This window comes from Zea mays, chromosome 1 (assembly GCF_902167145.1).
Source record: "Zea mays cultivar B73 chromosome 1, Zm-B73-REFERENCE-NAM-5.0, whole genome shotgun sequence".
Taxonomy (NCBI): domain Eukaryota; kingdom Viridiplantae; phylum Streptophyta; class Magnoliopsida; order Poales; family Poaceae; genus Zea; species Zea mays.
The window spans coordinates 224,617,315-224,761,493 of NC_050096.1; the positions used below are offsets into that span (position 1 = coordinate 224,617,315).

At 45.2% G+C, this 144,179-nt stretch overlaps 3 protein-coding genes across 6 annotated transcripts in view; all 3 read left to right on the forward strand.

Annotated features, from left to right (window-relative positions):
- Positions 1–229, forward strand: part of LOC100383719 (uncharacterized) — a 1,086-nt gene extending 857 nt beyond the window's left edge. The window contains exon 1 of the mRNA NM_001176356.1: positions 1–229. This exon is cut by the window's left edge and continues 857 nt beyond it. The gene's annotated coding sequence lies outside the window, so the exon portion shown is untranslated.
- A 3,632-nt stretch (positions 230–3,861) lies between these two features.
- Positions 3,862–72,867, forward strand: LOC103643333 (uncharacterized). 4 transcript variants are annotated; one of them, XM_008666491.4, is made up of 13 exons: positions 3,862–4,104; positions 4,667–4,764; positions 4,968–5,197; positions 6,321–6,488; positions 26,775–27,147; positions 27,229–27,372; positions 38,281–38,433; positions 38,527–38,643; positions 40,731–40,808; positions 40,904–41,053; positions 50,495–52,291; positions 71,919–71,969; positions 72,132–72,867. In XM_008666491.4, exons 1-13 carry the CDS (start codon positions 3,996–3,998, stop codon positions 72,213–72,215), a joined length of 3,552 nt encoding a protein of 1,183 aa, XP_008664713.1. In that variant the 5' UTR covers positions 3,862–3,995; the 3' UTR covers positions 72,216–72,867. The 4 variants fall into 4 exon arrangements, with proteins under 4 accessions (XP_008664713.1, XP_008664715.1, XP_020402298.1 ...); XM_008666492.3 differs by having other exon boundaries at positions 3,868–4,104; positions 26,775–27,135; XM_008666493.4 differs by lacking the exons at positions 38,281–38,433; positions 38,527–38,643.
- Positions 72,868–85,804: 12,937 nt separating this feature from the next.
- On the forward strand, positions 85,805–87,849 carry LOC100282002 (uncharacterized). Its single transcript, NM_001154916.3, has 4 exons — positions 85,805–86,134; positions 86,231–86,353; positions 87,110–87,190; positions 87,300–87,849. Exons 1-4 carry the CDS (start codon positions 85,880–85,882, stop codon positions 87,414–87,416), a joined length of 576 nt encoding a protein of 191 aa, NP_001148388.1. The 5' UTR covers positions 85,805–85,879; the 3' UTR covers positions 87,417–87,849.
- Positions 87,850–144,179: the final 56,330 nt, after the last annotated feature.

The following is a 144,179-nucleotide window of genomic DNA, read 5'->3' on the forward strand; positions in this document are numbered from 1 at the left end:
CTCGGGGGGACATGGGAGAGAGCTGGAGGAGGCATGCTGATGGAGTCATGGTGACCCGGCCACGGTGAGAGTACAGAGTCCTGCAGAGCCGTTGCCGAGGATGTCTGAAGACGCGACGCAGGGGCTAGCAGCGCTGGGTGCGCGGTGGTGGAGACGAGCTAGGGTGTGTCAGTGTGTGTGCCGATGGTGGAGCAGAGGGCGCTGGGTGTGTCGGTACAGGTGGCGTGCGTCCACGCACTGGGAAGAAGGAGCGACAGATTGGGGATAGGGTCATAGGGATAGGAGGGAGGCGCTAGGGAGCGGGGAGATAAGAATGAGAGAGATATTTTTTTTCTTTTTCTTTTTTCTTTTTACACAATAATCCGCATATATCCACGCTCTGAGATTTGGACCTAATATTAGGGTTTAAACGAGATTTAACTTGGTAAAATCAAACGACATTGGCGATGACATTAGAGATTTCTCTTAATATAACTTGGATCCGATAAACTCATCTGCTATCCGAATGCTGAGATCATAGCAAGAAGCAACATACCAAACCACGACATCATCTTCGATGTTTTAGACTTCTTGATTCGATTTGAAACCCAATAATTTTATTTGCGGTCTGAATACCTGATTCCACGACCACAGATAATTTGCTAAAAAAGAAAAACACAATTGTAAACTCTCAAACACAGTTTCTCGGTTAATGTCGAGGTCTCGATTATAAAAGTCAAGTGTTTTCTAATTCACTATCGCTTGACCAAGCGATCGAAACAACATAAGATTTATCGTCGAATTCTAATAAATTTATTTGGAACACAGATCGCAACAGTGGATCGAGCTTCCAAATTCGTATTCATTTAATCGATTGATTTTAAATAGGAGCAAGACTCGATAGCTCACAGAATAAATACGTTCTGAAGCTCGTAAACCATTTAGATTAATCCAAATGAACAGAGATGAAGACAATATCAAAATCGTGATAGGTGAAGATGATTAGGGCATAGAGACCATTATTCTCACCGACATCCTGCACTTAAGTCCACATTTGTTGATAAACGTATAGTAACACCTAGAATGTTACACGACAGGGAAAAATGACAGTATAACCTTTTAATCGTGTCAGTCTCATATCAAATGGTACTCATTTCGTTTTTTATTTGATGTTTGTTAGTATACATTTTGAACTATCGAGCGTCAAATAAAAAATAAAGATAGTACAAATTAAGATCGAATTTGTTGTCTAATGTAGTACATATTGGCCAAGATAAAGTGAAGCAAATAAAATACAACAAAAAATAACAACAGAATCAATGAAACAGAAGCATCTTAGCATTACCATTGATCATGTCTATGCAGTCAGGATGATCATCATCTGTGTATAATAAGGAAGAACAAATTTAGGGCATATCATCTTTCATGCCATGGGCGAACTCCTCGGTGACGCAGCTGGCAATATCTTGAGACCGTCTAGTGGGAGTTGCACCTTGAGAATGACGACACAGGCGATGAAAGTCATTGATGAACGGGCCAACGAACATGGGTGGGACGAAGCCGTAGTCCACCTCAGAGGTAGGGCGCCAGCGAGGGAGGTTCCACCTAATTCGTTGTGGCCGCTGAGGACAACGTCGCCAACATGTGAGGAGGAGCTGTCAAGAATGGGAAGTTAAGGTTAATATACGACACCAACAACGAGAAGGGGAAGCACTTGTGAGGATTACGTGGTTGGTTACACACGCAAAAGATAATTGGTTGTTAGAAGAAACGTGGGGGAGAAAAATAGATCTACGCACGACGTCTTCTATGATGATGCGATGGTGTGAAAGAATCTGAACAAGTGAGGCGAAGACGAAGAAAGATATAGGAGGATGATGGAGTGCTCATGGTGGTTGTATGGTTAATTGCGCATGCAAAGGAAAAGAATTATCTTATCTAGTTGTTAGACGAGACGTGGGAGGAGAAAAACAGAAGGGTATTTTTGTAAAAATATTGGCGCATGACAACTGTCGAAACTGGTGATTTTTATAAGAGTTGAGATTTTACCATTCAAACATATGTGCTGTGTCGGAGCGTAGGCCAATTTAAGGAGCTGAGAGGTCCATAATAAGAGTGTTTTTTTACAGACGAAAGAGATCATTCCTAAACGTGAGCTAGGGGATTGAGGGATGAATATTCGATATTCCCTCTTTTTAAATTAAAATTTGTTTTATCTAATTAATAAATTTATAAAATACTTGATATATGTGTTTTATATCTATACTATATTTAAAGCACCAATTTCAACGGTCGTTCTGCATCATCTTTTTACAAAAAAATCCTTACATTTCTTCTAAATCAACTCAACGTAAAATATTTAAAAGCGGTGCAGGAGGTGGGGTTTGAACCCACGATCGTCCCGCGTCATATTTTTATAAAAAATCCTTATATTTCGTCTAAATCAACTCAACATAAAATATTAAAAACGGTGTAGGAGGTGGGGTTTGAACAAACAACATGATGGAACAAGGGTGGGAGAATTTTGGTGAAGCTGTCTAACAAGTAGAACATCATAATCAGGTGTTTATAATATTGAATATAAATTGTGTGTATATATGTATATATGATTTTTTGTAAAATAAAAAAAAATCGTGTCGGGTCGAGGCTAGGCACTATTAAATGGGTCGTGTCTCGGGCCAGCTCGCTAGATATGACTCATTTGGCCATCTATACCTCCGCACAATAATGATGGTTCTCGCCTCAGTTGCCACCACCTCGTTCGCCATTCTACTTCTTTTCTCTCTCCCCTCATGTCTCCACCTCCGCGCCACCCCATTCTCGGCAAAGAGCGTAGGAGCATGCGCCTCCTCTCCGTATTCGTCCGACACCAGCCCTGACACTGACTCGCGTAGTGGCTATTGCACGTCCACGAGGACGTTTCATATCATGCGCGCACCATCGTTTTCGCCGTCGTCAGACGTCCCGTTCGTCTTTCCGGCCTTCGCCCTGTTCTTCCTCCCCAACCTGCTGCCCCCGCCCACGGTCGCAGCCGTGAGCCGACCGACGCTCGTCGACGCGAGTACGGGGCGAGTCGGTCATGCTCCTGGCCTTGTCCTTGCGTGCCGTCGAGGAGGACATGGTGGTGCATGCCACATTTAGATTATCTTGACAATGAGGAGTCCAGGTCTGAGATATTGGACAACCAAGGCCCGTAGTGTGACAGAAGTCGACATATGCTACAGAGTTGGTGGTGGTGTTGTGTCGCTTCGGCGGGTCCAGGGCTGGGAAGACACTCGCATTCTCTCGCCCTTCTCGGATTGATGCCTGGTGCGGGTGCCTCTCAGTTTAGAGTTGCTTCGGCTGAGCTTCTTTCTCTGCTTGCGTGCTCTCTCCCTATATATCTAGCGGTATACTACCTATGTCGCCTCCAGATGCTCAGGTCTTCGTCGTGTCTTTCTCCGGCAACGAACATGTCTATCCGCCTCTTCCCTTCCGCTATTGCTCTACGAAACCTTGGAAGTGGGAGAGATGAGGGATGGTGATATCTGATTTGCTGCCTATGGTATCCGTGCGTTCATAAAAATGCAAAGAGCGGAGACAATCAATAAAAAATCTTGAGATATTTTTAGTGGATAATCGACTAGTATGTGTTTAAGTTTATCTTTATCTATTTCAATATATACATAAAAACTAAGAGCTAAAACCACTATTATTTGGACAAAGGAAGTAAATAACAAGATATTTTGAATAGAAAACAGCCTCTTGCTCTTGTTCGGTTTGTAAGGGATAGAAAGGGTTGGCGATTAAGTCTCTTTCAGTCAAAAAAAAGGAAGGATTTTTAATCCCTTAATTCCCTCTAATCACTGTACAAATCTCTCTAATCCCCTTGCTGCAAACAACAAGACCGTAGGTATTTCTGCTGGCTCGCTGATGGAAACAGTGGAAACGCAGGTCAACTAGTCTTACACCACAGGAGAGCAACCGTTTAGAGACTTCGGGTAAGACACGAGCCCAATACCACGGCCCTGCCAGCGATGGCCACATTGGCGCCACCGGCGGTGGAGGTGGAGCCGGAGGCCGATGCCATGGCCCTGGCGTCGGAAGCCGCGGCGCCTGAGCTCCCATCGTCGCATTCGCAGCTCGGTGAGCAGATCCCGTGTTTCCCTTTCGTTTCGAGGGATTTGCGTTAGTAAATTGTTGCGGGTTTCAACTAAACTGAAGATCCTGAAAACACCAGCTCCATTTTAATTCAGGGACTCAGGTAAAGGTTTCCAAGTTTTAAAGTCTGGTCTGAGCTACGTTAACACTGATTGTGGGGGTTATGGTACTAAACCTGTTTGGGAGGAGTGTCAGTCCCTGTCTAGTATGTCGTTTTGTACCACTTTGTTTGTCTTGGTTAAGAATTCAGCAATTGTTGCTACCGACATCTTAAATGGAGATCATGTCTGATTGCCCATAGCACTGTTAACTCTTTAAGTAGGTTTTAGCCTTTTAGGGCTTTGTTAGTTTTTCTAGTACTTCGTCCTGTGGGTTCTTTGCTAATTATTTTCTTGAGTATCAACAAGGTATTTTCACTAACAAGCATGAAATGAAGCTCATTTCATGTGATTAGGTGGAATCTTTTGTCTCTGCTCATCTACTGACAGTTGGTACTGGAGTTGTATCTGAACAATGCATTGAACATGACTATTTGCTTCTATACCAGATTTTTTCAAGACCAGAGTTCAATTATTGTGTGAAAGTAACACGAGAGATTTTGATGCTTGGGTATCATTAATAAATGCTGCAGAGGGAACATCAGCAGTAAGTGGAATCTTTCTTAGTGTTTTATTTAATTTTCATGCTTTGCTACTGCCTCTCTTTTTTTTCCTCATGTGTTGTCCCATGAGCACATACAGAGATTGATAGATTGATGTGTTTTCTTTGAGTTCTTTCAATGGTTTTGAATTCTGTGCCAATTCATATTACAAATGTTCATCTGGTTTCTGATGATAATATTCTTTCAGGATGACATAGAAGTTATGAGCTTGGTATACCATAACTTCTTGTTGGAATTTCCTTTGTGCTACGGTTACTGGATCAAATATGCAGCTCATAAGGCACGACTATGCACAACCAGATATGTAATGGATGTTTATGAACAAGCTGTCCATGCTGTACCTCATTCTGTTGATATTTGGGTCAACTACTGTGAGTTTGGTATATGTGCATTTGAAGAACCTGCTCATGTCAGAAGGTGAAGGAAACATCAGTGTGATCTGTGGTTGGAATCAAATTTTCTTATTATTTACACTAATGCGAAAATTTTCATGACAATTAGTCTTAGCATTTTATTCCTTTCCCATTTTGATCTTTATGCGTAATTCTTAACATATCATGTTAGCTTGTATGTTTTAAATGCCACAAACTGAGAATTTGGTCAGCTGTAATTTTTTTATTAATTCCTAACTTCGCCCTAGTAGATAGAATTGAAAGATTAGGGCGAAAGAACATCGATTTGGCAAATGGTTACTAGAAAAATATGAGTATTTTTTTATATGGAGTGAAGTTTCAATACGGGTATCAGATCAGACTAGGGAGGTTTTGAGAAATGATGATCAAAGAAGTGAAAACCTTGGAAAGATAAACAACATATTGCTGGTAAACCCTCATTAAAATATTAAGCGTTCAAATCTCTCTGTTCCCTCCCCCACTCAATCCATCCACTAAAAAAACTCGACCGGGGAGGGAAAGACCGCCCTACCGGTATTATATTAAGAAGAGACCGAAACATGGTCTCGACCAAGAAAATCCCCGAACCTTGGGCCCCATCACTAGCGGGCCGTACACCGCCCACTCTGCAACGGTCCAACCGGAGGGTGGCGCTCAGGATGTAATCCGGGAGCGGGCGGAGCGCAGCGAGGTGATTTTTTTAACCAAGCCAGAAATTCGCCCCCGAGGGGGATTGAACCCAGGACCTAGATGTGCTACTCGGAAGCCTTAACCATTACACTAGAGACCCTTTTGCCCCAATCCATCCACTCAGATTGAATTTTGTTGTTTAGACTTATAAGCATCATAACCTGATAAAGTTTTCATGTCTTGAAATTGGACTATACTGAAATTGTGACAACATTCTCTTTTAGAATTAACCTGTAATGTGAAATGGAAGCATCTTGTTTAAATGGATACCCGTGACATCTCAGAATTCAATATGGATGTTGCCTTCAACAAATTATAATTGTGCAAAATGTTGAATAAACATCCTTTGAATGTTTTGATATAATGTCGACCCTTTTCTTATGTGGTCAACTTATTCTCAAGTTTTATCATGTGTAAGTTGTGCAAATCTTGTACTAATACCTCTTCATACATGCCAGTTTATTTGAGAGGGCTTTATCTCTTGTTGGAAAGGACTATTTGTGTTATCACCTGTGGGACAAGTATATAGAATTTGAAAGCTCTCAGAAGCAGCTGATTCATCTTGCCACCATTTTTATCAACACACTAAAATTTCCCACAAAGAAGTTGCACATGTATTATGAAAGGTATATCCTCATATGATATCACAATGATTTAGCATTTGCACTTCAGGAATTATGGTACTCCAATTAGGCTGCTCTCACAATATTATTATTACTTATGAGTATGAAGGGTTTGGCTGCTGCTCCTGTTAGTTGTTATCCTCGCTATTTTACTCTTTTCACTATTTCTTAGAAGAAGCCTCTCCGCATTTGCGGGCGAAGACTTGCCCCAATTTATCCCTTGCCCAGACCCCACTCATGTCGGAGCCTCTGGCTTCGGGTCTGCCCTTAACTAATGGTAAATGATAAAACATAACTTCTTTTCTGTTGTGCTTTGACCCTGAATTATATTATTAATATGATTGACAACCTGGTTATGCAATAGTAAACTGTATTTTGAGTTAGTCAATGCATAACTGACATTAAACTATCATCTCCTCCTGATATGTGGATACAATGGCAAATAGCTAACCTCTAGTTACTATTTACAAAAGAATACACTATGATGTTCTAGAAATCTAATAATTGTACTTCAACTAGAATGAAATATTTTGTAGACCATAGCAAAGCGCAAACCTTATTGAAAGAGAATGAGATTGCATGGAATTAGTAGGTTGATTGATTGAGATACCTAGTGTACATATATATAGGGGTGAGGAGGTCTTGTGGTTTATAGAAACAACAACAATCAGATCTCAATTCTCTCTAACCAAATATACACAGGGCTGGTCGGTAGTTAATGCCTGGCGTAGGACTATAGATGTCCAAATGGGTGGGCCGTGCCGGCCCGGCTGAGCACGGCAAGGCCCGACACGGATTGGGACCGTGCCCGCCCGACTCGGATTAGCTAGCGGGCCATGCCATGCCGGCCCACGGGCCCCAAGCGAGGCCCAGGCATGGCCCGCTAGGTTAATAACCGTGCCGGGCCGACCCACGGCCCGACGGGCCCATAACAGTATATGACGTTTAAATGATAAAATATCCTAAAAATATGCATATTTGAGGGTTTAAACCATATTTATTAGCTCTAAATATTTATTTACACCCATATAACTAACAAAAAAACACATGTTTCTTGCATTTTATACTCTATATTCAAGTATAACATATGTATTTATATGAAAAAATAGAACCGGGCCGTGCCGGGCCTAGCCCGTCGTGCCACACCTCCGGCCCAGGCCGGCACGGGCCCGGTTCACAACGTGTCGTGCCAGGTTTGGGCCGGGCCAAACCCGTGCCGGGTTTCGGGCCGCCCGGCAAGCCCGACCCGTTTGGACATGTATACATAGGACCCACACATGCAAGCCATATTTGGCTATCTAACATGCCCCCACAGTTGAAGCATCGGTAGAACAGACGTTTAGACTGGACCAAACTTCTCTGAAGACTGACAAAGGCATCATCTTGGTAAAGATGTCGGTGAACTAAGATATCATAGGGACATAGAGGGCACGAACATCATCAAGTGCAAGGCGCTCCAGAACAAAGTGTAGATAAATCTCTATGTGCTTGGCGCGGTGGACATCATCAAGTGTAACGCGCTCCCGGACAAAGTGTAGATCAATCTCTACATGGTGAAGATGTCGGTGAACTGAGATGTCATGTGGACATGGAGGACACGAACAGAGCCCACAGATTGTGGCCCGTGATGCGAGCAGAACGGTGGCCCACTGACCAAGCGCAGGTACGGGGTGGGGAGTCGAGACAACTATAATGTGACTAAGAGATGCACTAGAGGTGGTTAATCTAGGGCGTCGGGTGACGCACGTGGCTGTGTGATGGTGCCGTAAGCCGCACATGGCCTTACGGTAGATGCATCAAACACAATGATGGTGCAAAGGGGACCAACACAAGATTAGTGAAATCCTCCAGGAAATCAAAGGACACTCGTCTAGGAGAAGGATCCTCAGAAAAGGGAAAGGACTCTTCAAAGATCACACGACGAGAGATGTGAGACGATCTGCGTAAGGATGAAGGCAAAGGTAGCCCTTGTGGTGGGGGGAGTTGCCAAGAAAGACACAAGACAGAGAGGGGCAAGTTTTGAGCAGCGGTGGCAGTAAGGTTGTGATAACACTTGCAACAAAAAACACATAGATGCTCATACAATGGCTGAGTCCCCAAAAGGGAGAGATGTGAGTAAGAGTCGCAACCCAAAACGTGGGAGGAACACTAGCTTGGAAGAGGAGGGAGTGAACAACATTATTTGTACAATGGATAATGCGTTCAACTTGACTGTTCTGAGGAGAGTTGTAGGGGTAGGACATGCGCCAGTGTATGCCGTGGGAGAGGAAGAACATGCGAGCGCTGGGGTTATCAAACTCGCGGGTTGTCACATTGAACCCCCTTGATGGTGACACCGAACCAGGTACAAACATAGGCAAAAAAGTTAGAAAGAGTGGAGAAAGTGTCATACTTAAGTCGTAGCGGAAACACCTAAAGGTAATGCGAGCAGTCATCAAGGACCAAATAATACTTGTGATCATAGACACTAGTAATGTGTGAGGTCCAAAGATCACAATGTATTAACTTGAAAATTATGAGTGGCATGTGATGATGGCACATGAAAGTGAAGTTGTGTATGATGACCGAGCCAACATGCATGACAAAGAGTGTCACTAGCACTTTTATTACAAGGAAGACAAACATTGTGCTAGCTTGGAGAGGACTGCAGGATCATGGTGACCGAGACGCTGATGCCAAACGAAGGAGGTGGTGGCAACATGGAAGGTGGAGGCCGCAAGTTACAACGAGTAAAGGGGACTAGAGCTGTCACACCTGATGATCTCTCTCTGAGAGGGAAGAACGTTCACATAACAACCAAAAGGGTTAAACTCTAAAAACTCGACCTGCGGGGGGTAAGACAACCCTAAGTATTGTATTAAGAAGAAGACCTTCTCACACAGGTCGAGAAAACCCCTGAACCCCTGCCCCACCCATACATAGCGGCGTCGAAGCCCATGTGAGGACGACCACGATCGGGACTGAGGCTTAGACCTGTGCTTTGGCGTGGGACAGACCAGGGGATTTTTTAAGCACATCCTGAAATTCGCTCCCACGGGGAGCCGAACCCAGGACCTGAGGAGTGCTACTCAGACCACCTAACCAACTCGGCTAGAGGCCCTTTCGCAAAAGGGTCAAATTCTAGAACGGTTATTGCTGGAAGTGAAGTGGCTGACAGAAATGAGGTTTTAATAAGGTTCGGGGGAAATGAGAACATTATTAAAATGAAGGCTCTGAGGTAAATTAGCGACGCCGATGGTGGTAACGGGAAGTAAATGTCTGTTACCAACAATAATGTGAGGGGGAAAAAGAAGTGAGGGTGAGTATACCAGCGTCGACTGTCATATGAAGGTGGCACTGAAATCAAAATACCACCCATTTTATCGTGGTCTAGAAATTGGCAGCAAGCCTATGCTGATCCTAACCGGGCAACCCATAGCTACTGAGGAGGCACACCTCACTGGTGGTCCATGTCCTTGGGGCCGAGCCAAGAGAGCATGCGACTGCGGGGCTGGCTCATGCGCCATCCGGATCCGTGGTCTAGGCCACATCTAAATGGACTTGGACCACACTTGCCACCATGCTTGTTGCGCTTGGCATCATGGCCTTTAGAGTCCACAATCGCTTACTGTTGGGGTTTCTAGGTAGGCGGTGTAGCAGGGGCAGAAATGATAGTTGGGGAGGGTGCGAGTCCATTGGGGCCTGTGGTTGTGGTGAGCGCCACGGTGTGAGCTATCTTCGTCATAGCCATCTCCTCGGGCTGTAGGTCGTGCCTCGTAGAAATGTAGGGAGGGGGTTGGTCCTCCGAAGATGAAAACTGAGGGCAGTGAAGTGCTCGTTGAAGCCACGAATGATGCTGGGGATGAGCGTGCATTCAGTGATGGGCTTGCTGGGCTCGCTGAGCTTGCAGAGGTCCTATGTCATGCACTTGGAGCGTCGGTAGTACTCGGAGACCGTGATGTAACCTTGGGAGGAGCAAAATTCTTGGTTGGCGAAGAGCACACATGTCATGCGGTTCCCAAGGAATTATGAATTGATGGCGAGCTAGGTGGCGTGGGTACCAGCGCCATGCTCGGAGATAGCGTCGCCAAGGTCATTGGAGGTGCTGTCGGTGAGCCACGTTCACATGACAAAGTCCATGCACGTCCAATTGGGAGATTGGGGCGCGACTGTGGCAGAGAGAACGTGCTGCTGCAGGGAAAACTTGTCGACAATGAGGAGGAAGAAATCCTGCCATCTCGCAAGGAAGGCGGAGTTGAGGCCGAGGGTGAGGGGCATGAGGACACATATATTTTGCACGACAACTTCCTATGCATGTAGATTGAGGAGTGCTGTCGCCTCGTGGTGAAAAAGGGCCTTGAGGAGAGGGGGGTCGCTGGCGTGAGTGCCAGTGTTGGTGACGATGTTGTCGATGGCATCATCATCGTCCTGTTTGGGCTCGACTGTCGTGTGCTCACGAGTAGCGAGGTTGAGGGTGGCCCGAAGGCACGCGTCAGCCGCATTGCGCTTTTGCTGGGCAAGCCTTGCTCTCGGCTTCTTGGGCGTTGTGACAACCCTCCCAAGTTACCAAGCCCATATGCACCAATCCTTGCCATTAACTGCCTCAGATGGCTGTGCACGTGTACCGGGTAACTTAACAAGGCTATCGAGTTCATCAACTCGAACTCATCATCCCAAGGATCTCCCACATAACATGTACATTACAGCAATTACATTTGATACACACATTGGAGATAGAGCGGAAGACTTTACAAAATAGATTTTACATTTCCATAGCTCAAGTTTTACATGATAGAAAGAGTTGTAATTATTTCAAGTCCTGATAGTACACAAAGTGCATAACTTATTACAACACTTGGGAAAGGTGAAGCCTTTCCATAAAAAATACACCTAAGCATTAAAACCTTCAAGGCCTCCACAAGAAGCGACTATCAAGAGCTACAGATAGCAAGAACCCTTCCTGCAACAACATAGGGAATAAAACCATGAGTATGCAATTACTCAGCAAGACTTACCCGACTAAAGGAAAAAACTCTCAAGGGTATGCTGGATTTGGGACTCAAGGTAAAGCTTATCAATTATCGAAGACCTTTTTGGCAGAAAAGCTTACTACTAGTTGATCCCTAAGCCAAGTTTTATTTCACAAGTTAGGTATTTACCTAAATCTAGATTTTTCCTAATCTAGTTCAAGCACTTGGCCTATACTAGATGCATTTTATCCATACTCATATTTCACTTGCTAACTACGATGATGGTCATCGGGATGAATCTCCATAACCGAGGAGCAATGACGATTCGAACCGATTATAACCAGCTGGGGATCTCTAACCACACGACATATGTAGCACTTAACCCTTGCATATGCCAACCGTTCCCACGGAGTCGTCCACTACATAAACAGGTCCGCGCCATCCGAGAGCACATTACCCTACCAGGCGTGCTACTATGCCAGGAGGGTACATGCTACTCTCGCCATCTCTCCACTTCCAGTGCGCGATTGTCTCTTCACGTATGTAATAGCCGGGTTCTAGCTTACCCTGTCCCATACCAGGGTATGTGGCTAGTTGCAAAGTCTCAACCACAACAGGCCAGTCAGCGGTACAGTCCTTAATCGACACAGACGGACGACCTTGTCTGCTCAGCGTCTGGTCTTGATTTATTCAAACCATTTTCCCATTTTTGGTACTCGACAGGGGTACTCTTTTCAGATGATGAACCCATCCGGAGCCCTGATGAACTCATCATCATAAGTTTTCTTTGACTTTTGAATCAAAAAGCCCATAACCAATGTTACACATTATTCTTTTTGAAAAACAAACGATTTTTGAGTTTCTAAGCAGTAATAATTCTTTTTATAAAACAGGGATTCAGGAATTTCCAAGGAATGGTAATGCATCAATTGTTTATCACACAACTCCTATCACCTAATGCATCATATAATGTGATAAAACATTTAAAACACAAGGAAGGGGCAAATGCACCGGGGCTTGCCTTATTACAGGAGGAGATCTGAGATCTATCACGATAATCCACCACTGGATCAGCAGAACTGGAGCAGGCTCCTTCACAAATCACTTCTTCTTGGTACTCTACATGAAATTCCATGATTATGAATGGCTGTGCATATGCTACTAGCAAGGAAGGTATTACGAAGCATTACAAAATTATAATTACAAGCTATCACCACAAGCCATAACTACCAGGGAGCTTCTTATCCTTAGAACTCATCTAACCATCCAAAACTTGCTAAGCAACTCCATTTTTTTACTAAGTCATTAGGTGCTTTAATCACCCAACGATAAAACTCTTTTTCCTTTTTGACCAACAACTAGTTTGCCAAGCAAATCTTGTCCAAACAGTTCCAAACTTTACCCAAGGGTTCATATGCTCAAGATAAGCTTACACATATTTTCCTATAATTTTTAGTGCTCTATTTTTATTATTAAAATTCACATAAGCTCATTTAAATTACTTTTTATTCACCTAAAAATATCTAGCTGCTACAAAAATCTCTAAAATATTTTTACCAGAAAGTGCTTGATTTTATACACCTAACAAAATTTGTCCTGAAATTTTATCATTTTCTATGATTTCTGGCTTAATTTCCAATCTCAGACAAAAGAAAAGGCAAAATACTGAACAGTTCTGGGCCCCAAACCAGCCCAGACGGCCCGTGCAACAGGACAAGTTGGCTCATGGCCGGCAGCCCGCGCCCTGCGCTGACTCTTTTGTGCAAAAGCCCTCGCAACTTTGCCTAATCAACCCGAGACCAAATCACTATTTGCGTGGGTCACTGACAGCAACACATAAGCCCTTTGGTTTTTCTTCTTTCACAGAAACTCGGCCACGACTCCGCCGCGGGGAGCTCCGGCGAGCCCATGCTGGATTGGCCACGGCGGCCGACATAGTCTATGGCGACGGCATCAGCACACCCATGAACCGAAGCAAACTCAGTCACGTGCTCAACCCAACCGCGAAGATTCTAGACCTAGGTTACCGACGACGGTTGCAGAAGGGCTGGACCGACGATCCTACTCTCGTGACCACCGCGAGGTAGAGCTTGAACGAAGGGCGTGGGAAGCTTCAACAACTTATGAGGGTCTCGGTGCTCGCGTTAAGTCGATCGGGGACAACGTAGGTTAATTGGTCCACGCGGAAGCTGTCCACGACGCCAAATTGAGACGTCGCAACCCCGTTCTATGCAACATGCAACAGTAGAGCTAGAAATTCCAACTGGGTGAGCTTCACTAACCTTTGGAGAGCACGGAACGAGAACCACATGAGCATGCAACGGTCTGGAACGCTTTGGCCACGGCGAGGTGGTGGTTTCGGTGGTATGGTCACCACTCACCAGGCTGGGCGTTGGCTGTGAAGAACAAGGGCAAATCGACCTGGGGATTGAGAGGGGAACTCAAGCCGCAACACAAACTGCAGAGGTACCAAGGGACCAGCTAGAGCTCACGAACAGCAGGGTTCTCTGGATCAGCAATCAAGTAAAAGCAATAAGAAAGTTAGGGCAGGGTTCCCTGAACTTAGCCAACACTTGATGAAGAGGGACTCCAAGGGTGCCAGCACTGCATGGCTGATACACGTGGATGCCCAACCCAAATAGCAGGCCACCCACAAGCTCAACACAGAAACACCCCCCGTCCCAGACTGGAGACAGTGAACAAAGTGAATAAGGACTCTATTGCACAGCCCCACAACAGTCCAAGCCTTGATATTTTGCAGTATGGAGAGACCCCAGATCTTCAGGGATGTATCTCAACTCGAGCACATGGGTGGAGTACAGCAGAGAGAGGATCTTGTTCAGTTTCTCAAACCAAACTCTGAAGTTAACTGAAACAGGACTGCTGCTCCATTCCACTCATTACTGTTTAAGCCCTTGGATCTCACATATCCCCCTAACAACAGACCAGACTTACTTGACCAAAATTACTCTCCAAACCAAGCCCTATCACTTTGGTATAACACCCCAGGGCTAAAAACTTATTGCACAAAAACTATGATGCCCTAAAGTAGAGAAAAACCAACACTGACAGCTCAATCTCAATTGACTGAAACAACCCATACCGAACTGACATTGAGTTGTGTAACATAATTTTCTCCAATTCCTTCCCAGTAACAAGCCCAACTCTTTATATAAAAATTGTTCACCTTATAACAATCTCCAACATTGCTATGTACTTCTTAATCTAGAACCTGATGGAATGGTCGCAAGAGTGCCCCAAACTGGGTACCAAACACTGAACTTTAAGTTTCAGTTAACTGAATAAAATTCAGTCATTAGCGTCATGACGGTCTCGCTCCCGCCCTCTGACCTTCCCCCTCCCGACGCCTCGTTTCCCCCCTCCACTGGCCTCTCGCCGGCTCTTATTCCAAGACCGGCGACCACTCCTCTTCCTTCCCCGGCGTCGGAGGTTTATCCCCTTGGTGTTCAACATGGTGGAAGATCGAAGGAGCAGCGCTGGCGGGAGGACGACGGAGTTTGTGCCTCCTCTGCTGTGTCACTAGTCCAGGGAGACGTGGTTAGGAAATCCTACAAGGAGGCCCTGGTTTCATCCAAGCCGGCCGCTTCCAGGGTTGATGATGGATGGGTGAGGGTGGTTCGTCGTCGTTCGAGCACCTTGAAGCCCCACCCCAGACCAGTCCCGGTGGATTTGCGCGGGAAATGTTTCAACTGTTTCTCGTCTGAGCATCGCGCGGCGGAGTGCCGAAATCATGTGCGGTGTTTTTTCTGCCGGCTGCCGCGGCACCGTGTGGGCGTGTGCCCGCGCCGGCGGACGACCCCTTCCATCCCCGGACGCAATTTGGTGTGGCGGCCTGTGGCTAAGAAATCTTTAGATGTATTAGGTTACGGTCTGGATATGGCTGGCGGTCAGGTGGCTGGGTCTGGTCCTGCTGCTGGTGAAGGCGCGAAGAAGAGAACTCGTCGTGGTCAGAGGAAGTCGGGCACTGGGGGCCGGTTGGCTCCTTCGCCTGCCATCGACCTGGCTAGGCCGGAGTGCTTTGTCGGGCGTTGTGGAAGAATCGATCGGGCTGAGGAGGAGCTCCGTCGGGCTTTGATTGTCAATGTTGTCGGACAGAAGATTCTGGCTGTGCCGCGGAGGTGCGTGATGCGATCGCCTCGAGGTTTTGCCTTGAAGTAGGGTCGCTCCGCCTACGTCGTGCTGCGCCAAATTCTTTCCTCGTCTTCTTCCCCTCAATTGCCTTGGCTGATCGGGTGGTCTCCGGGGGGCAATCCCTTCATGCCCCTTCGCTCAGGTTGCATATTTGAAGGTGGTCTCGTCAGGCTTTCGCTGTTGTAAGTGGTCGGCCGCTGGTGCCCATTGGCGTTGAGCTACGTGGAATTCCTGCGCATCTCTGGGGGATTGAGTCTGCGGAGGCTGTGCTTGGTGCTTACTGTTTGATTCATGGACTGTTACCCGACTCAGTCGCGGAGGAAGACATGTCTGTTCTCAGAGGGCCTGTTTGGTTGCCTGCATGGCTGAGCCTGGCTTGTATCTAGTGAGCCTGGCTCTGACTGGACACATGCAACTTCTTGTGTTTGGTTGTCTGCATGCGATCAGTCTGGTTTATGAGAGATGTTGTTTGGTTGCCGATATGAATATTTGTTGTATGAGTTAAAAATGTTATTAAATAAATGAAAATTGTATTAGTAGACAGTAATTATATGTTAAAATTATTTAATAGACGCTAACTACATGTTAATAAACACTAATTATATACTAATCTTAATCACGTAATTTTTTTATTTAAAATATACATAGCATGTGTGGTCTAGTTTCGTTCGTAAAAATATCAGAAACACAGATATGAAATCGGTTCGGTAATTAAATCTTTTAATTACAAGATATAACAAAAAAACCAACAAAACCAACATCTCGCTGTTGGAAGTGGTCGGCCGCTGGTGCCCATTGGCGTTGAGCTACGTGGAATTCCTGCGCATCTCTGGGGGATTGAGTCTGCGGAGGCTGTGCTTGGTGCTTACTGTTTGATTCATGGACTGTTACCCGACTCAGTCGCGGAGGAAGACATGTCTGTTCTCAGAGGGCCTGTTTGGTTGCCTGCATGGCTGAGCCTGGCTTGTATCTAGTGAGCTTGGCTCTGACTGGTCTGACTGGACACATGCAACTTCTTGTGTTTGGTTGTCTGCATGCGATCAGTCTGGTTTATGAGAGATGTTGTTTGGTTGCCGGTATGAATATTTGTTGTATGAGTTAAAAATGTTATTAAATAAATGAAAATTGTATTAGTAGACAGTAATTATATGTTAAAATTATTTAATAGACGCTAACTACATGTTAATAAACACTAATTATATACTAATCTTAATCACGTAAATTTTTTATTTAAAATATACATAGCATGTGTGGTCTAGTTTCGTTCGTGAAAATATCAGAAACACAGATATGAAATCGGTTCGGTAATTAAATCTTTTAATTACAAGATATAACAAAAAAACCAACAAAACCAACATCTCGATTTGCGTGCTGGAGTAAACAGTCGGCTCAGTCAAGCCTGGCCGAGCGCGTGCAACCGCGCCGGGCCTGACTCGCGGTGTTTTGAGGTTCGTGCTGGCCTGTCTCTTGCAATACAGCGAACCAAACAAACACTGCATTTTGTATATGCAGATACAATTGCATCCACAGGGAAGGGAACCAAACACATGGAGAATGAAGGTCTGGTGCCGGTCACCTGAGCTGCTCCCGGCAGTAGTGGATCTCCATGTTGAAGAGCCGGTTGTCTTTGGAGAGGATGGGAGTTGGACTCCTCGCACGTTGGCGTTCCCTGTTTCGGTGGTGGTTCTTCGTTCGGATGGGGATTCAGATTCTGGTGAGGATTTTCCTTCGCCACCCCCTTCGGGCTTTGCCGATGAAGACAATGATCATGAACATTATGAGCGACGGCCAAGGCGGCCGGTGCGCCCTGCGCCTTCTGCTCGGGTTCCAATTCATTTACGACTGGGGCAACGCAGTCGTTCTGGACAGGTGAATGACAGTCTCAGGGCTATTTAGGCTGTTGACCCGGATATGGTGGAGGTGGGATCAGTGGATGCCCCGGCTCTCTCGGTAGCTCCGGTTGAGGAGCTGGAGGCGCCCGGTCACCCTCCAGGGTTGGCGTTGGATCTGACAGAAGATTTGGGTGGTTCGACGCAGGATGTCATCTCACCGGTTAGGCCATGCTTGGAGGTTCCTTTGGAGGTGGTCCATGTGAATGATTTGGAGGTGGATGTCTCAGCTGGGCAGCATGGATTCGGGTGCTCCCATTTGGTGGTTGATGGTAGTTCCGTTATTGGCTCTGTCAGGGCGAGAAGGCTTGGGTCTTGTCAGTCTTCCAGGGCTGATAGATGGAAATCTAAGCCACCTGTGTTTAAAGTTTATTCCAGAAGAAGATTATCTCAGGCTCAGATTGTTCAAGAAGACCTTTTGTTGCAATATGTGGTGGAAATGATTCCACCTTTGGAAGAGTTCAAGTCTGCGGTCACTAAGCCTTCTGATGGCCTGTTACCACCACCTCCCCCCCGAAGTACCAAAAGAAGAAAAAAAGCAATGCCAAGTGATTTTCGACCAAGGAGGAGTAGGAGAGTGGCTAAATTCCCCCGGAGTTTGGTTCAATTTCGGCTGCTCAAGTGTGTAGGCGTCTGGGTTTTTGTGATGATAATGAGAATATTTCTCTCCAGGATGCCAGCAATTATGCAAAATTATTTGATACTAGGCTTTCGAGTGCACACATCGCTGCTTTGGCGACTTTGTTTGGTTGGGAGGTGCCTCAAGTGGGGATGGACTGATTGGTGGTGCCTGGGGCAGCGATGGCAGTAGTTTTTTTTGCTGTTTCCAATGGAGAATAGCTGTTTTCTTATTTGGAATGTGAGGGGGCTCAATGATCGTGCCAAGAGAGATTCGGTCAAAACCCTGGTTCTTGATGTCAAGCCTTCTATTGTTTGTCTACATGAGACCAAATTGTGTTCTATCTCGGACTTTGATATTCTGTCTATTCTTGGGTCTGGTTTCAGTAATTTTGTTTCTAGTCTAGCCCAGGGGACTAGAGGAGGTGTGTTAATTGCTTGGCATGACGGGTCTTTGGTCTCTGTGGCTTCGGTCGTGAAGAATTTCTCTGTCTCTGTCCAATTTCAGGAAGAGTCTGGTTCTTGCTGGTGGTTCACATGTGTGTATGGACCTCATCAGGATAATTTTAAACATGAGTTTATTCATGAATTGAGAGCGGTTCGTGATGATTATGTGGGGCCATGGTTTTTATGTGGAGATTTTAACATGATTCTCCGGGAGGAAGATAAGAATAATTCCAACATAAACAGGACTATGATGCGTATCTTCAGAGGGCTTGTCAATTCTTTAGAGCTAAAAGAGATTCCTTTGATCGGTAGAAGATTCACTTGGTCAAATCAGAGGGAAGAGCCTACTCTTGTGAAATTGGACCATGTTTTCTGCACTGCGGACTGGGAGGATTATTTTCCAGATTGTTCTCTTCACAGTAATGCTACTACTGTTTCGGATCGCTGTCCCCTAACTCTTAGAGTTAGAGAGGGGGTTTGGGGAAGAGAAGATTTCACTTCGAGAGTTTTTGGCCTAAGTTCCCTGGTTTTTTGGAGGTGGTGTCTGCCTTGTGGAATCTACCTTTGTAGGATTCTTGCCCCTTGGAGAGGCCATCTCTGAAGTTTAAAAGATTAGCCAAGTGTTTGCAATCCTGGGGGCATAAAGAGGTGGGTAATGTCAATATCTAGTTGGGTCTTGCTCGTGAGGTGTTGCATAGACTGGAAATGGCGCAAGATATCAGATCTTTGTCCAGGGAGGAGTTTTGGTTATGGAGACAGCTGAAACAACATTGTCTGGTGCTTGCGTCTTTGCAAAGGACGGTTGCACGTCTAAGGTCCCGAATTCAATTTCTGAAAGGAGATGCCAATACTCAATTCTTTCACCGCCAGGCTTGTTACCGTAAAAAGAGGAAGTTCATTTCAAAACTTGAGGAGGATGGAAGGGTGTATACAAATCATGACGACATTCAGGTGGTACTAGACGGTTTCTTTACCAACCTTATAGGCACTGATTTTCCAAGGAGTGTTACTATTGATTTATTGGGTTGCCATAGGACTGCAGCGGATCTCAGTGAGCTGGATAGCCCTTTCTTGGAGAAGGAAGTAAGGGATACTATTGCTGACCTGCCTTCTGATAAAGCTCCTGGGCCTGATGGGTTTATGGGGAGGTTTTACAAGACCTGCTGGAACATTATTAAGGAGGATCTGTTGGCTGCCCTGATTTTTCTGCACCAAGGAAATGCCCATAAACTTGGATTGTTGAATTCAGCCTATCTTATTCTTCTCCCTAAGAGGTTCGATGCTATGTCAGCCTATTAGTCTTATCCACAGTTTTGCTAAGCTGGTCACCAAGCTTCTGGCCAACAGGTTGGGTCCTCGTCTTCATGAGTTGGTGGCAGCCAATCAGAGCGCTTTTGTGAGAGGGAGATCAATTCATGATAATTTTATGCTGGTGCAGCAGCCTATTTAGTCTCTACACAAGAGGAAGGTTGCGAGGCTATTCTTAAAATTGGATATCTCCAGGGCGTTTGATTCAGTGTCATGGGCCTTCATTATTGAAATTCTTATTCATCTTGGCTTTGGTCCAATTTGGCGTAATCTTATTTCCTCACTAATGTTCACGTCTTCTACGCAAGTACTTAATGGTTCGCCTGGAGATCGTATCGCTCATCGGAGAGGTCTTCGGCAGGGTGATCCTCTATCTCCTATGCTGTTTGTGATGGTTATGGATGTGCTTAACAGTCTGTTCAGAGCAGCTGAAAGCAGGGGGCTGTTACAAAGTTTAGAGGAAGCTGGGGTTCGTAATAGGCTTTCGATCTACGCTGATGATGTAGTGTTTTTTTGTTAAACCTATGGTTGAACACCTGAATTGTGTTAGATTGATTTTGGATTGCTTTGGTGAAGCAACGGGGTTGGTAACAAATTTGCGCAAAAGTTTTGCTATACCAATTAGGTGTGATGGGCTGTATTTGCAATGCAGCTCGGGATCCTTTCCGTGCAGCTATCTGGGGCTGCCTATCTCTGATAAGAAGCTAAAAAAAAGGGAGTTTATGGTATGGGTTGATAAGATTGCTGACCGGCTCCCCAACTGGAAGGCTCGTTTGCTCAGTCTGGCTGGCAGGACAGCGTTAGTGAGACACGTGCTTTCGGCAATTCCTGTTTATATCCTTATGGCCATGAGTGTTCCCAAATGGGTGATCAAATCCATTGATAAAATCCGGAGGGGGTTTCTTTGGAAAGGAAGGAAGAAGGTCAATGGTGGAAGCTGTCTTGTTCCATGGGAGATAGTTACAAGGCCTCTGAAATATGGCGGCCTTGGAGTTTCTAACTTACAATACAAAAGTTGGGCTTTACAGGTGAAATGGTTATGGCTGCAAAAAACTGATTCGTCCAGACCATGACATGGAATGAATCTTCCTATTCAGCAGCAAGTCAGACAATTTTTCAATCTTTCGGTCTTAACTATGGTCGGAAATGGGACCAACACTCTTTTTTGGGTAGATAAATGGTTGAATGGGAAGGCTATCTTTGATATTGCTCCAGATGTTGTCTGTGTGATGGACAGTAGAGTCAGCTCTACTAGGACGGTTGCTCAGGCTATGGATAATTGGCGATGGGTAAGGGATATTGGGAGTCATCTTTCTCTGGTTGGGCTGCAGCAGTATTTGAAGTTATGGGATGTGATTGGAGAGGTGACACTTTCACAGGAGGCGGACAAGCTAGTTTGGATGCACACGGCTTCTGGGCAGTTCTCCTCAAGGTCATGTTATAATGCCTTCTTCTTGGGGTCCATCTCCTTTGAGCCTTGGAAAAGATTGTGGAAGACTCGGGCTCCCCCTTAATGCAAGTTTTTCCTTTGGTTGGCTATAAGGAATAAATGTTGGACTGCGGACAGGCTCTAAAGGAGAGGTTTGCAATACCCGGTGTGTTGCCCCCTATGTGATCAGGAAGCAGGAAACAATTCAGCATATCCTCTGCACCTGCAGTTTTTCTAGGGATTTTTGGCATCTCATTTTGTCGTCCATCGGGCTTGGCAACCTCACTCCGATTGTTGCTGAACAGTCATTTGCTGAGTGGTGGGGGAAGGTTTCTAAAAAAGTGCATAAGTGCAAAAGGAATGGCTTCAATAGTGTAATTATTCTTGGGGCTTGATGCTTATGGCTCACTCGTAATAAGGCTGTTTTTGATGGAGTGAGCCCATCCATTAGAGCGATTAAGAGGTTGTTTTTAGATGAATTGATCAGTTAGAATAAGGCAGGAGCGAAGCATTTAGACAGTTTGGGGATTATTGTCACCTTAAATAGGGTCTAGTTGGGCCTGTCAGGCTTCCCCTCCCCTGTGGTTTCACCTTGCTGGGGTGCTGGAGAGGAGGCTTGAGGGTTTGGTCTTCGTTTGCCTTTTCTTTTCTGCCCTCAGGGTGTTGTATTTCGGTCCATTTTGGACCTTTGCTCTCTCAATATAATGATGCGCAGCTCTCCTGCGCGTTCGAGAAAAAAAATAAAATAAAATTCAGTCACAATCACTCTGACAGGGAATGTTTGGGGTGCAATTTACTCCCAGTTCTGTGTAACACCAGGTCTCCCTTGCTTCATAAAACTTGTTCCTCTATACTTAGTCTCTATCTCTACTATATGGTTCTCAGTCTAAAACCTAATAGAATGGTCACACTAGTGCTCTAAACAGGGCACCGATCACTGAAATTCAGTTATCTGTTAACTGAACAAAAGTCCAGTCAGTGCAAACTGACAGTCCATTTTTGGGTAGCTTTAACTCCACTTTTGTGTGTGATTAAGCCCAACTCACTTAAAGGAATTTGTTCACTATAACATGGTCTTGAATTCCTCTACATAAACCATGGTCCAAAACTGCATAGAACAGGCAGCACACAGCCCCAAAACTTCACTAAAAACATTGATTTCAGATTCAGATACTATTCCCAATCTGAAAAATTCAGAAGTCTGACAGCCCCTCTTTGGTCACCTTTTTCTTCTAGTTCCAAATACTTCTAAGGCCAAGTGGCTTAATCAAATTGGTGCTCCACATGTTGCTCTACAAGTTTGGTACAATGATCTTTAGCTAGAACCCCATGGATTCCAAGCCACCAAAGCCCAAAGTTGGCATTACACACACAAATTCAGACTTTAGTTTTTCACTAAGTCTGAAAATCCAGAATTAAACACTACACTTTTGGACCACTCTTTCTACCAGTTCCAAATTGATTCAGGGGTATGAACCTTACTCAAACTTATACACCAACATGTGGTTTTTCACTTTTATACATAAACTTTAACCCATAGCTGCATGGATCAGCCACCAACAGGCTTTCAAAGTTGCTTCAGAATATAAAATCTTCAGTTTCAGATTTTGCAGTCTGAATTCATATTCTGACATTCCCACTTTGGACCAGTTTTACACCTAGTTTTATATAGTTTTAGGGCTACCACATTTCATAAACATTGTTCTCCTATAGTTACTCTACAGGTTTGTTATAGCAACTGTTTTCAAAGTGTTACAGGGATCCAAAAACAAATAAACAAAACTGTTTTAGGTTGATTTCAAACTGACCCAAATCTGAACTTTTGCAAATTACTTCAAATTCTCCCACACCATTTGGAGAGCTCCAAATATGAAAATTGTTCACTTTTCCAAGCTCCACAACTTTGACGTATGGACTTTTAGCAAAACATAGCTAGATCTTAAAATCCACTTTTGGGCTAGTTTAGAGTTGAAATTGGACTTGATCTGCTTCAAGTGTTTCATCAATTTATTGCATCCTACTAAAAACAAGGTCACCCTTAAGCTGAAACCCAACTTTGGTGTATAGAGCTCATGTCCAAATTGTCAATGGTTTAAAAGTTGTTTGCTTGTACTAGATTTCAAACAAGGCCTATGAACTTCTCTTGTTCTCTTCGAAACGACACAACCTCACCCTTTTGCAAATTTGTTACCCTAATTAATGCATTCTAGGTGTATCAAGCAAGTTAATGCAAGTGCATATGATGACATGCCAAGGTTTTAGTTCTCGTAACACTAGAGGTGTTACATGCGCGAGCAAAAGCGACAGCGTGGGTGAGTTGTGCCGTGCCTCGTTGGTCTCTTTAGTGGTGCGGGAGTCCGCGAGTTGGATATCAGCGGCGATGGTGGCGTAGGCGACAAGGTCGTTGAGGTCGACAGTGGCGCCGGAGGGAGGATCGTTGGGTGGGGTCACCATGGAGCAGTAGCACATATTCGTCGAAAACAACATGACGAGAGATGAGTATGTGGTGGGTGGCGAGGTCAAGACATCGATACCCCTTGCGGTCAGGGGAGTAACCGAGGAAGAGGCAATGAGTGGAGTGAGGAGATAACTTATGGGGAGCGGTGGCAGAAGTGTTGTGATAACAGGCATAACCGAACACTCGAAGATGGTCATTGGAGGGGGCTGTGCCATATAGGGTGAAGTGGGGTGTGGGATGACTCACCGCCTTCGAGGGTAGGCGGTTGAGGAGATGTGTAGCAGTGTTCAGGGCCTCTGCCCAGTAGTTGGCAGGGAGAGACGTCTGGAAGAGGAGGCAACAGATCATGTTGGTGGTGGTGCGAATGATGCGTTCGACCAGACCGTTTTGGGAAGAGGTGTAAAGGTACGAGAGAGACGCAACTGAACGTCGTGGGAGAGGAAGAAGGAGCGAGAGGTGTTGTTGTCGAACTCGCGACCGTTATCACATTGAAGGGCACGAATCGAGCGACAGAACTGGGTGGAGACCCAGGCGAAGAAGTGGGTGAGGGTGGCGAACGTGTCAGACTTTAGCCGAAGGGGAAAAGTCCAAAGAAAGTGAGAAAAATCATCCAAAATCACCAAGTAGTATTTATATCCAGAAAGACTGAGTACAAGAGAAGTCCAGAGATCACAATAAACTAGATCGAAGGCCTACTCAGCTCTAGAAGAAGTAGTAAATGGGAGACGAGTATGTCGGCCTAGCTGACAAGCATGACAGAGGCCCTCAAAATGTCCCCTACTACATGAAATATCTAAACTATTGGTGAGCTTGGTCATGACGTTGGGTCCTAGATGGCCGAGACGACGATGCCAAGTGGTGGAGGAGGTGGTGGAGATTAGGACGGGAGGGGAGGATGCGCCGGTGGAGAAAGGTCAGAGTGTGTAGAGGAACCCCGAGCTATCACACTGGGCGAGGGGGTCCTGGTGGTCAGATCCTTCATAGAGAAACCAAAAGGGTCAAACTCAATGGAACAAGAATTGTCGGTGGTGAAACGAGGATCAGAAAGAAGATCGAGGAGGGATGGGAGGAATGGGGGGTGAGGAGCGGGATAACGTGCCCGCGGTGGAGGTGGTGTGGTAGGACGCACCGGAATCGACCACCCAGTCGGAGGGAGGTGGTGTCATCGCCATGGTGCTGAAAGTGGAGGCGAGGGAGGTTGGATCCCATCCTCAAGCCAGCGGGGTTCAAGGTGTCGGGTGGGGATCCCCGGAGGCGGGAGATGGGGCGGAGCCGGAGTCGTCGGGGGCACGCCTAGGGAGGCGCTGTCAGGAGGGCCGACGTAGGAGGACGGGAGGCACTCAAGGCTTGGCCCGACCACATGGCGATGGTCCCGGTCCAGGGGTTGTAGAATTACGGCCATGCCTGGCCGCCACCCCGGCCGGAAGAACCACCTTGGGTGGAGCCGCTACTCCCACGGCCACCCTTTCGGGGACGACCTCCATCGGTGGTGGTGGCCGGATGAGGGGCTGCAGGGACGGCGGGGGTAGTGCGGGTAGGAGCCTCAGTCGACGGAGGGTGAGGTGCTTGGCCCTTCGAAGGTGCATGGCGACCGGGAGGAGGACTGTAGAGGGCAGGGGCGGGAGCGGGTGCCTCAGTATCCATGGTAAGCTCCTCAAGGAGAAGCTCGTTGCGCACGACATGGAAGGTGGGGAAGGGCATAGTCCTCTTGACGAGAGCCTTCAGGTGGCCCTAGCGGGGGTTGAGGCCACGTAGAAGGTTCGTCACTAAGGTACGATCGGCGATGGGCTTGTCGAGGTCGCGGAGAGAGTCCGCCATGCCCTTCATCTGGCGGTAGCTTCTCCCACAGAGAGATCCCCTTGAGAGAACTGGTGGAACTGGGTGTTGAGGTGGAGCGCTCGAGCCTCCCGGTTCCCGAGGAACTGCCCCTCAAGAGCGAGCCATGCCCGACGAGCGGTGTCCGCCTAGTCGCGGATGATGTCCTGTAGCTCAACGGTGATAGTGCTGTTGAGCCACGAGAGGACCACAATGGAGACAGCGGGGTGACGTGGTCGGGTGGGGCGTATCGCTGAAGCGTGAGAACCACCTGAGCCCGCCAACGAGAGTAGTGGGAGGACGTCGTGTCCAACACAACGGATACAAGGGACCGAATGTTGTGAATCTCGACGGCCTGAGCATGGAGGGCGGCGATGGTGTCGTCGTCGAGTCCGGAGGCGTGGGGAGCCTCGGGAGCGACCGAGGGATCCTCATGGGTGACTGGTGGGCGACCGAGGAGGTGGCGCTGCGCGGTGGCCATCTGGGCGATCAACGTGGCACCCATGGCACATTCTTGCTCCAAGGCGAGAGACACGACATGTTCGCGCTCCTGGGAGGCAGGGACGGTCGCCTGGATGGTGGCGATGGCCACGACGAGCGCGGAGGAAGCGGATGGAGGAGCGAGGACTCGACGGTGTCGACCCACGCAGGAGCGACGAGAGTGGGGTGGTGGACGAGGAATCCTGGCGGGGAAGATCGGGTGTGCTGTTGTTGCGCAGAGGAGGCACCGGGAAGCCTGATCGCGATGGGGAGGAGACTGGCCGCCGAGAAGGGTTCCATGGTGGGGAGGATGCCGATGGGGAAGGTGCTGCCCGCGGCGGCGGCGTGTTGGCCAGCGGCGCCCGCGTCGGTGAAGTGGTGGCTCAGGGATAGACGACGGAGAACAAGGGATTCCTCAGGAATCTCCAGCCTTGGTGAAATCCGCGATGCCACCTCCATATCTGGTCCAGGAGCTTTGTTTGATGGCAAGGATAATATAGCTTTCCAAACTTCCTCCTTAGAGAAGGGGCTGTCTTAACGTTTACTGCAAGGTTACAATACATATAATAGGATTGCCAAAAGATTTATGCAGGCTCTTAAGTTGCATATCAAAAATTACTTTGGATTACTAGGAGATATTGTCATATTGATACTAGAACTGTCCACGCATCAAAGTTTCTTAATTTATTGATTTTTTTTGTCTTACTAATAAACCTCTTCTTTTTGGGATTGTAAATGTGGCAGTTTTAGAAAGTTTGTAACATTATTGGAACAAGAGGTGACAAGTTGTGTTGCTGAAATATTATCAGAAAAAGTGCATGCTTCTGAAATGGTAGGCACTGAAGGTTCTGAATTAGATATATCAACTATTATTGCTGACTTATTTGACCAAAAAGGTGGGCATCTTAGTCCTGAAGCATTGAAGCATTACTTATCTGCTGGGGAGAAGCTCTACAAAATGTCCAGCAAGATTTACAAAGAAATCTGTTATTTCGAGGCATCCATAAAAAGGCCTTTTTTTAATGTCAAGACACTTGATGATGATCAGCTTGAAAACTGGCACCAGTATCTTGACTTTGTTGAGAAGAATGGGGATTTTGACTGGGTATTTTTTTTGGTAATTTTTAATGCAGTAGGCTACCTTCATATATTCTATTTGAGAATCTGATTACTTCATGTCATTGCCTTTCATTTGCAGGCTGTAAAACTTTATGAGAGGTGTTTGATCCCTTGCGCTAATTATTCGGAATTTTGGATCCGCTATTCAGAGTATGTTGACGCTAAAGGTGGCCGAGAAATTGCAAACCATGCTCTGGGTCGAGCATCATCATGTTTTGCGAAGGTATCACTTGGTAACATATTTGACATTTTACACCTTCCCATAGTTTTGAAATTGTGTAAGGACCCTATGTCCTTGTGTGTTATGTGCATGGTTGGATGTGGATCTAAGGACGAAGGGTACAATACCTGCTCTCATCTTACTGCTGGCATGGGCAACAGAGCTCCTCCGTGTGGCAGTCGCTTGGAGGCATGGTTAAGGAGGGAGAGACCAGATAACTTCTTTATATATACAAAAATCTCTTAGCAATATTTGAATATATATGATAACTTATACAATTCACAACCCTTTTGTTGCCAAAATTAATCATTTGTGTTGTGAAAATATGCATGTTGCGTTAGGTTTGTTGTCATACAAGAAGGGTTCTGAGTCCAGAACTATGCATAGGTGATAGGCTAGGGGTAGCACCAATTAAAAAAAGGCTTGTTCACACTGGTTGAGATGGTTTGGACATGTCCAACAGAGACCTCTAGAGGCACCGGTGCGTAATGGGATCCTAAGGCGCTATAACAATGAGAAGAGATGCAGGGAGAGTCTAATGTTGACATGGGAAGTGACAATAAAAGAAGGCTTGAAAGGATAGAATATACCCAAAGATTTAGCTTTGAAGATTAGTACATGGAAAACAACTATCCATATGCCTAAATCTTGACTTGTGGTTCCGTGTTTCTGTTTTTTTCCTTCTGTCTTCTGTTATGGTTCCTTTTTATATAATAAAATTGTGCTGTAGGGGTTTCCCCTATAGCCTTTTCCCTTAAAAAAAACTCTAGCGTATCCCAACTTACTTGGGATAAAAGGCCTTTTTGTTGTTGTATAGAAACAGTCATAAGAACTGTTGGAACCAGGGATTTATTGCTCAGAATTGAAAGATTACAGAGGAAGGGTTGGGGGAGAATTATCACTCAGCCGCCTATGGCTCGGTAATTTCTTCTCTGCCTTACATCCTGCATAGAGGCCTCTATTTATAGGCTGGACAGATCTACTTCACCCCTAAGTAATCCCCCTAAAACAAATCCTAACATCCCAAATATGATCCTAACTGAATAGGAAACTATCTCAACATAACAGGAAACAATCTGAACAAACTAGGAAACTATCCCTGTTTTTTTTCTTTCTTCCTGCTACTGTAGCTCGCACTGCTCACGTGGTGACCAGATCTGGTGCCACCTGAACCTCCCCTTGTGCCGGCTGGGCCCTCCTAGGCTTGGCCCTGTGCTAACGCATGCACAACAAGAACTGTGACTTTTGATCACTAATTTCTAATGTAATATATCTCTATAGTACCGTGATACTACTTTTCAAGTCCAATGTACTCCCTCAGTTCCGTTATACAGGGCATGTTCGCATTTTTGCTTTTGGCCATATTACTAGGCAGGTTAAAGTATTGAGGAGGCAGGTAATTGCTCAAGACAGCTGAAGCCTCATGCATGCATGGGGGCCTAGCACCGAAGTGCTCGATGCTCTCAGAACAAGTTGATTTGGTGGAAGAGTTAGGGAAGAGTTTACAAACACAGGCTGAGTACTGCGCAAGAAACATACTGTCTCCACTAGAACAGTGGTCCAGGCTCTTGAAGGATGGCATTGGATCAGTGACATCTTGACACCTCTTTCCTGGGCTGGGATCCAACAGTTTTTGCTGTTATGGGATGCTGTAAGAAGAGTAGTGTTAACACAGGAGGCTGATACACATATCTGACTGCATACTTCTTCTGGTCAATTCTCCTCCAAGTCTTGTTACAAGGCCTTTTTTATGGGATCCATTACTTTTGAACCTTGGAAGAGGCTGTGGAAATCTTGGGCTCCTCCAAAGTGTAAGTTTTTCTTGTGGCTGGCTATTCGGAATAAATGTTGGACATCTGATAGATTGGAAAGGAGAGGTCTGGACCACCCAGAGTCTTGCCTTTTATGTGATCAATCACAGGAAACCATCCAGCATCTTTTGTGTACCTGTGTCTTTGCAAGACATTTTTGGCATTCCGTTCTTTTGGCCTTGGGTGTTGGTAATCTCTCTCCGTCTGGAGATGAGACCTCCTTTGCCGATTGGTGGCGAAAATCAAGTAAGAAGATTCATAAAAGCAAGAGAAAGGGTATGAACAACATCATCATTCTGGGGGCCTGGTGTTTATGGATCCACCGCAACAAGGCAGTCTTCAATGGGGAGACCCCTTCGCTGAGCTCTATCAGATGCGTCTTTCTTGATGAGATGGGATGTTGGATTACGACTGGAGCTAAACATCTTCAGAGTTTCGACATTGAGATCACGCGTAACTTACACAGGGCCTAATTTGTTGGGGGAGGATGTAGTGTGTGAGTGGGTGTTTTGTTGGGCCTGTTCAGGGCTTTGTACCTTGGTCCATTTTGGACCTTTTCTTCTCTAATTAAATGATGCGCAGTTCTCCTGCGCTTTCGAAAAAAGTACTGCGCAAGAAACGGAATGATGGACAGACTTCATGGCCAGTGGTGCAGATAATTACACAAGTTATTGATGGACCGACAGATGTCTTGGTCTCTGTAAATACCTTTGTAAAATGCGACGGAGGGAGTACTAATTAAATTTCATGTTAACACATGAATTCACTAACTCTTTGTACTGACCATAACAGCTTCTCAATCAAATATTTGCTAGTGTGTTGATATAATTGCCATTTGAATCTGAGTGCTGAACACCTTCAGTTTTAATATGTAAAACAATATTGATTGTCAAAGTTTAGATATTTTGACATAATGCAGCTGAAAACATAGTTATTTGTGACTGAGGGGAGTATGTAAGATACTAAATAACTGATCGTAGGATACCAATTATTTGTTTTGTGTAAAAAAACTTGACCTGCGGGGGTAAGACTGCCCCCACGACATTATATTAAGAAGACCTTCTCACTCAGGTCGAGAAAACCTTTGAACCCCTGCTCCACCGATACAAGGTGGCATCAGAACCGGACCTTATACCAGTGATTTGGCATGGGACAAACGAGGGGATTTTTTTAACCACAACTTGAAAATTCGCTCCCACGGGGAGTTAAACCTAGAACTTAAGGAGTGCTACTTAGACCACCTAACCAACTCGGATAGAGGCCCTTTCGCTTGTTTTATGTAAACATATATAGATTCTGGATAAGATAAAAGGCCTCACAATCCTCAGCAAATCCTGCTACAGTTCCATAGGAGCTCGCAGCCCAATTCTCTTAAAATAGTGTATTGCACTTACCTCACCACACAAGAAATCTGTAGGGGTATTAATGGTTTCTGGTGTTTGATCACAAAGTGGGCATGCTGTGGAGCTTGGCAATTCCTTCTCTGACAACCTATTTAGGGTCTGTTTGGATCCATGGTGTTAAAATTTAGCACTATACTTTTAGCTAGACTTTAGCACTTAGAGATCTAAACAACAGTGCTAAAAGTGAAGTACTAAACTTTAGCACCCATTAGCAGTTTAGCTCCTCCATGGTGTGTTAAAGTGAGCTAAAGTGGTCTAGAGTGAGGAAAAGACATCTCCTACCCTCCTAACGCCTCTCTCTCGCCCCACCCCACATTAATTAGTGGTATGGATGTCTTTCTATATACATGTGCATGTGCTAAACTTTAGCACATGTATCCAAACTGTGGGAAACCCTAACCCTATCTTAGGGATGAGTGTTGTATTAATAGACTTGAATTAAGTGGGTCTAGCTCATTACACAGGGGTGACAGAGTAATTTCACAGGGAGAACCCCAAACCCTAAACGTGATTCTGACACCGCTTGCAGTTGCTACTCTATCCTGTACAGATGTTGAGACTGGATCGAAAGTCTAAGAATACACTCGACGGTAACCCCTTTGTGGAGATGTCGGCGAACTGCAGCGTGGTGGGGACGCTGAGAACCCAAACGTCACTGGCAGCGACACGCTCGCAGACGAAGTGTAGGTCGATCTCCACGTGCTTCGTGCACTGATGCTGCATAAGATTGGTGGAGAGGTAGACCGTGCTGACGTTGTCGCATTAGACGAGGGTGGCGCGCTGACGTGGGCTGTGGAGCAGCTAGCGTAGCCAGGAGGCCTCTGCCACACCGTTGGCCACGACGCGGTACACGGTCTCTCCGCTGGAGCGAGAGACGACGGGCTATCGCTTGGCGGCCTAGGAGACGAGGTTGGCGTCCAGGAACATGGCATAACCGGATGTGAACTGGCGCGTGTCAGGGCAGCCAGCCCAGTCAGCGTTGGTGTAGACGACGAGCTTTGACGTCGGGGATGGTCGGAGTAAGAGTCTGTAGTCGAGGGAGCCGTGGAGGTAGCGCAGGATCGCTTGAGAGCGGTAAGGTGGGGCTCCCGCGGGGTGTGCATATGCAGGCACACCTGCTGGATGGCGTAGGCGATGTCGGGTCTGGAGAAGGTGAGGTACAGGAGTGCGCCGATGAGGCTCTAGTAGGACGTAGTGTCGGCGATCGGGGACCTGTCGTCCTCAGAGAGCTTCGCCTGAGTGTCGACAGGTGTGGTGCAGGGCTTCTAGTTGGACATGCTAGCCCGCTCCAGGATGTCAATGGCGTACTGGCGCTGGTGGAGGACGAGACCCTGAGGCCGACGATCGGCGGTGATGCTGAGGAAGTGGTGGAGGGGCCCCAGGTCCTTCATCGCGAACTCCCGCTGAAGGGCGATGATCGTGCGCTGTAGGGGGTCGGCGGTGGATGCTGTGAGCACAATGTCGTCGACGTAGAGCAGAAGGTAGACGGTGTCGTTGCTGCGCCGATAGATGAATAGGGAGGTGCCCGACTTGGCCTCGACGAAGCCGATGGAGGCCAAGTAGGAGGCGAAGCGATTGTACCATGCCCGCGGCGCCTGCTTGAGCCGTACAGGGAGCGGTTCAGCTGGCAGATAGATCCGGACGAGCGACATCGACGAAGCCGGTGGGCTGGCTGCAGTAGACAGTCTCTGTCAGAGTGCCGTGGAGGAAGGCATTCTTGGCGTCGAGTTGATGGATCGCCCAGTCCTAGGAGAGGGCGAGGGAGAGGACGACATAAACGGTGACGAACTTGACGACGAGGCTGAAGGTCTCGTCGTAGTCCACTCTGGGGCGCTGAGTGAAGCCCTGAAGGACCCACTGGGCCTTGTAGCGGTTGAGGGAGCCGTCCGAGGTCAGCTTGTGGCGAAAGAGCCACTTGTTGGTGACCACGTTGGTGCCTGGTGGACACGACACTAGGTCCCAGGTGTGGTTGGCCAGCAGGGCCACGTACTCCTCCATAGTGTGACGCCAGTGTGGGTCGGCGAGGGCGGTGCGAACAGAGGAGGGGACTGCGAAGACGTCCGGAGGAGTGGTAGTCATATCAGCTGTCAGGATCAACCGGTTGACGGGGTGGAGAACGCTGTCGGCGTGTCGAGTCACCATCGGACGTGCCCGGGGCCGTGGTGAATGGCGACCGGGTGGTACACAGGCGGCTCAGAGCGAGCCGCCGGGACGTCGGGAGCCACGGGCATGGTCAGCTCGCGGCGGTGATACACAAAGACGGGGTCGGCAAAGCGAGCCGTGCTCGTCGAGGGCTCGGGTCAGTGGGCGCCGAGGGAGTGGCGCGCCGGCGATGGTGGTAGACGAGGGCGGGGTTGGCGAAGCGAGCCGCACTCGTCGACGGGGCCGCACATGGCGCGAGAGGGGTCAACAGGGCCGCGCGTGGCGCAGGCGGGGTCGAGCGTGGCGCGAGAAGAGGCGCCAGCGGAGGCGTCGAGGCCGCACGTGGTGTAGGCAACGGCGCAAGGCGGGGCGCCTGGAGTGGAGGGGGAACCGGATCAGACTCAAGGAGGGAGTCGAGATCGGTGGGTGGGGAGGAGCCAACAAGGGGAAACACATCTTCGTCGACGACGACGTGACGAGAGATGATGATGCGGTGTGAGGCGAGATCAAGACAACGATACCCCTTGTGGTCAGGGGAGTAGCCAAGGAAGAGGTAGCGAATGGAGCGAGGAGATAGCTTATGGGGAGTGGTGGCAGAAGTGTTAGGATAGCAGGCACAGCCGAACACGCGAAGGTGGTCGTAGGAGGGGGCTATGCTGTACAAGGCGAAGTGGGGAGTAGGGTGGCTTACCGCCTTTGAGGGAAGACGGTTGAGGTGTGTCGCGGTGTGCAGGGCCTCTGCCCAGTAGCTGGCAGGGATAGACACCTGGAAGAGAAGGCAATGGATCACATGAGTGGTGGTGCGAATCATGCGTTTGGCTCGGCCGTTCTGGGCAGAAGTGTAGGGGCACGAGAGATTCAACTGGATGCCATGAGTGAGAAAGAAAGAATAGGAGGCATGGTTGTCGAACTCGCGGCCATTGTCACAGTGCAGGGCACGGACCGGGCGACGAAACTGGGTGGATACCCAGGCGAAGAAGTGTTTGAGGGTAGTGAACGTTTCAGACTTCAATCGAAGAGGAAAAGTCCAAAGAAAATGGGAAAAATCATCCAAAATCACCAAATAGTATTTATAACCAGATAGACTGAGTACAGGGGACATCCAGAGATCACAATGAACCAGGTCAAAAGCCTGCTCAGCCTGAGAAGAAATAATAAATGGGAGACGAGTATGTCGGCCTAACTGACAAGCGTGACACATACCTTCAAAATGTCTCCTACTGCATGAAGGATCTAAATTGCTGGTAATCTTGGTCATGACGTCAGGTCCTAGATGGCCGAGACGACGATGCCAAGTGGTGGAGGAGGTGGTGGAGACCAGGACGGGAGGCGGAGACGCGTCAGTGGTGGAAGGCTAGAGCATGTAGAGTGGCCCTGAGCTGTCACAGTGGGCGAGGGGGGTCCTGGTGGCCAGATCCTTCAAGAAAAACCAGAGGGGTCTAACTCAATGGAATAAGAGTTGTCGGTGGTGAACCGACAAATAGAAAGAAGATTATGAGTGATATGTGGGGCTACGAGAACGTCGTTGAGATAGAACGACCCAAGGAGAACCGAGACACCTACTGATGTGACCGGTAGAGTGGAACCGTTTCCAACGATGATCGAGGAGGGATGGGAGGAATGGAGGGGATGAGAGCGAGAGAGCGTGCCTGTAGTGGGGGTGGTGTGGTAGGTAGCACTCTAGTCGATGACCCAGTCAAAGGAGGGTGGGGCCATCGCCATAGTGCTGAAGGCAGCGGCGAGGGAGGCGTGGTCCCATCCTCCAGCCAACGGGGACCAAGGAGTTGAGGTGGGGATCCCCGGGGGCGGGAGATTTTGCGGAGCTGGCGACGTCTGTGGCACGTCGTAGGGGTGCGTCGGAGGCACGTCGTAGGGAGGCGCCAGATGCACGTCGTAGGGAGGCACTGTCAGGAGAGCCTGCGCTGGAGGACGGGAGGCACTCGGTGCCTGACCCGGCCACATGGAGATGGTCCCGTTCCAGGTGTTGTAGAATGACGACCACACTTGACCAGCACTTCGGCCGGAGGGACCACCATGGGTGGAGCCGCCACCCCCGTGGCTGCCCTTGCGAGGGCGACGACCTCCGTCGGCAGTGGAAGCCGGATGCGGAGCCGCAGGGATCATGGGAGGAGAGCGGGTAGGGCCCTCGGTCGACGGAGGATGAGCGGCCTGCCCCTCGGAGGGCGCCTGACCTAGGAGGAGCGTTGTAGAGGGCTGGGGCCGGAGCGGGTGCCTCAGTCACCATGGTAAGCTCCTCGAGGAGAAGCTCGTTCTACACGACATGAAAGGTGGGAAAGGGCACGGTCCTCTTGATAAGAGCCTTCAGGTGGCCGTAGCGAGGGCTGAGGCCACGCAGAAGGTTCAACACCAAGGTGTGGTTGGGGACTGACTCGTCGAGGTCGCGGAGGGAGTCCACCATGCCCTTCATCTGGCGGCAGTATTCCCCCACAGAGAGACCCCCCTGAAAGAACTGGTGGAATTGAACATCGAGGTGGAGGGCCCGTGCGTCCCGGTTCCCGAGGAACTGTTACTCAAGAGCGAGCCACGCCTGTCGGCCCATGTCCGCCTGGTCGCGGATGATGTCCTGTAGTACGACGGTGATGGTGCCGTGGAGCCACGAGAGCACCACACTGTCCATCAGGTACCAAGATGGAGACGACGGGGCGACGTGGTCGTTGAGGACATGGTCGGCGAGAGCATACCGCCGAAGCGTGAGGAGGACCTGCCCCCGCCAACGAGTGTAGTGGGAGGACACCGGGTCCAACACGAGGGATCGAATGTTGTGCAGCCTGGCAGCCTGAGCGTGGAGAGAGGCGATGTGGTCATCGTTGAGTCCAAAGGCTAGGGGAGCCTCAGGAGTGACCGGAGGAGCCGCCTGGGCGATCAGAGGGTGGCTGAGGATGAGGCGCTGTGCGGTGGCCATCTGCGCGGTTAGGGCGGCGCCCATGGCATGCTCTTGCTCCAGGGCGAGGGACGCGACGCGCTCGCGCCCCTGCAAGGCAGCCACGGTGGCCTGGATCGTAGCGATTGTGGCGACAAACGCGGAGTCGGTGCGGGCCATCGGCGCGGGAGCAGCGAGGGTGAAGCCCGACGGGGGTCGACGAGGGCGCTGTTGCGCGGGTGAGAGGTCGCCGGGGAGAGGTGCGAGACCGGCGATGTAGGGGACCCTGTCCACGGCAAGGTCGATGCTGCGGGTAGAGGGGAAGAGAACATGGCTGGCGGAGAGGCCCCTGGCAGCGAGCTGCAGGGTGGCTGCGACCAGGGCTGCGGTGTTGGCGGCAGTCACTGTGCCCAGGCCCGCGGTGTTGGTGGTGGTCGCTGCTGGGAACGTGCCGGTGGGGAAGTCGGCCATGGCGTAGGCAGGGTTGGGGGGTGCCGCGGCTGGGAGGAGCATCGGCGAACGACAACTGGGGCAAAACGGTGGCGGGCGTCACAACAGAGGGCGGCGGGTGGGAGCGCCGCTGCAAGAGGAGGACCACCGGTGGCCGGCAATGGGGGTAGAACGACGGTCGGGGGCGGCGGTGGTAGTGCTGCGGCAGGAGGAGGAAGGGGCCGGCGGCGGCTGGGGAGCCGACGGCTGGGAGGGAGAGTAGCCGATGACTGGGGGCCTGTGGCTGAGAAAAGAAATTAAACCTAGCTCTATACCATGTGGGAAACCTTAACCCTATCTTAGGGATGGATGATGTATTAATAGATTTGAGTTAACTGGGTTAGCCCATTACACATGGGTGAGAGAGTAATTACACGGGGGAACCCCAATCCCTAAACGGGATTCTAACACAAACGCTACCTATGTGCTAAACTTTAGCTCTCTATTTGAGAGGACTAAACTTTAGCATCCTGCTAAAGTTTAGCACATAGGATCCAAACAGGCCCTTAGTCGAACAACGATTAAAGCCATATGAAATTTTATTATTGTATAGGATCCATGCACCAATAGGTTTAACCTAAGTTGCATGCACCAATCAGTTCAACTCAAAAGCTTGAGCTGATGAGAGAGTCGAGGCTCTCTCAATTCTTAGACGTGGAATAGGAGATAACAACAATTTTATTTAATTGTGCTAATCAAAATTCAAACTCGAGATCTCTCTTTTTGATACCATATTAAGTTGTATGCACCAACCAGTTCAACCCAAAAGCTTAAGCTGATAGATAAAGATGGATATTTCACTTGTATTCTATTCTAACACCTCAGATCTTCTAATCCACTTCCATTGTGTGAATTGTTGGGGAACCTTTGGGAGCTTCTATCAGAAATAGTGCTACAACCTGAAGTGGAAGATAAACATGTATTTAGTATTGCTACAGATGGAAAATATTCGGCTAAGTCGGCTTATGAAGGTCTTTTTGTTGGTTCAACATTTTTTGGTCATTACCATCTGGTTTGGAAAACCTGGGCACCTCCTAAGTGTTGGTTTTTCCTTTGGCTGGCTGCAAACAAGAGATGCTGGACTGCTAACAGGCTTGCTAAGAGAGGTTTGGATAGTTGTCTCTTATGTGATCAGGAAGCTGAAACTCTTGACCATATTCTTGTCTCTTGTGTGTTCACAAGAGTGTTCTGGTTTAACCTCCTAAAACCTTTTGGTTTTGAAGGACTGGCTCCTCAGCTAGGGCTTTCATCCTTCATGATTTGGTGGGAGCAAATCTCAGGAAGACAGGAACGATCACCGGTCTACCTGGAAAGGGCCTCAACTCCCTTGTTGCCTTGGGGGCTTGGACAGTTTGGAAACTCCGAAACAATTGTGTTTTTGATGGATGTACTCCTAGTTTGGCTTTGTCCCTTAGGTTAGCTAGGGAGGAGAGACAGTTTTGGGAAGTGGCTGGGGCTAAAGGTCTTTCATACCTTGCTGTCCTCCTTCGTGAAGACTAGAGGCTGTTCTTTTGGTGTGTTTTGATGGATTTTTTAGTTTTCTATGTTTTTGGTCTCCTTAAGGAGACCTTTGTATCAGGTCTCTTTGACCTTTGCTTCTTTTTTCTTCTTAATATAATGAGGCGCAGTTCTCCTGTGTTTTTGAGAAAAAAATTTGAATGATTTCGACAAAGAACGCATTCACTTTTGATACATCTTCCCTCAACTCTGATGCTCAACAATGCTGGAAGATACTTTATTTTTTTTTGAATTGGGGGGGGCACAGTTCTAAAGATCTGCACCTAAAAGTTGTCTTCGTTCCTCTTCCTTGCCTCTTATATTGATTTTATTGGTGACTTGGTGACTGATAACCATTATAGATTTATTGATTTTGTTCTATATTGAAGTTCGTTGCCTCTTCTCCGAATTGAGAACCTTCATTCTGCAAGCCTCAACTCATGCTTTCACATTATTATGCTTTACATGATCTGTCATATGTCATGCCTGTTGTGAGTTGCACAGTTTCTCATTTTATGTACCCTTTTGGCACGCGAGTCAAGCTTTCATTAAATTCATGGACCATTAGAATTTTGGCACAAGCATTTCAGAACCTAATGGATGGAAAGATTTAGAACATGCACTTTTCTGCTAGCAATACTAGTCTCATTCTTATTTTATTCACTTTTGTTTATTTCCATCCAAGCAGGAGGTTCCAGCTTTCTGCATGTATTATGCGTTGTTTAAAGAGCAAATTGGTGATGCACTGGTTGCACGCTCTGTTTTTACTAAAACAAGAAGTTACTTCACTTCAGGGTTTTATGCAAATATTAATAGGCTGGCCAACATGGAAAAACGAATGGTATACACCAATACGATTTTGTCCCTTTTGTATCTTCTATGAACTTGTACCCTATGCCAGAATATTATCCTCTTACACTTTAAATGTTCATAGGGAAATACTAAAGCAGCTTCTGAGATATACGAGACAGCAATTGAGGATGCAATGCAGAAGAACAACATAGAGTTGCTTCCTGACCTGTACAGCAATTTTGCTCAGTTCATATATGTGGTAAAAACGAAGTACTTTGCCATGGACTTCGAGTATGCTATGCCCATTTCAATTCTTTTTCTCGAACACACAGAAGAACTACGTATCATTATATTAAGAAAAAAGATAAAGGTCCAAAGAAGGACTGATACTACTCAACTCAATATGGCCCTAAACACCCTAAGGAGACCAACATAACAACGAAACAGGAAAAAGGATGCCTAAACAGGCTCCAGCCAACAACTAAAAAATAAATCCCCGGAATTGGGGCCATTAGAAGGGCCAAGTTCTTGGCTCCGGCTAGCTTCCAAACTTCCTTTTCTTCTCCAGCTCTTATGATAGCTGCATCCAGGTTTGGACTAAGCCCGCCAAACACACAACCGTTTCTGTCCAAAGTCCAGGAATAATTAAGGAGTTAAACCATGTATCTTGGGGTCCTTTTGGACCTTTATCTCCTTCTTAATATATTTTCGCGCAGCTCTCTTGCGCTTTCGAGAAAAAATTCCTTGCAGCTGTTCGCTGGAGCTTTTCCACCATTGCATGGTGTCCCTTTCTCCTATTTGAGGAGTAAGTCCCTGAAGGTTAACCTGTCCAAACAGCTTGAACTGAAAACTCCTAGCGAAGGCACATCCTACAAGAAGGTGGTCTATGTTTTCTGGTTCTTGATCACATAGCTATGCCCATTTCAATTCTTAGGCCGTCTGCAGCAGTCTACCCAAAGTTTACCCAAAAGCACTGTTTTGCACTGTTCGCAAAGTGGAGTTTAAATATGGGTATGTAGATGGGTAAACTGCTGGAGATAGCCTTATACATGCTTTCTTCAAAGACATCCTTGAAGTCCATGAAATGAAATGTCCAGTTTGTAGGTTGTTCATTCTTTGTCAAACATGTATTCACATATCTGCAGTTGACTGGAATTGGATTAATATATATGTGTGATCAATGTTTGTAGCAATTTCTGTCTCTACTTCTAAAGTAAGATGTGAGAAACCGTTGAGTTTTCTGTATTATGTGCACTATAATATATATGTGTAGGGGTGAAAACGGTTTCGGAATTTTTTGGAATTCCGAAAACCGTTTTCGATTGGATTCATCGGTAACGGAATTCTCGAAAACGGAATCGGTAACGGAATTTTCTTATCGGAAATGGAATCAAAATCGGTGCGATGTTTTACCGACTGTTTTCTTCGGTTACCAGTTTTTACCGGAATTTACCGAAATTTCATCTCGGAATTTTACCGGAAATATAAAAAGCTCTCAGACAGTCAGCCCAACATGCCAGCGACCCAGCCCACCAAGACACCGCGGCCATGCCACCCACCAGGGCCGGCCGACCAGCCCACCACTGCCACACACCAGCCAGGATGTTTATTCTCGAAAATCATCAAAAAAATCAAGAGCACAGGAGATTTTACCCCTGGTCGAGCAAAAGGCTTAATTGCACTGCACAAACCAAGATGACACAAGAGATTTTACGTTATATAACAGTTCTATATTATAAATATACGGAATCTATATTTTTTTTAAAAAATAATGATTGTCATGCTGATGGTTGTGTACTGATTGTGAACGGGTTATATTGTGGATTGTAAACTTATGATATTTGTGATCTTTATTAAGTTTTTATATTGTGAATTTATTGTATTGAAACATTTTTATATTGATATGTTTACCGATCGTATTTTATATTCCGACCGTTACCGATGTATTTTTTGTATCGAACTTCCGTTTTCGATGTTTTTGAAATACCAATATCGTTTCTGCTTCCGGAGTTACCGTTTTCGATTTCGTTTCCGATAAAAAAATATAAAAACGGAAATGGTTTTAGCGTTTACCGATTGTTTTCGACCGTTTTCATCCCTATATATGTGTGATCAATGTTTGTAGCAATTTCTGTCTCTACTTCTAAAGTAAGATGTGTGAAACCCTTGAGTTTTCTGTTGTATGTGTATTATCAATGCATGTAACAAAATCTCTCTCTGCTTCTATGGTAAGATACAAGAAACTGTTGAGTTTTTATCTAACATATTTTCATTGCTAGTGTCTGCATTACGCTATTACATTTTCCTTTCCTTTTTTATTTTAGGCTGACATGTTGTTCAATACAGGCAAGTCATAGCATTATTCAGGCTAAACAAGTCTTTGTCGACGGAATAAATCGTGCACCTTGTAAACCATTGATTAAGGTGCATAATTTATTGAGTACAGTTTTTACAGTATTTACCTTTACATGTACATAAAGAAGTCTCGATAATTTTTTTATTTTTATTTTTCTGATTAGGGATTCATACAGTTCATGAGTACACATGGAGGGCCTAAAGACATACCTCTTCTTGATTCTGTTATTTCTAATGCCGTGACTCCAGGATCTGACGTATCCACAGCTTTAAGCAGAGAGGACCGCGAAGATATCTCACTGTTGTTTTTGGAGGTTAGAGAGTTTCCAATAGCTAAGCAATTATTTCCTCTCCACGTGTTTCTTTAGTAGGGGGTGTACCTGTTACATTTGTATTTTGCAAATTGGCCATCTATGTACTTGTGCAGTTCGATTGAATCACCAAGCAGATGGTGACTTGGATGACTAGCCCACTTAGCATTCTCGGAGTACTAAGTTACCTTTTCTCTTAGTCATAAAAATTTTGGTGCTTTTTACAAAGACAGCCAAATCTTTCTTGCATCAAACTCCATGTACATGTACAGATTTAATTTAGGACATCAAAATTGCATGTCTGTTAAAGTTCTTATTTCATAATGTATAATCTTCCACATTAAGTATTTAAGTCTTGTATGCGGAGGACCAATAAAGCAACCGTAAGTCCACAACAAGCCAACAATTACAACAAAGCCTTTTAATTGATTAGTTCCAAGCAGTGGCGGATCACACACTAAATTTTAGGTGGAGCGAGCACACATGACAATTTAACTCGTACTCTCTATTATACAATATAAGGTATCCAAGCGATCAAAGTTTGTCTTAAATTATAATGGATTCTAGGTGAATTAGCCCTCCAACTTGGTTTAAAAAGGAAGAATTCACATGCATACCTACCATTAGTTTCTATTACTAATCCAAATATGATGGCCAGGAAGGGTTACATGCATCATTTAGTTTATCACCTAATATGTCCTAGAATTCCTAGGATACCTTATATTCCAGGACAAAGGGAGTAGTATAAAAGATCGCGCATGCATACCACATTCTTATTAAAATCACATAGATAAGAGTACAAATGGTTAATAAATGGCATAATTAAAGTTTGAAGGTGGCACCTTCCATAGAAAGGGTATTGATCTTTAACACCATATAATATAATTCATTAATTCAACATATACCAAGATCCAATAGCTAAAAGAACCAACATGTTTGTGATAGAGTTTTGAGGGAAACCCTAACCCTAGACTAGGGTTGGCTTATGTATTTATATAAGAGTATGTGGGCTGGCCCCTTAGCCTAATTACAATAGAGGTACACACAGTAATCCAACACGCCCCCGCAGTCGCAACTCTAGCCATTATAGATGTTGAGACTAGACCGAAACTCCGAGAACATCGTGGACGGGAGGCCCTTGGTGAAGATGTCGGCGAACTGGGAGATGGTTGGGACGGAGGTCGCAGACATCACCAATGGCGACACGCTCACAAGTGGAGGTCGATCTCCACGTGCTTCATGCGCTGGTGCTGCACGAGATCGGTGGAGAGGTAGACCACGCTGACGTTGTCTTAATAGACGAGTGTGGCGCGCGCGAAGCGACAGTCGAGCTTCTGGAGCAGCTGACGGAGCCAGGACGCCTCGACCATGCCGTGCGGTACTCAGCCTCAACGCTAGAGTGGGCGACGACAGTCTGGCACTTTGAGGACTAGGAGACAAGGTTGGCGCCCACCCAGGAACACAACTTAGCTAGATGTGAATCGGCCCATGTCGGGGCAACCGGCCCAATCAACGTTGATGTAGACGACTAGTTTAGAAGTCATAGAGGGACCAAAGAAGGCCATAGTCAAGGGTGCCGCGGAGGTAGCGAAGAATTCACTTGATAACGGTGAACTGGGCTCCTGCGGGGTGTGCATGTGAGGGCACACCTGCTGGACCGCATAGGTGATGTCAGGCCAGGTGAAGGTGAGGTACTGCAGAGCCTCGGTGCTCTGGTAGGCTGCGACATTTATTGGGGTGCCATCGTCATCGTAGACTTGCCTGAGTGTCAACATTATCATTTTTATCTCTAAGATCGGAAATAGTAGCATTGCAAATATCAAAATCTTTAGCCCTAGCAAGCAATTTTTCATTTTCATTCCTAAGGCTAGCAAGAGATATGTTTAATTCTTCAATCTTAGCAAGCAAATCATCATTATCATTTCTAAGATTGGGAATTGAAACATTACAAGCAATAGAATCAAACTTAGCTAACAAATTAGCATTCTCATTTCTAAGTTTGTCTATAGTCTCATGGCAAGTGCTTAGTTCACTAGATAATTTTTCACATTTTTTAACTTCAGAGAATAAGCATTTTTAACTTTAACATGCTTTTTGTTTTCCTTGATTAGGAAGTCCTCTTAGGAGTCCAAGAGGTCATCCTTCTCATGGATGGCACTAATTAATTCATTTAATTTCTCTTTTTGTTGCATGTTTAAGTTGGCAAAAAGAGTACGCAAATTATCTTCCTCATCACTAGCATTATCATTACTAGAGGACTCATATCTAGTGGAGGATTTGGATTTAACCTTTTTCTTTTTGCCGTCCTTTGCCATGAGGCACTTGTGGCCGACGTTGGGGAAGAGAAGTCCCTTGGTGACAACGATGTTGGCGGCGTCCTCGTCGTCGGAGGAGTCGCTAGAGCTTTCGTCGGAGTCCCACTCGCGACAAACATGGGCATCGCCGCCCTTCTTCTTGTAGTACCTTTTATTCTCCTTTCTTCTCCCCTTCTTGTCGTCGCCCCTGTCACTAGAAATAGGACATTTTGCTATAAAGTGACCGGGCTTACCACACTTGTAGCAAACCTTCTTGGAGCGGGGTTTGTAATCTTTCCCCTTCCTTTGCTTGAGGATTTGGCGGAAGCTCTTGATGACGAGCGCCATTTCCTCATTGTCGAGCTTGGAGGCGTCGATGGGTGTTCTACTCGGTGTAGACTCCTCCTTTTCTTCCGTCGCCTTGAATGCGACCGGTTGAGCTTCGGACGTGGAGGGGCCGTCAAGCTCGTTGATCTTCCTTGATCCCTTGATCATGAATTCAAAGCTCACAAAATTCCCGATTACTTCCTCGGGAGTCATTAGTGTATATCTCGGATTGCCACGAATTAATTGTACTTGAGTACGGTTAAGGAAAATAAGAGATCTTAGAATAACCTTAACCACCTCGTGGTCATCCCACTTTTTGCTCCCGAGGTTGCGCACTTGATTCACCAAGGTTTTGAGCCGGTTGTACATGTCTTGTGGCTCCTCCCCTTGGCGTAGACGGAAGCGACCGAGCTCCCCCTCGATCGTTTCCCGCTTGGTGATTTTGGTGAGTTCATCACCCTCGTGCGCGGTCTTGAGCACGTCCCAAACTTCCTTGGCGCTCTTTAATCCTTGCACCTTGTTGTACTCCTCCCTACTTAGAGAGGCGAGGAGTATGATTGTGGCTTGGGAGTTGAAGTGCTCGATTTGGGCCACTTCATCAACATCATAATCTTCATCCCCTACGGATGGTACCTGTACACCAAATTCAACATCTCATATACTTTTGTGGAGTGAGGTTAGATGAAATCGCATTAAATCACTCCACCTAGCATAATCTTCACCATCAAAAGTTGGTGGTTTGCCTAATGGGACGGAAAGTAAAGGTGTATGATTAGGAATGCGAGGGTAGCGTAGGGGGATCTTACTAAAATTTTTTGCGCTCATGGCGCTTAGAAGTTACGGAGGGCGCGTCGGAGCCGGAGGTGGAAGGTGATGAAGTGTCGGTCTCGTAGTAGACCACCTTCTTCATCTTCTTTATTTTGTCTCCACTTCGATGCGACTTGTGGGAAGAAGCTTTCTTCTCCTTCCCCTTTCCCTTTTTGCGGGACTCTTCGGATGAAGCCTTCCTGTGGCTTGTAGCGGGCTTGTCGCCGGTCTCCATCTCCTTCTTGGCGTGTTCTCCCGACATCACTTCGAGCGGTTAGGCTCTAATGAAGTATCGGGCTCTGATACCAATTGAAAGTCGCCTAGAGAGGGGGTGAATAAGGCGAAACTGAAATTTACAAAGTTAATCACAACTACAAGCCGGGTTAGCGTTAGAAATATAATCGAGTCCGCGAGAGAGGGCGCAAAACAAATTGCAAGCGAATAAGAAGTGTGACACACGAATTTGTTTTACCGAGGTTCGGTTCTCGCAAACCTACTCCCCGTTGAGGTGGTCACAAAGACCGGGTCTCTTTCAACCCTTTCCCTCTCTCAAACGGTCCCTTGGACTAAGTGAGCTTTCTCTTCTCAAATCAACCGGGAACAAAACTTCCCTGCAAGGACCAGCACACAATTGGTGTCTCTTGCCTTGGTTACAAGTGAGTGTTTGATCACAAGAAAGAATGAGAAAGAAGAAAGCGATCCAAGCGCAAGAGCTCAAAAGAACACGACAAATCTCTCTCACTAGTCACTAATGCTTTTGTGGAATTGGGAGAGGATTTGATCACTTGAGTGTGTCTTGTATTGAATGCCTAGCTCTTGTAAGTGGTTGGAAGGTTGAAAACTTGGATGACTTGAATGTGGGGTGGTTGGGGGTATTTATAACCCCAACCACCAAACTAGCCGTTTGGTGGAGGCTGCTGTCGCATGGCGCACCGGACAGTCCGGTGCACACCGGACAGTGTCCGGTGCGCCAGCCACGTCACCAGGCCGTTGGGTTCCGACCGTTGGAGCTCTGACTGCTGGGCCCGCCTGGATGTCCGGTGGCGCACCGGACATGCACTGTAGAGTGTCCGGTGCGCCACTTCGCGCGTGCCTGACTCCTGCGCGCTCTGGCGCGCATTTAATGCTTCTGCAGGTGACCGTTGGCGTGAAGTAGCCGTTGCTCCGCTGGCTCACCGGACAGTCCGGTGCACACCGGACATGTCCGGTGAATTATAGCGGAGCGAATTCCCGAAGCTGGCGAGTTCCAGAGATGCTCTTCCTTGGAGCACCGGACACACAGTCCGGTGAATTATAGCGGAGCGCCTCTGGATTTTCCCGAAGGTGAAGAGTTCAGCGTGAGGTCCCCTGGTGGCACACCGGACAGTCCGGTGCGCCAGACCAGGGCACACTCCGGTTATCCCTTTGCTCTTTTGTTGAACCCAATTCTTGGTCTTTTTATTGGCTAAGTGTGAACCTTTAGCACCTGTATAACTTATACACTAGAGCAAACTAGTTAGTCCAGTTATTTGTGTTGGGCAATTCAACCACCAAAATTAATTAGGAACTAGGTGTAAGCCTAATTCCCTTTCAAGCACAATGTTCCATCCACAAACAAATGGTCAATCCGAAGTGGTCAGTAAAACTATTGTCATGTATCTCAGATGCCTTACATGATATCGTCCCTGAGCATGGGTTGAGTGGCTACCCTGGGCGAAATACTGTTATAATACGTCATATTATTCAGCTTTGCAAACTACTCCATTTAGAGTAGTATATGGCAGAGACCTGCCAACCTGCTTCCCTATCAGTCAGGCACAACATCTAGTCAGATAGTAGATGAAATGCTCCAAGAATGCGACTTATTCCTTTATGAGGTCAGGGATAGACTGCTTCAGGCACAGGAGCATGCTCAACACTGTTATGATGGTTGTCATCGGGATCTAGAATTCTCTGTGGATGACTGGGTTTGGCTTCATTTGCTCAATCGTCAGGCCCAGTCTCTGATCAACAGACCCAAAGGAAAGTTGGGACCCCGTTATGCCGGTCCATTCCGTATAACAGAACGAATTGGCAACGTTTTCTATCGCCTGGAACTTCCACCTGGAGCGTGCATCCATGACGTCTTCCATGTGGGTATTCTCAAGCCATATCGGGGGCCTCCCCCTTACTGCTGCCTGCCCTACCAGCAATGGAAAATGGCCGGCTTCTGCCCTCCTAGAAAAGGTACTCAAGGTGTGACTATGGCGAGGTGAATGACATGTTCTGGTACAATGGAGCGGATTACAGCGCTGCAGCAGTTCAAGACCTCTTACCCTCAGTTCCAGCTTGAGGACGAGCTGTTCGCGGAGGACTGGAAAGATGTTATGATGGGCATACCTTATGAAAGAAGGTCTAAGCAGCCTCTAGGCTGGCCCCACTAAGAGGCCGATATTAGATGATCCAGGGAGATAGATTAGTTCATATGGATACAAATAGAGTTTGTTAGAATAAAGATATGGATTACAAAGAGTTTATTAAGGGAGTTTGTTAGGCTGAAAAGGACAAGATATAAGTCCTACGTCTATACCTAGATTGGTTTAAGCAATATTAATCTAAAGAAAAGAGATTGCACTTGCCTTCTGTTGGGGTTAAGGTTAACTGACACGTGGTCAGGTGGGCCCAAACACTCAAGAAGGGGGGAACAAGTGCTCAACAAAACATTAAGCAGGGAACTGTAGCTTCTTGTTAAGCATGTCCCATCAATGTACAATGCGATGGTATTTACAGGTAACCGAGTAGGTGGGTGTGCCCTCCTAAGTATTGTTATGCCCCTGATTATCTACTATAGCTCCGGAATATTCCCCCTTATGGGGTCATTACAGCGATGTTAAGTATAGTCTGATTTAAATGTACCACAGACCCTACCCCAAGGAGGGGCTTACAAATGGGCCCAAACGACAGCGGAACGCGGCCTGGGCCCCGCCGTTGGGCATCGGTTCCTTTGCCCGCGTGCAGCACCCTTCGCCCATGTGCGACACCCTTCGCCCTATGAAGCCGGGTCTTCGACCTTACTGAGACTGTCGTTGTTCAGAACTGTTCGAGCCGGCGGGGACGCCTTCGCGAAGCTACAAGGAGCCCCTTTTAAATGGTGCGGCCCTTCGCTTTGATGCCTTCGACAGCTCTGGTCGAAGACCTCGATTCCGATACCGGTCGAGGTACCCTTCGCTTCTTGTATCTGCGATAAAACCTGTTCAATTGATGTTAAAGAAAACTGATCAAGTGAGGCGGGCGGCCTTCGTTCCAACACCTCCATCCTATCCTTCGTTCACAGCCGGGCATGGAGCCTCCCACCGAGCGCTAGCACGGCTCCCGCACAACCTCCTTTCTCGCGGTTTCACAGGCGTGTGTGGGCTAGGGGTTCAGGTATATGGTGCATGGCGCATGTGGGCCCAACGTAGTCACATGGCATGGCATATGACGACACTAGACACACAGACATGGCTAAAAGGGGAGGTTCCTGGCTTAGGGTTGACCGACGAGGACGTCGGTCTTCTTTTTTTTTTCTCGAAAAACGCGCAGGAGAACTGCGCCTCATTATATTAAGAAGAAAAAGAAACCAGGGTCTAAAGGAAGGCCCAATACAAAGACCCCTCACGGGGGCCAGAAACACACATAAAGGAAGGAATCCATCTAGGAAAAAAAACTCACACACTGCCAGGAAAACCCCTAGGGCCCAGATAAGGTGGCTGCCAGGTAAGAAATGCCTTTTGCCCCCGCAATTTCCCAACGATGCATCTCTTCATTTGCCCAATTAAGGATTAGCGTTATATTTGGATTCCAACCATCAAAGACACATTTATTCCGGTGATTCCAAATCGCACAAGCACCCAAGATGATAAGGGAGTTAAGGCCCTTTTTGAGAAGCCCGCTCACTGCTCCTGCTGCCTTTTCCCACCAGCCTAGGAAGGAGGAAGCAGCCATCTGTGGTGCGAGAGAGTGCAACCAAAACTGTCTCAGCAAAAGATACCAGAATTCTCTTGCAAAGACACATGTCACAAGGAGGTGGCCCATAGTTTCAGCCTCTTGGTCACAAAGAAGACATTTCTCCGGATGATCTAGGCCCCTTTTTGCATGTTTATCTGCTGTCCAGCATCTTTTCTGAGTAACCAGCCAAATGAAAAACCGGCATTTGGGCGGGGCCCAAAATTTCCATACCATCTTGTAATATGCAAAGGAGCTTGAGCCAAGGAAAAAGCCTTTGTAAGCAGATTTGGCCGAGTATTTGCCATTGGAGGCTAAACTGAAAAGGTGTTTATCATCTATGCCAGGCTGCAGCTCAAAATCTGAAAGCAAATCCCAGAGGTGAAGATAATCAATGAGTACACCATCTGAGAGAGCTCCCTTAATATCGGAGACCCATTTCCTACTCGAGATGGCATCCTGGACAGTCCTGGTATTGACCAACCGTTTTGGGATTGCTCCGAAAAGTCTAGGAACAAGATCTGCAAGTATTTCTCCATGCAGCCATCTATCTGTCCAGAACTTGGTATTGGCAACATTTCCCACTTCAGAGATCAGAACTGCAGAGAAAAATACACGAGCCTTGCCTGATACCTGGATGGAGAGATCTGTCCAAGGTCGATATTCTGGCCCAGGTGGATTGTATGATATCTGGTTCCAAGGCTTAATATAATTAATAGAGTACTCATACCAATAAGATGCATCTTTTTATTCGGAAGCCTGTCTCGAAAGAACTTCGGGGTTAAGTGTGCTTGGCCTAGAGCAATCTTGGGATGAGTGACCGACTTGGGTGTGCATGAGTGAGGACAAAGTGCGCGCAAAAGATTCGTGTTGATCTGTTGATCCTGGAGTGGACGGAGTGTTACAAAATCACATCCTAGTAGCCACACCTATAACCTCCGTAGCCGGGGTGATCCTACCAGTACATATCTATTTTAAAATATTAGATTTGTCCTAACAGTTCGGGTACCCATTTTCATCCCTAATATGGGATAATATATCTCAAATGAAGTAAATCGTTGGACGTTGTAGTGGTATGTGTTGGGTGCGTAGCAAGCTGCACAGAGAGAAAGAAAGAAAGAGATGCAGCCATGCAGCCGAGGAAGATATGGCCTGTTGAGCTGTGTCCTACTGGCTACCAATTGGGTCATACCACCAGTCTATCCAGGCGCGCAGGAGGGTGAGGTTTATTCCTCTCACCATGGGTACCTAACCCACCCTGCTATAGTAAGCATTCTGCCTCTTGTTCTAAGCAAGTTCAAAAAAGCTAGATACAAATGCAAGGAGAGGTAATAGTAATGATAATACAAGGGGCTTAGAGACTTGGTCGTGCCTCACAGGTTGAGTGATGTAAATTATTGACCAGTAAAAGTGGAGGAAATATTTTTGTGGACTAGAGGAGTAATAAGCATTTGCTTGATCCATGTGCTAAATTGTTGTCGCAGATTAGGCAAGATGCTTGTTGGCCTACTTATCCATCTTAGCTAATGTATGTTCCTTTTTTTATTTTCTTGGCACAAAATTGGGAATTGGAATCAACTTTCCTAAATTCTGTTGTTTGGTTGCACGTGTAATTGAGATTTGGAATCAGACCCAATTCCTTGGAATTGGACTATAACTAGAAACCCCTCTCCCAGTACAAAGCCTTACCCCTCGGTATTGCGTGGATTTAGACCGCACAATTCCGAGCTCCAATTCAGTGACATCCAAACAATAGAACTGGAATTGCATCTCATTTCAATGCCATGCCTTATTTGGTATTCAACCCAATTCAATTCCATCATCTCCAATATCAACATCCAAACGGAGCCTTATTGCCATTTATTTCTGTTGAATCTCAATTATAGTTGATTTTTTTAAAAGGAGAATCTTAATTATCGTGCTGTGATAACTTGAGATAATTGTAGTATTTGCTTAAACTTTGCTCTATTTCGCTGGTCAGGCTGAGGGAACATGCAACTTTACAGCTGGAACTCTAAATACATTGTCTCTTGTATATGATATACTGCATGCCTAATTGTTTTCATGCTCACAGTTTGTTGATCTCTATGGGGGTATTAAAGAACTCAGAAAGGCATGGGCTCGGCATAGTATACTGTTTCCTCACAGCACTGGGAACATTTCACGACATTATTCTACTATGGGGAATAGCCTTCAAGAGACTAAGAAGAGGAGAAACACAGAACCTTTGATGATTGCTCGTGATCATTCTTTAGAAGATACAATGAAACTGAAACAGACACTCAAAACCGATGATTTTTCTCTTATAGTTGATAAAGAGAGTGAGCCACAAGTAGACAAGGACATTGTGGATTCAGGAAAAAGACATGGGGATGCGGGAGCGCAGAAAGCTTTAGATTTGGTCAATTCACACAAAGAGACCATCACGACAGCTCAGGAATGCACTGACATGGTTTACAGTGAACATATCCTGGACAAAAACAGAATAGAGAAGCAAATGAATTCACATGCCAAAGAAGATATTAATCAAGACCTAATCTTGCATGAACAAAATGATGAGAAAACAAATTCTCATGAGGCGGAGACTCCTGTAGCTGAGTCAGGTGACTGTGATTCTCCTTCCAAAGCAATTGCTAGCTCTGAGAACATCAATTTTCAGGGCAAGGTCATTGAGGTATCTGCAAGCAGCCATCTAGAAACAGTATGCTCAAAATATGACTCGCCGTCTGGACCAAACATGCACAAAGAAGGAAGTTCTTCTGGTCCAGCTCGAATATCTCCAGAGCTGGAGGAAAGGCACCATGTGGAGGTTCAGGTAAAAGTCGACACAGAGCATCATTTTTCTGTCAGTAATGCAAACCTAGAGATATCTTTTGATGGTCCAAATCCAACTGAATGTGACAAGGAAATCTCTGCCATTGGTCATGGGAGTCAAGACTATATTCAATCTTCGCAGTCACATCAACTCTCAGCCTGTGCAAAACCTTGGAGCTTGGACTCAGCGAAAACAAAATCGGATACTGTCAGTATTCAAGCTCAACTTCGAAACCAGTTGGAGAATGCTCAAACATATCAATCTAATAACCTTTCACAAAACATGCAACAACAAGAGCTTACAATGCCTCACAATGTTCAAACATCTGCACAAATTCAAGATCAATTGCTTGCACAGCCTAATCACAGAAACCAACAGTATCTCCAAATGATGCAAGGGTATGCAACACAAATGGGGGAATATTACCAACAACAACTGTATTACCTGCAGGCTCAGCACAATCAACAGATGCAGAGTCTGCAACAGCAACAGCTCCCGACTGAGCATCTTCAGCAAACTTTTATGCAGCAAGTACAGCAGCTGAACCAGCAATTGGTACTTTGGCAGCAACAAGTGCAACAGCAGCCACAAGTAGTACTGCAACAGGCACTGCCAGTTCAGCAACTTCCTGACGAAAAACAGGGTCAGTGTCCTTCCGGGGATAGCAAACACGGCCAAAATAAACAGCAGCAACAAGCACCTCAAATGGATCAACAAAGCCAGCAGTTGCAGCAACAACAGCTTCTTTATCTTCAGCAGCAACAACAAATGTATCTTATACAGCAGCAGCAGATGTATCAACAACAGCAAGCTCAGCAGCAACAGCTCTTACAGCAGCAGTTAATGCAACAACAACAGTATGTACTGCAGATGCCACAGCACCAGCAAGACTCAGTTCGGCAGCAACAACAGCAACTGTTTGAGCAACAGCAGCAGCAGATGATGCTTCTTCAGCGACAGCAACAACATATTATGCAACAACAGATCCAACCGTACGTGCAACAGCAACAAAACCAACAAGGGCCCAAGGATCAGACTTACAAGTCAAATCATCAGGTACTTACCCAAGTTCTGATAATACAATAAGTATGGGCATAAACTTGAGTTATAGCCCATGATGTACCTAACTTCTATTTTTAAACAAACCCTAACTTTAAAAGTTTCAGCGGTATTTCGACACCGAAGTTCAATTCTCTTGTCATTCTTTTATGTTCAATCCAGCTCCCCTGTCTTGCTTCAAGGTGCTGTTCTTCAGGCATCATAAAAAGTTTATCAAATCAAGCATCAAGTTTTAATGTGATCAAATATCGAACTTAGGTATAAAATTTGCCTCTTTGCTGTATGGAAAAAGTTAAGATGCATAGGAGAAGGCTTGTTCAGCATATATTCGTTAGTTGGTAGGTTATACTTTTTACGAACCAGTCTGACTTCTGTCCAGAGAGTGGAAGAGGAGAGCCAAATGAAAATGGAGTATCTCGTTTATTCAGATAATAGATATCCACTCTTGGTTTTGTTATGTTTATATCATAGTTATTAAGGCGGTAAGACGACATAAACCTGCCACACCCACAGCCGCTCTCCCGTCCCTTAGCCGCCAGCACAGTTGACAGCTCTTCTCTCTCCCTCCACACATCCACTCTCCTCTCTCTCTCTCTCCTGTGTCTGTAACACCCCGTCCACTTTCGGACTAGTGGTACTTACTCCTGCCAGCTCTCTAGGATCATATATTGTCCCCACAAACCAACACGGGCCTTTTGTGCGCATTTTGTCCTCACTCATGCACACCCGAGAAAACTTCCCGGTCGGTCACCCATCCCAAATTGCTCCAAGCCAAGCACACTTAATTTGGAGGTTTTTTTACGAGATAGGCTTCCGAAAAAGAAGATGTACCTCGTTGGTATGGATACATCCTTCAAAGAGCACCCTTAATTCACTAAAAATTTGTTGTCCGTGATAGCCCTCCCAAGTTATCAGGCCCACATGCACCGATCTTTGCCATTAACGGTCTTAGATTGGCTATACATGTGTACCATGGAACTTAACAAGGCTTTCGAGTTCAACAACTTGAACTCATTATCCCAGAGATCTTCCGCAAAACATGTATATTACAGTAATCACATTCGATACACACACTTCGGAGATAGGGCGGAAGACTTTACAAAACATTATTTATTCCAAAACTCAAGTTTTACATGCTAGAAAGAGTTATAATTATTACAAGTCTTGATAGAACTCAAAGTGCATAACTTACATACAAAACCAGGAAGGTAGAACCCTTCCAAAGCTCACACATAAACCTAACTAATCTTTCTTCAAGACTGGAAGCATCTTCCAGCCATAGGGACACCTAGGATACTCCTGATTACCTGCAACAACATGGGTTTTTGAACCGATACTCTATTAATTCTATTAAGCCTTGGTCTAGGATATCACCATCACAGGGCCAGGATATCACAATCCACCCCCCTTAGTAGACCGACGTCCTCGTTGGTCAACCCCAATCTAGGAACCTCCTCTCTTACCCATGTCTGTGTGTCTAGTGTCATCATATGCCATGCCATGTGACCACTTTGGGTCCACATGCGCCATGCTCCATATACCTGAACCCCTAACCCCACACGCCCATGAAACCGCGAGGTTCGGCTTTGATACCACTTGTAGCACCCCATCCACTCCTGGACCGACGATACTTACTCCTGGCAGCTCTCTAGGATCATATATTGTCCCCACAGACCAACACGAGCCTTTTGTGCGCACTTTGTCCCCACTCATGCGCACTCGAGAAAACTTCTCGGTCGGTCACCCATCCCAAATTGCTCCAAGCCAAGCATGCTTAACTTGAAGATTCTTACGAGATAGGCTTCCGAAAAAGAAGATGCACCTCGTTGGTATGAATACTCTATTAATTCTATTAAGTCTTGGGCCAGGATATCACATCACTTCTCTCTCTCCCTCTCCCTCTCCTCCGCGCCTCTCCTCTCTCCGTCACCCCTGCGCCTCTCTATCTCTCCTCCCCTACGCCGCTGTCGCACCTCTCTAAGCGCCGCCGGCGCTGCTGGCTGTGTCGCCCCGTCGCCGCCGGGCCTCCTCGCGCTTTATCCTCGCAACAAGGTGAGAGGATGCCTTACGACTCGAGCGCGCCTTACCGCCTAAGCTTCGCTTTAGCGACGCCTTAATTACTAAGGTTTATATATTTCTATCATGGATGTCCTCTACTCAGTTTCATGGACCCTTTTACAAAGATAACTACTTAACCAAACCCCTTATTTAATATATTTTCCCTTGTAGTTCATGGCTACTTGGCTACACTACTGAATCAAGATTCAATATTCATTTGAGTAATGCTACACCTCAATGATTTCAAGTCGCCTGGTCGAACCCTGGGACCGACTAGGCGACTAGTCGCAATTAGGCGACGACTAGGGCGATTAGTCGATCCCTAGTCGGTCCCCATTTGTCCTAGACCTTTTAGACTAGTAGGTATACTTATATAGGTATATATATACATAAATATACCTATGCATTATATAAATTAGAACAAACAACTAGTATAAACAAAATAACATATTGCTTTATTGTGATTTGTTACTTACCTGAACCTGACTACCTAGCAATGGCTTAGGAGTAGAGCAGTAAGCCAGCAACCATCCACTAGTTTGGCACTAGGCACTGCCAGAAATACAGAGAAGAGGAGAAAGGGGGGGACCTTGAGATGACGAGCTCATCTCGTCAATGGTGCTGGTCTGCTGGAGAGTGTAGACGTCGGTAGTCTGTCACAGTCGCCGCCGGTGCTCTATCACAGGTCACCGCCGTCGTTGGTACTGGTCTTCTAGACTGCAGCAGGACAGCAGCCGAGCAGGCAGAGGCGCTGGTGGAACAGGCCAGCAGGGGCAAAGGTGAGCAGCCGCTGGTGCTCTGTGGCCGCCGGAGCTGGATGTCCGGTCTGTTGCGCAAGGGCAGCCGTCGGCGACCAGGTATGAAGGCTGGAGGTCGGGCAAGAGAGGAGGTGTATGTGTATGCTGGTTTTGGCGGCTGGGCAGCTGGGTATGGGCAGAGGAGAGAGGAGGCCAGACTAAATGATACTGTAGATGGGCTGAAAATGGCCCAATACCAAAACCCTAGTCAGGCGACCAGGAAACACTAAGCGGACGATTAGTCGCCCTAATCGACGATTAGTCGAACGACTAGGATGACCAGTCCATCTAGTCGAGTTGTCTGCCTAATCAGACACAAACAGGCGACCATCCCGACTAATCGACCATCTCGATTAATCGCGATTAGTCGGACGACTTGAAATCATTGCTACACCTACAAAAATGTTTTACAAAAAAACTCGACTTGCATTGTATGCTAACATTGACAACAATCGTGCATGCTGATTTTAACTTAATTAAAAGGTTATCTGTGCTGGTTGGTGGTCGAAAAAAAACCTTTGACCAGGGGGAGACATATCCCTCGGATTTTGTTTTATGAAGTTTGTGCCATCCTTTTGAAATTGAACTGGTGACAGGGGTTTCATTGACCCCTGGACTTCCGCGTTCTTACCAGTGTAAGTCAATCGGGAGAATTCAACCGTGGTGCGAAAGGGCCTCTAGCTGAGTTGGTTAGGTGGTCTGAGTAGCACTCCTCAGGTCATGGGTTCGACTCCCCGCGGGAGCGAATTTCAGGTTGTGGTTAAAAAAATCCCCTCGTATGTCCCACGCCAAAACACAGGTCTAAGGCTCAGCCCCGGTCGTGGTCGTTCTCACATGGGCTTCGATGCCGTTGTGTATGGGTGGGGCAGGGGTTTGGGGGTTTTCTCGACCTGTGTGAGAAGGTCTTCTTCTTAATACAATGCCCAGGGGCTGTCTTACCCCCCACAGTTCGAGATGGTGGATCATGTTAGTAGAGCACAAGTAGAATTTGTGTAGACCATTTTGTTAGTTAGCATCTTGAGCACATTTGACAGTATGAGGTAAACTCTATTCTTGAGGAAAGGGTTGTTGGTCATCTGCTTCGATTCTTGAAGGGAGATCAAAACATGGCAACACAATTAGAGATACAATACATTTGTCCCTTCAATCTATCTCCTAAAGGAGAGCAGGTTGAGGGGAGAAGACCATCATAATTATGATTCTGAAGTAGTTAAAATAAACAAACATAATTAATGAAAAATCATTACTATCATATTCTCTTCCTTTTAATACAAGTGATTACAATTATACCTCCGAAGGCTGATACAACAGTTCTAAGGTGATAAGGAAAAGTATCTTCAGAGTTTGAGCAGTCCTGTTCCTAAGTGTCACTCGTGCATGGCTCTGTACCTCTATTTATAGTGGCGAATTGGTATACAACTTTGCATAACGTTACAACCATGTCTTCAGTTCCTATACACATAAACTGCGAAATTCATGAATGGCATCACCGTCTTTTCCCTTATAGACGTGCTGAACAAGCCTTCAGAATCTCCCTTCATGTGGTTAGCCGAAGACCTCCTTCATCCACCCGGTTGAGGGTTTCATTTCTGGATAGCAGAACCGAAGCCTCCAAACCACCTTCGTGCACATCACTAGGACGAAGATGACTCCATTGTTCCTTCAAAGCACTTGAAGCAAACATAGATACTGTCAGAGGAATAACCCTTGGATTAACTGGGCCAACCCTAGAGGGTGGCTATATAGAGTTTATACATGGGCCACATGGGCTTAGCCTCATGGGCCTAATCCATATAATCTAACACCCCCCCCCCCCCGCAGTCTGAACTTCCGTCGCAACGGAGTTTACAGACTGGACTCGAAAAGAAGAAGTACATCACACAATAGGATCCCCCCACAGACTCAACTAGCCACTACTGATGTTGAGGCTGGAGCGAAACTCGGCGAAGGTCGAGGACGGAAGACCCTTTTTTTTTTCTCGAACGCGCAAGAGACATGCGCATTTTTTCATTAAGTAGGAATAGAAAAAGATCCAAAATGGATCAGTACAAGAAGACCCCCATTACGGTGGTCGAAAACAAAGAAACAGAAATACATCCATAAATAAAAGGAAACAGAAACTACTATGACCTAAAGACCTGGGATTGGGGCTGTTAAGAGATCTAAGTTTGTAGCCCCTCCTAACACCCACAGGTCCCTTTCCTACTCAGTTCTCTTGATGGCTTCATTAAGGCAGGGAGAAAGGCCGTCAAAAACACAGGCGTTTCGGTGTTTCCACAATATCCAGAGGCCGAGACTGATAAGCGAGTTTAGTCCTTTTCTGGCAATTCCATGCAACTGATCACTACATCTTTTCCACCAGAGCATGGTATTCTCTTCATAGACATAAGGCGTGAAATTCTGGAGGTTAACCTTTGTCAGCAGCTTGAACCAGTAATTTCTTGCAAACACACAGCTCACGAGGAGATGGTCAATGGTTTCCATTTCCTGGTCACAAAGGGGGCACTTATCAGGGTGATCAAGCCCCCTCCTCTGAAGTCTGTCAGCTGTCCAACATCTCTGCAGCGCCACAAGCCATAGGAAAAATTTGCATTTGGGGGGGACCAAGAATGCCAAACCCTGTCACAGTGCTCAAAATATGTTGATCCAATAAATAAACTCTCGTAGGCTACTTTGGCAGAGTATTTGCCATTATGGGCAAACCTAAAGATGTGTTTGTCCTCTCTCTGCGGGTTTATGTTAACTGTGATAATAGCATCCCAAAGATCAAGATAATCAGCTAGTACCTCCACAGTGAGAGCTCCTTGGATATCATTAAGCCAACTTCTATTTGCTAAAGCTGTCTGAACAGTTCTACTGTTTTGAATTCGCCTTGGCACAGCTAGTAGCAATCTGGGAGCAATATCCATCACATTTCGTCCATGAATCCATCTATCTTCCCAAAAGAGTGTCGAGTGTCCATTGCCAATTTCCGTGTGAGTGGCATCATGAAAGAAGGATTTCACCTTGGAAGGAAAATGCATAGGGAGTCCTGCCCAAGGTTTATCAGGTTCCACTTTAGTCAGCCACAACCATCTCATTCTCAAAGCCCAACCAAGTTCTTTAAGGCTGAAAATGCCCAACCCTCCCAACTCAACTGGCCTGCACACTCTACCCCAAGCCACCAGGCAGTGTCCCCCTCTGACTTCTTTTTTTCCACGTCACAGAAATCCTTTCCTGATTTTATCAATATCCTTGAGAACTCTTGGATGTAAGTCCACTGCCATTGCAAGGTAGATGATCATTCCTGTCATAACGTATTGGACTTGTACTTTTCTTCCAGCTCTAGTCATCAAGTCAGCTTTCCACCCCGGGAGCTGGTCAGCAATCTTGTCGATTATGTATTGAGTTTGATTTCTGGAAAGTTTGCTCAAAGACAGGGGCAGGCCAAGGTATTTACAGGGGAAAGAAGAGATCTCACAGGGGAGACACTCCTGAAGGGTCGCCACTTCCTCTTCCCCACATCTAATGGGGTACACACTGCTTTTTTGGATGTTGGTTTTCAGCCCAGAAGCTTTTCCAAAAATCTCTAAAATTTTGAGAACCAGTTGAATATCAGATTCTTTTGGATGCAAAAACATGATCACATCATCAGCATACAAGGACACTCTGTGATGCAAAGGTCTAGAAGCCAATGGATGCAGCAGATTTTCGAGATCAGCTTTTGAAATTAACCATCCTAGCACGTCCATGACAAGTATGAACAACATAGGTGAGAGGGGGTCTCCCTGTCTTAAGCCCTTTTTGAGCTGAATTTTTTCGCCAGCAACACCATTAAGCAGTACTTGTGTGGACGAAGTAGATAGCAGTCCACACAGAACATTCATCCAAATCTGCCCAAACCCCAGTTTTTGAAGAACTTCAAGGAGGAAAGGCCAAGAAACTGAGTCAAAAGCTTTAGTAATGTCGAGCTTCAAAAGGATTCTTGCTTGTCTTTGCTGATGGAGAAGTCTGGCAGTTTGTTGCACAATCATAAAATTGTCTTGGATGAATCGACCTTTGATGAAAGCATTCTGCCTTTGGGAGACCATAGATTGCAGCTTATTCCCCAGTCTGTTAGCTAGGATTTTAGTGACTAGCTTGGCCATGCTATGCACTAAACTAATAGGCCGAAAGTCCTTGACTTGGTCAGCACCCTCCTTTTTTGGAATAAGGGTGATGAGAGCTGAATTTAATTTGTAAAAGTGACCAAACTTCCTATCCCAAATTGCTGCCAAAACTTGCATCACATTTTCTTTAATGATAGACCAGCAGACTTTGTAAAATCTTCCTGTCAACCCATCAGGTCCAGGGGCTTTGTCAGACGGTAGCTCTTTAATGGCTTCAAAGGCTTCTTTTTCTGTAATAGGTAAGTCCAGATCCTCCAAATTATGAGAGGGCAGCCCCAGGTAGTTAAGATTAATAGTGACAGTTCTATCCAGTCTTGTTCCTAACAAGCTTCTGTAGAAGTTATCCACCAGCATGGCTTTGTCAGCATGATCAGTAAATACATTATCTCCAGAGACCAGTTTTGCCACAAAGTTCTTCTTCTTTCTATATCTGGCATGCATATGGAATAGTTTGGTGTTAGCATCACCCTCTCTGAGCCAGTTGATTCTTGATCTAGTACGTGCAATGGTGCGCTTAAATGAGGCAAGGGCTAAGGAATGCTTTTTCAGTCCACATCTCAGCCAATCCTCCAAAGGAGACAAAAGCCTGAAATCTTGGGCTACTTCAAGCCTGTGAAGAATCTCCCTTGCTAAAGCTAACTGTGAGGTCACATGCCCAATCTTTTGTCCACTCCATTTCTGCAAGGATCTAGCAGTGGCTTTTAGTCTCCTATCAAAGCTTAGAACTGGGCAGACTCCTTCATCAATAGAAATCCAAGCATCATTGACAGCTTCCTGGAATCCATCTAACTTTGGCCAAAAGGATTCAAAATGGAACCGCCTCTTGCCAAAACAGTTGCTCTGCAGACCTAGTACAAGGGGGCAGTGATCAGAGTCCTCCGAGGCAGCGCTTTGGAGGAGGTTATTGGGAAAAATATCTTCCCAGTCACTTGAGCACAGGACTCTGTCTAATCTAACCAATGTAGGAGACACTTGGTGATTAGACCAGGTATATTTGCGCCCTATTAGAGGCAGGTCAATAAGGCTTGTATCATCAATAAATTTCCTGAATCTCCCCATCATGGCTCTATTGCAAAAAGCGTTGTTTTTGTCATCCTCTTTATATATAAGATTGAAGTCCCCTGAAACAACCCAAGGCCCATGACACTCTGCTCTGATCTGTCTGAGTTCTAGCAGGAAGGAGATCTTGTCTTCATTGCTTTGGGGACCATAGACATTTGTTAGCCACCAATGCTGGCCATTGGAGTTTTTGAACTGCACAGATACGCTGAAATTGTCCACTCTACTCAGCCCTGTGACTTGTAAATGACTCTTCCAGGCTACAAGAATTCCTCCGCTGGCACCCAAAGAGGGCAAGTAGACATAATGCTCGAAGTTTACTCCCAGAATGGCTATCACTTTTATTCGGGTAATTTCCTGCATCTTGGTCTCTTGTAAACAAACAATGTCTACTCCCAGAGAATCAATAAAACTGCGAACAGAACTCTGTCTCGAAGTAGAATTCAGGCCCCTAACATTCCATATAAATATTTTTTTTGGATCCATAAATTACATATTCAGAGGAACAACAAAAGAGAGAAGTGGACACTCAGCAGGCAGCAGCCCTATGCGATGAAGCCTCTGCCCTCAGCTCATCCGGCACCTTCCACCCAAAAAAGGCTGCAAGAGCCTCTATGTGATTGAGGGGAAGTCTTTCAGAAAATATTTTTTCATAATCTTTTCTGGTTTGCTGATCTATCTCTTCCAGTTCCCCCACCACCTTGAGAGCCTTCATAACTTTCTTTGTTGCTCTTGAGGAAAGGTCTTGCCTGCCAATTTCTGCTCCCATTCCAGCAATGCGGCGACTGCGACGAAGGGACACAGCAGTGGACCGCTCAGACCCTTGGTGAAGATGTTGGCAAACTGGGAGGTGGTCGGGACGTGGAGGACCCGAACAGCACCGACAGCGACATAATCGCGGACGAAGTGCAGATCGATCTCGACATGCTTGGTCCGTTGGTGCTGCACTGGGTTGGTGGAGAGGTAGATCGCGCTGACGTTGTCGCAGTAGACCAACGTGCTCCTGGAGAGGGGACTGTGAAGCTCGGCGAGGAGCTGCCAGAGCCAGGCAGCCTCTGCCACGCCGTTGGCTACGACACGGTACTCCGCCTCAGCACTCGAGCGGGAAACGATCGGCTGGCGCTTCGACGACCAGGACACCAGGTTGCCGCCTAAGAAGACGGCGAAGCCGGAGATGGAGCGCCGAGTGTCTGGGCACCCGGCCCAGTCAGCGTCAGTGTAGGCGACCAGCTCGGAGGAGGTAGACCGGTGAAGAAGCAGCCCGTAGTCGACGGTGCCCCGGAGGTAGCGTAGGAGGCGCTTGAGAGCCGTGAGGTGGGGCTCCCGGGGGTCGTGCATATGTAGACAGACCTGCTGCACGGCGTAGGAGATGTCCGACCTGGTGAAGGTGAGGTACTGAAGGGCACCGACAAGACTCCTGTAGCTGGTGGGGTCCCGATTGGGTCACCCGTGACCTTAGAGAGCTTGGCCTGCGTGTCGACTGGGGTGGAGCAGGGCTTGCAGTCACTCATCTGGGCCCGCTCCAGAATGTCAAGAGTGTACTGTCGCTGCTGAAGGAGGAGTCCTGAGGGGCGAGGCTCAGCAGTGACCCCCAGGAAATGGTGAAGTACACCCAGATCCTTGACCGGAAACTCCCGCTGAAGTGCGTCGACGAGGCGGCGAAGAAGTGACGGACTGGAGGCGGTGATGACAATGTCATCCACGAAGAGAAGCAAGTAGGCAGTCTCTGCTCCATGAAGGTGGATGAACAGAGACGTGTCTGACTTGGCCTCCACGAAGCCCAGTGCCACCAGGAACATAGCCAGTCTGGAGTGCCACGCCCGGGGGGCCTGCTTGAGGCCGTAGAGGGACCTGTTGAGCCGGCAGACCATGTCAGGGCGAGAGGAGTCCACGAACCCCGCCGGCTGACAGCAGTAGACGGTCTCGGTGATTCTGTCGTGCAGGAAGGCGTTCTTGACGTCGAGCTGGTGAACTGGCCAGGAGCGAGCGAGGGCTAGCGAGAGCACCGTGCGGACAGTGGCCGGCTTCACAACCGGGCTGAAGGTCTCATCGTAGTCGACTCTGGGGCGCTGAGTGAAGCCCCGAAGAACCCAGCGAGCCTTGTACCGCTCCAGGGTACCATCGGCCCGCCGCTTGTGCGTCCAGATCCACTTGCCGGTGACGACATTGGTGTCGGGCGGACGGAGCACCAGATCCCATGTCTGGTTGGCGACGAGCGCCGCATACTCCTCCTCCATCGCCCGACGCCAGTGGGGGTCCAGCAGGGCGGTGCAGACGGAGGAGGGTACCGGAGAAACCTGGGAGTCTCCGATCGTGGCCGCCAGGACTCGGGGCGGCAGGGTACCAGCCGCGTGCCGCGTCACCATCGGGTAGACGTGCCGCGGGTCGAGGTGAAGGAGCGGTGGGTGGTACACCGGCGTCTCGACACATGCCGCGGGTGGTCGCGGCGGAGGTGTAGGTGTCCCTGGCGGGGACTGGGCCACCGGCGGTGCCGCCGGAGGAGAGGTCGCCGGTGGGGACGAGGCGGTGGAGGCGGTGGAGGTGCGAACCCCGGCGGCGGCAGCCGGCGCTGGTAGACGCGCACCGGCTGGGCGAAGCGTGCCGAAGGGACCGGCGGTGGCGGTCCCGCGGCCGGCGACATGGGCAGCAGGGGCTGGCGCTGGTAGACCCGCACCGGCTGGGCGAAGAGGGCCGGAGGGGTCGGTATCGACGGCCCCGCAGGCGGGGCGATCGGAGACGGGGCCCGCAGAGAGGCGACACCACCGGACCCGGGCAAGGCACCGGGTCGGGAGTAGGACCGTCAGGCGGTGAGCGAGTACCTGCAGAGAGAGGAAGGATAGGTGGCTCGACCACCGCGTTAGTCGGAAAAAGAGTGAAGAGGTCAAGGTCAGGGTTGGATGAGGGTGGTGTGGTGGTGGAGGAGTAGGGAAATACAGACTCATCAAACACCACATGGCGAGAGATGAGGACCCGGCGAGAGGAGAGGTCAAAGCAGCGGTAGCCCTTGTGGTCCGGGGAGTACCCGAGAAACACACAGAGGGTGGAACGGGGTGCGAGCTTGTGAGGACCAGTGGCAGCGGTGTTCGGGTAGCAAGCACACCCGAAGACACGGAGGTGGTCATAGCGCGGAGGGGTACCGAAAAGTGCCTGGTGAGGAGTGGGGGCCGGGCACGTAGTGGAAGGGAGACGGTTGAGTAGGTAGGTAGAGGTGTGGAGGCCCTCGGCCCAGAAGCGTGTCGGTAGGTGCGCCTGGAGAAGAGTGCGGATGGTGTCGTTGGTCGTACGGATCATGCGCTCAGCCTTGCCGTTCTGGGAGGAGGTATACGGGCAAGACATCCGCAACTGCATCCTGTGGGAGAGAAAGAAGTCGCAGGAGGTGGAGTTATCGAACTCCCGACCATTGTCACACTGAACGGCCTTGGATTAACTGGACCAACCCTAGAGGGTGGCTATATAGAGTTTATACATGGGCTTAGCCTCATGGGCCTAATCCATATATTCTAACAGATACAACTGGTGCATCACTTTGCAACAGACTTGTGAGGTCCAGGGGCACCACAATAAGCAACAAAGCTGCGCCTATGGACCGTCAGGTACGTCCCTTCCCCTCCCTTCCCGCGCGACCCCTCCCCTCCCCTACCGACGCTTGCACTCCCCAATGCCCCACGCCGGCGCCCACTCCGGGTCCGGCGGCCACCTTCCAGGGGAGCGCCGCCGCTCCTCCCTCCTCCCATTTAGCCCCCCTGCAGGCGGCCGCTCCCTCCCATCCTCCTCCCCTGTCCGCGGCTCCGTCCAAGACTGGTGGGCGGACCAAGCCGGATCGCTGGCGCGAGGATTCTGGCGGGTCCTGCAGCTCCGCTGGGAGCGCCCCTGCTGGCCCTTCCTTCCGCGACGTGGTCCTGCGCTCTCAGCCCTCTTCTCCGGCCAGCTGGATTCCCAGGTCTGAGCCACGGGCGTCACGGTGTAGGGAGCTCCGGGCTGCGGCTCTTCAGCCGTCGGTCGTGGGGGGCACTGTGAAGGACGCCGGCGCTGCTGATGGTTGGAAGACTGTTGAGTCCCGGCGTTCCCGGCGGCTGCGCCTGAAGGTTGCCAATTTCCAGCGCCCTGCACCTACCAATCTTTCCGACAGATGCTTCAACTGTTTCTCACCAAATCACCTGGTCCGTGACTGCCGTTCAAGGACAAGATGCTTCAAGTGCTGTGGGCTTGGGCATAGGGCGTCCCGCTGCCCGGAGGCTCCAGATCGTGCTCAGTTTTCCACAGCTGTTTCCAAGCAGACAGTGTGGTCACGTCTTGGCGGTGTCGCTCCAGAAAGAGCCTCTGTCTGGTCCCGTCTTCGAAATCAGCAACCTCCTGGGATCTTGAAGTCTGTTTGGAGCAGGCTTTCCTATCCGTCTTCTGGTGGTTTGTGCCAGACGAGGCAATCTATTCACCCTGCAGCGCCTCGGAAGGTTTGGCGGAGGAAGACTTCGGTGGCTGCAATTTCAGGCAGCCAGTATTTGTTTCAAGGAATGGCTTCTGACCTTGCTGGGGGCGCTGATGCCGTCACTATCAGGGGCCGTTCTCGCCGGCGTCACTCTCGCAAAAGACGGAAACCCCCCACCCCTCCCAGAGATGATGGGAGCAGGATTTATATGCAGCCCCATCTGCCTTCTTCAGGACTTGTACCCCCATGCTTGCTGGGTTGGAACCACGCCATGACTGTTGCCGAGGAAGATCTTCGTTTGGCAGTGGTTGTCTCGGTGATCAGCAACCGTGACTCAGTTTCTGAATTCGAAGTGGCATCCCTGCTCTCACCAAGATTGGAAATCACTGAAGACTCCATTGTTCTCCGTCGCTTATCACCAAATAGTTTTCTGCTGGTTCTCCCGTCTGAAGATATGGCTCAAAGGCTCGACTCGAGGTGGTCCATTCAGCGGGCTGCGACTTTCACAGTGGTCTGCAAGCGATGGTCTAGATTTTTCAACTCTTCTGGCAGAACTCTTCCTCAGCTGGTTAACCTGGAATTAGATGGCATCCCAGTGCACGTGTGGGAGACGGCTACGGTGGAACATTTAATAAATCCTTTTGCTTGGCTATTTAAGGTGCACTCGGATACCTCTGGCCTGAGTGACCTGGTTTCCTTCAGATGTTCTGCCTGGTGCATTGATACATCCATGATTCCGGAGTCACGGGAGCTCTGGATTACTGAGCCTCTGCAGGCGCCTACTGGAGATTTGCAAGGGGTTATCTCTCTGGGTTATACAGTGAAGATCAGATGGTCTATTCCTTCTTCAGCTGCTGCTGCTCCTTTGGTCTCTGCCTCACCGCCGTCGCCTCGTGATCATGATGATGGCCCTCGGTCATACCGGCGGTCCCGGTCACACTCTCCACGAGGGCGACCACGGGAAGACATCAACGCTAGCAATCTTGGGGAGCTGAGACAGCAGCGTCGTTCAGCCAAAGAAAGACTGGGTCCCAGATGCTTGGATTCCAAACAAATGAATCCTAACCCTTCTGAGCTGGACAATTCTGTGGATGGCCCTTGCTGCGATCTCAACGGAGAACACCGCGCGGGCCTAGAGACTCCCCACGGGGATGACTCGGCTCCGGTGCACATTGAAGAGCAAGCCCAACATGCTGTTTTTTCTGATCAAATGGACTGCAATCCCATTGGGCAGCAGAATTTCACTAGAGATTTGTGCTTGGGTCCAAATCTCAATCACCGTGCGGGCCTTGAGGCTCCCTTTGGAGAGGCTTCGGCTCCGGTGCACATTGAAAACCAATGCAGCGACCACACTTCTGAACACCGTGCGGGCCTTGAGAATCCCCACGAGGATGACTCGGCTCCGGTGCACACTGAAGAGCAAGCTCAACATGCTGCTGCTGTTTTTTCTGACCAGTTGGACTGCAATCCTAGTGGGCAGCAGAGTATTAATAGAGATTTGTACTCGGTACCAAGTGTCAAACACCGTGCGGGCCTTGAGGCTCTCTTAGGAGAGGCCTCGGCTCCGGTGCACTTTGAGGAACATTCCCATCAGCATTGTTTCCAAAGCCAGGGCGCTGCAACATCAGAAAGAAGGCTCATAAAGGCACCAAACCTGCTCGTTTATCATAGAAAAAAGAAGCATAATAAGCCGCTAGTTGAAATTGCTGAGGAAACAACGGAAAATAATACCATTCCAGCCCTGCAGATGGATGGCGTGGACCCTGTAACAGCCAAAAAAGAGGTATTTCTTAAACAAATTGTGAAAGAAGTATCTGGTATTCTGCCAGCACCAGCAAATCCAACTCCAAAGCCCATAATCTCCGAGCGGTCTACTGCTGTGTCCCTTCGCCGCAGCCGCCGCATTGCTGGAATGCGAGCAGAAATTGGCAAGCAAGATCTTTCCTCAAGAGCAACAAAGAAAGTTATGAAGGCTCTCAAGGTGGTGGGGGAACTGGAAGAGATAGATCAGCAAACCAGAAAAGATTATGAAAAAATATTCTCTGAAAGACTTCCCCTCAATCACATAGAGGCTCTCGCAGCCTTCTTTGGGTGGAAGGTACCAGATGAGCTGAGGGCAGAGGCTCCATCGCATAGTGCTGCTGCCTGCTGAGTGTCCCCTTCTCTCTTTTGTTGTTCCTCTGAGCATGTAATTTATGGATCCAAAAAAAATATTTATATGGAATGTTAGGGGACTGAATTCTACTTTGAGACAGAGTTCTGTTCGCAGTTTTATTGATTCCCTGGGAGTGGACATTGTTTGTTTACAAGAGACCAAGATGCAGGAAATTAACCGAATAAAAGTGATAACCATTCTAGGAGTAAACTTCGAGCATTATGTCTACTTACCCTCTTTGGGTGCCAGCGGAGGAATTCTTGTAGCCTGGAAGAGTCATTTACAAGTCACAGGGTTGAGTAGAGTGGACAATTTCAGCGTATCTGTGCAGTTCAAAAACTCCAATGGCCAGCATTGGTGGTTAACAAATGTCTATGGTCCCCAAAGCAATGAAGACAAGATCTCCTTCCTGCTAGAACTCAGACAGATCAGAGCAGAGTGTCATGGGCCTTGGGTTGTTTCAGGGGACTTCAATCTTATATACAAAGAGGATGACAAAAACAACGCTTTTTGTAATAGAGCCATGATGGGGAGATTCAGGAAATTTATTGATGATACAAGCCTTATTGACCTGCCTCTAATAGGGCGCAAATATACCTGGTCTAATCACCAAGTGTCTCCTACATTGGTTAGATTAGACAGAGTCCTGTGCTCAAGTGACTGGGAAGATATTTTTCCCAATAACCTCCTCCAAAGCGCTGCCTCGGAGGACTCTGATCACTGCCCCCTTGTGCTAGGTCTGCAGAGCAACTGTTTTAGCAAGAGGCGGTTCCATTTTGAATCCTTTTGGCCAAAGCTAGATGGATTCCAGGAAGCTGTCAATGATGCTTGGATATCTATTGAGGATGGAGTCTGCCCAGTTCTAAGCTTTGATAGAAGACTAAAAGCCACTGCTAGATCCTTGCAGAAATGGAGTGGGCAAAAGATTGGACATGTGACCTCACAGTTAGCTTTAGCAAGGGAGATTCTTCACAGGCTTGAAGTAGCCCAAGATTTCAGGCTTTTGTCCCCTTTGGAGGATTGGCTGAGATGTGGACTGAAAAAGCATTCCTTAGCCCTTGCCTCTTTTAAGCGCACCATTGCACGTACCAGATCAAGAATCAACTGGCTCAGAGAGGGTGATGCTAACACCAAATTATTCCATATGCATGCCAGATATAGAAAGAAGAAGAACTTTGTGGCAAAACTGGTATCTGGAGATAATGTATTTACTGATCATGCTGACAAAGCCATGCTGGTGGATAATTTCTACAGAAGCCTATTGGGAACAAGACTGGATAGAACTGTCACTATTAATCTTAACTACCTGGGGCTGCCCTCTCATAATTTGGAGGATCTGGACTTACCAATTACAGAAAAAGAAGCCTTTGAAGCCATTAAAGAGCTACCGTCCGACAAAGCCCCTGGACCTGATGGGTTCACAGGAAGATTTTACAAAGCCTGTTGGCCTATCATTAAGGAAAATGTGATGCAAGTATTGGCAGCTATTTGGGATAGGAAATTTGGTCACTTTCACAAACTAAATTCAGCTCTTATCACCCTTATTCCAAAAAAGGAGGGTGCTGACCAAGTCAAGGATTTTCGGCCTATTAGTTTAGTGCATAGCATGGCCAATCTAGTCACTAAAATCCTAGCTAACAGACTGGGGAATAAACTGCAATCTATGGTCTCCCAAAGGCAGAGTGCTTTCATCAAAGGCCGGTTCATCCAAGACAATTTTATGATTGTGCAACAAACTGCCAGACTCCTCCATCAGCAAAGACAAGCAAGAATCCTTTTGAAACTAGACATTACTAAAGCTTTTGACTCAGTTTCCTGGCCTTTCCTCCTCGAAGTTCTTCAGAAACTGGGGTTTGGGCAGATTTGGATGAATGTTCTGTGTGGACTGCTATCTACCTCGTCCACACAAGTACTGCTTAATGGTGTTGCTGGCGAAAAAATTCAGCTCAAAAAGGGTTTAAGACAGGGAGACCCCCTCTCACCTATGCTGTTCATACTTGTCATGGACGTGCTAGGATGGTTAATTTCAAAAGCTGATCTAGAAAATCTGTTGCATCCATTGGCTTCTAGACCTTTGCAACACAGAGTGTCCTTGTATGCTGATGATGTGATCATGTTTTTGCATCCAAATGAATCTGATATTCAACTGGTTCTCAAAATTTTAGAGATTTTTGGAGAAGCTTCTGGGCTGAAAACAAACATCCAAAAAAGCAGTGTGTACCCAATTAGATGTGGGGAAGAGGAAGTGGCGACCCTTCAGGAGTGTCTCCCCTGTGAGATCTCTTCTTTCCCCTGTAAATACCTTGGCCTGCCTCTGTCTTTGAGCAAGCTTTCCAGAAATCAAACTCAATACATAATCGACAAGATTGCTGACCAGCTCCCGGGGTGGAAAGCTGACTTGATGACTAGAGCTGGAAGAAAAGTTCAAGTCCAATATGTTATGACAGGAATGATCATCTACCTTGCAATGGCAGTGGACTTACATCCAAGAGTTCTCAAGGATATTGATAAAATCAGGAAAGGATTTCTATGGCGTGGAAAAAAAAAAGAAGTCAGAGGGGGACACTGCCTGGTGGCTTGGGGTAGAGTGTGCGGGCCAGTTGAGTTGGGAGGATTGGGCATTTTCAGCCTTAAAGAACTCAGTTGGGCTTTGAGAATGAGATGGCTGTGGCTGACTAAAGTGGAACCTGATAAACCTTGGGCAGGACTCCCTATGCATTTTCCTTCCAAGGTGAAATCCTTCTTTCATGCTGCCACTTACACGGAAATTGGCAATGGACACTCGACACTTTTTTGGGAAGATAGATGGATTCATGGTCGAAGTGTGACGGATATTGCTCCCAGATTGCTACTAGCTGTGCCAAGGCGAATTCAAAACAGTAGAACTGTTCATGCAGCTCTAGCAAATAGAAGTTGGTTAAATGACATTCAAGGAGCTCTCACTGTGGAGGTTCTTGCTGATTATCTTGATCTTTGGGATACTATTACCACAGTAAGCATAAACCCACATAGAGAGGACAAACACATTTTTAGGTTTGCCCATAATGGCAAATACTCTGCCAAAGTAGCCTACGAGAGTTTATTTATTGGGTCAACATGCTTTGAGCATTGTGACAGGGTTTGGCACTCCTGGTCCCCCCCCCAAATGCAAATTTTTCCTTTGGCTTGTAGCGCTGCAGAGGTGTTGGACAGCTGACAGACTACAGAGGAGGGGGCTTGATCACCCTGATCAGTGCCCCCTTTGTGACCAGGAAATGGAAACCATTGACCATCTCCTCGTGAGCTGTGTGTTTGCAAGAAATTACTGGTTCAAGCTGCTGACAAAGGTTAACCTCCAGAATTTCACTCCTTATGTCTATGAAGAGAATACCATGCTCTGGTGGAAAAGATGTAGTGATCAGTTGCATGGAATTGCCAGAAAAGGACTAAACTCGCTTATCAGTCTCGGCCTCTGGATATTGTGGAAACACCGAAACGCCTGTGTTTTTGACGGCCTTTCTCCCTGCCTTAATGAAGCCATCAAGAGAACCGAGGAGGAGAGGGACCTGTGGGTGTTAGGAGGGGCCACAAACTTAGATCTCTTAACAGCCCCAATCCCAGGTCTTTAGGTCAAAGTAGTTTCTGGTTCCTTTTATTTATGGATGTATTTTTGTTTCTTTGTTTTCGACCACCGTAATGGGGGTCTTCCTGTACTGATCCATTTTGGATCCTTTTTCTCTTCCTTCTTAATGAAAAGATGCGCATGTCTCTTGCGCGTTCGAGAAAAAAAAACAGATACAACTGGTGTCCTTGTGTTTTAAGGACCTTCTAATAAAGGTCATGTAGGGCATCCTCTCCCAGCTTATTATGTGACATGTGCCACTGGTATCAAACAGTCAGAGCACTCAGCCCTCATACAGCCACCTAAGAGGACTATGAGCTTGTGGCTGCATTCCGTTGAAGTGTCTCCAAGTTATCTTTGATCTCCCTTCTCTTTTCTTGTGCCTCTCTCCTATTTGCCTCTGACCCCTTGCTGTTGGCATTCTGTTGGGCACAAGTTCCATCCAGTACCATCAATATTCAAGGGGATGTGGGATCTCAGCGCTACCTCTCATTTTTTATTTGTTGCTTTCTAAACTTATCCTGACGGTTGGTATTTGTTCTGACATGATCGTCTCTGGTTCTGAGATAATGCGTTAAGGAGCAATACCTACAAGATAATCATGATGATCACCACCTGCATGATGATGGCCACATTTGCCCTCCTGAAAATTGATTGACATGACAACAGTGGACATGGAGCCTAGGAGGGCTTGTGCCCTCGTTATCTAAAATAAAATATCATTTTTCGATGTTTCAAAAATCATCATAAAGATCATGTATCTAGTACATGTAAAGTTAAGTATAGTTGCATTGAATCAGTTTAAAATTCATCATAGATGTCAAGAAACAAAGTAGACAAGGAGAAACTGGCACTGTTCATCAAGCTGACAGTGACGTGTTTTTTTGAATCTTCACACAGAAGATAAATTTCGAACTGAATTTTTGCGGCTATACATAACTTTAGGTGTACTACATAAATGATATTTGTGATGTTTTTTTTTCAAACATTGCACCATGGTGTTGGCTGCCGTGCCAGTTGCCATAAGGCTGGTTGGGGCTGCCTGCCGAGCCTGCTACAGAGTACTAGTTGATTTTTCAAGAATACAGGGTCAGACAAAGCAAAAATGAGCCTTAGATTGAGCAAGTGCTTGTTATGTATGTTTCTAGTTTCGAGGAGAGTTTGAGCATGACACTGAACCAGGATCTCATGCCAGATTTGATATTGTCTTGGTTATTTTGCTTACAAAGTGAACTTGTGTCAGATGAGCAGCTCATCTGCTGGTTCATTGATTTCTTGCTGTCTAATTCAAAACGTAACGAGCAACCCTGCCTGCATGTGCATGGAACCTCTATCTATATCTTGTCTGCCATTTGTTCTGAGATATTATCCCTTTTTCAGGATGGAAGGAACAGGCAAATGGAGCATGGACAACTGTCTGAAGCTTCACAGGTGACACTAATTGTACACTTGTCATACACATTACACCAGGTTCAATCATGTCGTTTGGCATACTTGAGGCTGTTGTTGTCACCATTAGTTATTTTTTCCCACAATTTCCAATCTTGATTCCCTAAAACGGTTCTCAAATCCTGCTGTACTTGTCTCCTGTAGAGCGATGGTTCCAAACTGCGCAGCGGTGAGCAATCTGAGTTATCCTACCCGTCAACTCCTCAGTCAGAACGCTCAAATCACTAAGGCCTTGTTCGGTTATTCCCAATACACATGAATTGGATGAGATTGGAAAAAATTAAGAAGTTTGACTTGTTTGGGATTCAAACCCATCCAATCCTACTCAATCCACATAGATTGAGAGCTAACCGAACAAGCACTAAATCACTCAGGATCATGTATCAAGGAACATACTTAAGAAACATGGAAGCATGCATCCATTTCCTTGCCCTGCTGCCAGTGGAGGCTGATTCCATACTGTGTCAGAGTGATGATGATGTGCTGACCTTCCCGAATGGTGATGAAGCTCCATCTCCACGGTGCTCTCTTCTTTCTAAATTATAAGGCATTTCAACTTTTTTTGAGAGTCAAAACATCTCAATTATAATGCCAGCTATGGTTTGATAGCTTGGTATTAGATTCTCAGTAATGCTCGCATGTAAGGGGCGATGTGATGTGTTGGAGACTTCAGTCAAGCAGTTACATATCAAGAACATATTTGGATGAAGCGTGTGATATCTTGTCATGACTCATATGTATATGTATACGATATCCTTTATGGTATAGCTCTCGGCATCTGCACTGGCACGATAGGGCTGATTAGACAGCAACTAGCATAAGCCTGGAAATTTACAGTTCTGTCGTCAGCCTGGTGGTACACATTTTTGCCTGGATCAAACTGCCGTTGTGCTCATTCATTCACAGGAATTCACCTCGGCATATTAGCGATGTGTCAACGTCATGGGTGGATGCGCGTGCGATGAAGCCGGAAGAGCAAGCTTGTAAACCATTATGGTCCAATGAATCCAAACTGATGATTAGTTGTAGCTTTACAAACTCCCAGTCACCAACAGCAAACTGCTGTTCAGAGCGATGCTTATCGGTTTGCTACTTGAATGCATGCTGCTGAAGCAGACATAGGAGTAGCAGAGGCAATGAGGCCGATAACCCTCAGTGCCGAATGGGCTAACTGATGATGGACGTAAAGTTCATCAGCATTCAAGTACCAAAACTTAAACCAAATTTTGATATCAAGAGTTAGAAGAGAAAACTTATTTTCCTCCTAATACTAAGAAGCCCATTTAACTTTAGCACCACGAAAATATCAATACTTGAGGGCTTCGTTTATTAGCAGGTTGAAGCCGTTCCTCCAACATGTTAATGCTAGTTCTACGCATCCGCACCTTGGAGTTGTTCCAGGGTGGTGTGCTGCAGCAGATTAGTATACAAACCTCGTTGATCATCTAAGGCTGCCATTTTCTTTGTAAGAAATATGCAAGAAGTTATGAGAAAGATGGAGGAATTAGGCAAGAGGATGGATGCTACGAAAAAGTAAATTCAAGATTTACATGAAACACTCAATGTGAGGTTTGATCAGCTAGCAGAAATGACTAGTAATTATATTCCTGCTGCTAGCACTAAAGGTAATTCATCAAAAGATAGGGTAGATGAACAAGAACGACATAAACAAGCCACTCTTGAAGCCAAGCTACAACCACAACATGGTGACCGTAGAAAAGCACACCATATTGATGATCTAGAAGATGAATCATTCGAGCCTGTTTGGTTTGATGTCTAACTTGCCACACTTTGCCTAACTTTTCTGCCTAAGGTTAGGGGGTTGTTTGGTTTGGTGCCTAAGGCGCCACCACGTGCCTAACTTTTTTGCCTAAGCTTAGTTCTTCAATTCAAGCGAGTAAGCTTAGGCAATGTGTGGCACCTTAGGTAGAAAACTAAACAGGCCTCTAGTTCTTCAATTTTAACGACTAACCTTAGGCAAAGTGTAGCACACTTAGCCACGAACCAAACAGCCCGAAGATCTTAGTGGGTGACATGAAGATGTGAAAATTCGATACAAAGTGAAAGTTGAAATCACTACTTTTACTGCCAGTGTTGATATTAAAGATTCCCTTGATTGGCTATATGAAGTTGAAATATTCTTTGATTATGAATATTAGCCAGGACCGTGAAGTTTCTTTAGTTGCATATAAGCTGAAGGGAGGTGAGAAGGCACAGCTTGAAGGGTGAACCTCGCATAATATATATAGGCATCAAATGGAGGTACTTTTGGAGGCTAGATTTTTAGCCACCGATTATGACCAAATTCTTTCACTAAATTTTAGGATTCTTCTCAAGGGAATAGGTCTATTTTAGAACATAAAAGAGGAGTTTTTAGTTGCAAGTTAGGTGCAACCTTGTTGAAACCGAAGATCAACAAGTTGCAAGGTACATCTGTTGGGCGAAGGCGCGAACTCATCGGGCCTATCACCCCTTCGCCACCAATCAATGAAACAATCTGAGTCGTTCATAGCGATGGAGTCTGTCACACCCAGATTTAAAGGCAAATTCGGACATTAATCAAATGTGTGTTAAGATTAAGTCTCACAAATATGATGATTCATGGTACAGAAAGCAATGTCACATCTTTAATACATAGTAGAGGTTCTATACAAAATAGTTAAATAATTACATCATATGAAGACAACGATCCTCCACAATCATAGTTGACTAGAAGATGACGACCTAGACCTCTCACGAACTCATCACGGCATCCTTCATGCTCCTCATCTTGCGGTACCTATTCTTGATAATTAATGATAATTATTTGTGGACTAACAATTTTTGGAGAAATAAGAATGTAGGTTGTACCACAGAGAAAAGTATGTCTTGGAGACTTAAAACATTGGTTGTGTATCAAGTGAAGGCAGATGTATAACATAGATTTTGCTTTGTCGATCACCAGGTGCTTTAGAGAGGAAATTGCCCGGATTGATAGGCTAGCTAACCATACTATAGAGCACCAAGTAGTTGCATTTGCATTAGAACTAACAGCGCTTCAAATTCAAAGAGTTAAAATCTGTTCAAAAGCGTGTTTGGAAAGTTGTTATGTTCTGTGGTCGGCAGATCGTCCGGGCCAGGAGGCCGGACTGTCCGTGTCTCATTTAGAGAGATCCAAAGAATGCTCTTACCACGGGGTCCGAAGTATTTGTATTGCGGACCGTCTAGGCCTTGTGGCCAGAACATCTGCAGTCCTGACCAGAGAGGGTCCGAAGTTGCACATGTACTTGTGTCCTTGTGCGGACCGTCCGGCCATGGTCGGTGGACCGTCCATAGGTGCCAAAACAGAATTGGCAGGGACTGTGTGTTTTTGATTGATTGAACTATGGATTGTCCGGTGTTTGAGCCCGGACATTACTAACTCCCTAGTGCGGACCGTCCGACCTTGGAGGCGGACAGTCCGCCCATGTAAATCATTTTAGTTAGTGCTCGGGCGCGTTAAGTTGCCAGGTCTCGAACCGTCCGGCCAGGGTTGATGGACCACCCTAACCTGTCTTTTCTGACATCTCTGACACGTTTTCAAACGGTAAAAATAGTTGTTACTAGTACGACGGACCGTCCGACCATAGGGCGCGGACCGTCCGCATGTGCATAGAAGTTGTGCTACTTGTACATAACGGTTAGTAATGAATGGAGGGCTATAAATAGAAGTGGAGCTCGTGTGTGAGGACTCTCTTGGCCATTTCTAGCACATATTGAGCTCATTTGTGATCGTCTAACTCATTCTCTCACACTCTTTGCTTGCGGTTGTATTCTAATGAGAGATTGAAAGCTCCTAGTGCATTTGCATCCATTGCTGATCCTTGAGGCACTAGATGGTACACCGAGCAAGCGTCATTGGCTTGACCTTCTAGATGGCTCGGGTGTTGTTTCCGTCGAGCTCTCTGTGAAGATTATGGAGGAGCCGCAGTGTTGTTTTGTGAGGGGTTTACGTCTACCTCACCAGAGCGACAAAGGTGACACTAGTGGAATCGAGGTATTTGAGTGATTTCTTGTCTACTTGGCTCAAAGATCAAGCCATGTCTTGATACAGGAGCAAGTGAGAGCTTAAAGTCCACTTCAACGTGGATTAGGGGTGATCAGCAAATCACCGATACCACGAGATAAAATTCGGTGTCATTCTTTTCACTCTTTACTTATTACTTTGCAAGTAGTTAATAATTTGTGTATTGTCTCTCTTTTCTAGCATTGCCATAATTGTTCCTCATAGATTGCTTACTTGTCATAGTTAGAGAATTTATATCTCTTGTCTTATTGATTAAATGTCTCTAGTATCTTTGATTTTAGTTAAAACCGTCTATTTACCTCCTCTAGTCGGTGTCCTTTATCCTACAATGATGACGAGCGAACGTATACGCAGGGGAAAATCTCAAATGCAACGCAGGAGTACGCGAAGCGGCTTGCACGACGGAGTGGTTGCAGTGTCAACCCCCACGACGAGCGGCTATTGCTTATGTAGGATTCGTGTTATGGAGTTGCTGGTCAGGGAGTGGCTGTTGCAAATGTAGGAGTGCATCGTCAGCGAAGAAGCAAGAGACAAAAAATGCGAGACACAGATGAGGATGTATCTGCGCCCCATCTCCTTCGTCTCGCCTCCTCCAGTCGAGTTCACCTTGTCTCTTTCGCCGGAGGAAGTATTTCTTTTTTTTTTCCTAAAATGCATGTTTGGATGCTTCCAGTAGTGGGCTGACGCATGACGCAACGTGTCGCAGGCCCATTGAAGCAGTCGCTTCACGTAAAGCTTTGTGTAGCGATCCAATGGTAGGAATAAATCAAGGTAACGTGGTCGGACGATTGGCGAATGTTGCTCCCGCGGTTAATATATATGTGTTGACGCCTTTTTGTGCCCAACATATGCCCCCTGCCTTTTGGTGGAGCTGAGCAAACCAAAAGCAAATAACTCGATGTGATTACATCGGTTCTCTTAGGCATCTTGCCACATACTAGGATGGTACTGCTTAAGGAAACGCCCATTCAAGGCTTTGGGTAAATCTTTGCCTTGTAATGTTTGCAATAAATAGGCGTTACCAGACATTACCTGTTTTACTTTATATGGACCCTCCCAGCTTGGCGACCATTTCCCAAACTTTCGGTCTTTACTCCGTAGAGGCAGGATGGTCTTCCACACCAGGTCCCCTACTTGGAATGACTTTGCTTTGACCTTCTTGTTGTAGGCCCTGACTACTTTGATCTTGTCCTTTTCTATTGCTCCCAAAGCTATCACCCTCTTGTCGGTCACCTCATCAATATTATCCATCATTGAATTATAATAATCCATGACGGTTAGATCATTTTGTCTGGCAAACCTGACAGCATTCAAACTTATTTCCACATGCAACACTGCTTCCTGCCCATATACAAGCTCAAAAGGAGACACTTTAGTAGCACTATGTTTAGATATTCTGTGAGCCCATAAAGCTTAGAACAAAATCTTATGCCAATACTTAGGATTATCAGATATCTTCTTTTTTATCAAGTTAATCAATGTCCTATTACTAGACTCGGCATGTCCATTGGCCTGAGCATAATATGGAGATGAATTAAGCAACTTAATTCTATATAATTCAGCAAATTCACGTACCTCCTTCGACATAAAAGAAGTCCCTTGATCTGTAGTCAAGGTCTAGGGAATGTCGAATCTATGAATAATATGCTCAGTTATGAACTCAATTACCTCCTTGTGTGTCATGTTCTTCAGAGCGACGGCTTCAGTCCATTTGGTGAAATAGTCAGTGGCAACTAACACGAACTGATGCCCCTTTGATGATGAAGGATGAATCTCTCCAATAAAGTCTAATCCCCATCCTCTGAACGGCCAAGGTTTGATGATAGGATGTAATTCGGCTGCAGGGACCAACTGTAGGTCGCCGAATTTTTGACACACTTGGCAACCCTTGTAGTACTTGAAACAATCAGCTGTCATGTTAGGCCAATAAAAACCAGACCTTCGCAAGAGCCATTTCATCTTTGGGGCCGATTGGTGGGTACCACAAATTCCTTCATGTACTTCGGCCATGGCCAATATAGCATCATCTGGGCCCAAGCACTTCGGCGGTAGAGTTCATCACTCATCAAGACATACTTGAAAGATGTACGCCGAATGTTCTTATTTGTTCTGATATTGGGATTTCGTAAATAATTAAGTATAGGCGTCCTCCAATCACTTGCATCGGCTTCATTATCAGCCAATTCAATTAAGAGAACATTTCTGGTAACCCCGGACGGTCCGGCGTCTCGACGCGGACGGTCCGCGACCTGGGGAATTGGCCCTACACCGGTTATCAGATTTTCAGTGCTGTGGAATCTCCCTCGCTTTATCCGATAACCTGATGCATCTTGTGCCAGATTGTTAGCTCTATGATTCTCAACTCTCAAAATATGTCGAATACTGAATTCGTCAAAAGAATGGATTATGCTCCAACATTTTTCAAGGTAACTATTCAGAGTACCATCAAAGCATTGATATTCTTCTAACACTTGTTGGACGACCAGCTGAGAATCACCAAATGCCTTCACATGTTTTACTCCCATACAATTTAAAAGTTCCAAGCCGAATAAGAGGGCCTCATATTCGGCTTGATTATTAGTGCAATAAGTTTTCAATCGGCTAGAGAAGTCGAAGGAGACATTACTCGGTGAAACAAGTACAATGCCAATTCCTTGCCCTTCATTGCAAACCGATCCATCAAAATATAAAGTCCAAGGAGTAATAGTGAGGTATGACATGTCTAGTTTATGAATATCATTAATCCGATGTTCTACAATGAAATCCGCTATGACTTGGCCTTTCATAGATTTCAATGGTTCATATGCCAAGTCATATTCTACGAGTGCATAAGCCCACTTACCAATTCTACCACTCATAATTGGGCTATGCAACATGTATTTGATCACATCGACTTGACCAGAAATAGTGCAATGACTAGACAGTAAATAACATCTACATTTGGTGCATGCATAAAACAAGCATAAGCATAACTTCTCAATAAAAGTGTACCTTGTTTCAGCATCCATCAACCTTCGGCTTAGATATGTCACCACATGCTCCTTCCCCTCAGTTTCTTGTGTCAGAACAGCCCCAATGACCTTATCTTCAGCTGCAATGTATAATCGGAATGATACTCCTGCTCGTGGTGCTTTTAATACGGGAGCCGAAGATAAGTATTTTTTGATGAGATCAAATGCTTCTTGCTGTTCTGCCCCCCAAGCGAATTCGGCATCATTCTTAAGCCGAAGAATAGGGGTGAACGCATCAATCTTTCCGGCTAGGTTAGAAATAAACTTTCGTAAATAATTCACCTTGCCGAGAAACTTCTGTACCTCGACCTTACAGGTCGGAGGTCCCACATTTCGAATAGACTTGATTCGGTCAGGGTCTATCTCTATACCATGTTCATGGATGACAAATCCTAAAAACTTACCAGCCGACACTCCAAAAGCACATTTACGTGGGTTCATTTTCAAACCATACCGTCGCATTTTATCAAAGGCTTTGCGCAAATCAGCTATATGAGAACTAAACTCAGCCGATTTGACTACAATATCATCAATGTAAACTTCCAGTGTTTCCTAACAATTCATGGAAGATCAAATTCATAGCCCTCTGATAAGTAGCACCAGCATTTTTCAGACCAAATGTCATGACAACCCACTCGAATAAACCAATGAAGCCTGGACATATAAAGGCCGTTTTAGACGCATCTTCTTCGGCCATGAAAATCTGATTATATCCGACATTACCATCAAGGAAGCTAATAATTCTATTTCCTGATGCATTATTGATTAATGTGTCGGCTATGGGCATGGGATATTCATCTTTAGGAGTTGCTCTATTTAAATTGCGAAAATCAATGCATACTCTAAGCTTACCTGACTCCTTCTTCTCCACCGGCATAATATTGGAGACCCACTCTGCGTATCTGCAAGGTCTGATAAAATTAGCTTCTAGCAGCCGATGAATTTCGTCCTTGATGCGTGGGAGAAGATCTGGACGAAATGTTCTAGCTCTCTGCTTGAAAGGTCTGAAACCAGATTTAATAGGCAGCTGATGCTCTACGATCTCTCGGCTTAATCCAGGCATCTCAGTGTAATTCCAAGCAAAGCAATCTGAATATTCCTTCAATAGACCGATCATCTCATCTCTAGGATCGGTCTCCAGGGTCTTGTTTACAAAAGTCGGCCTTAGAGTTTTACCATCTCCTATGTCAATCTCCTCCAAAGGATCGGCCGATGTAAACCCCTGTCCTAGTTTATCAAGATCTCTGAATTCCTCTATCATGTTCCCCTCAGAGGAATTACATGATCTTTGTGTGACGGCGGACTCTCCGGTCTCGGGGACCGGGTTATCCGTACTACTGTATTTTCGCTGCGATAGGTGTTCGGTCTTAAAGTCCGAACCTTTTTGTGAAAGACCAGACCATCCGGCCTTGGAAGCCGAACTGTCCGTGACCAAAGACTCATGAACTTTGTGTGTATTCATCATTTAAACTTTATTTAGGATTTAGCCGATTCTCCATCGGCTCTAACATTACAGGAATGAAACCTTTTTTATCTATACTTATGAATTGATAATCAGAAAAATCTACTCCTGTGAGACATGTAGCAGTCTCATAAGTCCATAGTACAGGGGCATCGGCCACAGCGATGCAGACCGATACATCAGCATGTACTTGTTCTATGTCATCGCCTACCCATTGTATTAACATTTGATGTAATGTAGAAGATATGCATTGATTGGCGTGAATCCAATCTCTGCCTAGGATTAAACTGTAATTTCCTTCTACATCAGCGACGAAGAATGCAGCAGCAAGGGTCTTAGTCCCGATGGTTAATTCAACGGACGTGACTCCCCTGGCTTTGATCGAACTATCAGTTCCAACACCGCTGAGGGTCATGTTGGTCTTGACAAGTTCGTCATCTTGTTTACCTAATTTTCTGTACAAAGAATAAGGCATTAGATTTATAGCCGCCCCTCCATCTACCAACATCTTAGCAATCGGTATCCCATCAATGTGACCGCGCACGAAGAGCGACTTTAAATGATTTACCGATTCCTTTGGTTTAGTAAAGGCGACTTCTTTAGGACCAAAATCAAACTGGGAAACAACAGGTTCATCGTCGCCGATAATAGTACAATCGGTGGAAAATGTAATAACATTTACATCCATACCTAGGCGTTCTGTAGAAGCCTCATAGTCGACCAGGTCTTCTCCCAGCAGGTCGTCCTCCTCCATTGATGTCGGCATGTCGTTGGAGGCTTCCTGGTGTGGTGCGGACGGTTCGGACTCCGGGGGCGGACGGTCCGCGCCTGGTGCAGATTGTCCGACCTTGCTGGCCAAGCTATCTGCCGTACCTGCAGGGTGCTGCGCAAGTGTTGTTTTATTTTCTATTTTTGTGGCCGTTTGTTTTTCCTCAACGGCCTTTGGTCTCCATTTCTTTTGCGGTTGTGGGTATAGTGGATGTGTGTCATTGAATATCTTTTCCGCCTCCTTCTCCTGGCTCTCCTTTGCTCTTAGGCGCTGTAATTTCCGCTTTTGGGACCGTGTCAATCCCGCTGGGCACCACCGAGGCATGGAGTATTTTGGATCGGCTGTTTTGATGGTAGCCGTATCCTTTTTGGTTGTGTTGGACGATTCGGCTATTTTGATGGTAGCCGTATCCTTTTTGGTTGTGTTGGCTGATTCGCCAAAAATCATCGGCCCTTTATTGTCTTCCTGTATGACAACATCTGCAGTGCCTATTTTGATGATGTCCTTTTTTGTTGTTCTTTGAGTTGCTGCAGGCATATGCCCCTGCCGGATTGGTCGGCCTTGGAGGCCGAGTAGTCCGGCAATCTTGTTGGGCCTGTGCCTGGTGACTGGATTCAGCATCGCTCAATCGGTCTTGTACTGGCGGCGCCAACCTGTCAAAAACAGGTGTTTGGGGTGCCCCCCAGGCGGGGTACTGTGGCATCCCAAATGGATATGGTGGCATGCCCCACATTTGATTTGGGACATATGGTGGAGGTAAGTATGTGTATGGATATGGCATAGACGGATAAGGGGGTGGAGGTGTCCATGTCGGTATGTTAGGTCTCAATTGTACAGTATGACCTTTCATTTCTTCCGATTGGTGGGGTGGTCCAATCGGCCTGACCTGACGTTGCTCATGAATGGGTGAGCGGGGTCGCTTTGCTGGCCGGTCACTGGGGCCGGCCTTCTTTTTCACGTATTTAGACAACAATTGATCGAAAGTCAGGCCAGGCTTGACCAGCTGCTTTAAATGTATTTGTTTTCCACGTACCTATCTCTGGTCGTCGTGGTTTGAAGGTACGTGGCCGCTGCGAGTCCTGAGCACGGCCGGACCGCCCGCTGGAGTTCTTCAGACCGTCCGGAGAAGCGTCGGACCGTCCGCGTCTGGATGGCGGACTGTCCGTGATGCACAGCACGGGTTCCCGCAACTGTCTCCCTGTCTGCGCTTGCCCCCTAGTGCTAGAGGCTGTGATGGTCACCTTCAGAGTCTCCCCTCCATCGGGAGTCTTCTCGGGCACCACTTTCCTACAAGAAACTTTACAATCCCCATCGGCCTTTTTAGCATCGCCGATGATTGTTTCTTTGCCTTTGCCTTTATCGGCTGTGTTTGGCCGAACCAGAACTTTCTTGCCCTCGAAGTCGATCATGTTCATCGGAAAGGGTTCTGTATCCACCTGCATTTCCTGAAATTTCAATCGTCCTTCGTTAATGGTCGATTGAATCTGTCGCCGAAACACATTACAATCATTAGTATGCCACTTGCAGTACGCACGACGTTTTAGCTCGTCGGCGGATGAAACAGTGTGATTTATTTTAATATTGCCATTTTTGAGTAATTCGTCAAATATTTTATCACACTTACCAACATTAAACGTAAACTTAACCTCCTCTTGTCGTTTCTTTTGAACCGGCTGTAAGGAGGAACAAGCCGAAGATTTGGCCTGCTTTGGCCAAACCATTTCAGCAGCATACACTTCTGCTGATTCGTCATCTGAGCTACTTTGGTCGCATTCTACTATATGTACGTTGTGACGAATTGTTTTAGCAGTTTCTTTGCTCCGGCTTTCACAAGCCAAAGCTCTTTGGTGTAACTGTGCTAGTGTAAAAAATTGGATGCCTTCTAATCTTTCTTTTAAATAATATCGTAGACCATTAAAGGCTAATCCTGCTAGCTGTTTTTCTGCTAAATGAATTTGGAAGCATCGGTTTCTTGTATCTCGGAATCTCCGGATGTAATCATTAACCGATTCATCTTTTGCCTGTCGCAATGACACTAAATCTACCAAATCCAACTCATAGTCACCGGAGAAAAAATGATTATGAAATTTTTGTTCTAGATCCCCCATGATGAAACGGAATTAGGAGGTAAAGTGGCATACCATGCAAACGCGGTTCCTATTAGAGATAATGAAAATAAACGTACGCAAAATGCCTCTGTGTCGGCCAATTCTCCCAATTGTGCTAAGAACTGGCCTATATGTTCGCGCGTGTTTTTTCCTTGATCACCCGAAAATTTTGCGAATTCGGGTATCCTAGTTCCCTGTGGGTACGGGTGGTAATCAAATCGGCTGTCATAAGGTTTCCGATATGATTGCCCCCCAGGGACCATGCTTACTCCGAGCTTATCTCGGAACGCCCCGGCTATTTCTTCCCTCACTATATCAATGGCAGTCGGTGCAAGACCACCGGCTCTCTGGTCAAACATAGGTGGGGTTGGTTGGATGTTAGTATGTTGTCTTTCCCCCCATTGGTTTGAGCTACGTGGTGCATTTCCATTTGCCCTATATGGCTCATAGGTTTGATCGTTTCTTTCCGGCCTTCTAGGCGGGGCCGGAAAGCTTTCCTGGGCTCTGGATCTTGAATTAATGGGCTGATGCATTGTATAGTGTGATGGGAAGTGTTGCTGAGACGGGTGAGGATTCAGGTAATAATCCTCCTCAAAAGACTCATTCGCGGACTGTCCGGATATGTACCCGGACCGTCCGTGGTTATACGCGGACCGTCCGTCGTTGTATGCGGAACGTCCGAATGGGTAGTTTGGGTTCTGTGATGTATGTGGTGGCTTGGGTGCATGTCTAGGTAACTCATTGAAAATGGGCCCGGCCGTGGCTGTCCCGGACGGTCCGCGGTCACGGTCGGACGGTCCGTACATGTGCAGATCGGCTGATTTACTGCCGATTTGCGGTTGCTCAGGGTACGTGTCCATCGGCATCCCGTAAAGGGGTTGTGACTGGTCGTGACAACCTATAGCCGATGTATTACGCGTGTTTCCCCCTAATTCTACCTCGTGTGATGGAAAATTTACAATGCTAGATTTGTCAAATGCACGCGCTAATCTCCTATAGTCGTTTTGCATACCGCCTATAATATTTTGCATTTGTTCACGCTGTTCATCTACATAATTCTTAAGAGATTGTAGTTCGTTTGTATTACTTACATTGGGGATATCTGGCGTGGGTCACAGTGAAGCCGGATCCGTCGCCCGATGTCGAACGACTTTGTTGTTCCTGTCCACTTTGAAGTTGGCCAAGAACCTTGCTTTTGCCTCCTGGATCATCTGCTCCTTATGCTCCTCGAACTGGAGCTGTTCGTCAGCCGGCAAGGTTTCCCAAGTCGGCTCTATGATGTTGCTTGGAGAGACTTCAGAACTATCCCTCGAACCGGCTATTGAGGGCCGATTTGATAGGTCTAAATATGTCTTCCCCAGCGGAGTCGCCAAAAAGTATGTTGACGCCTTTTTGGAGCGCCAAACACTTCAACAAGAACCGTGGCGGTGCCCTCTGCACAGGGGCGGACGGTCCGCGCGCAGGGGACGGACGGTCCGCGGCCTGGTGCGAGGCGCGGCGGTGCTCTCTGGTCAGGTGCGGACGGTCCGCGGCCTAGGGCTGGACGGTCTGCGACCTAGGGCCAGACGGTCTGCGACCTGGCGCAGGGGCTAGGGTCTCCTGCCTGACGGTCGGACGGTCCGCACCCTGGGGTCGGACGGTCCGCGCGTGCGCAGGGGCGGCGGAAGATCGCCGGCGGCGCCTGGATCTCGCTTCTGGGAGGGACCCCGTCGGGGAGAAGAGATCCTAGGAGTTGTCTAGGCTCGGGCCGGCCGACCTAGACTTCTCTAATCGACGTAGAGTCGAAGAGAGGCGAAGAATTTAGGGATCGAGAAGCTAAACTAGAACTACTTCTAATTGTACTAGAAATAAATGCGAATAGAAGTTGTATTGATTCGATTGATGATGATTAATCGGCCGTAATCCTCTGTTTTTATAGAGGAGGGGGCTGGACCCGTTACCAACAAAACTCCGAGCAAATCCCGCGATTTTCGCCAACAAACGCAGTGAAAAACTCGGAACCCTAATCTATTCTGCGCGTGCGCGGACCGTCCGGCCCACAGGCGCGGACCGTCCGGACCGCGGACCGTCCGGTCTCAGAGCCGGACTGTCCGCACCTCAATTTGGTGCCCAACAATATGATAATTTTGGTCACTTTTGTTATATAGAAAGTTTAAACTAAATACTTATTGCGCTGTTGTGGTGCTAGTTGGTTATATATTTATATTAAATTAGGTAAAACGGGCTATCTGAATCTGAACACAAAAAATTCGAATACTCGAAAATTTGAGTACCCAATATATAAAGTTTATGTTGAGATATCATTTCTAGATATTCGAAATTTAAAAAGCTCGAAAAGCTCGACCCAAATTTTGGGCTAAGGTGAATGCCCAGATCTACGGACTACCAAGATGTGGATACCCGTGTTAAAAAAGCGTGAACTGTACAGTACTATCATTTCCACGGAGCCTTCCGGATAGGATTTGTCTCCCCTCCACTGCGCCTCTCCGTTTCCGCCATGGCTCCGGCCGCCGCCTTCCTGTCGGCGTGCGCCGCTGGTTCCATTCCCCGTGCGCCCTTCCTGATCCCGAGGCCTCTTCTTCTCCCAATTCCGCTCTCCCCTGCGCGCTGGGACCGCTCCCGCAGCTGCAGCCTCTTTGGCGTAGGCGCCAACACTCGCCGCGCGCCAACCCTTCGACGGAACGCCTCCACGGAGACGGTGGTTCCCTACGTGCCGGGCTCTGGCAAGTACATAGCGCCGGACTACCTCGTGGTACGCAGCACGGTTCACTGGATCGCAAATCTTTCTGCTCCTCGGCAGTCGGTGAGTTCGAGTCTGAGCGGTGCTTTGCATTACTCGTGGTTGCAGAAGAAGGTGTCAGCCGAGGAGGTGCAGGAGCTGGTGAGGGGGCAGAGGAAGGTGCCGCTCATCGTTGACTTCTACGCGACCTGGTGCGGGCCCTGTGTTCAGATGGCGCAGGACATCGAGATGGTGAGCCACCCTCCCTGCCAGTTTTCCATCATTTGGTTTGCCTGTGTGACTTTTGATATCTTGGCCAACACAATGCCTGTCTGTGAAGTTGCAATCAATGGGAGTTATGGGACCAGTGGTATAAACGAGTTCTATGTGCCTCGTCAGTGACACCTTCAGCGGCAACCATGCTTTGAAATGGAAAGGAATGCAGTACACAGCTATGCTTTGCATAGGTTCTGCTGGATTAAGCAATATGTGAAGCTTCTGAGTATATTTAAATACTTTCATTGGGCGATTTAGTCTAGATTAATATCAGACTATATTATTTTAGAGGAATTTAGACAGCTTGGTAGCTGGTGTAGTCTGGTATAGGACAAGTTGACAAGGCCTACGAGAGGAATTTAGAATTTGGACAGTTTAGAATTTTCATGCGAAATGAAAAAAAAATATTTTCTGAAAATAATAAAAGACTTCCCCTAGCAAATATTAGTATCTTTAGCAATTAGTGATTCTTCTTTTGTTTCTTTTGAAAACAATGTGAAAAGATGACCAAGAAGAAAAAATCTTGTTGAAAACCACTTTTGGATTTCTAGCTTTTATTAAATCATAGTCAATCACTTGAGATTCTGTTTAACTATTGCCGGTATCTTGAATCTTGGAGCTGTTCGCACTTACGTGTGCTCCCTTTTTTCAGGACAAGAAGATTATCTAATTGCTCTTTCTATGTTGATACATCATGTAGTATCTCTAATAAGTCCTTTCAATGTATTGCAGCTTGCAGTTGAGTATGAGGACAATGCCCTGTTTGTGAAGGTGGACACAGATGATGAATATGAATTTGCAAAAGACATGCAGGTACAACCAAAATGGCACTCATTGAAGCGAACAATGTGTTGATTACATTCTTATTTAGGGTTCTTTTTTTTCCTTCAATTTTTGAAGTCACTAATGCTGAAGCTTTCAGGTAAGAGGGCTTCCGACCCTTTACTTCTTCAGTCCAGACCAAAACAAAGATGCCATACGCACCGAGGGGCTAATTCCTATGGATATGATCAGAAACATCATTGACAACGAGTTATGACAGCTGATAGATCACTGTATTAGGAACATAGGCAATGTTTTATCTTTGTAGCAGAAAATTTTTTGTCATGAGGCTAAGCATTACCGCTAGGTGCTAGTTTGTGTGCTTGATGTTTTCTTTTGCTCCAATGGTAGGTTTCATCTGTGCAAATCCATTCTGCTGTTTCTGTATCGTGTTGTTTATTCTCATCAAACTCTAGGTTGTGTCGTGCTGTTGTCGGTTAGGCCTGTGTGACCATTTTCATCCCTCGAATGATAAGATGGCTTTGGCTCAGATTGGTCCTCAAATTATGATAGAACCAATTTGGTCCTTGAGGTGGCATTCTGGGCTTAAATTTTGTCGAGAACATGGGATGACTTCTGCTTGCAAGGAATGGGAGCAGACAATTCGATTCTCGCATGGATGGTTTAAGGGAAGGTAATTAATGGTGCAATGGATATAAGAAACTAATAGGCTGTTTGGTTTGAGGAATGAGCTAGTCCATCATCTTCCCACTCCTCACTTTTTTGTTTCGTTTGTGGAATGAAATGAGTTGATCCATCATCACCTCGTTCCTTATAGTTAGTTGTGTTAGTACTAATATGAGGAATATGCTCATTCCACCAAATTTGAGAAATAGATCCATGCTGCACCACCACATTTTGGATGAAGTGATTCCTCCAATCAAACACCCTAAAAATGACGACAACCAGCTTGGTTGAAGATATATCGATAAATATGTGTGAATCTCGTCTCACTATTTCAGTAACAAATCAAATAATACTATCCTTCAACATCTCGTCTCCACTGAGTCTCTTTGCTCACCGCAGTTCTAACCTGTAAACCCACTCAATTAAGGGACACACTGATGACATCAACGTGGCTATGGCATGATCAATAACAACTCCTAGTTTGACTGAACATTTTTGAAAAAACAAAAGATATAGTTTATTATTTTTTTGATGTCTAGGGATGAAAATAAAAAGACTTAGTCCAACATGCTTTCTGCTCGGACCCAAAAGTAGGAGGCCCCTTATTTAGGGTACGTTTGGTTCATGAGAAAAGCTGCTTTCTGCTGTGAAAAATTATTGTGAGTTTTCTGTTGTGAAAAAGTTGAAAGTCATTTGGTTCAAACTGTGTTAGTTGTCTACTACGAACAAACTGTATATTGTTTATATGTACTTTATTTAATTATATCTCTTAATCAATATATCTAATAATTTATAATGTTTTTAATAATTTTAATAACACTTAATTATTCTTAATCCTTTTTAGTTCATATTTACCACATCTCTTTATTAACATGACGAACATGGATAAGCAGCAAAGGTAGGGTTTAAACTACTTTCAAATTTGTACTATAGAAAAGCTACTTTTCTAAAATAGCTACAGAAAAGTTGAACCCTTTAGTTCAGTTTCTGCTTTTCTAAAGCAGAATCAGGTTCAAAAAGCTGAACCAAACACACCCTTCTCATACCTCATTCCTAAGATTTCAAGTTGTACTTTTACATTGGTTCTATTACTGTCCTTTCTCTTCCAACATTTCAGGCCCAACACAAATGTATTTTCCCTTCTTGCTTGTGCACCACCTTCACCACTATTGGTTTCTAACTAATTTGATGCCACTACCCCCAACACCTGAACCCATATTTGTAAGTGGATTAAAGAGTCCAGGAGGAACCCTAGGTCTAGCCTCTAGATCCCTAATCCACTCGTCGATGTTCAATCTTATTGGCAGTCTACCTTGCTTTACCTCCACTTGGTACCCTTAAGGATCTAGTTTGTTTGAGCTTGACCTCCCCATGGTACCTTCTTTAGATCCCGTCTGCTTGAGCTCCAACTCCACAACATACCCAAGATCAACCTCCCAACCATTATCCTCACATAGGGATGACAATGGATGTCATTTATCCGCGTACCCGCGGATAAAAAACCCGTTGGGCACGGTTTTGGGTACGAGTCTGTACCCATGGATATGGATACGGATAGCACTTGATATCCGCGGATATTTTTAAAACGGATACGAAAAATCATTATCCATACCCGAATACCCGAATATCCGTTAAAATTACACCCATCCCACAGGCCCATGGGCCACATCGCCACAGCCCACAACTCCACAAGCATTCTCGAGGCTCCCGGGCACAGAGCGCAGATCTCCAGCTCGTCCTCAGTCCCTGCGTCACTGACTCCCTGCGCAGCTCGTTCTCAGTCCCTGCATCGCTGACTCCCTGCGTGCCTGGCCGCCTGTGGCCTGCTCCCCTCAGTTCCTGAGTGTGCTACCTCCCCTCAGTCCCCGGCTCCAGCGCGGCTGTCCCGGTGTAAAGTACAGGTTATTCCAGATGCAACGACTTGTTGATTGTTTTTTTTCACCCAAATGCAAGTACAAGTTATTCCAGATGCAACGACTTGTTGATTGTTTGAATTTGCTGGATTTATATATTTTGTATGTGTAGTGGGCAAACAGATATATCCGCGGATATCCGTTACCCGCGGGTAACGGATGTGGATACTGTTTGTTATCCATAGCGGGTAACGGGTACGGGTTTGGATATCGGATATAAGTCGCGGATATGTATGTCCAGAGACACTATCCGCGGATATTTTACCCGTTGCCATCCCTATCCTCACATAAGAACTTTGCTTCCCTCCATGACAATGGCCTCCCAAGTGTCTTCCTACCAAAGCTCGACCTCTATGGCACCTTTTTGCATGAACTCAACCTCTATAGCTACCTCTTATCGAACTCAAGCTCCCCGGCGCCTTCCTACATGACCTCAGCCTGAATGGCAACATCTTACTGAAGCTCGACATTACCATCTATCTCTTGTTGAAGCTCAACCCCCTCAACCTCTTGCCTGAACTCAACCTCCCCAATGACCACATGGTGAATTATATAGCATTTCAGTTACAATAATGGTTTACTTGATTTCAAATCATAGCTCAATTCATTTTGAATTCATAGTCCATTTGGTTTTCAAATCAAAAATAGCTTTGGTGGATCAAGTGGTGCAATGTGTGTCTATAGTGAATGTCGCACTCCACATTAATGACAAAATCAAATGTAAATTACATGTTTATAGGGATTATGAAGGGACCATGATGCCTAAGAGGGGGATGGCAAGTGAGTTAGGGCATGTTTGGTTCACTACCTAACTTGCCACACTTTGCCTAACTTTTCTGCCTAAGGTTAGTTATTCAATTCGGATGACTAACCTTAGGCAAAGTGTGTCACATTTAGCCACGAACCAAACATGCCCTTAGACTTTATAAAATTCTACTTTAAACTATGGCCTCTATTTTTCACTTATCAAAATCTATGCAATGAAGTAATCTATTAAGATGTTGAAAGCCCTATGTTTGGTTTTGGTATTTGAGACAACTAGTCAACGAAACTATATAATAGTGTTGTCATTGAGATAGCTTAAGTCCACACCAAGGTTGAGCAAGGATGGCACTCATGAAGGAGGAGGTGGTGGTGTTAGTGTCTTGTCGGGGACCATAATTAGGGGTACCCTCAAGGCTCCTAATTCTCAGCTGGTAACCCCCATCAGCATAAAGCTGCAAAGGCCTGATGGGTGCGATTAAGTCAGGGATCGGTCCATTCGAGGGACTCGATCACGCCTCGTCCGAGCCTAGCCTCGGACAAGGGCAGCCGACCCCGGAGGATCTCCGTTTCGCCCGAGGCCCCCCTCCAGCGGCGAACATACTTCCGGCTCGCCCGAGGCCCTGTCTTCGCCAAGAAGCAACCCTGACCAAATTGCCGCGCCGACCGACCAAATCGCAGGAGCATTTAATGCAAAGGTGGCCTGACACCTTTATCCTGACGCGCGCCCTTCAGTCGACAGAGCCGAAGTGACCGTCGTCACTTCGCCGCTCCACTGACCGGCCTGACAGAAAGACAGTGCCGCCTGCGCCGCTCCGACTGCGGTGCCACTTGACAGAGTGAGGCTGACAGGCAGTCAGGCCCGACCGCAGGCACCATAGGAAGCTCCGCTTCGCCCGACCCAGGGCTCGGACTCGGGCTAAGCCCCGGAAGACGGTGAACTCCGCTCCGCCCGACCCAGGGCTTGGACTCGGGCTAAGGCCCGGAAGACGGCGAACTCCGCTCCGCCCGACCCAGGGCTCGGACTCGGGCTAAGCCCCAGAACACGGCGAACTCCGCTCCGCCCGACCCAGGGCTCGGACTCGGGCTAAGCCCCGGAAGACGGCGAACTCCGCTCCGCCCGACCCAGGGCTCGGACTCGGGCTAAGCCCCTGAAGACGGCGAACTCCACTCCGCCCGACCCAGGGCTCGGACTTGGGCTCAGCCCCAGAAGACGACGAACTCCGCTTCGCCCGACCCCAGGGCTCGGACTCAGCCCTGGCCTCAGCCGACGGTCTCCGTCTCGCCCGACCCAGAGGCTCGGACTCGACCACGGCCACGGAAGACAGACTCGACCTCGACCTCGGAGGAGCCTCCACATCGCCCAACCTCGGGCGCGAGCCGGCCACGTCAACAGGAGGCGCCATCATTACCCTACCCCAAGCTGACTCAGGCTACGGGGAACAAGACCGGCGTCCCATCTGGCTCGCTCCGCCAGATAGGCAATGATGGCGCCCCGCACGCTCCCTGACGACGGCAGCTCTCCGCCCCCTTACGGAAGCGAGAGGACGTCAGCAAGGACTCGACAGCCCCGACAGCTGTCCTTCCACCAGGCTCCAGCGCTCCTCCGACGGCCACGACACCACACGAACCGGGTGCCAAAACCTCTCCGGCTGCCACGACGGCATGTACTTAGGGCGCTAGCTCTCCTCCGCTAGACACGTAGCACTCTGCTACATCCCCATTGTACACCTGGATCCTCTCCTTGCGCCTATAAAAGGAAGGACCAGGGCCCTCTTAGAGAGGGTTGGCCGCGCGGGGACGAGGACGAGACAGGCGCTCGCGTGAGGCCGCTCGCTCCCTCTCTCTCGTGGACGCTTGTAACCCCCTACTGCAAGTGCACCCGACCTGGGCGCGGGACGAACACGAAGGCCGCAGGATTTCCACCTCTCTCACGCCTGTCTCCGGCCACCTCACTTCCCCCCTTCGCGCTCGGCCTCGCGCCGACCCATCTGGGCTGGGGCACGCGGCGACATTCACTCGTCGGCCCAGGGACCCCCCGGTCTCGAAACACCGACATGTCTAATGACCGACACATCTACTATGGGGTTACCTAGATTAGGAGTTGGTGGGCTTTAGTGTAGGGCCAACTCGATGGTGAATGCCGAGACTAATTTTTTGATTCATTAGTCTTTTTTACTTGGAGAACACACCATCTTGTTTTGTATCTTTGGGAAGCTCCATGGGTTAGTGGAAGTCGCATAGAGTGGGGGGGTGAATAGGCAAATCTGAAATTTATAAAGTTTAAGCACAACTACAAGCCGGGGTTAGCGTTAGAAACAAAGTTGAGTCCGAAAGAGAGAGGGAAAACAAATCACAAGGAAATAAGGCGAATGACACGGTGATTTGTTTTACCGAGGTTCGGTTCTTGCAAACCTACTCCCCGTTGAGGTGGTCACAAAGACCGGATCTCTTTCAACCCTTTCCCTCTCTCAAATGGTCACCTAGACCGAGTGAGCTTCTCTTTTCAATCAATTGGGACACTTAGTCCCCGCAAGAACCACCACACAATTGGTGTCTCTTGCTTTGATTACAAAGAACTTGGAAGCAAGAATAGAGGAAGAAGAAAAGCGATCCAAGCACAAGAGCTCAAAAGAACACGATAAAACTCTCTCTTCTAGTCACTATTGCTTTGAGTGGAATTGGGACTTGGATAGATTTTGATTCACTCTAATTGTGTCTTGTATTGAATGCACTAGCTCTTGTATTGAATGTGTTGGCTGAAAACTTGGATACTTTGAAGTGTTGGTGGTTGGGGGTATTTATAGCCCCAACCACCAAAGTGGCCGTTGGGGAAGGCTGCTGTCGAAGGGCGCACCGGACAGTCTGGTGCGCCAGCCACGTCACCTAACAGTTAGGGTTCGACCGTTGGAGCTCTGACATGTGGGGCCACCGGACAGTCCGGTGGTGCACCGGACAGGTCCTGTTCACTGTCCGGTGCGCCATCTGGCGCATGTTCTGACTCTGCGCGCGCAGACCGCACTATTCACTGTTCACTGTACACTTTTGCAGTCGACCGTTGGCGTTGTAGCCGTTAATCCGCATGGCACACCAGACAGTCCGGTGAATTATAGCGGAGGGCAATTACAGAAACCCAAAGGTGGCAAGTTTGGAGTTGATCTCCCTGGTGCACCGGACACTGACCGGTGGCACACCGGACAGTCCGGTGCGCCAGACCAAGGCAGCCTTCGGTTGTCTTTTGCTCTTTTTATTTGAACTCTTTCTTGGACTTTTTATTGGTTTGTGTTGAACCTTTGGCACCTGTAGAACTTATAATCTAGAGCAAACTAGTTAGTTCAATAATTTGTGTTGGGCAATTCAACCACCAAAATTATTTAGAAAAAGGTTTGACCCTATTTCCCTTTCAATCTCCCCCTTTTTGGTGATTGATGCCAACACAAACCAAAGCAAATATATAAGTGCAGTAATTGAACTAGTTTGCAAAAGGTAAGTGCAAAGGTTACTTGGAATTTAAACCAATATACATTTCATAAGATATGCATGGATGCTTTCTTCTAATTTAACATTTTGGACCACGTTTGCACCACTTGTTTTGTTTTTGCAAACTCTTTTGGAAATTCTTTTCAAAGTCTTTTTGCAAATAGTCAAAGGTAAATGAATAAGATTACGAGAAGCATTTTCAAGATTTGAAATTTTCTCCCCCTATTTCAAATGCTTTTCCTTTGACTAAACAAAACTTCCCCTTAATGAAATTCTCCTCTTAGTGTTCAAGAGGGTTTTAGATATTAATTTTGAAGGAGGTCAAACCAATTTGAAATTCTATCAAAAATAAGATACCCATTTGAAAAAAACTTCTTTAATACAAATTGAAAGAACATAATTTTTGAAATTTGGTGGTGGTGCGGTCCTTTTGCTTTGGGCTACTACTTTCTCCCCCTTTGGCATGAATCGCCAAAAACGGATACTTGTGAGTGAAATATAAGCCCTTTTCAAACTTTCTCTCTTTGGCAAATAATATAAGAGTGAAGATTATACCAAAGTGAAGAGCGATGCGGAGTGACGGCGAAGGATGAATAATTTGATGGAGTGGAGTGGAAGCCTTGTCTTCGCCGAAGACTCCATTTCCCTTTCAATCTATGACTTAGCATGAAATACACTTGAAGAACACATTAGTCATAGCACATGAAAGAGATATGATCAAAGGTATATGAATAAGCTATGTGTGCAAAGTATCTATCAAAATTCCTAGAATCAAGAATGTTTAGCTCATGCCTAAGTTTGGTAAATGTTTTCTCATCTAATGGCTTGGTAAAGATATCGGCTAGTTGTTCTTTGGTGCTAACATATGCAATCTCGATATCCCCCCGTTGTTAGTGATCCCTCAAAAAGTGATACCGAATGGCTATGTGCTTAGTGCGGCTGTGCTCAACGAGATTATCCGCCATGTGGATTGCACTCTCATTATCACATAGGAGAGGAACTTTGGTTAATTTGTAACCATAGTCCCTAAGGGTTTGCCTCATCCAAAGCAATTGCGCACAAGAATGGTCTGCGGCAATGTACTCGGCTTCGGCGGTAAAAAGAGCTACATAATTTTGTTTCTTTGAAGCCCAAGACACCAGGGATCTTCCCAAGAACTGACAAGTTCCTGATGTGCTCTTCCTATCAATCTTACACCCTGCCCAATCAGCATCTGAATATCCTATTAAATCAAATGTGGATCCCTTGGGGTACCAAAGGCCAAACTTAGGAGTATGAACTAAATATCTCAAGTTTCATTTTACGGCCCTAAGGTGAACTTCCTTAGGATCGGCTTGGAATCTTGCACACATGCATACAGAAAGCATAATATCCGATCGAGATGCACATAAATAAAGTAAAGATCCTATCATCGACCGATATACCTTTTGATCTACGGATTTACCTCCCGTGTCGAGGTTGTGATGCCCATTGGTTCCCATGGGTGTCTTGATGGGCTTGGCATCCTTCATTCCAAACTTGGTGAGTATGTCTTGAATATACTTGGTTTGGCTAATGAAGGTGCCCTCTTGGAGTTGCTTGACTTGAAATCCTAAGAAATACTTCAACTCCCCCATCATAGACATCTCGAATTTTTGAACCATTATCCTACTAAACTCTTCACATGTAGATTTGTTAGTAGACCCAAAAATGATATCATCAACATAAATTTAGCATACAAACAAATCATTTGCAATTGTTTTAGTAAAGAGAGTAGGATCGGCTTTTCCGACTTTGAAACCATTAATAAGAAAATATCTTAGGCATCCATACCATGCTCTTAGGGCTTGCTTGAGCCCATAAAGCGCCTTAGAGAGTTTGTATACATGGTTAGGGTACTCACTGTCTTCAAAGCCGGGAGGTTGCTCAACATAGACCTCTTCCTTGATTGGTCCATTGAGGAAGGCACTTTTCACATCCATTTGGTAAAGCTTAAAGCCATGGTAAGTAGCATAGTGAAAGTGCATTCATCCCTTTTGTGAGTTTTGGTGATTTGGATAACAACACATTTAAAGGTCTAACGAGTTTGCTAAGTGTTGAATAGGAAATTCAGTATGATGAACATACTTGAATAGTGTATAATGATCAGTGAACAAAGGTTCAACACGAGGTTAAATAACCAATGAGACAATGCAAATGGACATAATATGGTCTCTGTATTGGTTTGAATATATATGGACAATACCTGAGAAATCACTACATACATATGATCAGAATAGAGGATGAAGTGATTAAGAGGATTGGTCAAGCCAAAGTGAATAAGATATGAGGAATCGTGAATTGGCTTTACCATATTACTATCAGTCCATATATGCTTCTATGAGAATCAAACTAGAGCTTGATTAATCTTAACAGTTATATCTAGAAGACATTCAAGCAAGGTTCACAATATTGAAGAAATGATTCTCTCAATGGATGCTCAAAATGATGTGACTCAAGAATGGCTTGATAGGGTGAAGATAGCAAGGAAAGGGCTTCGAGGAACTAAGCGAAGGTAAAGGTCAAGCGACGGCTTGTAGACCGAGGTACCATGGCTAAGGTGAAGAAGAGAGTACTTGCACTAAGTCGATGAACTAATCAGCTATGAAGAGTTATAACATGTTGATGCATCAGTAAGGTGACTTGAAGCCATGATTTGAACTCATATATGGTGATATGGTACAAGTCACAGGGTTTGATTTATGTTTGCTTCAAAAGGTGAGATAAAGATGTTTGTGATCCTTATGAAGCAACACCATGGAGAAATCACACATGAGACACCAATGACTTAAGGAGTTTACTTAATTATATTTTATTTAACTTGAGTATAGGAATCGTCGTACTATCAAGGGGGATCCAAAAAGAAGGTTGGTGTTTGCCAAAGCTCAAGCCTCTATATTCAAAAGCTATTTTTTGAAAACCAAAAATCTCTTTAAAATTCTATGGTTGACCGTGGTTAGGTTTGAAAAACCTAGAGTGTTCTTGTTGAAAAGCAGCTGAACTTCTTAAACTGCAGCTGAGCTTCTTCAGCTGTAGCTGAGCTGAACTTCAGCTGAGCTGAGCTTCTTCAGCTGCAGCTGAGCTTTTCAGCTGAGCTGAACTTCAGCTGAGTTGAGCTTTCTCAACTCCAGCTGAACTTCAACTTCAACTGGGGTCCAGGCAGGTTCAACCGGGGTCCAGGGCAAGTTCAACCGGGGTCCAGAGAGGTTCAACCGGTGTCCAGGAAAAGTTCAGCCGGGGTATTTTCCCCAGACCTCACTGGTCAAAACCGGTTGAACCGGTCCTAGGGGAGGTTCAACCGGTGTCAGGGTCACCTGACCGGTCTGACCTCCTGACTGGCAGACTGACTGCCAGTCTGACTCCCAGGCGGTTGAACCGGCCCTAGGGGTGGTTCAACCGGTGTCAGGACCTGTTTTTGCAGTCTGACCTGCAGTCTGCCAGTCTGACTGACAGACTTACTGTCAGCCTGCCCCAGGCGATTGAACCGGTCCTAGGGGCAGTTCAACCGGTCCTCCACAGCCAAAACCAGTCCATCGGCTAGTTTTGAAGCCCCACCTATATATACTCACTCCTACCTCTCTCCCCACACAAGAGCACGACCCAAACTCCATTTCTAACTTGAAGAACACCTCCCACTCTCTCTCACACTTCTCTTGCCTCTCCCATTTCAAATCTTTGGAGAGAAATCTTTGAGTGAGTTTGAGAGTTGCGGTTTTTGTGCTTCATCTCCAAATCTCTCTTGCTCTTCTTCATTCGAGCTTTGGTACTACATCGAGTTCTTTGTGGATTCATTACTCTTGGAGCTTCTAGCTCCTAGATGACTAGGTGTCTCTTGTGAGTCTCCAAATCTTGTGGAAGACCATAAGAAAGTTTGTATTACCCGCTCATTTGAGCAAAGATTAGTGTGTGGGCTTGAACTTTGTGGTCGGCAAAGGGAGGATTAGGGTTGGAAGAGACCCGGCTCTTTGTGGGCGGCTCAACGAGGAAGTAGGGCACCTTGGTGGTGTGACTGAACCTCGGGATAAATCTTGTGTCTCTTGTGTTCTTGCTCATTGTGTTTGTTTGTGTTCTTCGTTCTCTCACCATTCCGTGGAAGATTTGTTTATATCTTTTTGGTGTGTGGATTTTGAGAAGTGCCCTTCTCAGATCTACTACTTTGAACCCTGTGGATCATTTAGAACATCTCATTTCCAAAGTTAACTAGGTGAATTTCGAGATCAATTCAGTTTTACCCAGTTTGCTTCTAGTTTTTGTTGAAAAAGTTTTAACTTGCCTATTCACCCCCCTCTAGGCAACTTTCACATAGGCAAGTAATATACGAATTGACTCAAGCCTAGCTATGGGTGCATAGGTTTCACCGAAATCCAAACCTTCGACTTGTGAATATCCCTTGGCCACAAGTCGGGCTTTGTTCCTTGTCACCACACCATGCTCATCTTGCTTGTTGCGGAAGACCCATTTGGTTCCTACAACATTTTGGTTAGGACGTGGAACAAGATGCCATAACTTATTCCTCGTGAAATTGTTGAGTTCCTCTTGCATAGCCAACACCCAATCCGAATCCCTTAATGTGTCTTCCACCCTGTATGGCTCAATAGAAGACACAAAGGAGTAATGTTCACAAAAATGAGCAACACGAGATCGAGTGGTTACCCCTTTTTGAATATCGCCGAGGATAGTGTTCACGGGGTGATCTCGTTGTATTGCTTGGTGGACTCTTGGGTGTGGTGGCCTTGGACCCTCGTCATCTTCCTTGTCTTGATCATTAGCATCTCCCCCTTGATCATTGTCCTTTTCTTGAGGTGGCTCCTCTTGATATTCATTTTCATCATCTTGAGCTTGATCCTCATCTTGGGTTGGTGGAGATGCTTGCATGGAGGAAGATGGTTGATCTTGTGCATGTGGAGGCTCTTCGGATTCCTTAGGACACACATCCCCAATGGACATGTTCCTTAGCGCGACGCATGGAGCCTCTTCATCATCTAGCTCATCAAGATCAACTTGCTCTACTTGAGAGCCGTTAGTCTCATCAAACACAATGTCACAAGAAACTTCAACTAGTCCAGTGGACTTGTTAAAGACTCTATATGCCCTTGTGTTTGAGTCATAACCAAGTAAAAAGCCTTCTACAGCCTTAGGAGCAAATTTAGATTTTCTACCTCTTTTAACAAGAATAAAGCATTTGCTACCAAAGACTCTAAAATATGAAACATTGGGCTTTTTACCGGTTAGGAGTTCATATGATGTCTTCTTGAGGATTCGGTGAAGGTAGAGACGGTTGATGGCATAGCAAGCGGTGTTGATTGCTTCCGCCCAAAACCTGTCCGAAGTCTTGTACTCATCAAGCATGGTCCTTGCCATGTCAAGTAGAGTTCTATTCTTCCTTTCCACTACACCATTTTGTTGTGGCGTGTAGAGAGAAGAGAACTCATGCTTGATGCCCTCATCCTCAAGAAAGTCTTCTATTTGTGAGTTCTTGAACTCCGTCCCGTTGTCGCTTCTAATCTTCTTGATCCTTAAGCCAAACTCATTTTGAGCCCGTCTCAAGAATCCCTTTAAGGTCTCTTGGGTTTGGGATTTTTCCTGCAAAAAGAACACCCAAGTGAAGCGAGAATAATTATCCACAGTAACTAGACAGTACTTACTCCCGTTGATGCTTATGTAAGCGATCGGGCCGAATAGATCCATGTGGAGTAGCTCAAGCGGCCTGTCGGTCGTCATGATGTTCTTGTGTGGATGATTAACACCAACTTGCTTTCCTGCTTGACATGCGCTACAAATCCTGTCTTTCTCAAAATGAACATTTGTTAGTCCCAAAATGTGTACTCCCTTTAGAAGCTTATGAAGATTCTTCATCCCAACGTAGGCTAGTCGGCGATGCCAGAGCCAACCCATGTTAGTCTTAGCAATTAAGCAAGTGTCGAGTTCAGCTCTATTAAAATCAACTAAGTATAGCTGACCCTCTAACACTCCCTTAAATGCTACTGAATCATCACTTCTTCTAATTGTAGCCCATTTTGCATAATTGAGAAACAGAAAGCAAGTTGTAATCTAAAGAATCTACAAGAAAAACATTGGAAATAGAATGGTCAGGTGATATAGCAATTTTACCAAGTCCTTTGACCAAACCTTGATTTCCATCCCCGAATGTGATAGCTCTTTGGGGATCATGGTTTTTCTCATAGGAGGAGAACATCCTTTTCTTCCCAGTCATGTGGTTTGTGCACCCGCTATCAATTATCCAACTTGAGCCCCTGGATGCATAAACCTACAAAACAAATTTAGGCCTTGTTCTTAGGTACCCAAACGGTCTTGGGTCCTTTCACATTAGAAACAAGCACCTTGGGTATCCAAACACAAGTCTTTGATCCCTTGTGTTTGGCCCCAACATATTTGGCAACTACTTTGCCTGATTTGTTAGTGAGCACATAAGAAGCATCAAAAATCTTAAATGAAATATTAGGTTCATTTGATGCTATAGGAGATTTCTTTTTAGGCAATTTAACATGGGTTGATTGCCTAGAGCTAGATGTCTCACTCTTATACATAAAATCATGATGAGAGCTAGAGTGAGACTTCCTAGAATGAATTCTCTTAATTTTGTGTTCGGGATAACCGGCAGGGTATAAAATGTAACCCTCGTTATCCTGAACCATGGGAGGCTTACCCTTGACAAAATTAGACAATTTCTTAGGGGCATTAAGCTTGACATTGTCTACCTTTTGGAAGCCAATGCCATCCTTAATGCGAGGGCGTCTCCCACTATAGAGCATGCTTCTAGCAAATTTAAATTTTTCATTTTCTAAGTCATGCTCATTAATCTTAGCACTAAGTTGAGCTATGTGATCATTTTGTTGTTTAATTAAAGCTAGGTGATCATGAATAGCATCAACATTAATATCTCTACATCTAGTACAAATAGTAACATGCTCAATGGTAGATGTAGAGGGTTTGCAAACATTTAATTCATCAATCTTAGCATGTAACATGACATTTTCATTTCTAAGATTGGAAATAACATCATTGCAAACATTTAATTCTTTCGCCTTAGCAATTAATTTTTCATTCTCAATTTTAAGGCTAGAAAGAGATGCATTCAACTTGTCAATCTTAGTAATCAAACTAGCATTATCATTTCTAAGACTAACAATTGAATCATCACAAACATTTATTTTTTCAACCTTAGCAATCAATTTAGCATTTTCACATCTAAGGTTGGAAATAGTGTCATGGCAAGTGCTTAGCTTACTAGTCAATTTTTCACATTTTTCTACTTCCTGAGCATAAGCATTTTTAACCTTAACATGCTTCTTGTTTTCTTTAATAAGGAAGTCGTCTTGGCTATCCAAGAGTTCATCCTTCTCATGAATGGCACCTATCAATTCATTTAATTTTTCTTTTTGTTGCATGTTTACGTTGGCAAAAAGGGCAAGTAAATTATCCTCATCATCACTAGAGTTCTCCTCATCACTAGATGTTGCATATTTAGTGGAGGCTCTAGATTTACCTTCTTTTTGCCATCCCTTGCCATGAGGCACTTGTGGCCGACATTGAGGAAGAGAAGACCCTTGTTGACGGCGATGTTTGCGACGTCCTCGTCGGAGGAGGAGTCGGTGGAGCTCTCATCGGAGTCCCACTCCCGACAAACATGGGCATCGCCGCCCTTTTTCTTGTAATACTTCTTCTTCTCTTTCCTTCTCCCCTTCTTGTCGTCGCCTCTGTCACTATCACTTGATAATGGACATTTTGCAATAAAATGACCGGGCTTACCACACTTGTAGCAAACTTTCTTGGAGCGGGGCTTGTAGTCCTTCCCCCTCCTTTGCTTGAGGATTTGGCGAAAGCTTTTGATGATTAAAGCCATCTCCTCATTGTCGAGCTTGGAGGCATCGATGGGGTGCCTACTTGATGTAGACTCTTCTTTCTTCTCCTCCGTTGCTTTGAAGGCAACGGGTTGCATCTCGGGTGTGGAGGTGGCGCCATGCTCGATGATTTGTTTGGAGCCTTTGATCATCAACTCAAAGCTCACAAACTTTCCTATCACTTCCTCGGGAGACATTAGTTTATATCTAGGATCACCACGAATTAATTGAACTTGAGTAGGGTTAAGAAAAACGAGTGATCTAAGAATAACCTTGACCATTTCATGGTCATCCCATTTGGTACTCCGAGGTTGCGCACTTGGTTCACCAAGGTCTTGAGCCGGTTGTACATAACTTGTGGCTCCTCTCCTTGGTGAAGCATGAATCGACCGAGCTCCACCTCGATCGTTTCCCTCTTGGTGATCTTGGTCACCTCGTCTCCTTCGTGCGCGGTTTTGAGCACATCCCAAATCTCTTTGGCACTTTTCAACCCTTGCACCTTATTATACTCCTCTCGACTTAGAGAGGCGAGGAGTATAGTAGTGGCTTGGGAGTTGAAGTGTCAGATTTGGGCTACCTCGTCCGAGTCATAGCCTTCATCCCCCACGGATGGTTCCTGCGCACCAAACTCAACAATGTCCCAAATGCTAGCGTGGAGTAAGGTTAGATGGTGCCTCATTTTATCACTCCACATACAATAATCTTCACCGTAAAAAACCGGTGGTTTGCCTAGTGGGACGGAAAGTAAAGGAGTGTGTTTGGAAATGCGAGGATAGCGTAAGGGGATCTTACTAAACTTCTTCCGCTCATGGCGCTTAGAAGTGACGGATGGCGTGTCGGAGCCGGAGGTGGAAGGCGACAAAGAATCGGTCTCATAGTAAACCACTTTCTTCATTTTCTTCTTCTTGTCGCCACTCCGGTGCGACTTGATGCGGGGAGGTGATTCCTCCCTCTTCTTGTTGTCGGACTCCCCCGATGGAGCCTTTCCGTGGCTTGTGGTGGCCTTCTCGCCGGTCACCATCTCCTTCTTGGCGTGAGCTCCCGACATTACTTCGAGCGGTTAAGCTCTAATGAAGTACCGGGCTCTGATACCAATTAAAAGTCGCCTAGAGGGGGGGTGAATAGGCAAATCTGAAATTTATAAAGTTTAAGCACAACTACAAGCCGGGGTTAGCGTTAGAAAAAAAGTTGAGTCCGAAAGAGAGAGGGAAAACAAATCACAAGCAAATAAGGCGGATGAAATGGTGATTTGTTTTACCGAGGTTCGGTTCTTGCAAACCTACTCCCCGTTGAGGTGGTCACAAAGACCGGGTCTCTTTCAACCCTTTCCCTCTCTCAAATGGTCACCTAGACTGAGTGAGCTTCTCTTCTCAATCAATTGGGACACTTAGTCCCCGCAAGGACCACCACACAATTGGTGTCTCTTGCTTTGATTACAAAGAACTTCGAAGCAAGAATAGAGGAAGAAGAAAAGCGATCCAAGCGCAAGAGCTCAAAAGAACACGATAAAACTCCCTCTTCTAGTCACTATTGCTTTGAGTGGAATTGGGACTTGGAGAGATTTTGATTCACTCTAATTGTGTCTTGTATTGAATGCACTAGCTCTTGTATTGAATGTGTTGGCTGAAAACTTGGATACTTTGAAGTGTTGGCCACCAAAGTGGCCGTTGGGGAAGGCTGCTGTCGAAGGGCACACCGAACAGTCTGGTGCGCCACCGGACACTGTCCGGTGCGCCAGCCACGTCACCCAACTGTTAGGGTTCGACTGTTGGAGCTCTGACATGTGGGGCCACCGGACAGTCCGGTGGTGCACCAGACAGGTCCTGTTCACTGTCCGGTGTGCCATCTGGCGCCTGCTCTGACTCTGCACGTGCAGACCGCACTATTCACTATTCACTGTACACTTGTGCAGTCGACCGTTGGCGCTGTAGCCGTTACTCCGCATGGCACACCGGACAGTCTGGTGCCACACCGGACAGTCCGGTGAATTATAGCGGAAGGCAATTCTAGAAACCCGAAGGTGGCAAGTTTGGAATTGATCTCCCTGGTGCATCGGACACTGTCCGGTGGCACACCGGACAGTCCGGTGCGCTAGACCAGGGCAGCCTTTGGTTGTCTTTTGCTCTTTTTATTTGAACCCTTTCTTGGACTTTTTATTGGTTTGTGTTGAATCTTTGGCACCTGTAGAACTTATAATCTAGAGCAAACTAGTTAGTTCAATAATTTGTGTTAGGCAATTCAACCACCAAAATCATTTAGAAAAAGGTTTGACCCTATTTCCCTTTCAGTTAGCCTATCTCCTTGCCAAGTAGTCGGCCCTATGGGAAACTCTTAGGATCCTGGTCCATCAAGCGCCTAAGCTCTTCATGGTTGAATTTTGATGTCTTCTTAAATCTTTAAGTCATGGCTGAGTAGAATCAAGTAGCATCCAAGTAGTCTTTTTTAGAGAAGCCATGAAACACTCTTAAAGTCTTCTATATGGGTCACCTTACAATTAAGCATATATGCTTAGCCCTCGATCCTTTGCTTGTTTAGCATAAATAGGTTGAGGTCTCTTATGCAAACCTTCCGATCTTTAAAGGATATTCTTAAAAGATTTCTCAAAACATCTTCTGAGGATATGTATCATGTAGCCCCGAGCTTGAAGCCAACTACTTTGTAGTCGATTAAAGGGCCTTATACATCATTAGAGAATTGGTCAAGTACTCATGTCATTCTTTGGAAGGACATATTCAACCTAAGAATCAAATCTCAAGCATGAGAAAAGCATTATATTTTGCCTCCATGAAAACACCCAAGATGTAATACCTAAAATCATACTTGGGGATTTATTAAAAAAAATTCTTTCAAGATCCAAATAAATATGAACTCTAAATAATAGATTAAATGCCAAAGATCATTATATGAAGTTTTGCTATATATTTTGAAATAGTCACTAGTATTTCTTAATGGAGGTTATATATTATAAATTTTATCTTAACAACAATAAGAAATAGAATATTTGAAAGAACTTTTAATTGAACTTCACATCCAAAATAATGTTTTCTTTGAAGAGAACAATAGGTGTGTGGCATGATTAAAAGTGTTTGCTTAAATAAAAAAATCATTAACATATACAAAATAATATTACATTCATGTTGGAGTTTTGTATGTGCACTTAATTGAATTTTAAATCCAAAACCAAGTTTGAATTTGAATTCAAGCTAGAAATATGAAAATATAAAATAAATGGAGAATAGACAAGAAAAAGAAAAGAAATAAAGCCTATCAGCTTCTCAGGCCGAAACTGCCTCCCTCGGCCCATAACCTTGCGCCAGCCCATCCCCCATTCCAGCTAGTGTTGGGAATTGGGCCGGGCCGGGCTGGCATGGCCCAAGCCCTTCGTGCTTCGGGCCAAACGGATTCGGGCCAAAAAGGCCCGGCAAATTTTCGGGTCGTGCCATCCTGGCCCAAAGAACAGAAACTGTGGCCCAGCCCGGCCCTAAAACACGTTGGGCCTTTGTCGGGCCGTGCCGGCCCAAGCCCGGCCCACATATTTTAGATACCAGTGTTCAAGAACATAGAAGCTAAACTATTAGCACAATTGCACAGATATACATGATAGTATTTCATTACAAACTAAAATAGTAGCACCAGACTATATGTTACAAACTTACAAACATGTGAACTAATGAATCAACACACATTTTGAGGGAAACAAAAATATATTCCTCGGTCTGTCTCATTAAAAACCTTATACCCCATTACAGGGCCCCTCTATAAGGAAAAGAGTACAGACCGGCAATGTCCAAATAAAGTCTAAATATTACAACCACATAAAGTTCATAGTAGCAAATTCTATCTGTAGTAGCAACTAAACATTATTGTCTAATCAATGTCCAAATCTGCAGCAGCAAATTCAATCTCAGGATCCTCAAGTTGATGTTGCTTCCGCTCTTCGGCTCTGTTCCAATCTTTAAGGCAAGTGATTGCCTCCACCATCTTAGGTGCTAGAGAAGACCTTCGTTTCTCAATTATTCTCCTAACAGTGCTAAAGGTTGCTTCAAAGGAAATAGTTGAGACAGGAATAACAAGTATATCTCTAGCAAACTGAGACAAGACAGGAAAACAATACTTCTTGTCCCTCCACCACTCAAGTAACTTTACCTTCTCACCCCTTAGTGCGCGATCAGTACCTACAAAGTTAGTGCACAGATAGTGATTTAATTCAGCATTAGGATTCCACCTTTGAGATGAGGCAGCATTTTCTTTCCCCTTCGCTCTCTTCCATAAGTGAGTTGTAAGAGAGGTATCTGAAATTTCTGCACCAGACTCAATAACATGTGAGTCTATCTCACTTTCACCATATTTTTTGTAATAGTAGCCGAAGACACGAAACAAGTCATCTTTTGCATGATTAAAAGCATCTGAAAAATCCATGTCCAATGCATCACCTATTCCCTCCAATGCAATTTGCAAACCATCCAGTTTCTTGTGTGGATAAAAAATAGTTGCAAAACAGTATACATGTGATATTTGTTCAAAGTATTTTAGAAACTTTACCTCCATTGGAGCAACAATAGTGTTTAGAAGGTTGTCAGATCTGAACTTAGAAAAAGATTCAGCCATTAACCAAATATAATCAATCACCAAGCAAGTTGTAGGATAGTATACACCTGATAGCACATTTGTAGCTGCATAAAAAGTCATTAGAAACTCTCTAAATTGACGCGCAATGAACCAATCAACATTGTTAGTATTAAATCAATATCAGCATTCACAAAGACAGTAATTAATTGTTCATAACCTTCTAAACTCTTAAGCATATGGTAGGTTGAATTTCATCTGATCTTCATATCAAGACCAAATTTTCTTGGTCTCATATCTTGAGCTTTACAATACTCGGCAAATCTAGAAATCATTTGAGGTGTGCTTGTTATGAAACGAATAGCAGCACAGATATTATTCAAGTACTTATTTGCAACTGTTATACCAGCTTGAACAACCAAATTTATAATGTGGCACACACACCTATGGTGGATAATATAACCTTGTATATATGACTGCAACCGAGGGGTGAGAATATCAATAGCAGTTGTGTTTGCGGAAGCATTGTCAAGGGTTATGGAGAGAATCTTACCATCTACTCAAAATCACGAACTACCTCAAGTATATGGTTGGCAATTGCATCTCCAGTGTGTGACTCATCCATCATTCTAAAACCGATGACTCACTTGTTTAAAGCATATGAATCGTCCAAGTAGTGGGCAACAATAGAAACATAACAGGTTTTTTGGTGTGACGATGTCCAAATGTCCGATGTTAAAGCAAATGAGAACTGAACCTTTTTAAATGACTATTTAAGAGCTGCAAGTTTATTTTTGTATATTGCAATCAAATCAGATTTTGTAGTTTTTCTAGTGACAGGCTGATATTGTGGGCAAAAAGCACGTTGAATCAAGTTTTAAAAATTTTGGCTCTCACCCAACATAATCGGTAAATCTTCACAAACAATAAATTTGGCTATTTCATCACGTGCTACCTGTGGGTTGTAAACCCATGTACTTATTGTACCATCAGCAGCAAAGTTAAGATGGGTTTGCGTACCTCCTCCTTGAGTCTTTCCTAGCTTTGCTAAACAAGCTTTGTAGTGCCGGTTCAAATGTCCCGTGCCAGCAGCTGAACCTGCACTCAATTCAGTTTTGCAATAATTACATACAGCAAAAAAATGTACTACACCATCCTCAATGACTTCCTTCTTCACCATATGTTTCCAACAGTCTGCCCTCGAACTACACTTTGCACTGCTTGATGATGCCGACGGTGGTGCACATTCAGCAGCAACCGCATCACCCAATTCACCCCCATAGACGACAAATGCTATTGTTGTTGATTCACCAGCAGCCACACAACCCACACCCACATCCAGTTCACCAGCATCCACACCTAGTTCACCAACAACCACACCCATATTAGCGGCAGTTTGTGCTAGTTCACCAACGCTACTACTACTAGGATTACGGTTGGCTTCACTAGCCCTGGCTCTGGACTTCGACGCCATGACAGGACGTCTTCTCACCATATCTACTCACAGGGATCACCAAATCAAAGTCTCTGGCAGCCTAACGAAGAGAGGGTCGGTTTTATAGAATTGACTAACTGAAAATCGAAGCAACACACACTTAATGGGAATCGAAGCAGCACTCTATCGCGCCATTTACTGGACTTGACCGAGGGCGGGCGGGCTCTCGTGCCATGCGCTCTGAGCTGTCCGAGGGAGAGCCATTTGTTGGGACGGTTGGCCTATCGTGCCATTTACTAGACTTGACCACTCCGACCTCCACGCAGCGATGCCATGGGCCATGGGCCACGGGCCACGGATCCACAGGATTGAATGTTGTATTGGCCTCATGCCCTCACAGGATGTATGCAGTATGGTGTATTGGCCTCACAATCACAACACGCAGCGACACAACAGGCCAGGGAACTCACCTGCTGCGGTGGGCGGTGGAGATATCTGCGCGACAAGGTGGACAAGTGGTGGACTGGCGGCGGGCGATGGGCAGCGGGCGGTGAAGGTGGTGGCGAGAACTAGGGTTTTTGCGTCACGATCTCGGGACGGCAGGACCTGTATGCTGTGCGGTGCGGTGGCTGCCAAGTATTGTCCTACCTATACGTACGACATACACGAGTTATTGATTTGGGCCTGCTGATTCAATTGAGCGATTGGGCCAAGGCAAATAACCGAGCGAGTTGCACTCTACAATGTGTACCTCGTAAATGGGCCAATTTCGTGCTTTTACGAGCTTTTTTCGTGCCGGGCCAGCCCAAACCTGGCCCACGCGTGCGGGCCGTGCCGGGGGCCCAACAGGCCGACATTTAAGGCCTAGCCCTGACCTGTCTTTAGGCCGTGCTAGCCTGGCCCAAAATATTACGTGTCGTGTCGTGCTTTGGGCTAATAATTTCGGGTCGTGCTCGTGCTAGCCCAAACAGCCCGGCCCAAATTCCCAGCACTAGTTCCAGCCCAACATAGCAGTGGCATGGTGCCGACTGGTGGGCCCCATTGGTCGGCCACTCCACGCCCACGCACTAGCGACCGGCGCGCATGTATCCGTCTCGGCTAAAACCGCCATGTGGGTCACATCTGTCAGCGGCCACTATCGTGTGGGGGCATGACAGCTGGGGTCTCATCTTCACCTTGCGACTGAGGTGGAGTCAAACAACAAAACCGTGAGACTTCTGGGATTTAGAGGTTCTTTGTAGCCGCCTCCATCGCGATCGCAGCTTGTATCCCTGGGCATAAATAGAAGTCCTTGCGACCCCTCTTTGGCCATAGGCATGAGACGCATAAGACCTTCATGGGGCGAAGAGCGATGAGTCAAGAAGAATGGTGGAGAAGAAAGCCGAGGGCCGCCGCTGGCGAACTTGCGACGGGCCAACACAGATACCATGGCGTGCTGCTCAGGGGGTTTGTCAGGGGTCGAGAAGGGTGTATTCGTGAAGGCCGATGGGTTGGAGCGCTCTGTGGTGGCATGATTCCTCGCCGGACTTGGTGGTCGCCACGGAATCGCGCTCCGTCGCCGAGAGGACTCCCTGCGCAACCATCCTCGGTGAGTCCTTACTCTAGTTGTTGGCCATGATAGTAGGAACATGTAGCCGCTAGTAGTGCTCAGATTAGTGTTCCGTGGTGCGCGGAACCGCTCGCTGTTGTGCGCCACCGCAGTACTGGCGGTGTCGCCACTGCGCTGGATCGGGTGGAGAAGACAGGCGCCAGCCGTCCATTCCTTGATTGACGGTTGTGATTAGAGCACTCAGCCCCCCTTTGATCCATTAGATCCAGGATGCATGTATCAGGATCTACATCTTTTGTTCACATACCGGTTCGTGTATGGGATCGATCTAATTTGCGCCACGGGTTTACGATCCGGTGGTGTGGATCCAAGCACAACCCTTTTGCCACACTGATATGCAAAAGAGCCTCAGGTTTCTATGAAATCAACCTGCGGTCTGTATGTAGTGTTAGAATATTGAATTAAGGTCCAAAGATCTGTAAATCAGACCTTGAGCTTCTAGTAATTGATGCCCGCGGTCCTTGAACAAGTAAAATAATCAAGAAAATCATCTGATAAACATTTTAAGGTACAACATTAATGCCTAGAAGCTTAGGAAGTTCATATCTTCTCGGTTTTTACTCTGATTTTCTCCGTTCAAGTCGTGGTAGCTTCATAATAAAACTATATGTACAGTAATAACATTAGTGTGTTATGTCACATACTTTTATAGTTAGATAATTGGTAGCCTATGTTTACCAAATTAATCTCTCTAGGTTAATACTTATAATCCGACTCATATATGAACTTTAATTAAGATATAACTTAGACTAGAAGATGAATTAGACATTTATTGGGAATATTTTTCTCACCTGATTTATATGAATCACCATAGAATATAGTTTTACTGTTTAAACACCTAAAAAACTTCGGAAAACCATATCTTTTTAACCGAAACTCTGAATTTAGTAGTTCTCGAACCTACGGTCTCGTAGTGACGTGTAGAATTATATTGCGCAGTTGTTTTCTATGTTTGGTGTAATGTTGTGTTTACCTAGTCTTTGCCTATCTATATGTATTGCTACGATAGAAGCGAGGTTGCGAGGCACCTACATTCTACATTGGAGAAGTACCTGGAGTTGCACCAAAAAGGCAAGTTGTGCCCTTGATCACTCTTCTTTACCTAATAATGTTCCTGTTAATCACTGTGACATGCTCAGGTTAATTCGATAGGACCTAATAGGTTACCCTAGTTTTGATTACCCCACACCTTGCAAACAAATGAATTATTGGGTAGATTGGCTATGCTCTACCTGGTTTTGGGATTAATGTTATATCTGAATTATGATCGTGTTCCATTGTTACTGTTGGTTTAATTATCATTCATGATAAGATTATTGTGTTAATTGGAACATGGAGCTTAACTTGAGTTAACAGTGCTACCACAAGGGTGGAATGGGACGCACTTGGCTGACTAATTAGGAAAGCTAGTGGAGGACTATCTTACCCGAAAGGGGCAAGGGCGATAAAGGAATTGGCGGTGTAGGGAGGTTCTCGAGTCGATCATGCTACGATGGCTTTTCAGACGAGGGATTCCTATATCGCTCTTCTCACGAAATCGTAGCGTGTTTTTGAACCTAGTGGAACTTTGTAAAGGCCTCATAGTGGGACGTTGCCTCGTATCCTCGATAGAGATGAATGGGAAGTCATGATCCCTTGGCAAATGGGTAACATGGCTTGTGGGTAAAGATGCACAACCTCTGCAGAGTGTAAAACTGGTATATCAGCCGTGCTCACGGTCAAGAGCGGCCCAGACCCTCACATGAGTAATTTTTGGAATTAAACTTAATCTGTCATTTGCATTACATTATGGGATTCATTATTAATTATGGTCAATTATTTAATTGGGTTGGTATCTACTTATACTTAGTAATTTCTAATAAAATTTTGACTAACATATTAAAAGCGATGCTCAGCCTTAACCATTTTCCTTGGTAAGTCTTACACTATACTTTTTCCCACACTTGCTGAGCGATGAACGTATGTGAGCTCACTCTTCATAAACTCACACCAGGTCAAGAATGAGTACCACTAGAGGAACATGAAGGATGCTACGATGAGTTCGGAGAGGTCTAGGCCGTCGTCTCCCAGTCAACTATGGTTGCGGAGGATCGTTGTTGCCAAATGGTGTATTTTATTTAGTTATTTTGTATAGAACTCTTATATATAATAAAAATGTGACATCGATTTATGTACCATGAGTCATCATATGTGTGAAACTTGATCCTAGCACACATTTGAAATGTGCCCGGGTTTGCCCTTAAATCCATGTGTGACATGTTTGTCCAAAGTGGTGTGTTGAGCACTTAATCACTAAAACAACTAGAAATGGCCAAAGGGAACATTTCCCTTTCAATCTCCCCCTTTTGGTGATTTATGCCAACACACCTAAAGCAACTCAAAATATACTAACTTAACCAAATATGAGCCAACTCTTGCAAATTGAAGTCAAAGTAAAAACCGATTGAATAAGTATAGGATTTGGTATATTTGGATCATTTAGCCACCACTCGTTTTGAATTTTGCAATCAAACTCATTTTTCTCACTTCTAAGTTAAAACTCTTCAGTTTTGCAACTCAAACCATTTTTAGAGACTAGTTTTGATCAAATACCAACCCCCCTTTCCCATAAGAAAGATTTCTCCCCCACAAGAGAAAAGTTTTGCTATAAGAGAGCTCCTATAACACCCTGAATTTGGGGGCATGAAATTTCTTCTCTAAATGCCTACCAAATTCAGGTGTTACATCTTGTCTCTCTCTAGATTCCCTCTCTCTTTCTTTTGATTAGAATTAAGTTAACAAGATGAGAGATTAATTATTTATTTTGTCAAAACTATGTGAGTCATGAATTGTTGCATCATGCTGAACCTAAATTATCCTTTAGTTTGATGCACATGTTTGAAATGGTTTGAATTTGAATTTGGTTTGAATTTGATTTGACAATACTAGAGAAAATAAAATAGAAAAGCAATTAGAAATTCTAGGAAAAAGAAAAAGAACATTTCGGCCCAACTAGCCCAAGACGGCCTAGTCTCGCACGCGCGCCCGCGCCAACGCGTCCACCCTTCCCTGACAGGCAGCCCTCGCCTGTCAGCGCCAACCCGCACGCTCTCCCCCCCTCTATCTCTCGCTGCCCAATGGGGCCGACTTGTCGGTGTCGATCTTCTCTGCGCACGCGCGCTTGCTCTCCCTGTCTCGTGGACCCCGCTCGTCAGCCTGGCCACCCGTTCGCCCGCCCGCTCTCGCTGACCCGTGGGTCCCGTCTGTCGAACCCGTCCCCCCAAACCGCCCGCGCACAACCAGCGCGTTGTCATGGACTCCTCGCCCATGACGCATCCCGAGGTCGCGCCCATCCCCACCTTGTCCTTTTTCTAGATGCCCATTGCCCACTCGCCCTCCTCTTCCCTCACTCACGCACTAACAGCCCTCGGCACTCACCTCGCACCGGCGTACACCCAGGGAGTTCTGCCGCCCATTCTGCGGCCGCCGTTGAGTCTTTGCCGCGCCCGCTGCCTCGGTGAGCTCCGCCTCTTCACCAGCAACGTGGGACATCTTCCGGTTTGCCCCCAAACCCTTCTGGTTTGCCCGGTTCACGCTCACCGGCGTTCTCCCCGTGCAGCCGAAGCCCCACCGCCGTTGACCCGAGGCCTGTCTGCGTCCCCGTCGTTGCTCAAGCGCTCCTGTGTCTCCACTCGAGGTGAGCAACCCCCCATGCCCTTATTTCCCCAGTTACTGCTATGTTGTCCGCGTAATTGCTCGCCAGAGCAAGTTCGCGCCGCCGTTGGGCGGCTCCGCCACGGTCTGTGCCCTCTGGTGCCTCTACACCGGTGTCATGCCCACGGTTCAGTCCACCGTGTCACCCCGATCTCGCCTGAGCCCTTTCCCAGTGCCCCAGACCCTCGTCGTGGTCGTGCCCTCGCCTCCGGCGAAACTTCGCCATGGAGTCGGGCGGCGACGCTGCGAACAGGCTAGCAACCCAGCTCGAGCTCGCCATCAGATCTCAGGCGTCCATCTGGGTTCTAACGGCCTGGCTTCTATTGAACCCGGCCCGACCTCAACCGTCCGATTCAGTTCTGACTGCTTGGATCCGCCCCGTCACCCGCACCCTGCACCTGGGCCCGACCAGTCAGTCCTGCCTCAGGTCGCTGATGCCCCCTGGCCCGCCTGTCAGCGCTCACCGTGCATCCACGCGCGCTTGTACGCGGGATCTAATCTCGGTCGTTCGTTCGTGATCGTGCGGTCAAGATGGCTCGATCCCCCTTCGCGTGTAATTTTTGTTAAACAGACCCCCGACTTTTCATAAATCAAACCATCGTCCCTCTATTTCGCGCGCAGGCTCCTGTAATCTTGCAGACAGACCCCTGACCTTTTAATTAATCACAGATTTAGGCATAATTTTATATTTTAAACTTCAAAACTTGTTTATTTCATATCTTTTGCATATGAACTCCAAATTGAGTGATTCAAATTGCAAAAATGTTCATAGGATTATTCTTTGTCCAAATAAATTATGATAATTCACTGTATGTGCACTTTAATTTTTTGCCTAGACTATAGGTTAGTATATGTAATAATTTGTTTATGAAATAAGAAAAATAAAAAGGAAAACCCTAATGGTACTTAGGGTTGCAGTCAACAAAGTTTTGATCAAAAATACAAATTCAGAACTCAAAAACTTTTAAAAACTCGAAGTGTGGTGGTTGATCTAGTTGATTTGGCCTTAATTTCTAGTTGTTTGGCATTAAGCGCCAAAACAGAGAAACTAGTGTCTTGTAACCTCATTGCCTCACCAAAAATAGCAAATTAAGAGCAAAAGGAAATGAAGCACCAAGCGCAACTTGGAACAAAGTACAATGATACCTTATGCAATGGAAGCCTTTTCTTTGTCCAAGTCCACCTTTCCCTTTCAATCCAGGAAGTTTCCTAGAGGCGAGTGATTAGGCAAGCGGAAATTTTTTCAACAAAAACTAGAAACGAACTGGGTAAAACCGGTTCAACCAGTGTCAAAACCGCTTCAATCGGTTTGCACGAGTCCAACTAAACAATGAGATATAGAACTGAAATGATCTCGAAATTCACCTAATTAACTTTGCAAATGGAATGTCCTTGATGATCCACATGGTTCAAAGTAGTATATCTGAGAAGGGCACTTCTCAAAATGCACACACCAAAAAGATATGAACAATTCTTCCATGGATGGTGAGAGAACGAACAACATGAACAAACACAATGAGCAAGAACACAAGAGACACAAGATTTATCCCAAGGTTCGGTCACACCACCAAGGTGCCCTACTTCCTCATTAAGGCACCCATAAAGAGCTGGGTCTCTTTCAACCCTAATCCTCCCATTGCCGACCACAAAGGTCAAGCCCACACACCAATCTTTTCTCACATGAGCGAGTAATAAAACTTTCTTGTGGTCTTCTACAAGATTTAGAGACTCACAAGTGACACCTAGTCGTCTAGAAGCTACAAGCTCCAAGAGTAATGAATCCACAAAGAACTCGATGTAGTACCAAAGCTCGAATCAAGAAGAACAAGAAGGATTTTGAGATAAAGCACAAAAACCCCAGCTCTTCAATCTCGCTCAAAGATTTCTCACCAAAGATTTGAAATGGGAGAGGCAAGAGGTGTGTGATAGAGAGTGGGAGGTGTTTCTCAGGTTAGAAATGGAGTTTGGTGTGTGCTCTTGTGTGTGGGAGAGAGGTAGGAGTGAGTATATATAGGTGGGGCTCCAAAACTAGCCATTTGACCTTTCATCATACTGAATGATCTTTCAACACTTAGTAAACTTGTTAGACCTTTAAATGTGTTGTTATCTAAACCACCAAAACCCACAAAAATGATGAATGCACTTTAGAAGATTTGATAAATAAGATTTTAAATCCTATGATATAGTTCCTCCCCTAAATATGTGCATTTCAGAAAATACCAATTTTGTACTCAAATGCCAGAAGCACATATTTGGGTCAAAGTATGGAGACAACTTATATCATACTATTCATGGGGTGCATTGTGTCATAAAATAAATGTGATGCTCATGACATACTATGCACTCATTAATTTTCCACATTTTATAATTTACTTATGATTCCCTCTCTTTTGTAAATTATTTCTCCCCCTTTTCAAAAGTCTTCTTACACTTAGTTACATAAGACTAAAGGTAAGATTTAATGCACAATTTCTCCCCCTTTGTCATAAATCTCAAAAAAGGATATAAAGGTTATAAAGGGTAGAAATTATGATTAAGCAAGATTTGAACACACTATCATGAAAAGGGTGCTTAGATGGCACAAAGGTAATGGAGACGTGACATGAAGTGATGTACCATTGTGTTTTACCTTTTCAAGGGGTTTCAAGACTTGTGTTGGATTTATAATTCATTTTCAAGCTCTTGTTGGCATAGTTGCGACACAGGTCCAAGATATCAAATGGCGATTGTCATACAAATTGAAAGATGAATCTTGATACCTGGAGTCTAGATGTCACCTAGCATTTCCTTATATAACAAGATACGACATGAAAATTGCACAAGTATGGATTGTACAACTAGTGATCATGTACAGAAAATACCAATTGAAAACCACCAATTGATACAATGTGATAGATAAGCATATCACTAATTGCATATTACACTAAGTTCTCCTCACGTTTTAGTGCACACATATATATGATTTCAATTGATACCTGTTGAGAGTACTTCATTTGGAATTTAAAGTAACATTGACATATAAAGGAGTATCAATTGAATATGATCATGCAACATAAGGAACATGTGTACTATTTAATCAATTAAGTTCTTGACAGGAGAATTTATAAGTTATGCTACTTTAGATATTTGCAATCCAAAAGAATATGATACAGATTTACCAAAGTTTGGATGACGTTTGAGTAGCATATGCAAGAGAAACTTATTCTCTTTTGATATGTATAAAAGAAACATTTATTGGAGGAAAGAATCTTTGATACCCATCAAATTTGCAGTGAAAGCGATTTTATTTGCCCAAAAATTATTTTTTTAATTTGAGACTACACACATAATAGACTTAGAAATGAAGTTAGTCTCAAAGATTCAAATTATAGACCATTCTCCCCCTAAATGTGTACATACAAGTGATGAATACTTGTTTAGCTTATGCACTTGAACTTGTAAGGCCTGGGGATTAAGTTCTACAATTTGAACCTTGGTACAAGCAAAATATCAAAATGTGAAATTGTACCAAGTTAAGGAATTACTCATGATCAAATGGTATACTAATAGACATGATATGCAACATTTTAAGCCAAGATTCTCAAGAAGTTAGCATGTTTGTCTCATACCTCACTAAGATGGCTTAAGACTAACTCATGACATCGCCACAAGAGGTATCAATTAAATATCTAGAGATTATTTAATCGTCACCACAAGTGCAACCTTATGGTGTTTCTTAAGATATTAAATACACATGCATAGACTAACATGTAAGAGACTAGATGCACAAAGGTAATACAATAGTTCAAGGAATGACACACCTTTGTTCTACGCCACATGGTCTCCACCATGATCATCATTTTTCAACTTAGTGCTTTGACAGGCTTGACACTTCTTTACACAAAGCAAGATGATTTTCATTGATGCCCATTAGTCTTCATCATGACATGGATTGAGTCAATTTAGCATGCCAAAGAGAAACTTATCCTCTTCACAAAATCAAGAGAAACTTATTCTCTTCAAAGAACTACACAAATTTACTAAAATAAAATGTTAATCTTTAAGGACGCATGATATATAGAATGAGCTCCCCCTAAATGTATGCATCAAGTACTCAAATTACTTTAACATGTACTATATCCAATTAAGATTCTTAGTGGGGTTCATCATATATCTTGGTCAGGGCATAATAAATTTGCAACAATTGAAATTATGCTAGAGAACACATATTGTTCCTCAATAGAACTAATCCATGAGGTGACATGTGGTAAATGCTTGACCATTTGTATGGAACCACTCATCCTCATTTGACATTCTCCTTTCTCTAAGGTGTGAGACTACACAACATGAACTTGAAAGAAATCATTAGTCTCACAAGATATAGGCTAAACTCTCCCTCAATTTGTGCATGCAAGAGTACATAAAGTACAGTCATGCACATCAACATTACGAGGTTAAAGTAGATGTTTGCACTATATCTTGGTTTAACTTAACATGCTTTACATAGATGATGAAAATTATAGCAATTGAAGGTTTAAGAACTGAAAGTATATCATTGAAGTTCTGAAAGGTAAGGCATGCTAATATGAACTTCAAACCTCATAATGAAGGATATTATATGATTATGTCACTACATCTTCATTATTTGGTTTACAGGATAGTTCAACTCCCTTCTTGATTCATTGTGATCTCTTTTCGCTTTATGATTTCATCCAACCAAGTGATCTTGAACTTCATTCATCTATGCTTGATTCGATCATACTTGATATGAGACCAATTGAAACTCAATGATTGAAAGGACCAAGACTCTTATATTTGTAGATTTTAAATCCATCGTGAAAGCACTTGGAAGGACCTTGTTGAAACACTTAGAAAAGAGAGCATTAAAAATACAAGAGAGGATTTAAAAAATAATGATCCTTATATGTGTGATGGCAAATAAATCATCATTCTGGAAATCCATAAGGATAGATTAAATTACTTTAAATTAGTGCTCACATATGGTTGACATCAAAGTTATATGCACTATTGAACATTTTATATTGCAAGGAATTTAACCTATACTATAGTACATCCCACTAAGGATAGAACACTAAAACAACTGAAGGAGAGTAAGTTTTCATACCTTGGCCTCTTATCAACTTCATCTTACTTTAATTGAATAGTATCATTTAAGCTTGTGATTTATACAATTTAAAACAACCACCATCTCTTAACAGGGCCGTTCTTGGCTTTTCAGGGGCCCAGTGCGAAATTCGATATAGAGGCCCCATCCACACACAAATATATATAATTATACATATATTACCGAATATTTGATGTATAAAAATTATTATGCACTGCTTAAAGTTTATAAGATAACAGATATAAAATATAGCAAAAAACACTTACTTGTTATATGATATTATTAAAAATATCTTCTAACATTTTGTGATACAAAGTCGTCGCTTATATCATCGAGATCAATCTCATCCAATTACTTTTTTTGATATATAGAATCGCCAAGCCATTTAACCTCTCTTGAGTTATTGTTGACCATAAATAGTTCATAAAAAATTTAATTTTAAAAAGCTTCTCTCTACCGAAGCAACCATCATATGTATAGTTTATAATTCTCTCTCTAATATCAAAATAAAATTTGTTTTGCTTCTTTAGTGGATTTATCATCATCAATATAAACATAAAAATTAAGAGCTAAATCAAATACTATTTTGAAACGGATGGAGCATTCAATAAGTAATTGAGACATTAGTCTAACAATATAAATGAGACTAGTCGATAACTCGATAGTGCATCGCTTTTTGCGTATTTGTGTCTAGAATAGATAGGTTTCACAAAAAAATGCTAACGTCCAGTGGCTAGGGGGCCCGGTGCGGCCGCACCCCCTCAGGGTCGGCCCTGCTCTTAACATAAATTTTCTATGGATAAACTCAACATAAGAGATGGCATTAGTAGCACAAACACTAGTTTATTATTTAGCAATCCTTTATATGTAAAAGGCAAGAGAGTTGCTAAAATAGAGAAACCTCATAATATGGACTAAATTTGTTGTGAACCCTCATGCACAATGTATTTTGAATGACGTGGATAATAAGCATGGTTATTCAATGAAGTCTAAAGGGCTAACTCAATCCATATTATGGTGAGTGTCTAATATAGAAGAACCAAATCCAAATTAACTAGAGAGAGAATACATCACATAGTTTGGATTGTTGACCATATGATAATATTCATTTATCTTACAATTTGATCTTTATTTCATAATCAACAACTTATGTATATCCTCAAGTGCTTCTTCTTCCTTAGTGGCTACACAAGTCACAAAAGAGATAATATTTGAAAATAATATGCACTGGAGATTTAGTTGGTACCACCCTTGCTACTATCTTCAAATATGATTTATACATCCATTATCGAGCACCCAGCTTGACCCATTGAAGGAGTGATCCTGCAAAACAAGTTTAAGCTTCGTATTTTGGTACCCAATTTGAATTGGGTGCTTTGAGATTAGTAGTAAGAACCTTGGGTACCCACACATTCCTTATTGTGGCCTTTCTCTTTGTGTAGGCACCCACATATACTTGACAACCATCTTACATGGTTTCAAGTCAATATGTAATTACACAGATAAGAGCTAGAATTAAGAATAAGAGCCTTTTCTCTGTTTGTTACATGAAACTCTTTCGTATTACTCTTCAAGCACCCCATATTGATCATGTTATGAACCTGGATGGGTTGCATCCAAGTGTCCTTCTTTCGTGGTTTTTTCTTAGGGGATTATAATTAGCATTAACTTCTCTTGATACATCATCGATGATGAACGTCTTCTTGATGATATACCTAGCTTGACCTTGGGTGCACCTAGCTTATCAAGGTTAGTCGCACAAGCATTCATCTCATATCTTAACTAATAAATACAAGTTATGCATGGAATTTACAACTCAGTGATCCAATCCAGTGTGAAGCATATGGATACCAATTGAAGTAGATTTCTAAGATAACAATTTGTAGGTTTCCAAAATTTAGAGAGTATGGATCACTAAATGCGACTTTTGCAGTTTTTTAAAAAATCACATCCTTGTTAGTGCATACGAATATGATAAATATCAACTAAAGGAAAGGATTCATATGCACTTGAGATTTAATAATAAAGAAATTTTAAACTGCATCAAGAGTAGCTATTTAGAAAACGTGGATTGCAATCCACAAGACACAATATATATAATGTGCTCCCCTCAGATATGTGCATCAATTATTTGAATGACTTGTCAAATGCACTTTCAATTCAATTAAGAGTCTTATGAGAAGCACATTACATATCTTGTATAAAGAAAGACAACTTCACAATGAATTAACTTATTCCTAAGAATACTTACCACCAAATAAGACATACCATTTGTTATGTATACCAATTGAAATATCTTACTATTTGTAATGCCCAACTTAGGAAAATAAAGAGAGGAATAAAAATTTATGTGTAATGCTTTCTCATTCATAAGAACTATTAGGAAACATATTTAAAATGAATAGTTCTTCAATAAAATGTGCATCATGTTGGAGTTTGGTTTGTTTGTGCATTTAATAAAAATAACAATAACATTAACAAAAATATAATAATGAGTTGAGAATTTGGATTTAACCCAAAAGTACAATTTAGAAAATTGGAAATAATATAGAAAAGAATATAGAGAGAAATATTATAGGATACAAAATAAATTTATAAGTAAATAAACTCATCCCATAATGGCATGTTCAATCATACATTCAAATTTGAGTACAAATTCGCCACAATATTTGAATTCAAATTTTAGATTTGAAATAAAAAAAGGGAAAACTAAACAGAAAATAAAATCAGAAAAAGAAAAAAAATTGACATCGCTTGGGCTGAAACCTCCCTGATAGCCCACTCTGTTTCCTCCCCCTCGGCCCATACGTCCGCTCCGCGCTGTGGCGCTGCTGTCCGGTCCCACGCGGCAGTCGCAAAGATCCACCGCCCAGGACGCACCGTTGGGCATCGCTCTACCAAGTCGGGCCCACTGGCCAGCCATTACACGCGCACATAATACTCTCGTGACCACCACCCACGCGTAGACCCCGCTGGTCAGGGTCGTCCCTCCCGCGCAGCGATGTTGTTACAACGACCTCGTGCGAGTCCAAGGGAATCAGGGTGATCAGTTGCGGAGCTAGGTGATAAAGCGAGCGCCTACGCTACCTTCCCCTCTCTTGTTGTCCCTTGCACGGGTGCTAAAACAGATGCCGCTATCGTGAGGTGAAGGGGAAGCATAAACACGCCGAGGTCAACATCCTAGGGTCGCACGCCGTTGGTGGAAGGCGGGGGTCGAGAACGGACTTCTGGTCCTCGGGGACCTAACCGGGCGGACCGCAGACGGTGGGACGAGGGATTGGTGCAGCTAATTTCTCGCCGGAGTTCCCTTGTTGCGAACAGCGCGACCTCATGCCGTGGATTGCTGTGTCGTCACGCGAATCGAGGTAAAATAGTCTTCTGCGTATCCGCCAGGTCCCCTTAAGGATTTTGCACCAGTCAATTTTGAGTTTGGTGGTCGTCTGGGGCGGTGGGCGTGTTCACCCGGTGGGCGTGTTCACCGGTGAAACACCGTCGTGGAGTGCGCGCGGCACCGCCGTCCCTGGCCGGGGAAAAGGGGTGGACTTCGCGTAGCCGTCGGATCTCGATAGACGTTCGAGATTCAATCTAGGCGGAAGCGTCGCTGTGCCACCATATGGCTATCTGGCGGTTAGGATGCAACGGGGGGATTGAACCGTAGATCTCCGATCCAAGGGTCATGGGTGTGTACCGCTTCACATTAAACCCGATCTAATATGAGTCGTTGTGTCGGATCGGACGGTCCAGAACCGGTGATACCCTTCGTTGCGACCACTTTGCTAAAGAGTCCCTGAAGATTATATGAATCAATCCATGGTCCAACTCTGGGTAGCCTGAGTATTGGGAAGTTTGCAGTCTAGCCCCAGAACTCTTTAGTAATTTGCGCGCAGTTTAGGAAATTGGTAAATCAGAGAAAGGAATTTAGAAATTGATTTTTGGGTATAAAAATAATTACAGAAACTCATTTAATTCATAGAAAATTCATATTAAATCCTTTTCGATCCATTCCGGTGGCATTAATTTTGTATTAATATTGTCTATCAATTAGTAACTCTGTTTAGCCATGAAACTTGTATTAAAATTATTCACTTGAATTATTCTATACTAGGCACATAATAACTTCGGAAATTCGTAACTCGATAACCGTAACTCTGAATTTAGTGATTCTTGTTCCTACGATCTCGTTACGATGCATAGAATATTATCATACATTATGTTCTACTGTTTGGTGTGATGTTAATTTCTGCTATAACCTATTTGTTTGTATTGTTGCGAGTAGACGAGCAAGCTATTGAGGACCTAGGTGTTCGGCAGGTGGAGACTGCTGAGCAGGAGCTCGTTGAAGGCAAGTTGTGCCCTTGATCACTTCTTTTTACCCAATAATGTTCTTATTATCATAATGATCTGTATAGGTTAATTTTGATGGGACCCAATAGGTTACCCTAGTTTGGCTATCTTTATACCTTGTCTATCACTAAATTTTTGGGTAGTACCTGCCATTGCTTTATGTGGTTTTGGGTATTGAGATACACATTATTCATGATCATACATGTATTATTAGTTTGTTATTTACTGTTCATGATAAGATCATTTTGTTAATTGGAACATGGAGAACCACCCGGAAAAACAGTGGTACCACAAGGGTGGTATGGGACACCCTTGGCTGACTAATCAGGAAAGCTAGTGGATGACTACCTTACCCAAAAGGGGCAAGGGCAGTAGGGGAGTGGTCAGTGTAGGGAGGTCCTTGGGTTGGTTTTGCTGCGATGGCGGTCAGGCGAGGGGTCCCTGCATTGGAGCTTTCTAGAAACTGTAGCGGGTTTTCTGAAACTAGTGGAACTTTGAAAAGGCATCGTAGTGTTACCCTGCCTCGCTTCCTTGGTACAGGTGTATGGGAGTCGCGATCCCTTGGCGGATGGGTAACATTACTTGTGGGTAAAGATGTGCAACCTCTGCACAGTGTAAAATTGGTATATCAGCCATGCTCACGGTCATGAGCAGCTCGTACACTCGCATGAGTAATTTATGGAATTAAATTCAATTTGTCATTTGCATCACATTTGTGGTTTATTATTAATTAGATCTATTATTACTCTGGTTTGGTATTTACTTACATTTAGTAACTGCTAATAAAACTTGACCACATATTAAAAGTAATGCTCAGCTTTAACCCTTATTTGTTGATCAACCTTACACTTCACATGAACTCCCACCTTTGGTGAGTTCATGCACATTATTCCCCACAACTTGTTGAGCTATGATCTTTGTGAGCTCACTCTTGCGATATATAAACCCCCCACAGGTGATGAGTAGGTGGTCCAATAGGAGCCCTATAATGAGGAGTACGAGTTGATCTAGGTGGCGTATCCCAGTCAGCTTGAAGGCGCCAAGGAATAACATTTAGTTCGTTTTATTGTTATCATTTATTTTTGTAAGACTTCCGCTATGTAATAATGATACTTGTGACATTTATCTCTATACACTTTGTCATTATATGTGGTGTTCTTCTTTGGCGCACATATGAGACGCACCCGACTTTATCCCTTAAATTCGGGTGTGACAGAAGTCGTATCAGAGCAATGTTGACTGTAGGACGAGACCTAGATAGAACTGGACAAAACCCTTACCTACTTACCTTACTCTGATTCTTTCTATACTTTTCTTGATCCTGTCTCACCTTCTACTGATCTACTCTGATTACTCTTACCTTTTCTATTCTAAGACAAGGAGGATTTCACACTTTGGAATCCTACATTTATGACCCTCTAAAGAGATAGGAGACCTAAGACAAAATTTAGATTATTTTCTCTACTTGAAGTAATTGGATGTTTGTCCTGATGGTAAATGCTTGATTTGCTTCTTTGATTGTTTGAAATAGTATAGCAGGGCATTCTAGCATGTACCACCTTAAGGTAATTAGTATGAGTAGGTGACACACTAATCTACTTAGTTAATAAAACCCCAAAAGATTCTGCCTCGCAATTACTTGTCTTATATACAATTCTATCTTACCATGTATTTCTAACCCAGATGGTCAATACCAGGAAGGGAGGTGGAATCGATTTACTTGCCAACCCCCCAACAGGAGGCTCGTTAGACAACAGCAAGCAGAGATGAACCCTCAAAATCCTCCACCGGCTGGGACTGATCCAGTGGTTGCAGCCGAGATGCAGATGCTGCAACAAATGACCAATACTATGACGGATATGCAAGCGCAGATGCAGCAGGAACGTCAAGAGATGCGCCAAGAGAGGTAAGAAATGTGGGAGGAAATGCGACAAGAGAGAATGGTGTGACAACAGCAAGCACCAATGGCTCCACCACCACCACCACCAGTTCCACCCCGGGACAAGCACCGAGAGTTCATGAGCCACAAGCCATACCTTCGGCAGCTCTCCATATCCTCTACACTTCGATGATTGGTTAAAGTCAGTGGAGAAGATGTTAAATATTGCTCAATGCTTTGACCGGGAGAAGGTGCTCTATGCTTCTGGTCATCTTACTAGACCTGTTGTTGATTGGTGGGATTCTTATACTGCTGCCCATGATGCTGCTGATACTATCACCTGGGCGGAATTCAATACACAGTTCAGAAATTATCACATTCCTGCTGGACTAATGAAGATAAAGAAGAAGGAATTTCTGTCACTAAAACATGACAATATGTCAGTTAGTGAATACCGTGACAAATTTATTCAGCTATCACGGTATGCTCCAGATGAAGTTGCAGATGATGAACGAAAGCAGGAGCACTTCATAGAGGGACTTAATGGACCACTACAGTATGCACTAGTTGCTCACACCTTTCCGTCATTCCAGAGGCTCTTAGACAAAGCTCTAGCTATTGAACACAAGCGTGTTCAACTAGGAGAAATGAAGAGGAAGGCCATTACTCAGGGGCAAGGTAGCAGCAGTATTCGCCCTTGCTATGTTCTGCCCTAGGGTACACTAGCTCACGCTAGAGGAGGACCGCGCCTAGCTCAGTACACACCTCAGGGGACTCCACAGACACCACACACTCGTTAGGCTGCACCCACTAGCACCCTGGCGAGACCCGCAGGACAGAGAACAAGCCCCACATGCTTCAGGTGTAGTCAGGTTGGGCACTATGCAAATGCTTATCCGATGGGGAATTCCAACACACCAGCTCAGAACAAGCAACAGACTCCCACCTCTAGCAAGGGATTCAGCATTGCCAGGGTCAACCAAGTCAGTGCCGAAGCTACTTCTGATGGAGCTGACATCGTTATCGGTATGTTTTACATTAATTCAATTCCAGCAGCCATATTATTTTATTCTGGAGCTACGCATTTATTTATTTCTGCCCGCTATGCCACCATCAATGAACTACCACTTCAAACTATGCAAAAACCACTGATAGTAATTACCCCTAAAGGGACTGTTGAAGCAAATTATATGACACACAGATTAACACTGACAATTATGGGAAGGGAATTCTGGTCTACAACTATAGTATTAGAGGAAAGCAGTATAGATCTGATACTCGGTATGTCTTGGTTAAGGAAAGCAAAGGCAGTTATACAGTGTGCTAAGGGAACCGTAGAACTCACCAGCTCAAAAGGAGAAAGGTTCAAAGTCGTAATTACCATAAACGCTTCTACCAGACCCGCCATATATCTAGTGGATGGAAAATTTGTGGGTAGAAACATTTGTGTGGTTAGAGACTTTCCAGATGTCTTTCTTGGAGAGTTACCCAGAATGCCACCAGATAGGGAAGTTGAATTTATCATTGATCTCTTACCTAGTACCGCTCCCATTTCAAAAAGGCCATATAGGATGTCAGTGGAAGAATTAAAAGAACTTAAGAAACAATTAACAGAGTTGCAAGAAGCATGGTACATTCGTCCGAGTTCCTCACCTTGGGGAGCACTGGTTCTGTTTGTACAGAAGAAGGATGGTTCGCAAAGGATGTGTGTGGACTATAGATCACTTAATGATGTCACCATTAAGAACAAGTACCCTCTACCTCGTATTGAAGATTTATTTGATCAGATGAGAGGTGCTAGGGTGTTCTCTAAGATTGACCTCAGGTCGGGTTATCACCAAATGAAGATTAGGCCCTCTGATATTCCCAAGGCGGCTTTCTCTACCCGATATGGTCTATATGAGTTCACAGTCATGTTGTTTGGCTTAACTAATGCACTAGCCTACTTCGTGAATCTGATGAACAAGGTGTTCATGGAGTATCTTGATAGATTCGTCGTGGTATTCATCGACGATATTCTGATTTATTCCAAGAATGTTAGTGATCATGAGGAACAACTATGGATGGTGCTACAAAAGCTACAGGATAATCAGCTCTATGCCAAATTTAGCAAGTGTGAGTTCTGGCTTGATGAAGTACCATTCCTTGGGCATATAATCTCCAAAGAAGGAATCTCAGTGGATCTAGCTAAAGTAAAGGAGATAGTGGGTTGGAAGATACCAAAAACAATCACTGAGGTTCGGAGTTTCCTGGGACTCGTGGGTTATTCCTGGCGATTCATTGAAGGATTTTCTAAGATAGAGAACCTATGACCTCACTGTTAGAGAAGGGAAAGGAGTTTAATTGGTCTTGGGAATGCCAAGAGAGTTTCAATCAATTGAGGTTTAAGTTGATGTCACCCCAGTGTTGATTATGCCAGATCTACAGAAAGGATTTGACATATATTGTGATGCGTGCCGCTAGGGCTTGAGATGTGTGCTTATGCAAGAAGGACATGTCATTGCCTACGTGTCTCGCTAGTTGTGGAAACATGAGTTGAACTACCTACTCATGACTTAGAACTAGCAGTCGTAGTTCATGCTCTCAAGATTTGGAGGCATTACATTATGGGGACCAAGTGCCAAGTCTATACTGATCACAAGAGCTTAAAGTATATCTTTACTCAGAAGGATCTCAACCTTTGGCAACATCGTTGGTTGGAGCTCATCAAAGACTATGACTTGGAGATTCACTATCATCCGGGCAAGGTGAATCTGATTGCAGATGCCTTGAGTCGAAAGGAGCATGTCCATGCAGCTATTGTCGCCCAGTTACCCGATGAGTTGGCAGAAGACGTTGAGAAGCTCAATCTGGGGATAGTTGCTCATATTGAAGGAATTACCGTAGAAGTGGAACCTACCTTAGAACAAGAAACACGTAAAGGTTAGATCGGTGATGTCAAAATTCAAGAGATCAAAGATCTGATAACTGAAGGTAGAGGCTCGAACCTTATGGAAGATGAGCAGGGCACGATATGGTTCAAGAACCAGATTTGTGTCCATGAGATCGACAATCTTCATGAAACCATATTGAAGGAAGCGCATGACTTAGCTTACTCCATCCATCCGGGCAGTACCAAGATGTACTAGGATTTGAAGCAGAAGTATTAGTGGTATGGACTAAAAAGGGATGTTGTTGCACATGTGGCGGGTTGTGATGTTTGCCAGAGGGTAAAAGCCAAGCATCAAAGACCTGCTGGATTACTTCACCCATTGATGGTACCTGAGTGGAAATGGGAGGAAATTGGCATGGACTTCATTGTTGGTCTACCCCGCACTCTTGCAGGGTATGACTCTATTTGGGTGATTATGGACAAACTAACAAAAGTGGCTCACTTCATTCTTGTGAGGACTAATTACACGGGAGCCAAGCTAGCAGAGTTGTATATGGCTCGGATAGTTTGTCTACACGGAGTGCCCAAGAAGATTGTGTCAGACCGGGGATTACAATTAACTTCTCGGTTTTGGCGGAAGTTGCACGAGTGCTTGGACACACAGTTGAATTTAAGCTCGGTCTACCATCCCCAAACTAATGGGTAGACTGAGAGGACCATCCAAGTACTGGAGGATATGTTAAGAGCTTGTGCTCTTAAACATGGTGGCAGTTGGGATAAGAGTTTGCCCTATGCGGAGTTCTCTTGCAATAACAGTTACCAGGCCAATTTGAAGATGTCCCCGTTTGAGGCTTTATATGGCAGAAAATACAGGACCCCTCTATATTGGGATCAAACTGGTGAAAGGCAGTTCTTTGGGCCAGAGATTATACAAGAGGCAGAAGAACAAGTACGGTTGATAAGGGAGAACTTGAGAACTACGCAGTCAAGACATAAAAGCTATGCGGATACTCGGAGAATACTGTTAAAGTTTAAGGAGGGTGATCACGTGTATCTAAAAGTGTCACCGATCCGGGGTATGAGGAGGTTTAAAGTTAAAGGGAAGTTGTACCCTCGCTTTATTGGACCCTTCTTGATCCTAAAGCAAGTGGGGGAAGTTGCCTATCAACTGGAGTTACCTGACCATCTTGTGGATATACATGATGTCTTCCATGTGTCCCAATTGAAGAAATGTCTAAGGGTACCCGAAGAGCAGCTAACTATGGAGGATCTTAGTGTTCAAGATGATCTGACTTATATGGAGTATCCTATCAAGATCCTTGATACCTTGACTCGTGTCACGAGGTGTAAAGTAATCAAAATGTGCAAAGTGCAATGGAGTCACCATGGTGAAGATAAAGCTACGTGGGAAAGAGAAGATGAGCTACGAGTAGACTTTCCCCACCTCTTTCCTAGTCCTTCCTAATCTCGAGGATGAGATTCTTTTTAAGGGGGATAGGATTTGTAATACCCAACTTAGGAAAATAAAGAGAGGAATAATAATTTATGTGTAATGCCTTCTCGTTCATAAGAACTATTAGGAAACATATTTAAAATGAATAGTTCTTCAATAAAATGTGCATCATGCTGGAGTTTGGTTTGTTTGTGCATTTAATAAAAATAACAATAATGTTAACAAAAATATAATAATGAGTTGAGAATTTGGATTTAACCCAAAAGTACAATTTAGGAAATTGGAAATAATATAGAAAAGAAGAGAGAGAGAGAAATATTATAGGATATAAAATAAATTTATAAGTAAATAAACTCATCCCATAATGGCATGTTCAAATCATACATTCAAATTTGAGAACAAATTCTCCACAAGATTTGAATTCAAATTTTAGATTTGAAATAAAATGGGAAAACAAAACATAAAATAAAATCAGAAAAAGAAAAAAAGAAAATGCCATCGCTTGGGCTGAAACCTCCCCAGCGGCGCACACTATTTCCTCCCCCTCGGCCCGTACGTCCGCTCCGCGCTGTGGCGCTCCTGGTCTGGTCCCACGTGGCAGTCGCATAGGTCCACCGCCCGAGACGCACCGGTGGGCATCGCTCCGCCAAGTCATGCCCACTGGCCAGCCATTACACGCGCACGTAATACTCCCGTGACCGCCACCGACGCGTAGACCCCGCTGGTCATGGTCGCCCCTCCCATGCGGCGATGCCGTTACAACGGCCTCGCGCGAGTCCAAGGCAATCGGGGTGACCAATTGCAGAGCTAGGTGATAAAGCGGGTGCCTCCGCGGCCTTCCCCTCTCTCTTGCTGTCTCTCGCGTGGGTGCTGAAACAGTCGCCGCTGCCGTGAGGCGGAGGGGAAGCATAAACACGTCGTCGCCATCGACGCCGAGGTCAACACCCCAGGGTCGCACGCCGTTGGCGGAAGGCGGGGGTCGAGAATGGGCTTCTGGTCCTCGGGGACCTAACCGAGCGGACCACAGATGGTGGGACGTGGGATTGGTGCGGCTAATTTCTCGCTGGAGAACATCATATTTTGTAGAGAACACAACTACAGAAATGATAATTTGTTCCACTAAATTATCACCACAATCAGAGAACACACAAGAAGCAATTTCAGTTTGTGGGCAATCCTTCCTACTTAACTTAATTCACATGCAGACAACAAAGAAGTATTACTAATATTCGGCTCTATATTACTATGACATAAACATAAAACGTTGAATTGATATTAAGGAACAACACAAACATTACAAGAAACATGCACACTTTTGTTTACTTCTAATTTTCACTAACTCCTCTTATAATTATATCATAGGTGTTATTTTAGCACCATATGAAACTTTCTAATTTGGGGCTGATATTTTTATGAGGTATAGGTGATAACAATTCATGAGTAATGTATAAATTTCACACGCTCAGGTTTTATATATTTATTACTATTACTACAAAAAGAACAAATTGTTAATGCAATAAAGCATGTGAGGGCAAGTTAAATCTAAAACTAATTATGCATGACCATATTAAGCTTACTTAGACTACTATAACATCATCAAAAGATAGTGGAACACCATTCTCCATTTTTACATCCATATATTAATTATAAACCATTTAAAACTACTTAATATGCATTAAACAAGTTAAATCACTAACTTAATCATACATGCACCACAAATCATGAAGTTTTTACAAGTCACCAAGCATCACACCAAGAGTCTACTATAAACAATTCAATCCATTTGGAGCACTAGAGCTACAGATCCAAAAATAACAATTAAGTCAATCATCTTTTACCTATTTCACATGGTTTAATTAACACACTAAGAAAACAGTAATCGACATATGGGTTTTTTATTTTTTCTTAGCTAGAGTATGACACCATCTAACTAACAAAACAAGTCTCATCGATTTCGGACTTTTAAAAATAAAACTATGGAGAGAAGCAACCTCATTTATTTTCTAGACCAGTTTTAAATACAAATTTCTACAACAGAAATTTTCCACTAAAACATGCTAACTTATAGATCCAATAGTTAGGGCATTTTATAAGGACGCCAAAAATAAGTTTCATGATTTTAGGAGCTCCTAAACTCGAGATACGGATTTTAGAATATAGCGCAAAAATATGTGATTTTGTGCAACTTACACTAACCACTGGGGGCCACTTGTCATAGACTCATGGGTCTTCTTCAACGTCCATCCACGTGAACAGCAGCAGGGAGGGCGCTCGCTGCCGCGCCATGGTCGGGGCTCGGCCGGCCAACCATGGGCGGTCGTGGTCAGCGATGCCTCCCGCCCCCAGCGAGGCTTGGTCACAGGCGGGAAGCTACAACGCAGCGAGCTGCAGAGCGATCGCGACGACGCTACGCAAGAGCTGTCCTGCGCGCAAACAAAAGAAGAGGAAAGGAGGGAGGAGAAGGAGGAAGGGAGAACGAGCCGGGAGAGGGAGTTGGGGAGGCCGAGGGTGCCCATTTATAGGCGAGGGAGCAGCCCAGAGTGCGGACACAAGGCAACCATAGCAGACGCAAGCTCTGTGCATGGCGGCCACGCATTCCCCTTGCAGCAATCTGTCAAACACATGGCGGGTGCTACAGTGCCGACCTTGGATAACGAGTTTTGGCCTTTTCTGTTTGGATTCGGATCTTGGTCACTGTAGGAGATATTTTACTTGATCTATACTCTACAAATCTTGTAAGGGCTTGAGCTCATTCGTGCATCGGTTAGAGAGATACTGACCCCCGAAAACAGGTTTGCCAATGCTATGGAAAATAGTGAAAGCAGAGTGTCAAAACATGTCAAACGGAATCAGATGAATGCCATATTTTGGTATGTTGTGCCCCTAATAGTTACCAACAACTTTTATAATTGGTTCAACTTAAGGTGCTTAACAAAAGTTCGGGAACACGAGAAGTCAACCCGACCGACACTGATTCCAGACTTAGAAGGATTCGAATCCTGAAATCAGATATTTATTCAGTCTTGAGGGCACTATTTGAGATACTTAGTGATTGAATCAAGGGTAGGTGTAATTGTAATATTTGTTGTATATCACCGGTTCTACAACTTTTATTCAAGGTCAAACCTTGTATCTTGATTATAAATTGACATTTCATTTGGGTCAAAGTATTGTCGTTATAAAGCTTCAAATTATATTTTTAAGGCAATCAGAGTATTTTTCTCGACATTTTCTTGCTATGTACCCTTAATAAATTTTGTTGTAGAGTTCATATAGAGTTGTTTGAGCAAGGTGGCAAGTCTTGGTTGAATTTCAAAATTCGCATTTTTCAAACGAGCAATTTTAAACAAGCATAGGATTTATCTTTTCATGTGACCATTTGGTTCAACTTCGAGAAATCTTTAGAATACACATGATATATAGAGTTGAATGATGACATAGAGATAACAAGTCGATTTGCGTAAGAAATTATTAGAGGCTGACACAACAGAGATTCCGCTGGAGAATGCGAATTCATATTACGTATTTGGTCATAGACCGAATATCAAGAAATTGGATTCAGATATAGATCGGATAACAACTGTCGAGGTTTGGATAAATGAACTTTAGACGAGATGGACGTTCGAATTTACATTTGTTTCAAGAAATAAAAGTTTTAACAGGCTCCAAATTTGGTTGTTCTTGAGATCGAATAATTCCAAATTTGGTGAAACTTTCATGAGTAACTTGATAAAAGGAGACATACAGGATCGAGAAATAGAAATTTCCACTGATAATCCGAGCTTAGGATAAATCTCCCAACATAACACAAAATAGACACCTAGGGTGTCACAAAAACCTTATCCTAGATTAGAGCTAAAACCACCTAATCTAACAAGGCACTTGAGTAACACTTTAGATATAAGTACATGAGCATAAAAACACGAATAAAGCTAATTCTAAACCACAAGTATCATGGTCGATGGATTACTAATTAGTTCAGTTAAATGATTCATATCTACATGAACATCCCATACCCAAATAATGCCTAAGAAACAAGATGAGAAGGTCTAAAGATATGCAAATCCGTAATACCATTCTCCACAAATTATCTATTTGAAAATGAGAACACTTAAATAACATGAAACGATGAAATCAGAATGACAACATCGAATACACCATAAGAAAACCTTCACCCTTCATGACATTCAACCAATCACTAAATCTAGAATATAAGAATTACTTAAGAAGTTCATCATCTTTATCAAACAATACACTTACATAATCAACCATGACCACATTTATCAGCTAGATGGGCGAGACACCAACCTATTATTTGCATTACTAAATCATCTCTCACAATTCTATTCACATACTCTTTACATAGTAAGTATCTAAACCTAATCTTCACACGACGCGATTACTTTCTAATCAAGAACATAATTACAATAGTACATGTAATGAGGCCTTTTACAACACCTAATTTAATCACAACAATATCGCAAAGCAAAGAGAGGAAGATCCTTCCTAGTGGCACCATGAATAGGGCACGAGCAATAGTAAGAATCTAGAAACCATCACCACAAATGTAACCCATTCATCAATCAAATTAACTAGCCAGGGTAATGAAAGGGTCTCACCATATCACAAACCAAAATAATAATTATAAGAATGACAATGATTTCTGGTTCGAGCATAACACTGAACACTAGACAATCATCGCGCGGCTTGTCTCGCTTCACACATATGAAATTTCTTCTCACATCTCGCACATAAGCACACACACATATATACACGATTAGCATCTAATAAAAAAACATCGGGTACAAGTACTGGTGAGGGATAAGAACAAGGAGAACAACGGGTCCTTGACTAGGGCACTCTATGCACTTCGATCTATTTTAAATTATGTGGAATGTTGAAACACGTGACACAGTGAATTTTAATTTATTACGATCTTGGTTGCAAAGGAAAAGTTTGAGATCCTTCATGATTTCATTAGACCCTTGGGTTTATATGGGTTCAAGCGTGGGAAATCACTGTCGAGCAGATGGTTTTCATACTTGATCTCTTATAAATCTGGTCGAGTCACCGCAACATCAATCACCAAAAAAGGGGAGATTGAAAGTGAAATAGACTTTAAGTCATTTCTATACTGGTTTTGGTGTTTGATGACCATCATAACAATATGGACTAACTAGTTTGCTAAGTTAATAATTGCATGTTCATAAGAATAAAATAGAAGATTTAATTTGAGTTATGGCTCAAAGCTCAACCATAAAGGGCATAATTTGGAAAAGATGAACTATGAGTAGTTCAAATACTTGGATAAGTTCTAAATTTCCCTAGAAACATATTTGAGCACCTAAGAGAGGTTGGAAGTGTCAGTCATTAAAATTGTTCTAGAGCTAAGTTTAAGCAAAGATGAGAAAAGAGTCGAGGTGATCAAAAGGACAGATGGACTCTAGATATGTTTTATCTAAGTCATAGAAGTGCTCAAGAAGACATCCAAACAAAGACATGGAGGAAAAGCCCAAAAAAACTTAAGACTTTGCTCTGCCATGCAACAAACCAAGTCCCATGGTGCATTAGACCAATTACGCAGAGAAGGCATTTTAGGGCTCAAAAGGATTGGTGCATCGGACCAGTCTGGTATGCAACGACGAGTCACTAGACCACTTACGTAGAGAGGTTAGTTCCTAGATAAAGGCAACTTGGTGCATCGGACCAAGGTCCCGTGAGCACCGAACCTTTAGGGCTCAACAGTCACATTGGATAGCCCAACGACCGAGCTGACGTGGCACCGAAGTGGTAAGGTCCGTGAAAGGGAAATAGTCTCAACATTTCCTATAATCGATTTTGGTGTTTGACGACCATCACAAACCTTGTGGACTAACCAGTTTGTCTAGTTGATCATTCCACAGGTGCATAAGTTCATCTACAACTATTCTAAATCAACTGTCCGGAATACCGTAGATTATTCCGGACAGGAGAAGCTTTTTGGAAAATCACCTAAGCGCAGACCATCCGGGCCCTTGCGGCGGACCGTCCGCGACACTAGGGTGAGCCTCGAACAGAACCAATGCAAAAACACAAGTCTACACTATGGACCGTCCGATGGAAAAGCAAGCACCGTCCGAGACCAAGTGCGGACCGTTCGGCCTTAGGCGCGGACCGTCCGGTCAGTGAAGAACCGAAAAACCCGAAGGTGACGGGTTCAGTAAAATGAATTATAGCGTCCTCGCGGACCGTTCGGGGTGCACGACCGGACCGTCCGCGACTGCCTTTATGTGACATCTGACGACGCATTAAATGCTATATAGTCGTTGATATTAGCCATTACTGTTGACCGTTGCGATTTCAGCTGTTGATGTGCAGGGGCAGACCATCCGGACGAAGGGAACGAACCGTCCGCGGTCGGCAGAAAGGGAGCAACGGCTAGGAAGTGGTTGGGGGCTATAAATTCAACCCCAACCACCTCCATTCACTTCACCCAAGCACTCCAATCTCTCACATTCAATACAAGAGCTAGCAATCCATTCCAAGACACAATCAAAGCTTCAAATCTCTCCAAGTTCCACAATTGAGACAAGTGATCATTAGTGATTAGTGACTTGAGAGAGAGAGAGTGATCCATGTGTTATTTGTCGCCCTTGTCGCTTGGCTTTTGCAATCGTGCTTTCTTCTTCCCATTCTTGTTCTTCAAGCACTTGTTATCAAAGCAAGATACACCAAATTGTGGTGGTCCTTGTAAGGGGTCTAAGTGACCCGTTTGATTAAGGAGAAAGCTCACTCGGTCTAAGTGACCGTTTGAGAGAGGGAAAGGGTTGAAAGAGACCCGGTCTTTGTGACCACCTCAACGGGGACTAGGTTTGCAAGAACCAAACCTCGGTAAAACAAATCACCGTGTCACTCGCTTTATTTCTTGGTTGATTTGTTTTCACCCTCTCTTTCGGACTCGGTTTTATTTCTAACACTAACCTCGGCTTGTAGTTGTGCTTTAAGTTTGTAAATTTCAGTTTCCGCCTATCCACCCCCCCCCTCTAGGCGACTTTCAATTGGTATCAGAGCCCGGTACTTCATTAGAGTTTAACCACTCAAAGTAATGTCGGGAGAACACGCCAAGAAGGAGATCGTGACCGACGGTGACAAGTCTACAAGCCACGGGAAGGCTCCATCGGGGGAGTCCGGCAACAAGATGAAGGGATCCCCTTCACATGCCAAGTTGCATGGAGCGGCGATAAGAAAAAGAAGATGAAGAAGGTGGTCTACTACGAGACCGATTCTTTGTCGCCATCCACTTCCGGCTCCGACACTCCGTCCGTCACTTCTAAGCGCCATGAGCACAAGAAGTTTAGTAAGATCCCCTTACGCTATCCTCGCATTTCCAAACGCACTCCCTTACTTTCCGTCCCATTAGGCAAACCATCGGTTTTTGACGGTGAAGATTATTGTATGTGGAGTGATAAAATGAGGCATCATCTAACCTCACTCCATGCCAGCATTTGGGACATTGTTGAGTTTGGAGCGCAGGTACCATTCGTGGGGGATGAAGGCTACGACTCGGACGAGGTCACCCAAATCCGGCACTTCAACTCCCAAGCCACTACTATACTCCTCGCCTCTCTATGTCGAGAGGAGTATAATAAGGTGCAAGGGTTGAAGAGTGCCAAGAAGATTTGGGACATACTCAAAACCGCGCACGAAGGGGATGAGGTGACCAAGATTACCAAGTGGGAGACGATCGAGGGGGAGCTCAGTCGATTCATCCTCAACCAAGGAGAGGAGCCACAAGCAATGTACAACCGGCTCAAGACCTTGGTGAATCAAGTGCGCAACCTTAGGAGCACAAAATGGGATGACCATGAAATGGTCAAGGTTATTCTTAGATCACTCGTATTTTGTAATCTTAGTCAAGTTCAATTAATATGTGGTGCTCCTAGATATAAGCTAATGTCTCCCGAGGAAGTGATAGGAAAGTTTGTGAGGTTTGAGTTGATGATCAAAGGCTCCAAACAAATTGTCGAGCAAGGCGGCACCTCCACACCCGAGGTGCAACCCGTCACATTTAAGGCGCGGAGGAAGAGTCTACATCAAGTAGGCTCCCCATTGACGCCTCCAAGCTCGACAACGAGAAAATGGCGCTTATCATCAAGAGTTTTCGCCAAATCCTCAAGCAAAGGAGGGGAAAGGACTATAAACTCCGCTCCAAGAAAGTGTGCTACAAGTGTGGTAAGCCCGGTCATTTCATTGCTAAATGTCCTATGTCTAGTGATAGTGACAGGGGTGACGACAAGAAGCGAAGGAGGAAGAAAAAGAAGAAGTACTACAAGAAGAAGGGCGGCGATGCCCACGTGTGTCAGGAATGGGACTCCGACATGAGCTCCACCGACTCCTCCTCCGACGAGGACGCCACCAATATCGTCGTCACCAAAGGCCTCCTCTTTCCCAACGTCGGCCACAAGTGCCTCATGGCAAAGGATGGCAAAAAGAAGAAGGTAAAATCTAGAGCCTCCACTAAATATACGACATCTAGTGATGAGGGTAGCTCTAGTGATGATGAAGATGATTTGTTTGCTCTTTTTGCCAACCTAAACATGCAACAAAAAGAAAAATTGAATGAATCGATAGGTGTTATTCATGAGAAGGATGAACTCTTGGATAGCCAAGAGGAATTCCTTATTAAAGAAAACAAAAGGCATGTTAAGGGAAAAAATGCTTATGCTCAGGAAGTAGAGAAAAATGAAAATTTGTTTAATGAGCTTAGCACTTGCCATGACACTATCTCTAACCTTAGAACTGAGAATGCCAAATTACCTGCTAAGGTTGAGAAGGTAAATAATTGTGATGATTCTCTTGTCAATCTTAAAAATAATAATGCTAGTTTGATTGTTAAGATTGATAAATTGAAAGAATCAATTTCTAGCCTTAAAATTAAAAATGCTAGTTTAATTTCAAAGGCTAAAGATTTAAATGTTTGCAATGATGTTGTTTCCAATATTAGAAATGAGAATGCTATTTTACATACTAAGATTGACGAATTAAATGTTTGCAAACCCTCTACATCCACTATTGATCATGTTTCTATTTGCATGAGATGTAGAGATATTAATGTTGATGCTATCCATGATCACCTAGCTTTAATTAAACAACAAAATGATCACATAGCACAACTAACTAGCAAAATTAATGAGCATGAGATAGAAAATGAAAATTTTAAATTTGCTACTCTATAATGGGAGACGCCCTGGCATTAAGGATGACATTAGCTTCCAACAGGGAGACAATGTCAAGCTTAATGCCCTAAGAGATTGTCCAATTTTGTCAAGGGCAAGGCTCCCATGCCTCAGGATAACGAGGGTTACATTTTATATCCTGTTGGTTATCCTGAGCATAAGATTAGGAGAATTCATGCTAGGAAACCTTATAATGTTTCACACCATGCTTTTATGTATAAAAATGAGGCTTCTAGCTCTAGGAAATCAACCCATGTTAAATTGCCTAAAAAGAAATCTCCTATTGCATCAAATGAGCCTAACATTTCATTTAAGACTTTTGATGCTTCTTATGTTTTAACTAACAAATCAGGCAAAGTAGTTGCCAAATATGTTGGGGGCAAACACAAGGGCTCCAAGACTTGTGTTTGGGTACCCAAGGTGCTTGTTTCTAATGTGAAAGGACCCAAGACCGTTTGGGTACCCAAGAACAAGGCCTAAACTTGTTTTTGTAGGTTTATGCATCCGGGGGCTCAAGTTGGATAATTGACAGCGGGTGCACAAACCACATGACAGGGGAGAAAAGGATGTTCTCCTCCTACGAGAAAAATGATGATCCCCAAAGAGCTATCACATTCGGGGATGGAAATCAAGGTTTGGTCAAAGGACTTGGTAAAATTGCTATATCTCCTGACCATTCTATTTTTCAATGTTTTTCTTGTAGATTCTTTATATTACAACTTGCTTTCTGTTTCTCAATTATGTAAAATGGGCTACAACTGCTTTTTTACGGATTTAGGTGTTACTGTCTTTAGAAGAAGTGATGATTCAGTAGCATTTAAGGGAGTATTAGAGGGTTAGCTATACTTAGTTGATTTTAATAAAGCTGAACTCGATACTTGCTTAATTGCTAAGACTAATATGGGTTGGCTCTGGCATCGCCGACTAGCACATGTTGGGATGAAGAATCTTCACAAGCTTCTAAAGGGAGAACACATTTTGGGACTAACCAATGTTCATTTTGAGAAAGACAGGGTTTGTAGCACATGTCAAGCAGGGAAGCAAGTTGGTACCCATCATCCACACAAGAACATCATGACGACCAACAGGCCGCTTGAGCTACTCCACATGGATCTATTCGGCTCGATCGCTTACATAAGCATCGGCGGGAGTAAGTATTGTCTTGTAATTGTGGATGACTATTCTCGCTTCACTTGGGTATTCTTTTTACAGGAAAAATCTCAAACCCAAGAGACTTTAAAGGGATTCTTGAGACAGGCTCAAAACGAGTTCGGGTTAAGGATCAAGAAGATAAGAAGCGATAATGGGACGGAGTTCAAGAACTCTCAAATTGAAGGCTTTCTTGAGGAGGAGGGCATCAAGCATGAGTTCTCTTCTCCCTACACACCTCAACAAAATGGTGTAGTGGAGAGGAAGAATCGAGCTCTACTGGACATGGCAAGGACCATGCTTGATGAGTACAAGACTCCAGACCGGTTTTGGGCTGAGGCAATTAACACCGCCTGCTACTCCATCAACCAGCTCTAACTTCACCGAATCCTCAAGAAGACATCATATGAACTCCTCACCGGTAAAAAGCCCAAAATTTCATATTTTAGAGTCTTTGGTAGCAAATGTTTTATTCTTGTTAAAAGAGGTAGAAAATCTAAATTTGCTCCTAAGGTTGTAGAAGGCTTTTTACTTGGCTATGACTCAAACACAAGGGCATATAGAGTCTTCAACAAATCCACTTGATTAGTTGAGGTTTCTTGTGACATTGTGTTTGATGAGACTAATGGCTCTCAAATAGAGCAAGTTGATCTTGATGAGCTAGATGATGAAGAGGCTCCATTGTAGGATCTAGGACATCGGCTAGAGGGGGGGTGAATAGACGGTTTTGACTAAAAACAACAACACTAAGTAAATTTAATCAATATAACAAGAGGAATAAATTTACTAGTGTCAATAAGTAAACAATGTATGAAAGACAACTACAGAGATTGAATACTTGAAGAACAATAAGCAAAACACTAATCAATTGCAAGGCAATAAGTAATGCTAGAAGGAATAGACACCGAAATTTATCCCGTGGTATCGGTGATTTGCCGATCACCCCTAATCCACGTTGAGGTGGACTTCAAGCTCTCACTTGCTCCTCTATCAAGACACGACTTGATCTTTGAGCCAAGTGGACAAGAAATCACTCAATACCTCGATTCCACTAATGTCACCTTTGCCGCTCCGGCGAGGTAGGCGCGAACCCCTCACAATCAACACCGCGGCTTCTCCACAATCTTCTTGGAGAGCTCGACGGAGACAATCACCCGAGCCGTCTAGGAGGCGGCAACCTCCAAGAGTAACAAGCCAACGACGCTTGCTCGGTGTACCACCTAGTGCCTCAAGAATCACCAAATGATGCAAATGCACTAGGAACCCTCAATCTCTCACTAGAATGCAATCTCAAGCAAAGAGTGTGAGAGAGTGAGTTGGAGGATCACAAATGAGCTCAATGTGTGCAAGGAATAGCCAAGAGAGCTCTCTCACACGAGCTACCCTTCTATTTATAGCCCCCCATCTAAAACCAACCGTTATGTGCAAAAGGGGGCAATTCTGCGCACACGCGGTCCGTCCGCGCCCTAGGGCCGGACGGTCCGCCGTACATCATAACGGCTATAATGACCGTTGAAACATGTCAGAGCTGACTCAAAAGGTGGGTCCGGACAGTCCGCCCTTCAAGGCCGGACCGTCCGCGCCCTGGCAAATTTAAACAGCCGAGCCTCGGATCAAACGGAGTTAACACACGCGGACCGTCCGGCTATAAATCCCGGACGGTCCGTGACCTGAGACTGTACTGTCCGGACTGGTCCCCCGGACAGTCCGTAGTACAAATCTATAAAAACACACAGTCCCTGTCCAAAAAACGAGTTAGACACATGCGGACCGTCCGCCCCTCACAGGCGGACCGTCCGCCTATAATTCAGGGACTGACCCGAAGCCACCTTCCTTTGGTCAGGACTGCGGACGGTCCGGCCCTAAGGCCCGGACGGTCCGCAGTACAATAGAACACAGTGTCAACACAAATGGTCAGACTTCGGACCCCTCTGGTGGATCGCGGACGGTCCGCCCCTAAGGCCCGGACAGTCCGCGCGTCCAAGACTTCGCAATTTCAAACATGCTTTTGAAAGAACTTTTGACTTGCGAAATGTGAAGCGCCGTTAGTCCTCATGCAAATGCAACTACTTGATGCTCTATGAGGCACTAAGTTTTACACAGATCTGAGTCATTGACCCCTCTTAATAGTACGGCTATCTAGCCTACTAATCCGGTCAGGTATCTTCTCTAAACTCCTCAAGACCGGTAAAAGTAAAACCTATATTATACCTTTTCCTTCATCTGATCCACAACCAATGCGTATGACTCTTCAACATTTCCTGTTCTATGTGGTCCAACCCTGCATTCTTATTTCTCCAAGAATCGTTAGTCCACAAGTAGTTGTCATTAATTACCAAAACATTACCAAAGGGGCCTAGATGATTCACAATCTCCCCCTTTTTGGTAATTGATGACAACACCACATAGTATATTAAAGAGAAGTTTAGTTTCTCCAAATCTCTCTCTCATACCTAAGGTATAAGATAGATCTTGGAGATGAGTTTCATAGGACTTATCTTGATTTGAAGTTCTGTCCGAGAGATAGATAAATCCCAATAAAAACTCAGTATGCAAGAAAGGCTCCCCCTAAGTGTGTGCAGGATTATTTGAAGTTGAAGATATAACACACATAATATATTGGAGCTTGATGGAGACTTTCCTACAATCATGGTTATCGAGGCATACAAGAGATGATCCGTAGAGTGAGCGCAGCAATTATAATCACATCTCGATTAACCACACACAGAGTAATTTGAACTAAAACATAGTTCACCCCACAGAATATTACAGATAATGTTCCACAGACATATGACATAGAGTTAATAGATCAAACCAAGTTCCAAATGCATAAGACATAAACTAGGCATGAAAAGGTAAAATGCATATGCATGGTCTTAATGTCCACATAGAACCACCAACTCCCCCTGAAGGACCTGAAGGAGACGCCAGACAACTTCTCATCACTTCTCTCCCCCTTTGGCATCAATTGCCACAAAGAAGAGGCCTCACTGATCACTCGACGGAGGATGCATGTTGTAGTAATGAGTGCTGAAGGTGTCAAACAGGGAGGAGAACTGGCCAAAATCCTGCTGGAGCTGCTGCTGCCTCTGACTTATATCATGCATGTTGTCATTTGTAGAAAGATTATCAAACTGACTGGAGAGAGCACCCATGTTATCTTGAAAACTCTGTTGCATATTATTCAGCCTGGACATGATGGGATCAGTGACATTAGTGTGAATTTGATCACGAAACTCAGAAAATTCAGAGTTGAGTGCATCCCAGTTACTGTCAAAGCGAGACTGCATGTCATCGAGGCGGTGATCCACATGTGACATCAGGCCATCAAAGCGAGTATCAATATGAGTCTCCAGACCTTGCTGCATATTGTGAAAATAAGGATCAAAGTATCTTGGAGCAGGATCCCAATAGTGCTGAGGCTGAGGAGGAGGTGGAGGAGGAGGCATCTGCTGTCCCTCAACATTAGGAGCTGCTCCACCCTCATAGCCAGGGTCTTCCTCATCATCTGGGAAGGGAGTGAGTGGCCTGGTGAGAAACCCTATCTCATTCTTAAAAGGCCTGAATGGAGTGTGAACAATCTCGCATGGGCCTTCAAATCTTGTCTTGGATTTGATGAGAGCCATAATGTATGGAGCATATGCCAAGTTTTGATTCTTGTCCATTTTCAAATCATTAAGCTGCCTCATCATGAAAAGAACAATGTTCATGACTTCACCATTCATGATGTGCTGGATGATGTTCCAGAACTTATCCCGTATTTTACTCTTATCACCACTCTTGGGAAGAATGGTGACTCTGGCAATCTTGTTGATTACAGCAGGATGATGTCTGAGTCCTGCTGTCTCGCCAAACCTCCTGGATATACCGAGCCTGGCTGGCTCATAAAACTGCACAAAATCCTCAAAATTATCTTCAGTATAAAGATCCAGCCCAGCAGAAATGGTGCCATAGTCCAGACTGTTGGCAGCGGCAAAGTCAGCAAAAGAAGCAGAATAGCGCTTGAAGCCAGTCATCCAGGTGATAGATTCTTCTGCAATATCAATCTCCGAGGTAGCCAGGAATTGCTTAACTGCCATTTCATTGAAATCGGTGAGTTGCCCCATAAACTGATATAGTCCACATGTTTCAAATTTGGGGATGAGACCCTCCATGACTGATTGACTGAGCAAGAAGGACCAATCAATCACCTGATGCTTATGAAAATTGGTATCCACCAGGGTGCCCCAAAAGACATCAAACTGCAGCTGAGTGTGGAAAAACTGGATATTTGTATCAGATGGCAGAGCATACTGGTTCACAGTCCGTCTAGAGCAGTACTCAGCCATAGAAAATCTCCGCTTTGGATAAGTCCATCCTTGGATATCAATAGGATAATCGGGATGAACATGAGGAAAATCTTCAGCATCCATGGATTCAGTGCCCCCAACTGAGGATTGGGCCTCTGAATCAGTGGTTGGTGTATAGTCATCATCATTGCCACGAGGGCGCTTGGATTTAAAGCGACCTGCAAGTTTCTTGCGGAGACCACCAAAACCACTACAACAATGTGACAGACATCCATAGATAAATAATTGATACCAATCACCACTTATAAAAAGGAATGGAATGGTAATGCTCTGCCAGGGTCCGGACGGTCCGCGCTAGGGGGCCGGACTGTCCGCGCCAGAGGCCCGGACGGTCCGCGTCCACCAGGCGGACGGTCCGCGACCGACCAGGGGCGACTCCAAGAACCCTAGCCGCCACAAATGTTAAATTTGATGATTTTGCAGAAAATACCCAGCCAAACAAGTTCAAAATTGTACATAGCATTGATATTGAGGAGAACTATCAATCCCACCAATCAGATTTTGAAACCCACTGCTCAATTTCAGATCAGAGAGGAAACCCAAATAATCTCAAAGTTGAAGAAATTTGATGAAATCCACAAGATTTGAAGATACCGTGATGAAGACATGGTGATGGAATGTTGCTACAAGCTGTCGGACTGTCCGCACGC

What these genes read in the sequence shown, in the direction of transcription:
- LOC103643333 (XM_008666491.4), top strand. Translation starts at nt 3,996, where the DNA reads ATGGCCACATTGGCGCCACCGGCGGTGGAGGTGGAGCCGGAGGCCGAT. An exon ending in TTGACTGGGTATTTTTTTTG is followed by an intron (nt 27,148 to 27,228) that starts GTAATTTTTAAT and finishes TTTCATTTGCAG; the next exon opens with GCTGTAAAACTTTATGAGAG. An exon ending in CCAACATGGAAAAACGAATG is followed by an intron (nt 38,434 to 38,526) that starts GTATACACCAAT and finishes AAATGTTCATAG; the next exon opens with GGAAATACTAAAGCAGCTTC.
- LOC100282002 (NM_001154916.3), top strand. Translation starts at nt 85,880, where the DNA reads ATGGCTCCGGCCGCCGCCTTCCTGTCGGCGTGCGCCGCTGGTTCCATT. An exon ending in TAGCGCCGGACTACCTCGTG is followed by an intron (nt 86,135 to 86,230) that starts GTACGCAGCACG and finishes TCGTGGTTGCAG; the next exon opens with AAGAAGGTGTCAGCCGAGGA. An exon ending in AATTTGCAAAAGACATGCAG is followed by an intron (nt 87,191 to 87,299) that starts GTACAACCAAAA and finishes TGAAGCTTTCAG; the next exon opens with GTAAGAGGGCTTCCGACCCT.